The 141,862-nt window shown below is 45.6% G+C and overlaps 3 protein-coding genes across 18 annotated transcripts in view; all 3 read left to right on the forward strand.

Annotated features, from left to right (window-relative positions):
• The first annotated feature begins 11,548 nt into the window (after positions 1-11,548).
• Positions 11,549-95,635, forward strand: ARID1A (AT-rich interaction domain 1A). 5 transcript variants are annotated; one of them, XM_012439920.3, is made up of 20 exons: positions 11,549-13,080; positions 45,712-45,924; positions 47,212-47,664; positions 48,702-48,818; positions 75,474-75,714; positions 76,003-76,092; positions 76,767-76,934; positions 77,568-77,877; positions 80,253-80,398; positions 80,489-80,598; positions 81,861-82,070; positions 85,166-85,373; positions 86,501-86,633; positions 86,816-86,991; positions 87,356-87,506; positions 87,588-87,722; positions 87,807-87,903; positions 88,325-89,216; positions 89,579-89,709; positions 92,553-95,635. In XM_012439920.3, the coding sequence occupies exons 1-20, from the start codon at positions 11,935-11,937 to the stop codon at positions 94,284-94,286; spliced, it is 6,861 nt and encodes a 2,286-aa protein (XP_012295343.3). In that variant the 5' UTR covers positions 11,549-11,934; the 3' UTR covers positions 94,287-95,635. The 5 variants fall into 5 exon arrangements, with proteins under 5 accessions (XP_012295343.3, XP_012295347.1, XP_012295344.1 ...); XM_012439924.2 differs by having other exon boundaries at positions 12,988-13,080; positions 86,819-86,991; positions 92,553-94,447; XM_012439921.2 differs by lacking the exon at positions 11,549-13,080 and adding an exon at positions 34,564-35,416 and having other exon boundaries at positions 92,553-94,447.
• Positions 95,636-101,492: 5,857 nt separating this feature from the next.
• PIGV (phosphatidylinositol glycan anchor biosynthesis class V) lies at positions 101,493-112,383 on the forward strand. 11 transcript variants are annotated; one of them, XM_012440200.2, is made up of 6 exons: positions 101,493-101,609; positions 103,298-103,386; positions 104,174-104,240; positions 105,090-105,224; positions 108,793-109,914; positions 112,026-112,383. In XM_012440200.2, the coding sequence occupies exons 4-6, from the start codon at positions 105,147-105,149 to the stop codon at positions 112,305-112,307; spliced, it is 1,482 nt and encodes a 493-aa protein (XP_012295623.2). In that variant the 5' UTR covers positions 101,493-101,609; positions 103,298-103,386; positions 104,174-104,240; positions 105,090-105,146; the 3' UTR covers positions 112,308-112,383. The 11 variants fall into 11 exon arrangements, with proteins under 11 accessions (XP_012295623.2, XP_012295626.2, XP_012295624.2 ...); XM_064363518.1 differs by lacking the exon at positions 101,493-101,609 and adding an exon at positions 102,352-102,397; XM_012440199.3 differs by lacking the exon at positions 101,493-101,609 and adding an exon at positions 102,631-102,657.
• A 1,369-nt stretch (positions 112,384-113,752) lies between these two features.
• ZDHHC18 (zinc finger DHHC-type palmitoyltransferase 18) overlaps positions 113,753-141,862 on the forward strand; it is a 52,726-nt gene continuing 24,616 nt past the window's right edge. The window contains exon 1 of one of the 2 annotated variants that reach the window (XM_064363522.1): positions 113,753-114,915. In XM_064363522.1, the coding sequence (XP_064219592.1) occupies positions 114,701-114,915 (215 nt within the window). In that variant the 5' untranslated portion in view covers positions 113,753-114,700. Of the gene's footprint in view, positions 114,916-136,470; positions 136,800-141,862 lie in introns of those variants that run through there. The other variant, XM_064363521.1, reaches the window with a different exon arrangement.

Genomic DNA, 141,862 nt, shown 5'->3' on the forward strand with positions numbered 1-141,862 from the left:
AGATCAAATTCTAGTCTTTCGGTAGCAAGGATCAAAAGATTGAAAGACTGTATTCTGTTTCCTCATCTAGCACCAGGATTCTGTTGGGGAGTTCCAATGAAATGGACTCTAAGTGGAGCTTGCTCTTTTCTTTCTCATCTATCCAGTTAAGGAAATTATTTGATTTGGTGCATCTTAGTCATTCGTTTTGGTGGACAGATGTTTCTTTTGTTACAAAGACCAAGCACCATTCTAAACCCAGAGTCAGCTGCATTGGTAGAACAATATCTCATGATTCCACATAACTGCCTTAGGAGCACTGGATTTCAAACCATGCAGGAATCCCTGGCATGAGCACTGTTATGTATGGGAGCCTGAGTTTGAGAGCATACGGTGTGGTATAAATTGTACATTGTGGACATTTTTGCGCTATTTAGTTCCAGTATAATCACCCAGTGTGAGAGCCTAAGTGACCCTGAGACAAAAGAAAAAAAGGAAAAAGGCTGGGCGCAGTGGCTCATGCCTGCCTGTAATCCCAGCACTTTGGGAGACCAAGGCAGGCAGATCATCTGAGGTCTAGAGTTCAAGAGCAGACTGGCCAACATGGTGAAAACCCATCTCTACTAAAAATACAAAAATTAGCTGGGCATGGTGGTGGCTGCCTGTAATCCCAGCTACTCGAGAGGTTGAGGCAGGAGAATCACTTGAAATCAGAAGCCAGAGGTTGCAGTGAGCTGAGATCGGTGCGACAGTGCGACCAGACCAGGCGGCAGTGCGAGACTACATCTCAAAAAAAGAAAGAAAAAAAAAAAAAAGAGAGAAGAGAGAGGAGGAAAGGGAAGAGCAGAAGAGGAGGAGAAGTTACTTTAATTCTCTTATCCTCTATGGGAAAAAAATAACAAATGTGTAAACCTGAGTATCAGAAGAGTAATAATGTTGATATTGATACCTTTGATAACTATGCCATTGATTTCAAAATATTCAAAATACAAAAGGAAAATCATTATTTTCCTTGTACTCATCAAAATCTCTTTAAGGTCTCATAAAATGGGAGTTGCCATGTTGTCAGTTTTTCCTTGTTTTTCTTTTCTCTTTGTTCATGAGCTTTCTTGGAAAATGAGGGGGGTTTTTTTGGTTGTTGTTGTGTTTTTTTTTTTCAGACTGAATCTTGCTCTGTCATCCTGGCTGGAGTGCAGTGGTGCGACTTCACCTCGCTGCAACCTCTGACTCCCAGGTTGAAGTGATTCTCATACCTCAGCCTCCCAAGTAGCTGGGATTACAGGTGCCTGCCACCAAGTCAAGCTAATTTTTGTGTTTTTAGTAAAGACAGGGCTTCATGGGAAAAGAAATCTCAGTTGAACAGCAAAAAAAGAAAAAAAAAAAAGACAGGGCTTCACCATGTTGGCCAGGCTAATCCTGAATTCCTGATATCAAGTGATCAGCCCGCCTTAGCCTCCCAAAGTGCTGGGAATACAGGTGTGAGCCTGTTTTTTGTTTTGTTTTGTTTTTTTAAAGAAGATATCTCCATGTGTTGCCCAGGCTGGAGTGTGGTGGCTATTCACAGGCACAATTATAGAAAACTGTAGCCTTGGATTCCTGGCCCCAAGCAATACTCCCACCTCAGCTCCTGAGTAGCCACTGTAAGTGACAAAATGAGGGATCTTGATCTGAGTGCCAGGAACTTATAAACAAATATTGAATGCAATAGGCTTGTACTATTTTGGAGGTATATTTTTCCTTTTAAGTAGACATCATCTTATAATGTACTTTATGGGAGGTATAAGGGTAGTGTATACTCAATGTTGTATATAATAGCCGAGTAATTATAAGAGGATCTCCCATTTACAGTAAACTGAATGAAAGGATTGGCATCCCAAACCAAAAAGTGGAAAATGCCAAACTGGTTTCAAAATATCACAGTGAGGTGATGGCTATTCAACTGGCAGAGACCCTCTGCTCTGATGTTTCTAAGCAGACATAGTCCATATGACTGGATTTTGTGAGTCTACTTGAAATCTTGGTTATTATAGTTTATAAATGGATACAGCCATTTGGAAACCTACCTTAAAATGAAAATCTAGACATTTGTCTCAAAAGTAGAGTTAGCTTTCAACCTATAGGCTCCTTGCTTTTAATATTGAGTAGGGCATAAGCCTTTAACTTTCCTTTCCTCTTCTCCTACCCACAATCACTTCCAAGAATACCTCTGTAGAGTTTTCATCTGTCTTTGTAGTACTCCATTCCTGAAAATTCCTTCTCCATGTTTTTGCTATTTCATTTACTTTGGAAAATGGCAGTGTGGAATATGTTTGGTATAACCTTACCTTAATCCTGGCCAGCATCTCTGATCCCCCCGACCAGAAAAAGTATATATATATAATATATGTTATATATATATAATATATGTTATATATATACATATAAAATGTACGTGCATGTGTGTGTGTGTCTTTTCCAGGGTTAAAAATACAGAAGTAGGCCGAGCACAGTGGCTCATGCCTTTAATCCCAGCACTTTGGAAGGCCAGGTGGATCACCTGAGGTTGGGAGTTTGAGACTAACCTGATCAACATGGAGAAACCCCGTCTCTACTAAAAATACAAAATTAACCGGGCATCGTGGTGGGCTCTTGTAATCCCAGCTACCCGGGGGCTGAGGCAGGAGAATTGCTTGAACTCGGGAGGCAGAGGTTGTGGTGAGCCAAGATCGTGCCATTGCACTCCAGCCTGAGCAAAAAGAGCAAAACTCCATTTAAAAAAAAAAAAAAAAAAACCCAGAAGTAAAAACCTTAAACAAAATAGAAAACAAACCTCCTTTATTATCCAGGTTCCCTGCATATTTTTAGTTGTTTAGAAAATGTTTCTCCTGTTGTTCCTGTTAAATATTTCTCATATTTTGGCATCACACACAAAAATATGTTGCCAGAGGTTTGTGTGTATGTGTGTGCATATGTGTGGTAGAGGTGAGGGGGAGACGTGAGCCAATACCACGGTGTGCAATGGTGAAGAACCTACTAAATTAATAAATCTTCACATTAGCAGATCACTGAGACTGTGAATCACTCACAGGCAGTCAAAAGGTGATGTCAGTGAACGGTGATGGCACAGCATGATTGCTCCTGTTTGATACTGCATTTAGGTCCAGCACTACTGCTATTGCAGGGTTCTCCTATGAATTTTATTATGGAATTTCAGAAATTTCTACTGCTGCCTGGGTACAGTGGCTCATGCCTGTAATCCCAGCACTTTGGGAGGCCGAGTTGGGAGGATCACTTGAGCCCAGGAATTCAGACCAGCCTGGGCAACATGGCGAAATCCTGTCTCTATGAAAAAATTTTTAAAAATTTGCTGGGCATGGTGGTGTATGCCTGTAGTCCCAGCTGCTAAAGAGGCTTAGCAGGAAAACCACCTGAGTCCAGGGAGGTCAAGGCTGCAGTAAGCCATGGTTGCGCCACTGCACTCCAGCCTGGGCAGCAGAGTGAGACACTGTCTCCATAAATAAATAAATAGACAAATAAAATAAAATTCTACTGTCAAATAGTAGCTAAATGTAATTTTTCCCCCCAAAACGCAGTCTTGCTCTGGGGTGCAGTGGCACAATCTTGGCTTACTGCAACCTCTGCCTCCCAGGTTCATGGAATTCTCCTGCCTCAGCCTCCCAAGTAGCTGGAACTATAGGTGCCTGCCACCACACCTGGCTAATTTTTGTATTTTTAATAGAGACGCTGCTTCACCATGTTGACTAAGCTAGTCTCGAACTCCTGACCTCAGGTGATCTGCCCACCTTGGCCTCTCAAAGTGCTGGGATTACAGGTGTGAGCCACAGTGCCCAGTGCTAAATGCAATTTTTATAGCATTAATAAGTATTCCAGGAGGTAGTTAAATCAAGGAACAAGGTACTTAATAAAGTTTTAAAATATGGCTTTGGAATGGTTATTATTACCAATAGTCATACTGTTAATTTCTAGTTGAAAGAATAACAGGCTCACGAAAATTTCTAAGCCTTAGGAGAAGACCAATTTTGGTGGAAATTGGGTCAGAAGAACATGTGCAACTCAAGGATTGCTTAAGATAAACAGATGCATAGGGTAAAGCTGCTTTATCATGAAAGGTGAGTAGGGTAGAGTCTGTGTGGTATTGGTCTACAGCTCTTGGTTAAGCTTATAAAATGGTTTTTTTTTTTTTTTTTTTTTGAGACGGAGTTTCGCTCTTGTTACCCAGGCTGGAGTGCAATGGCGCGATCTCGGCTCACCGCAACCTCCACCTCCTGGGTTCAGGCATTTCTCCTGCCTCAGCCTCCTGAGTAGCTGGGATTACAGGCACGCACCACCATGCCCAGCTAATTTTTTGTATTTTTAGTAGAGACGGGGTTTCACCATGTTGACCAGGATGGTCTCGATCTCTTGACCTCGTGATCCACCCGCCTCGGCCTCCCAAAGTGCTGGGATTACAGGCGTGAGCCACCGCGCCCGGCCCGCTTATAAAATGGTTTTTGTTGACCCTCTCTACAATTAGTGACAAATTGTACTAATAATGATGGACTCCTAAAAACCCTCAGTAGCCAACCAGCTTGCAAACTTCCTTCACCTTGAAATTTTTCCTAGAGAGTATTTTCTTTCTGAAGGCTATGTGGTACCTCCACTCTCCTACGATTCCATCTTGGAAACACTGGCTACTACTTCGTAAAGAACTGGATGGTAGGTGTGGTGGAGTCAACTGGAATCCCTCTTTTCTAAACACTTTGGACTTCCAACTTTATCTGGGCCAAAGGGGCCACAAACTCTGGTTTTCTGTTCGACAGAGTATCAATATTTTTAAGTAGCTGTGAGCAATTAGGAGAAAAATACTTAAATGAGCTTTTCGGTTTTGTTCTGAAGTAGAAAGGAACTAGTAAAAATGTGTAATCTGCATCCTGCTCTTGGTGTCTGGGGCAAAAATAGTGTCTAGTGTTGCATAGCACTGTGTGCTCTTGGTGTAGTTTGTGAATGAGTTCTTTTAATGAATATACATTGTGGCAGAGAGGTGTGTGTATCTCTGTGCTGTTTTTATTTATTTTTATTTTTGGAGACAGAGTCTTACTCTGCCAACCAGGCTGGAGTGCAGTGGCGCAATCTCAACTCTCTGCAACCTCTGCCTCCAAGTTCAAGTGATTTTCTCCTCTCTCAGCCTCCTTAGTAGCTGGGATTACAGGCACCTGCCACCATGCCCAGTTAATTTTTATTTTTTAGTAGAGATGGGGTTTCAGTGTGTTGGCCAGGCTGATCTTGAACTACTGAGCTCAAGTGATCTGCCCACCTCGGCCTCCCGTGCTGTTTTGTGTTGTTGTTGTTGTTGTTGTTTGAGACGGAGTTTCGCTCTTGTTACCCAGGCTGGAGTGCTATGGCGCGATCTCGGCTCACCGCAACCTCCGCCTCCTGGGTTCAGGCAATTCTCCCGCCTCAGCCTCCTGAGTAGCTGGGATTACAGGCACACACCACCGTGCCCAGCTAATTTTTTGTATTTTTAGTAGAGACGGGGTTTCACCATGTTGACCAGGATGGTCTCGATCTCTTGACCTCGTGATACACCCGCCTCGGCCTCCCAAAGTGCTGGGATTACAATGTTGTTGTTGTTTTTGAGATGGAGTTTCACTCTTGTTGCTCAGGCTGGAGTGCAATGGCGTGGTCTTGGCTCATCACAACACAACCTCCGCCTCCCAGGACCAAGCTGCCTCAGCCTCCTGAGTAGTGGGATTACAGACATGTGCCAGCACGCCTGGTTAATTTTTGTATTTTTAGTAGAGACGGGGTTTCTCTGTGTTGGTCAGGCTGGTCTCGAACTCCCAACCTTAGGTGATTTGCCCACCTTAGCCTCCCAAAGTGCTGGGATTATAGGCATGAGCTACTGCCCAGCCTCGTGCTGTTTTTAAATGACTTGTTGGATAGGCTTGATGAACTGTGCTGGATTATTTCCTCCGCTGTCTCCTGTTTTCTCCCTCCCAGAACAAGACTGGAAGAGCAACAGCACACTTCTATATAGGTCTCCAGTAGTCTCTTTGGAGGGGTAGGCCAATAAGAACCAACCTGCTGGTCCATACCCCCAAACCCTCTGGTGACTACTGAATCCAGTTTCAATATTGTTAAATTTCAGGGAAGAAAGTGATAATGTGGAAAAGTGCCAAAACTCAGTCTAATTTTTCCTGGCAGCTTTCCCTTGGTGTCATTTGTAAGTTCTGCATTTCACTGGAGTGAGTGCCACACTGCTACTGTGACTATAATAGTCACTCCCATGCCCGACTTTTTTGTTTGGTCCATTTTATCTTTGGGAATAGGCATTTTCTGTGGGGATAGGTGGGTTTAAACCCTATTAAAGCTGGTCAGAATGTTTTTCATTAGGGGCCACTCAATTCCTGTCTTATATCTAATAGATTTCTTTGGATTTTCTTTGATTCTTATACAAAAACAACCCAGTAACATCATGCTGGCGGATTCTCTTGAGGTGGCTGTGTTGCAGAGAACAGACAGCACATTTGCTTTTTTAGCGACCTATCCTATTTCATAGGACTGCATGCCTGCCTCCCTCCATTTTGTCTGTGCTTACACTGTTTTTCCTTCTCTTTCCAACACTTTGACAGAACTTGTGTTGGAACAAAAGACTCCATTCCAGATCCATTCCAGAGTTGCTGTGAGAAACTTACCCACTGACTCTTTTTCCTAACTCAGTAAAATGGCAGTGTAAGAAAGCTTTATGCAGGCAAGGGCTGAAAGAAATCTCCACCTAGAATAGAGTGTTTGATTTTTCCTTCTGATTTTCTTGTCAACTCTCAAAAACTTCCCTTATAATCATTTTATATGTGTGAAATTTTCCTAGGTTGGTTTTAAAGAAGAAACAAAACAAAAGCAGCTACATTGGTTTAATATGGGAAGTCAAAGATAACAGACTTTTCCTGTTCCTGGGCAATAGCCTTCTGTGTTAAGATTGGTGACCTTACCTTTCCTTGGTAATATTATTGGTGCTTAGCCTTCCAGATCTAAAAACAGCTTAGTGTAATAAGTACCAAGTACAAAATTGTTAAGTTTCTCTTTTGATTGACTATGAAGTGGCTATCAAGCTTCTTTAAGTAGGTTTTTCATACAGTATTTTTTGTATCAGTTGGTGAATACAAATCTTCAATGAAATCAGCAGAAATAAGAAATCCAAATTTCTGATCTGTCCAGTGGTTTTATAAAACCCCAGTCCTGTTTTTTGTTTTTGTTTTGTTTTGTTTTAACATTATTACTGGTAGTTTTACTCAGTCTTTTCCACAAAAATAAGCTCACTGGTCAACAAGCTCACCAGTGAGACTGGTGAGTGAGGCTGTACTTAGGAAAATATGAAAGCCTTGGTGCCTTTTCCTCATATTAGACTGGCCCGGGGTGTTATGTTTTGTTTGAAACCTGCCATAAGCCAGACCAGCCTGGTCTTTTACTTATTTTATTTTTTATTTTAGTTTTGGGGGATGTGGTGGTGAGGGTAATTCTTATTTTATATTGGGACAAAATAAGCTGGTTGACTTATGCCTGAGGCCCTTTTTTTTCACGGCTGCTTTGGGGAAAAAAAAGTCTCATTCAGAAATTAACGTTTCTCAAAATGTGTTCCTTATTATTCTGAAATATAAATGCCCCCAAATTGCTTAAGAGTTTGAGATGAGTGGGGAAAGGATCTAAGAAAAGCATTTATTGTGTGCCCAGCAAATCTGAGGCCTCCTGGTTTGCCCCTTTGGGATTCTAGGTCCTTGGCAGGCACAGTTTTACCGCGAAGAGCTATTGAATGCCATTCGAGTTCAATCCATTTTTCTCAGTCTAAATCCAGTTCGTATTTTACAGCTCCCGTCTGCGAGCCGGTAACTTAATGAATTGCCTTGACTCTTGCTTCAATCCACTTTCCTCGCTTAATATGCAGCCCAAAGTTTTGCAGCTCGCTGTCAGATGGTAGTGCTAGACTTTCACACGGATCCCAAAGCCTCCGCTGGGGCTGTTTCTTAACACGGAGTTACAAACTTTAAGAAACAGACAGCTCCAGACGGAAATCCACGCCAGGCTTTGAACTCTGCTTCTGGCTTCCGTCAACTGACACAGTTGCCCTTTTGCTCAAACTCGCAGCTCCAGTTCGCACTCGAGAGAGCTCTGCTGGGTGTCTGCTGCTGTGCCACGGCGGGAACGTGTGGGGGCAACAACCTGGCACTCCAACGATTCTCCACGCCTTTAGTTAGAAACCTAAGAAAACCCTCACTAGGGTCCCTGGGCTTCAAACGATTTCTCCCACAAGGATTGGGTGGAGGAAGGAGCCGAGCCTGATCTTCTGCTTGTTTGTTGAGTTTTGTATTTCAGACATTTAGGGGAAACAAGTTGCGAGAGAGGAAGGGCTGTCTTCCCTGCAAACGTTTCCCTCTCCTAGCAAACCTTCCAGGCCTCAGTTCCACATTTTGCAGTTGACTGTGTGGATTTTAATAGGTTGTTCCCTTATCCTCGGGCCCAATCCATGCACACTGTGCAGCCGAATAAAATGGGAGCACATCCTCTGCCATTTTCAGCCGGTTTGTCCTGGCAGCCCTCCCCCACTTCCTTGGCTGCTCTGCCGCTGGAGTTAATGCGCCCAGAAACTCCGCCTGATCCTCCAGGCCGTAGCTCCAGTCCGCGTTTGCTAAGTGCCGTACAGTCGGGGACAGCGATAAGAACTCTCCTGTGAGGGAGAGCTAGCAAGACTTTAGTCCGGTTTCCATGTCAACGATTCAGTCCATATTTGCCATCAGGCTGTTGGCCGTGGCGCTTTCGCCAGGGTAGCGCTGTCCTAGTCCTAGTTCTCCAATCTGCGCCGGGATTCCTGAGCTGCCTGGGTGTGGGGTTAAAAGGCAGGAGCCGTGGGGGAAACAACTCCACTGAAGGGAGAACCCCCAGCCCCCAGCCGGGGTCTTGCTGCTCGGGCCAGCCACGTGCCCAGCTCCTCCCTCCCTCCCCCCCTTTCCCGTTGCCACTGCCCCTAGGGAGAGCTCATGGGCCAGTTTCTAAAAAAGTTCCCTCAGCCCAACAATCCCTGGGATTGTGGTGTGGGGCTCTAAAGGTAGAAGTGGAAGAGAACCCTAGTGAATTAAAAAAAAAAAAAAAAAAAAAAGTAGAGAAATCCCACATTATCGCCTCCAACCCAGGTGAATAGATTTTTGTGCACTTTACCTTATTGCTAGAGAAAAATGGTGACTGTTTTCAAAACAGCGTGTCCACGTGTAGGGAAAGATTTTTGGCGCTTTCCATATTTCACAGCCATGGAAGAAAGGGGATGAGGGCTTTCTTTGGAGACAAATCCATTCTAGCTTCCAGTTTTTCACTGGGCTCCAGGTTTCCCATTACACCCCAGCTCTGAGGAAAATGGCAGGATAATTGCATGTAAAAAATTCCTCATTTGTGTGCAGGACTCAGGACTGTTTGCCAGCTCAGAGGCAGTTGATTAAATAGCCAAGCTCTACGAGGCAGCCTATAATTTCGTTTCTAGGACCTAATGCACTAGGGAGAGTTGTTGCCCCTGAGGACTGTGAGTGAAAAGAGGGCACTGGCCCATACCAGTCAGTCGGCTCTCCTTGGTAGGCTGGTTTGGTTCTTGGCTAGAGGCCGGGGGAGGGGAAGAGAATAAAGCTATGGGATTTTTTTTTTTTTTAATCTCACCACTCTTTGATTAACAGGAAGGTTTTGACTTTTTGGTGTAGGATGCACTGTTTCTTGCGGGGAGAAATGACTTCAGGCTTTGGAATTATTCGTAGTGACCAGGGACATGGCCAGCACTCCAGGGTCCTGCATAATCTGTTCTAAGGTAATGGTTCTGTGGCAGTGAAGTCTCCTTTTACAAATCTGAGGGAGAAAAGAGATCCTGGTGTCTAGGAACACAGGCCTGGGCCTTTCCCAATGCAGACTTGGATCTGGTGTGGAACTGGAATCCCCTCTAGCTTTCGTAGCCTGTCAAGTCAGAACATTCCAAGTCAGCCTGAGGAAGAAAAGGCTGCTGCTGGGATTTGGTGGGGACTGTAGATCAGGACAACACTGGAGCTTTCTGTGTATGCCTTGATCTGTTCAGATAAACCTGGCCTTATACCCAACTCCAGCTCAGTAGGGGTCTCTTAGAATGTAATGGTAAACTTTAAACAATCTTTACACTGCAGGATAGAAAACAAATCTGAGAAGCATCCATTTTCTAAGTGACTCGTTGGACTGTGCCTGTTCTTTAAGGAGAAAATGGTTTCCATTTTGTGCATCTCTCTTCTGGTAATTGTTTGAACACTCAGGTTCCTGCAGTCTCTGGAGCCTCTTCTGTGGGTTTTCAGTCTTAGAAGTTACTGTCTTTGGAGACTAGGGCTACTGGTCATTGTGGGCTAAATTATCTTAAGAGAGTGAGAACAGGGTTTGGGTTCTCCTGCTGGATGACTGTTTTGTGCCCCTAAAACAGCTTCAGCGGCCTCCATTTTAAGTCAGAGGTGAGATGATCAGTTTTGACTTCAAATCCATTTTTATATTCTGGTATCATTGTTGAATGTGCTCACAATTTTTTTTTTCTTTAAGGCAAGTAGACCGAAGGCAGCTTTGGTGACTCCACTTCTTTGAAAGTCACCCTCCTCCACCCTCTGACTTTAAGTGACAGGGAGTTCCCTCCCCTCTCTGTCTTTCAATTCTGTGAAATGGGGATAATCCGGACCTCATGCCCCCAGAGCCTTGGGAGGACCGGCTAACGAGGGCAGGCGAGTGGGAAACGAATCATCCAAACAATGATCAGTCAGTCATTCCTTTGGGCTTGCAAAAGGGGTAAAAAGCAGGGCTCACTCAGCTGGGTCTTTAGCGGGGTCCGTAGAAGGCTTTGAAGAGGAAAAGTGCTGTAGAGGTGCTAAGCAGCCCCAACGGACCGGGCCGGCTGCCAGGGGGTCAGGCCTGGGCCGAGGCGGCCGCGGTCTCGGGCTCTGGCCAATTTTGCAGCCGTGGGTAAAGTTCACGCTGCCCGCTCCCCTCGGTACGGCCGGTAGGGGACAGATCAGGATAGGGACGCCGGGAGGGAGGCGGCGCAGGCTCCAGAGAGGCGCGGGCTCCGGGCCGGGTTTTCTCCGAAGCCTTCGGCGGCGGCGCTGCCTAGCGAAAGCGGCTGAGGGACTGCCGCCGCCGCGGCTCGTTCTCTCCCCTCCTCCTTTGTGAGGGGAAGGGAGCGAGTCCGTTCCACGGTCTGCGCCCGCTCCGCTCTCCACTCCGGGTTTGCCAGGCGGCCGCGACGGCGCTGGGTAAAATGGCAGTGCTGAGCCTCGTGTCGGAGTGAGGGGGACTCGGAGGAGAGTGGGGCGCTCTAGCCGCTCAGTCCGGCCGACCGCTTGCTCGCTTGCCCGCTGCCGCGCAGCAGCCTCGGCCCGAGCCGCGACTGGAGAGGGGAGGCTGGGCGCCCGGCCCGGCCCGCGTTCCGACTCTGGCTCTCGGCGCCCCGGCTGCTGCCGCGCGCCCTCCAGCCCGCCCGTCCCGGGTCCCCCTCCCCCCGCTCCCTCCCTGCGTCCCTCCCCGCCCCCTCCCCCTCGCCTCCCTCCCTCCCTCCCTCCTCCTTTCTCCGGCAGCAGAAAGCGGAGAGTCACAGCGGGGCCAGGCCCTGGGGAGCGGAGCCTCCACCGCCCCCCTCATTCCCAGGCAAGGGCTTGGGGGGAATGAGCCGGGAGAGCCGGGTCCCGAGCCTACAGAGCCGGGAGCAGCTGAGCCGCCGGCGCCTCGGCCGCCGCTGCCTCCTCCTCCTCCGCCGCCGCCAGCCCGGAGCCTGAGCCGGCGGGGCGGGGGGGAGAGGAGCGAGCGCGGCGCAGCAGCGGAGCCCCGCGAGGCCCGCCCGGGCGGGTGGGGAGGGCAGCCCGGGGGACTCGGCCCCGGGGCGGGGTGGGAGGGGGGGAGAAGACGAAGACAGGGCCGGGTCTCTCCGCGGACGAGACAGCGGGGATCATGGCCGCGCAGGTCGCCCCCGCCGCCGCCAGCAGCCTGGGCAACCCGCCGCCGCCGCCGCCGCCGCCCTCGGAGCTGAAGAAAGCCGACCAGCAGCAGCGGGAGGAGGCGGGGGGCGAGGCGGCGGCGGCAGCGGCCGAGCGCGGGGAAATGAAGGCAGCCGCCGGGCAGGAAAGCGAGGGTCCCGCCGTGGGGCCGCCGCAGCCGCTGGGAAAGGAGCTGCAGGACGGGGCCGAGAGCAATGGGGGTGGCGGCGGCGGCGGAGCCGGCAGCGGCGGCGGGCCCGGCGCGGAGCCGGACCTGAAGAACTCGAACGGGAACGCGGGCCCTAGGCCCGCCCTGAACAATAACCTCACGGAGCCGCCCGGCGGCGGCGGTGGCGGCAGCAGCGATGGGGTGGGGGCGCCTCCTCACTCAGCCGCGGCCGCCTTGCCGCCCCCAGCCTACGGCTTCGGGCAACCCTACGGCCGGAGCCCGTCTGCCGTCGCCGCCGCCGCGGCCGCCGTCTTCCACCAACAACATGGCGGACAACAAAGCCCTGGCCTGGCAGCGCTGCAGAGCGGCGGCGGCGGGGGCCTGGAGCCCTACGCGGGGCCCCAGCAGAACTCGCACGACCACGGCTTCCCCAACCACCAGTACAACTCCTACTACCCCAACCGCAGCGCCTACCCCCCGCCCGCCCCGGCCTACGCGCTGAGCTCCCCGAGAGGTGGCACTCCGGGCTCCGGCGCGGCGGCGGCAGCTGCCGGCTCCAAGCCGCCTCCCTCCTCCAGCGCCTCCGCCTCCTCGTCGTCTTCGTCCTTCGCTCAGCAGCGCTTCGGGGCCATGGGGGGAGGCGGCCCCTCCGCGGCCGGCGGGGGCACCCCTCAGCCCACCGCCACCCCCACCCTCAACCAACTGCTCACGTCGCCCAGCTCGGCCCGGGGCTACCAGGGCTACCCCGGGGGCGACTACGGCGGCGGGCCCCAGGACGGGGGCGCTGGCAAGGGCCCGGCGGACATGGCCTCGCAGTGCTGGGGGGCTGCGGCGGCGGCAGCGGCGGCAGCGGCAGCCGCTTCGGGAGGGGCCCAACAAAGGAGCCACCACGCGCCCATGAGCCCCGGGAGCAGTGGCGGCGGGGGGCAGCCGCTCGCCCGGACCCCTCAGGTACACAGCTGAGTGGGGAGGGGGCTGGGGCGAACGTGGTCCTGGGGGTGGGTGGCGGCTGCGGTGAGCGGGCCACAGCCTTGGGCTCCCCTCAGTCCCGGGCCCCCACTGCTGGGGAGCTGCCATTGTCTGGCTCTTCTCTCTTAAAATGGCTGCCTGTCTGCCTTCCTCTCCTTCCCTACTTTAGCCTTTGTGTCGGGCTTTCCCAGAAATGTCTGCTTCTCTTTTTCCTTTCCCCTGGTCCCTTTGAACTCCAGGGGTCGTCATGGGGATGCGGGGCAGAGTGTGTGGGGAAGGGCCTGGCCGGGGGTGAGGGGGTGCTGGGGGCTCAGGTTAGAAGTGTAGGCAGTGGTAGGAGCCCAGGAGTTGAGTGAACGTTTTTCTTTGCTCACCTGCCGCTCCTGTCCGCCTCCCGGCCTTCCTCTGGGCCGCCCCCCGCATCTGTGCTTTCAAGGAGGGCCCCTAGAGCTCGGGGGGACCTCGAGGGAGGGCAGGGGACTGCTTGGGAGCTGCTAGAGGCCGGCTGCGGTTCACCTAGGGCAGCCCGGGCCATCTCTTGTCTTAGGCTCCGCCGGCCCAGTGGCCTGGGCTTCTCCCTGGAAGTGCTGGTAAACAGCTGAGTGATTGGAGTAGTAAGTGCAGATTGCTTTGGTTTGGGATTTGAATTATGGAGGTAAAATCCTTCTGTCAAAGCCAGGAGACAGTTGGTCTTAGGTTGACATCCTATCTGTGATCTGATTGGCTCCCCATCTCCTGCTCTTGGCCATTTATAATTGCCTCTGATGTAATGGTACAACAATCCTGATGAGCTCATAAACTTTTACACTCTGCTTTTCTGCCAGTGATAACCCAAACCATCGCTGTCACTATCTGCCTTTTATTCCAGAGCTGAAATTGGCTGTGACCTTGAGGAGGGAGGTTTAAGTAGCAATACTGTATCAGCAGGAGCGGAGTCTCAGACAGCCTGCCCTTGTTACATTGTGCCCGAAACAAAAGAGGAGGCAATGGCATTTTGCATGTACCTTGCATTTATTTTGCTTGTTATGTTTTATGCAGCCTGAAATGGATTCTGTGTTGTCAGAACAGTAGCTGAGTTTTTTCTCTACAATGGGTTTGCTGTTTGTTTTGGTTTTGTGACTTTCCTGATGGTATAAATGACTTCTTTGATGGCTCTGAAGATGCATTTGTCTTGAGTAATTTTGACACTGTTTGCTTTGCAGAATTGAAATGATTTTACTGGGCTTTTTATTGAGTGGCAAATGTGGGATCTTTATGGGGGGGAGAAAACAGTTTTTTGTTTTTTGTGTGTATGTGGTTTTTTGTTTTGTTTTGTTTTGTTTTGTTTTTTAGAATAGAGCTTTCTGAGGAATTTCATATTAGGTTCAAGTCTTCCGTTTTAAGGAAGGCTAGCCTCATTCTTTGTTTACATGTTGATTCTTGTTAACACTTTCTTTTGTTAATTGAACTTTGGGATAGTGGTTTAATTTAAAGGGAAGCTGGTGTCTTTCTTGATCTTGAGGGACTTTCTCCTAAAGGCTTGGTTTGGTGAAATTGTGTTTTCCTGGAATAATAAAAAATATAGTTTTCTGTTTTGTCATCAATCATTTTAGAGCTTTGAAATAGAGATTGGCAGTTTATTCCTTTGCATTTTAATGTATGTTCCACTTTTCTTTTTGTCTTCCAAGATATAAGATACGACCTAGAATGACACTTGATTTGCTTAGAAATTGCAACTTCTAGGTACCTTTTTATACTATTCTATCTTGTTTTATTTTATTGTTTTTCTGCCATCTTCATCATGCTCTGTCAGCAGTGCTTTTGGTCAGGGATATTGAGTATTCTATAGAATCGTATGTTTTCAAAGAAGGGAAAAGCTCTATCTCCTCCAGAATCCCTCGAACTTTTGTGCTGGGAGGAGATTTTATTCACTTATTAGCTGTATTCCCAGCCCATTCTAGAACTACTTTCCTACTCTAACATTGAGCTGGGGATTTTGAAATTAGCTCTGTTTGATGGTGGACTTGGAGCTCTTTGCCTTGATTCTACATCTTCCGTGATGTTCTGCATCTGGGCAAGAAATAGGGAAATGTTACATTGTTTTTCTAGTGTTTTGAGGAAAAGTTTTGTCTTAAAAGACAGCATCCTCTAGTCTCTGGGTCATCCTATGGTCTGTACCTCTTTCCCCACATACCCCGTTTTCTCTGGTTTTGGCTGAAAATTTTGCCTTTCTTCAAAACTATTAGAATAAGTCAATTTAGGGTAAGTCAAGGTTCATTTAAAAGCAAAATCGATTTGAATTCTACTGGCTTGGGAATATTTAGTCAAACTTTTTAAAGAAAAAGCTAACCCTTTTGGTATGATTTCTGTTTTTCCGTCATTAAATTATGGAACGCTTTCTGTGTAGATGATAAGAAAATAGATACAGTCCCTGTTTAGAAGCCTGTCTGTGCTGCCTTTGGATGAATTTTCTGATCTCTTTTATTATCAGTAGACCCACACAACATAGATTCCTATTTAACTTCAGTTCAGTTGCCTCCTCACAGAGACCCAGGGAATGTACTGATGAGCATTCACTTGTGTAAGAGACAGTGCAACTTCCAGTTGTGTGGACTGCTTCAGGGTGTGTGGTAGTAGTCTAGGTGAGGGTTGTAGGTTCAGACTTTGTTCTGAATTCCTCTTTGCCACTTGAGGATAAAACTCTTTTCAGACCATGATGTTCTAAATATTCTTAAATTAAAAAGGCTTGCTCTGCCCCCATCTTTCCCTGGCCCAGTCTTAGATTCAGAATATTTTGCAGAGACTGCACGTGATGGCTCACACCTGTAATCCCAGCACTTTGGGAGGCTGAGGCAGGCGGATCACAAGGTCAGGAGATCGAGACCATCCTGGCTAACACGGTGAAACCTTGTCTTTACTAAAAACACAAAAAATTAGTTCGGCATGGTGGTTTGCTCATGTAGTCCCAGCTACTCAGGAGGCTGAGGCAGGAGAATCACTGGAACCTGGGAGGCTGAGGTTGCTGGGAGGCTGAGGTTGCCGTGAGCTGAGATCGTGCCACTGCACTCCAGCCTGGGCAACAGAGCAAGACTCCGTCTCAAAAAAAAAAAAAAAAAAGCTTGGCAGAGACTTAATTAATACAGCTAAAGTTGTTAACGTTTTCATTTGACTCTGCCCTTAATGAAATAAAGATTAGGTATGTGTGTGTATTGTGGTTATGTCTTTATCACAGGAGCTGGGAAGATCCCAGCAGACAAACTTTTCCTTTATCCCTTTTCATAAGTAGTGTATCTCAAGGAGTTGAATTCCAGTACTGATGAAATAGTTTTAGGTGACCTACACAAATGAACTTGATTTAAGGCTTTTTATTGGGACACTTTTTAGCAGTATAATACTTAGAGAGTAGTACCAGTTTACCAAGGTAAAAAAATGAAATACAGTAAATAGTCCAGGATGAAGTTGGATTTGATTGTAGAAGTTTGGTTGTTAGTTTCTGCTGTGGAAATATCAAATGATATTTCTGACTCCTGGGAAACAGATACAGGAATCCTGGATTTATTATGGGAATGCCTACTGGCAGAAATTCTAGGCTGGCTGAAATACAGGACTCTTGGAGCTCTCTCAAGTAGGAGGGACCAGGAAAACCACACTGAGATGGCACTTTAGTTGTGGGGGTTTCATGTTTCTCTACTGTTCATGAGAGAACTGGGGTGATGCAGATTGAGATGGTGGTGTGAGAACCAAGAAAGCAGCCAGGACCAAGTTTGGCTTCTTGTGTATTGGGCCCTGTGAGGACTTTTTAGGTCTCTTTCTTTGTGTGTGACATGGGTAACCATGACAAGCAGCACCTGCTGAAACAGGATGTCTTGGATTGCATTAAACATTCATATGTTGGATTGACTCCTGTAGGGTGTAATGTCTACAGTAGGCCTTTTGCAAAGAGGTTAGTGAACTTTTTTAAAATGTGGGAATAAGCTAACAAAGTAATGGGGAGGGCCCTTTCCTATTCCCACCCCTCAAAAGGTTGTATTGATTGGCTTCAACTCTCAAAATTCTAGAAGTAACTGAAGCTTGTAAATATGGTAAAAATGTGGTATTCAAATGTATTGGCACCGAGTTGTTCTTTTCTGCCAGTGAGCCTTTAGATTGGTCATTATCATTACTGATGCACCCTTGAGTTGTGTGTTGCATTAATGGTAAAGAGGACAGGACTAACACCGGAGGAGGAAGGAGGAGGCTTAGGTTCCACATACAGCTCCAGATTAAGCTGTGTGACACTGGGCAGGTCATTTACTTTCTCTATTTTTCATCAGTCTGCATGACCTTCTTACTCTCTGATGCTACACATTTGTGCTTCCATAGCTGGCTTGTTATGAGGGCAGCTTTCTGTACATATAGCAGGGATCTTGAGACCATCTTTCTTCCACTGGCCTGAAGGAACTCAAAGCTGTTTTCTCCTGAGTATTCACAGGAACAAGCTTTCAACAGTTGGGTGCCATGGTGGTCTGTGGACCTTTACAGAAAAAGCTCTACCAGACTGTTGCCTTGAAACTGTTAATCTGTTTGTCATTAGTCATTCCACCTGGCTGGTGGTTTTAAAACAGTAAATAGTCATTGGAAAGTTAGGCAGACTTCATTAAAGCAAGACTTGAAAAATAGTTGCTTCAGGATCCCCAAGAGGCTTTTGCACTTGGGGTTGGGGTGAGGAGTGGATATTCATAAGTTCAGTGTTAATATTCTACTTCTTTTGGGGAGGGATAGGGAGAGAGGGAGCATTAAGCTCTCCAGACTCCTGGTGTTTGGGCAGGTCTAGGTCTGGTTTGGGCAGTTGGTCGTAATCTGAGTGCCTGGACTTGCCCTGTAAGTTTTGCTGAGAGAGAAGCAAAAGTTCCTTGAGACTGGAAGAGGAAAAGCTGTGTTTCAGGGTCAATTTCATAGGTGCATTTATTGTTTCTTATACCTATGGTTTTGAAAACTACATGGTGTATTTGCACATGGTCCTGGAACTGCTATTCTTTCTCTTCTCCAGCACACCTGAATTTCTATTCTTTCTCTTCCTGGCTTAGTAGTTTAGAAGTGTAATTTAGGCATATTAGAGGAAGGCAACTTCCCTTTATAAAGGAGGGGAAAAGGTAGAGGGAATGGTGTTTGATAATTCTCTGCTTGATACAGCATCTTCTTCATCTCTGAAGGAACCAAATGTTTCAGAGCTTTGTGTAAATACTTGCTGAGCTGTCAATATGTACCCAGGAGGTTTCTGTAGTAAGATGTAAACGGTTCTATAGAATGTTTGACAGGCAAATTAATAAACAGTTTTCAAGCAAAGGTAATGCTAGCCTCCTCGTGTGGTAGAGTAAAATAACATTGAGGAAAAAGATTAGGGGATAGAAAAAGGGTAGTGCTGGGGGAGGGCAGTGAGTGTGGAGGTAAGAAGTGATCTAAAAAAAAAAAAATTGAAATGGAAAGATGCTGTCCTGGCAGTGCAACCTCTGTGGCCCTGGCTCCATACTAAGTTCAGGGCATGTGGTATTCTGTTAAACGTCAATTGCAGTTTCATAGTGAAAATAGAAGTTTGGAAAGATGATCCTAAGTGTTAATAGTAAGGTAAGTATTGCCCCAAAAGCTTGGCTTATGAGACTTTGAGGTTTAAAGGATAGCTTGGTGAGATTTTTTTTTTTTTTTTTTTGGCTTGGGTTTGTATTTCTGGATTATTAGAAAGGAGAAAAAAGATACTGCAGTTTGGGTGTCATCTTCATCCTCGGTCTTGCTATTGTATTTGGGATTATAAGCCTACTACCCAAGGGCCTGGGTTTATTTAAACAGTTATTACTGGACTTCTGTGCATCACTTATGCTAAAGTTAATATACCTCTACCCCCTGTTTCTGGGTCAGTACAAAGTCCAAATGTTTGGGGACTCACTAAATCTTATTTGAAGAATTATGTGAGTAGATACAGTCTTTGTTTTTGAAATTACCATTTTAGGATTAAAAACATATCTGGGTTTCTTCAGTGACACATTCTTTTTATGGAAGAAGAAGAATAATCTATGAATATTTTAGCTGTCTGCCTGTGATACTCTGCTTGGTATCCTTGTGTGATGACCAGATTTGCCTTCTCAAAATCTCTTTTTAAACTTGACTCTGAGACGGAGTCTTGCTCTGTCGGCAAGCTGGAGTGCAGTGGTGCAATCTAGGCTCACTGCAACCTCCGCCTCCCAGGTTCAAGGGATTCTTCCACCTCAGCCTCCGGAGTAGCTGGGACTACATGCACATTCCACCATGCCCGGCTAAGTTTTGTATTTTTAGTAGAGACAGGGTTTCATCATGTGGGCCAGGATGGTCTCGATCTCTTGACCTCATGATCCACCTGCCTCGGCCTCCCAAAGTGCTGGGATTACAGGTGTGAGCCACTGCACCTGGCACAGTTTTCTTTATAAGAAGTGTTTTTTCAGACCAGAATCCTGGAAGTGCCCTTTTGACTTAGCTGTTATATAGTAGCAGGGAATATGAATGTAATTATGGCTCTGACCATGATTTTTAGGTTCAGCTAACTTACTACCAAAGGCTATCAGCTTGTTTTAAAACAAAACACAAAAACTTGGATTGACACTGATAGCTTGCTTAATATTGCATAGTCCTTTCCCAGTATGTTGGTAGTGAGAGTATTAGAACTTCAGACATAGTGCTAAGAGCATTGTTTCAAAGTCAGAGAGATCTGGAAATTCCAATGGGGGTGGGAAATAGCCCTGTGTAATCATACCAGTTAGGTACTAGGAAGAGATTTAGAAGGTAGAAGCAATATCTCCTTCAGAGGAATTTAGTTTTCTTGGGAAAGCATGCTTATGTACACGTATCTGGAAAACTTGCAAGCAAGGTTTTATAAATGCATAAAGACCACACTAAATATGTGAGCTGCAGGAATTAGAGAAAAAGGTTTAATCAGTTTGGCAGGGTTAACCTGGGACAGCTTTTCAGAGGCTTTTTTTGTGAGGCTTAATGTTCAAGAAAGTTAAAATACTAATATGCCTTTTTTTTTGAGAGAGAGTTTTGCTCTTATTGTCCAGGCTAGAGTGCAGTGGCGCCATCTCAGCTCACTGCAACCTCTGCCTTCCATGTTCAAGAGATTCTCCTGCCTCAGCCTCCCAAGTAGCTGGGATTATAGGTGCCCACCACCATGCCCAGCTAATTTAATTTTTGTATTTTTAGTAGGGACAGGGTTTTGCCATGTTGGGCAGGCTGGTCTGGAACTCCTGACCTTGTGATCTGCCCGCCTTGGTCTCCCAAAGTTCTGGGAATGCAGGTGTAAGCCACTGCATCTGGCCTAATTTCCCTTTTCATAATGCCACTCTCTTAAGTTCCATGGACTTAATAGAATCCACATTGCACATCCATCTCCAGACTGGTAGTTGTCTCAGTGTTCCAGTGACTTTGAGAATTTGGACTCCCTGAAAAAGAGTGGTTCCAGGGTCTTAGTGGTTCCTGTGGTTAGGTAGAGCCTTTGGTACAGACTGCTAAGTTCTTGGCTAGTTTAGGGGCACTTTTCTAGTAAATGTGAGTTTGGAAGGTCACGTCACCTTCAGACTTGTGTGCCCTGGACAGCTCTGTAGTAATGGTGGTTCAACTTTGTTGGTAAGTCTGTACTTTTTCTATCTTGGCAGAGTTAGTGGACCTTTCTTAAAACAAGAGCCATGAAGTTATCTACTGGGACTCCTAGGCTATTATTTCTGAAGAACTGGGAGCTATGCTCAAGCCAAGTTGCTTGTGTTAGACTTTATGTTGAGGTTGATGGGTTAGGTAAGCCTGCACATACGCTGTTTGCCCATCTACTCATAGAAATGGCCTTTAATACTGGTTTTGGCCAGGCGTGGTAGTTCATACCTGTAATCCCAGCACTTTGGGAGGCTGAGGTGGGAGGATCGCTGGATCCCAGGACCAGCCCAGGCTATTAACTTGGGGACGCCTGTCTGTACAAGACACAAAAATTGCTGGATGTGGTGGTATGCACCTGTAGCCCCAGCTTACTCAGAAGGCTGAGGCTGGAGGATCACTTGAGCCCAGGAGGTTGAGGCTGTAGTGAGCCATGATTGTGCCAGTGCACTCCAGCCTGGGCAATGCAGCGAAGACCCTGTCTCAAAAAAAAAAAAAAGTATTGTTTTTTTTATTAGATTACTATGGCCAAGCGGCTTACAAATGCATAGCCCTTGTGGAGCCTCTGGAATATAGTGATTTTGGTTTCTCCTAACCTGCTGGTCCATGTATGGTTGGGCCTTGGCCCTGCACTTGTCAAGGACCATCAGTGGATGCTTAATTGCTGAAGATGCATGGATTGTTCAGTGCCAGGCCACCATAATGCTTCTACCTGGAGAAGGATGGGTTACACTGCTCCACTACAGAAGTACTGGGGTGTGGTTTTTTTTGTTTTTTGTTTTTTGTTTTTTTTCAGAAGGAGTCTCGCTCTTATTGCCCAGGCTGGAGAGCAATGGCATGATCTCGGCTCGCTGCAACCTCTGCCTACTGGGTTCAAGTGATTCTCATGCCTCAGCCTTCCCAAGTAGCTAGTAGTTAGGATTATAGGCATGTGCTGCCATGTCTGGCTAATTTTGTATTTTTAGTAGAGACAGAGTTTTTCCATGTTGGTCAGGGTGGTCTTGAACCTCCTACCTCAGGTGATCTGCCTGCCTCAGCCTCCCAAAGTGCTGGGATTACAGGCATGAACCACTGCACCTGGCCTTTTTTTTTTTTTTTTTTTTTTGAGACTCCTCACTCTGTCACCCAGGCTAAAGTACAATGGTACCATCTCGGCTCACTGCAACCTCCACCTCCCAGGTTCAGGTGATTCTCCTGCCTCAGCCTCCTAAGTAGCGGGATTACAGGATCCCACCACCATGCCCAGCTAATTTTTGTATTTTTAGTAGAGATAGGGTTTCACCATGTTGGCCAGGCTGGTCTTGAACTCCTGACCTCAGGTGATCACACACCTCGGCCTTGCAAAGTGCTGAGATTATAGGCATGAGCCACCATGTCTGGCCTTTTTTAAAGAAAAAAAAATAGTCTATGACCTGTTGAAAGCGCTGAAGTCTTTTAAACACTCTAGTTTAGAAATATTGCTTCCAGCTTCTTTTTTGCCTTGCCATTTTGGCATTTTGCAAAAGTGCGTTTTCAGTTACTCAGAATTGGGCACCATAGCTCATCTGCTATGGATAACGGGTATATAGGGGCTTGAGATGAACTTTTTGATCAATCCCAGGTTTTAGAGAAATCCAAGTTAGGGTGTATATTGACTTAACAGCCTTGAGTATTCTTTCTGAAATTGCCCCTCCTCTCCATTTAAATGGATGAAATTAGTTTTTTACTGAACGTGAAGGGACATCTGAATGAACTTCCACTTGTTTTTGTTAGTCACTTGTGCATAGCTGGAATACTGTCTTGGGACAGGTTGAGTCTTTATTTCTCAGTGGATTCTATATTTTCTAAGGGTGGACTGGAATGGGAAGAAGTCTAATGCCAAGAATGCATTCCAACATGCTGCAGAGTAGGAAATTTGATCCGTAAAATGTTGAATTAGTGTTGGTTATGGTACATACTAGAAATCACCCAGTAATCCAGGACAGATTTTTGTCACCCTCCAGGAAGTTACGTTGATATTAAATACTAAGGGGCTTTGGGTACTGAGCTAAGTGCTCTGCAGGCCCAGAGCATTGCTTGAATTGCTACCCATATGAAGAGGAAATGTGCCATGTGCCTTTTTTTTCTCTCTCTTTTGCATTTGAGCTTCCTTATGGCTTTGTTGCTTTTATGTTCCCAAGTCTGCAAAGTTAGATATTAGACTTCCTCCTCCCTTGGCACTGGCACATTCATGATTTTCCATGGCTCAACACCAGCAGCCAAGATTCTTGTATGCTTTTCTCTCTTAAACTTGTTCGTTTTCAGCTTGCTTGTTTATAGGCTTCTCTGTTAAAAGGAATCCTTCTTTCCCCTTAAGATCTAGCACCAGGGGAGTTTGGGAGTTGGTGTGATATCAGTCATTTAAAAGCTCACTTGCTGTGTGCTTGGTGTTTTAATTTTGCGTTATGTTTCCTTGAGGTCACAACGTGCTTGTCTGCTTTTTGGGCTTGGGTGAGTTTGGGCCCAGCTGTTTACTCTCAACTGCCGTGTACTTTGACTTTAAGAAGAGTGTGAGTTCAGCCACGTGGTAGAGGATTAAAGGCTACATAGCACTGGGTGCTTCCTTTGGAGGAAACAGATATATCTTTGGGCTCTTGTTGCCCAGTGATTTCTCATGTCTGGGGTAGACATTATTGCTTTCTATTGTCCTTAGAGAACAGGGCAGAAATGCTGGGAATTAGTTTATTACTGTGTCTTCTCTGGCAAATATGTATGTCTTTTTCTCTTGCCCTTTGGACAACATTCTGTTCTGGTTCTAAGGTGTTGGAGTTTACAGGTTGATCTAACATTATCTGAAACTCTTGGTAATTTAGGTTTGGATAACCTTTTAGTCTCCAGATTTCTTTTTTTTTTCCTTTTTTTTTTTAAATTTTTTTTAAGATGGGGTTTCACCATGTAGGTCAGGCTGGTCTTGAACTCCTGACCTCAGGTGATTACCCGCCCTGGCCTCCAAAGTGCTTGGATTACAGGCATGAGCCACTATGCCCGGCCTCCTTTTGTTTTCTTAGCTAAGTTGAACACTATTCCAAGGAGGTAGTCTCCAGATTTCTAACATTTTGCTTGTTAAGGAATTTAAGCTGCTTAGAAATACCATATTACAAAGCCTTTGGGGAATAATTCTGTAGGTAGTTTATCTGTACCTGGGTCACAGATCCTCACCAGGATCCTGACTTTCTTTTTTTTTTTTTTGAGACGAGTCTCACTCTGTCGCCTGGGCTGGAGTGCAGTGGCACTATTTCAGCTCACTGCAACCTCCACCTCCTACATTCAAGAGATCCTCCGGCCTCAGCCTTCCGAGTAGGTGCCCATCACTGTGCCTAGCTAATTTTTGTATTTATAGTAGAGACAGGGTTTCTCTTGGCCAGGCTGGTCTCAAACTCCTGACCTTGTGATCCACCCACCTCAGCCTCCCAAAGTGCTGAGATTACAGGTGTGAGCCACCGCATCTGGCCTAATTTTTGTATGTTCAGTAGAGATGGGGTTTCACCATGTTGGCCAGGCTGGTCTTGAACTCCTGACATCAGGTAATCTGCCCACTTTGGCCTCCCCAAGTGCTGGGGAGGCACCTGGCAAGGATCCTGACTTTCAAATGATGGTCACCATGTATTTGAGCACTTCTTATGTGCTAAGCACTATGCTTGGTCATTTTGAGGAATTTCCTAATTTAATCTTCAAAACTGTATGGGAGGTGGGTTCTATTATTAATCTTCCTACTTTACGAATGAGGAAATAGAGTAAGACAAGAAATTTGACCTAGTTAAATAGTTGGTAAAACGTAGAGTTGGGTTTCTCTGACAAGGTAGACAAGGTTTGTCTGACTCTTCAAAGATATTATACTCTAAAATACTGATTTTGCTTCTCCAAAATAAATTACTTTGGCACCAAGATTGCTTAGGACATTATTTTTGCAATAGCCTAGAGCTCTTTTTTTGTTTTTGAGATGGAGTCTTGCTCCGTTGGCCAAGCTGGAGTGCAATGGCATGGTCTTGGCTCACTGCAATCTCCGCATCCCAGGTTCAAGTGATTCTCCTGCCTCAGCCTCCCAAGTTGCTGGGATTACAGGTGCCCACCACCATGCCCTGCTAATTTTTGTATTTTTAGTAGAGATGGGGTTTCACCATGCTGGCCAGGCCGGTCTCGAACTCCTGACCTCGTGATCCACCTGCATTGGCCTCCCAAAGTGCTGGGATTACAGGTGTGAGCTACCGTGACTGCCAAAGCGCCTCGCCAGCCTGGAACTCTTAAATGGGGTGAAAGACTGAGAAGCCTTTAGTTACAATTTGACATTGTGCCTAGAGCTCTCTCCTGTGAGTCCCTTCCATCCCTTTGATTTAAGGTTTTATTGTTTTGGATTTCTGATGAATGGCCATGGCACTTGGTTTATAGCTACCTTGTGATTCCAGTGGTGAGAACTGGCAGCATTTGGTCCTTGGGTCCACTCCTTCTCAAGGGATCTTTGGGGTTGGGAGTAAGATTGAGGGTCTAAGATAGAGTCCTTCCCTTTGATCTGAGTGAAAATGACTTGAATTAGAAAAATATGTGCAGAGTGATAATACTTTTCCAGAAACATGGAGCACTTGCTGAAGAGACAGGGATTATTGTCTTAATTTGCCACTTGGGGGAAATGAACACACAAAGTTTAGTGCCACGTACGAAGTTTCATAGCAGAGTCATCTCTAAAACCTTGGTTTAAAGTTTCCTTAGGGCAGTATGACTTTAGGCACGTCACTGAACTTCTCTGAATCTATATTCTCAACTATATAATGAGGAAAAATATCTACCTCGAAGCTGTAATAAATATTAGATATGTGAAAGTACTATTCGTTTATCAAATACAATACTAACATGACTCCTGATTGGTCAATCCCACAACTCTCTCTCCTACTCTGCAACAGTCCTTTTCAGAAGCAAGCCTCCAGGATAGTTGACAACACTACTCCCCTCTCCTTCCTGTCCATCCGCCAATGTACCTCATATTTTCCTCCCTTGCACCCAGCACCCCTGGAATGCTACCACCCTGCTCCAGGCAGGAGGCCATAGGAAGATTGCAGTGCTACCATGGAAGTTCTCGACAGCTCCCTGCCCCAAAAACAGGACCCCAGGTCCCCACTGGGCCCTGCTTCTCATTTCAGGGGAGATAGAATTGAGCGGTTAAAGCCAGTATTGGTTTTTACCAAATTCAAATTAGCTACATCTGAGTTATTGTAATGCTGTTTTGTTTCATTTTGTTTTTTTGAGAGGGAGTCTTGCTCTATTGCCCAGGCTGGAGTGCAGTGGTGCGATCGTGGCTCACTGCAGCCTCTGCCTCCTGGGTTCCAGCAATTCTCCTGCCTCAGCCTCCTGAGTAGCTGGGATTACAGGTGCATGCCACCACACCTGGCTAGTTTTTGTATTTTCAGTAGAGACAGGGTTTCTTCATGTTGGCCAGCCTGGTCTCAAACTCCTGAACTCAGGTGATCCGCCTGCCTCGGCCTCCCAAAGTGCTGGGATTATAGGTGTGAGCCACCGCGCCCAGCCTGTAATGCTCTTTTTTTTTTTTTAATTAAAATTTGTTTTGAGGCAGGGTCTTGCTGTGTTTCCCAGGCTGGAGTGCAGCAGCTATCCACAGGCACAATCACAGCCCATTCTCAAACTCCTGGCCTCAAGCAATCTTCTTTCCTCAGCCTCCCAAGTAGCTGGGCTGCAAGCACGTGTCACTGACCAGCTATCAGTGCTTTAAAACACACTCACACAGCCAGGCGTGGTGGCTCATGCCTGTAATCCCAGCACTTTGGGAGGCCAAGGCAGGTGGATCACAAGGTCAGGAGTTCGAGACCAGCCTGGCCAACATGGTAACCCCGCGTTGGCCAGGCTGGTCTCTAACTCGTGACCTCAAGCCATTCGCCCACCTTAGCCTCCCAAAGTGTTGGGATTACAGATGTGAGCTAGCGCCCCTGGTTCTTGATCTTATAAGGGCACTATGCCCATCATGGGGGCACACCCTCATGACTTAATCTAACCCTAATTACCTCCCAAAGGCCCAACCTCCTGTTAATAATACCGTAACATTGGAGGTTAGTGCTTCAACATACTAATTTCGGGGATACATAAATGTTCAGCCTGTAACGGGAGAAGAAAGAAAATACTTTTGAGATGGAGTTTTACTATGCAGTGATGCATAATTCTAGTCACAAAATATATCTGCTTGTTTATTAGGACTTGGGGGCTCCCTGCCTTTCATTTCTCCTTCTCTTAGTTCTTTGACAACATGGCATAAAGATAATATGGACCTGCGGTCCTGGGATTTTAATGAAGGTGGAGAAGGTATTTTAAGATCTCGACTGGCAGGGCACGGTGGCTCATGCCTGTAATCCCAGCACTTTGGGATGCTGAGTTGGGCAGATTTCTTGAGCCCAGGAGTTCAAGACCAGCCTGAGTAACATGGCAAAACCCTGTCTCTACAAAAACAAAAAAAATTAGCCAGGCATGATGGCATGAGACTGTAGTCCCAGCTACTTTAGGGGCTGAGAGGGGAGGATCACTTGAGCCAGGAAGGTTGAGGCTGCAGTGAGCCATGATGGCACCACTGCACTCTATCTACCCTAGGTGACGCAGCAAGACCCTGTCTCAAAAAAAAAACAAAAAACAAATCTTGACTATGGTGGTCTCCAAATACGACCTATACAGTACACTTTCCCAAGAAAGTGATTCTTGAAAATGCCACTTAAAGCCAGGCGTGGTGGCTCACACCTGTAATCCCAGCACTTTGGGAGGCCAAGGCGGGCAGATCACTTGAGGTTGGGAGTTTGAGGCCAGCCTGACCAATATGGAGAAACCACATCTCAATTTAAAAAAAAATAAAAAAGAAAATGCCTCTTAAAGGTCAGTGTTGTAGCACTAATTAAATGCCATAATGTCCCTTCTGCCTGTGATGGCTGTCTGATCTGAGAACAGGGCCTTGGGTGATTTGGTAGTCTCTCAGTAGGCCTTTACTGACCTCTCTCTCTTCCTCACCCCCTACTGCTTAGTGGCCAGTCTGAGTTTTGCTGTGAATTTCTTACCTGTGTCTCTTCTTGTGAAGTTTTAGTAAATAAACCCTCTAAGTAGGCCGGGAGCAGTGGTTCACACTTGTAATCCCTGTACTTTGTGAGGCTGAGATGAGAAGATTGCTTGAGCCCAGTAGTTCAAGACCAGCCTTCGCAACATAGTGAAACCTTGTCTCTACTAAAAAATTTTTAAGGCCGGGCACAGTGGCTCACGCGTGTAATCCCAGCACTTTGGGAGGCCAAGGCGGGTGGATCACGAGGTCAGGAGTTTGAGACGACCCTCGTCAACATAATGAAACCCCGTCTCTACTAAAGATACAAAAAATTAGCTGGGTTATCTGGGTGTGGTGGTGCACGCCTATAATCTCAGCTACTCTGGAGGCTGAGGCAGGAGAATTGCTTGAACTCGGGAGGCAGAGGTTGCAGTGAACCAAGATCGTACCATTGTACTCCAGCCTGGGCAACAGGGTGAGACTCCATCTCAAAAAAAAAAAAAAAAAAAAGTGTGTGTGTGTGTGTGTGTGTGTGTGTGTGTGTGTGTATTTTTTAATTAGCTGGGCCTGGTGGCATGCGCCTGTAGTCCCAGCTACTTGGGAGGCTGAGGCAGGAGGATCACTTGAGCCCAGAAGTTAATTGGAGGCTGCAGTGAGCCCTGATTGTGCTATTGGACTATAGCCTGGGTAAGAGAGTGAGACCCTGTCTCAAAATTTTTTTTTTTAATAAACTCTCTAGATTCCTGAACAAGCCACCTCATCTCTGGAGTGAATGAGGCCTCTCTGAGGGGTGAACATTTGAGCCAAGACCTGTCCCCAGTTGTATGACTTAATGAATAATGATTGTGCTTGGCACAGAAGTGGTCGGGTGATAAACATTAACAGTTCAAAGACTAAGGGAAGAGCCAGTATTCTAATTCATTTGGACTTTCTGAACACCTTACATAGTTTGTTTGTCCTTCCCATTAAAAACAAGTTTTCTGCTACCAGGCCTCTTTTTCCTCCTGCCTGAGAAGCATAGCTGTGATCACTGTGACCCAGCTGCAATGAAGGCAGTAGTTTCCAGGAGGAAATAACAGTTTGATCTGTGATTTCATATTTGTATGTATAGATCAGTACTTTAGTAGGGAGTGAGTGTGTGTGTGTGTGTGTTTTAAACTCACTTTATCACTTATTTTCTCTGTTCTTGGCTTTTTCTTTTTTTGTTTCTGTTTTTTTTAATTTTCTCCTTTGATGTCTAATTCTGTGTTAGTAGAATGCAGAGCACATGGAAACTCCAGTAACTTAACCACACCAGAGCTGGTAAAATGTCTGAAAAAAAAACTGGAGATGCAACGTATACCACTTTCAGACCAACATCATTTCGGTGAAGATTCTTAGTATCTGCTTTCCTCTCTTGGACAGGCCTGGCTAACTAGGAAATGTCTATGTCTGATTAACTAATAAGGCCTAACTAGGCCTGGCTAACAGGAAGTGTTTATTCTGATTAATAAGTTCCTAAATGGTCTCTACCTCTTCTCATTTCCCACTTTATTGCCTTTGGTCCGGAGACAGATTCCTTAATCTGTTTTTGGGGTTCTGTTGGCCCAGGACAGATTTGTAACATTGTTTTTCTTTCCAGTTTTTGATTTCAGTCCTCTGCTTTCCCAGTGCCACTTTGAATTGGCTTCTTTAAAACTCCAACATAAAACCTCAAGTGACCAATATGTGGTCTCATTATGGTATTTTGGGTTAAAATAAAATGAAATGGAGATAGCTGGGCTCATCCAGCCAAACACATTTACCAAAGGGAAATTTCAGGCCAAAATAGACTGCGAAGTGGGTAGGGAAAAAGAGGGTTAAATGTTGGCTAGTTTAGAATGCCAAGTATCCATCCCAACTTGGTTATACTAGCCAGAGACAGCAAAGAAGAGAGACAGTAAGCTTCTGAAAAGACAACTGGTAACTGGTCTGGCCCTGTATACTCCTGGGATCATGAAGCCAGGGTGTCCTGTACGTACTGCATAGACAATGGTGTAGATGATGTTGGTATATGCCAACATATTTTGGAACGTTGAAAAGAACTAGAAAATTTGTAGTATTCTGGTTTTCCATCCCGGGAATTGCTGACCTTAAAACTTGAAGATTTAAATGATCTAAAATCTTTTTTTTTTTTTTTTTTTTTTTTTGAGACAGAGTCTCGCTTTGTCACCAGGCACCAGGCTGGAGTGCAGTGGTGCGATCTCGGCTCACTGCAACCTCTGCCTCCTGGGTTCAAGCAATTCTCCTGCCTCAGCCTTCTGGGTAGCTGGGACTACAGGTGCATGCCACCACACCCAGCTAATTTTTTTGGTATTTTTAGTAGAGGCGGGGTTTCACCATGTTGGCCAGGATGGTCTCGATCTCTTGACCTCGTGATCTGCCCACCTTGGCCTCCCAAAGTACTGGGATTACAGGCTTGAGCCACTTCACCCGGCCTATAATTTTTTTTTTTTTTTTTTTGAGACTGAGTCTCCTTTTGTTTCCCAGGCTAGAGTGCAGGAGGTCTATCTCCCAGGCTGGAGTGCAGGGACTTGATCTCGGCTCACTGCAACCTATGCCTCCCGAGTTCAAGCAGTTCTCCTGCCTCAGCCTCCCGAGTAGTTGGGACTACAGGCACGCACCACCATACCTGGCTAATTTTTGTATTTTTAGTAGGGGTTTCACTATGTTGGCCAGGCTGGTCTTGAACTCCTGACTTCGTGATCTGCCCGCCTTGGCCTCCCACAATGCTGGGATGACAGGCGTGAACCACCGTGCCCAGCCCCATCTATAATCTTAAAAAGGTTGACTATGCCCTAGCCTGTTCTGTAACTTGTTTAATTGTGCCTGATATATAGTTCAGAGTGGACTTAGGGGGACCTAATGAAAGACTAGTATTTTGGGGAAGTAGTCCAAGGCAGCCCTAGGAATTAATGAAATAAACACAGTGGCATTGCTGTTGCTTCTTGGTGTTTTAATGAAAATACAGTTCTTGGGCTTGGTATGGTGGCTCACGCTTGTAATCCCAGCACTTTGGGAGGCCGAGGTGGGTGGATTGCCTGAGCTCAGGAGTTCAAGATCACCCATGCAACACGGTAAAACCCTGTCTCCAATAAAAATACAAAAAATTATCCAGGCGTGGTGGTGTGCGCCTGTAGTCCCAGCTACTCAGGAGGCTGAGGCAGGAAAACTGCTTGAACCCGGGAGGCGGAGCTTGCAGTGAGCTGAGATCATGTCATTGCACTCCAGCCTGGGCAACAGAGCGAAATTCTGTCTCAAAGGAAAAAAAAAAAAAAAGACAATTCAGTATGTGATTGGATTGATGTAGAAGCATGATTACAAACAGAATCCCAGACTGCATGTAAATTAAGTTCTTACAGCTCAGAGATAGGTCATAGATATCTTTTTTAGTATAGAAGGAAAGTCTTTGGCAGGATATAGAACTATGTATTAGAGAAATTTAGGATCTTTTTTGTATAACTGAAAGACCAGCTCAAGTTTGCAGTTGTAGATAAAAATGGGAGAAATAGAAAAAAAAAAAATGAGGCTCTGAAGTTTTGTGGCTAGGGGCAGTTTTTATCTTTATTTACTTTGTTTTCAGCACTTAACCTACAAATCATTTTAACGTGGAAGAGGGAGGAATATTTTAGAAACTAGAAGAGCTAGATGCATTTAGAAAAAAAGTTGGAATGTACGCTCCTGGGTGAAGCTCTGTAAGGTTACTCTTGCCCCTCCATAAATTCCTTAAGTGTACCATATCACTTAATGGTAATAATGATAAGTAGGGCAGAAAACATCAAAAGGACAGTCAGGCTCAGTTGGGCATGTGGTCCATCCATACCAAGGTCCTTTTCCTAGTAGAAGCACCAGAGGATGGTCTGTGGGAAGAAGTACCTTTTTCTGGTTTCAACCTGTATCACCTCACGTGGGGAACAATTTTTTAATTTTTGAGCATATACTGGGATGCAGTGTACCAATGTGTCTTTGGGTACCATCAAGATTTCCTAGACTTTGATCATATTTTCCATTTCTCCAGAATTTTTAGGATAAGAACTTTCTAAAGTTCACTTAATTGACCAGTCCTGTGGTTGAATTGCTGTTTAATTTAAAGCATAAACTATGCTGGGGATAGTGGCACACGCCTGTAATCCCAGCTACCTCAGAGGCTGACGCAGGAAGATCAGATGGCCTGGAGTTCCAGGCCAGCCTGGGCAATGTAGGGAGACCCCTGTCTTAACAAAAAAAACCCCGTCAAATAGTTGGGTCTTGCCAATGTAAGCAGTCATATGGCAGAATCTTTTTTGAAATACCTGTGTCTGCCACATGCTGGTTGCTTACATTAATGCAACAAACACTTACTGAGCTTCTACAGTGAATCAGGTAGTATGTTATGACATAGGATTCATAATTCCTGCCTCCATGGAGTACTTTCTAGTGGGGGGAGAAAATATGTAAGCAGATAAGCACAAATAACTATGTAGTTACAATTGTAATAAATGCATTGGAGAGAAACACAACTATTTTTTAAAATGGATTTTTATTTATGCTCACCTTGTCTAGTAGGTGGCTTTGTACTCTTGAGCTCTTAGGATGGGTGCTAATCAGTTCTGAGTCCCTTTCCCTCTAGGGTCAAGTTTTTTTTTTTTTTTTTTTTTTTTTTTTTTTTTTTGAGATTCAGTCTTGCACTGTTGCCCAGGCTGGAGTGCAGTGGTGCGGTCTCTGTTCACTGCAACCGCTGCCTCACAGGTTCAAGCCATTCTCCTGCCTCAGCCTCCTGAGTAGCTGAGATTGCAGACACCCACCATCATACCTGGCTAATTTTTGTATTTTTAGTAGAGAGGGGGTTTTGTCGTGTTGGCCAGGCTGGTCTCGAACTCCTGGCCTCAGGTGATCCGCCTGCCTTGCCCTCCCCAAGTGCTGGCATTACAGGGTAAGCTACCTTGCCTGGCTAGCAAGGCTCTTCTTTTTGTGGTGCTGTACTGCAGGACATTGGTATCTTGCTCCACAGGTAATAAATGCCAGTAGCACTATAGAGTTGCTGTGACAACCAAAAAAGGCACTTTCATACATTTATTTCCAAACACTTCTCAGTGGTTGGTATTGCCCTGGTTGAATACTACTGGCTGTACTGTCAGGATTCTTGGAAGGAGCTTTGAACAAAATCCTCTGGGAGAACAGACTGAAAGTAGGTGGTGCTTGAGACTTGGACTGGCCAACCCTTTTGGTGTCTGACTTGTGTGTTCATGTTTTTTAAGTAGGTATTTTGAAACTGCTCTCAACCCCATTTTGCCATTTCTCCTATTGAGGGTAAAGAGAGAGAATTAATGTCCATTGTGTGTGTGCTTTGTGAACTGGCACTGTAACAAGCATTTCACATACTTATCATTTGAACTGTTTCATATCTTTGTTAAACAGTTTTTAATCCCTGTTTACAGATAGTTCTGGTGCCAAGAGGTGAAGTGACTTGCTCAAAATGGTGTGAAACTCTATACGTTTTTTTCTTTTTAAAAAAGTACAACTTTAATTTATTTGATTGTCAGTTAACCTCTAGTTGACGACTTTGGGCTTCTGGTCTTAAGTGAAGCGTATGGGACAGACCTTAATTGTTCTACAAATTTCTAAGCTCTACTGCCAGAAATTTAGCACTTCTGTAGGATGATGATAGCTAACATTCTGGGTGCCAGAGGATGCAGCAATGAAACACACACAGACATATAGATTAAACAAGATAAATAAGTGAACTATGTAGTATGCTAGTGATACATGCTTGGGAGAAAAAGTTAATCAGGGACCAAGTATAGGAGTGTGCAGGATGAAAATCTTAGATGAGTTCACCAGGGAAGGCCACATTGAAGTGATGTTTGACATAAAAGTGAGCTATACTAATATCTGGGTGAAGAAAGTATTCCAGGTGGAGGGATCTGAATACAAAGGCTCTGAGGCTAGAGAATGCCCAGCTGATTTGAGGAACAGTTTTTTTGTTCTTTATTACTTTATTTGACGCTGAAGTGTCTTACTACTATCTGTTCTGTTGATGAGGAAACTGAGAGATGAAAGTTGAAGGCACTGAAGAGGCAGAGCTCTTAAGCTACTCCCTAGAACTGGCCACATACAGTAGTCCTCCTTTATCTGTTTGGGGATGTCTTCCAACACCCCCACTGGATGCCCGAAACTGCAGATAGTACCAGACCCTATATGTACAAATGCTCCTTGGTATCCGTGGGGGGCTGGTTCCAGGATCCCCTGAGGATACTGAAATCTGTGGAATATATAAAATCGCATGGTTTTTGCATATATACTATTAATACGTACATCCTCCTGTATATGTTAAATCATCTCTAGATTACTTATACCTTATACAATGTAAATGTTATGTAAATAGTTGTTATATTGTTTAGGGAATAATGACAAGCAAAAAAGTGTACACATTTGGCATAGGCACAAACATCGTAGGCCTAATTATGTTTGTGTTCTTTTTTTTTTTTTTTTGAGATGGAGTTTTGCTCTTGTTGCCTAGGCTGGAGTGCAATGGTGCAGTCTCCGTTCACTGCAACCTCTGCTCCTGGGTTCAAGCGATTCTCCTGTCTCAGCCTCCTGAGTAGCTGGGATTACAGGCATGTGCCACCACATTCAACTAATTTTTGTATTTTTAGTAGAGACGGGGTTTCATTAAATTGGTCAGGCTGGTCACGAACTCCTGACCTCAGGTGATCTGCCCGCCTCAGCCTCCCAAAGTGCTGGGATTATAGGCGTGAGCCACCGCGCCCAGCCTAACTACATTTTTTATCTGAAACTGGCTGAATCCATGAATGCAGAACCCATGGATACAAAGGTTTGACTATACTATATTTTTTCCTATACATGCCTACCTATGATAAAGTTTAATTTATTAATTAGGCACAGTAAGAGATTAACAATAATGATAAAATACAACAATTATGTGATTATGGTCTCTCTCTTTCAAAATATCTTATTGTATGTAATGTTTTCAGATTGTGCTTGACCGTGGGTAGCTTAAACCTTAGAAAGCGAAATCAAGGATAATGGGGGCACTCCTGTAGATCCAAAGCATTTCAGTTCAGCATTAATGGGGATAGGGATTGCCAGGCCTCTAGAGTTTCACTTTCTCTTCTACAGTCCCCTTTCCTTTCCTACTTTTGGGCATAGGGGAGCATTTGTTTGTTTTTTACACATAACTCTATCTCGGCCTACCTGAAATTTATATTCTAGTCAAGGATACAGATAGCAAACAAGATAAATAAGTAAAGCATTAGTATGTTAGTGATACTTGCTCAGATGAACAAGAAAATCTGAGACTGAGTATAGGAATTTGGGAAAACTTGATTTTGACTGAAAATGTTTCTCATTTGGGAATCTGAGGTACATATCTGGTTTTTCTCTACTGGGCAGGCACTACCCTCTCCAGACCATTGTTTGGCTAAGGAAAATGAATGTACATCTGAATTCTAGAGACACACTGTGCTGGAGATGGATTGGCACAATAACAAGCATTTCACATACTTTTCATTTGAACTGTCTTATATTTTTGTTAATCAGTTTTTAATCCCTGTTTTACAGATGGTTCTGGTGCCAAAGGATGACGTGACTTGCTCAAATGGTGTGAAACTCTATACTTCTTTTTTTCTTTTTAAAAAGGTACAACCTTCCAGCTTGGTCAACATGGCAAAATCCCATCTTCACCAAAAACACAAAAATTAGCTGGGCATGGTGGCGCAGGCCTGTAATCCCAGCTACTAGGGTGACTGAGGCAGGAAAATCACTTGATCTTGGGAGGTGGAGGTTGCAGTGAGCTGAGATCGCCCCACTGCACTCTAGCCTGGGTGACAGAGTGAGACTCTGTCTCAAAAAAATAAAAAATACAACCTTAATTTGATTGTCAGTTAACCTTTGGCCGTGTAACCCAAATGCCCCCAGACTGAACATAAGAATCTCTTGAGATTAAAAATACTGATTCCTGGCCAGGCACAGTGGCTTATGCCTGTATTCCCAGCACTTTGGGAGGTTGAGGTTGGCAGATCGCTTGAGCTCAGGAGTTCAAGAACAGCCTGGGAACATAATGAAACCCCGTCTCTACAAAAGCTGGGTATGATGGTGTGTGCTTATAGTCCCAGGTACTCAGGAGGCTGAGATGGGAGGATCATCTGAGCCCAGGACAGGAGGTTGAGGCTGCCATGAGCCGTGATTGCACCCCTGCACTCCAGCCTGGGTGACAGAGTGAGACACCCTGTCTCCAAAAAAAAAAAGGGATTCCTGACCGGGCCCCCATCCCAGAACTGCTAATTGAGAATCCAAAGAGTAGAATTGGATTGAGTAGCTGAGGAGGTTGAGGTGCAACCTGGTTGATTGTCTTGACCACTACCTCATGAAGTTGGTTTGAGAACTGGGATTGGACCCCAGATGTACTACCTCTCAGTTTAGTACTCTTTGCACCTGGTTATATACTGCTTCCTTTGAGATAAAAAGTTGTAAAGAAGGGGATGTTTAATTTTGTTAGATCTTGTTTCATAGTTTTCTTGGAGTCTTAATATTGTTTTTTATAACCCTGGGTTTTTTTGTTTGTTTGTTTGTTAGTTTTTGGAGATTGGAGTCTCGCTCTGTCACCCAGGCTGGAATGCAGTGGCCAATCTTGGCTCATTGTGACCGCTGCCTCCTGGGTGCAAACGATTTGTCTGCCTCAGCCTTCCTAGTAGCTGGTACTACAGGCACACGCCACCATGCCCGGATAATTTTTGTATTTTTAGTAGAGATGAGGTTTCACCATGTTGGCCAGGCTGGTCTTGAACTCCTGACATCGTGATCTGCCTGCCTCCCAACGTGCTGGGATTACAGGCGTGAGCCACCACACCCGGCCTAACCCTGGATTTTAAGCATACCTGAAGGGATTTTTTTTCCAGAGAAGTTACTTGGTTTCCTTAGTGGCTTTTGTAATTTGTTTGAAATAGGGAGAAATTGGTTAGTTAAGTTTGGTCATAGAAAAAAGTGATCTTCCTCATTTTAGGAAAAGTGTTTTCTCTGGAAATGATAGCCACCTGTTCTGGAAAACGTGGCTAATGAAAGTGCTTTGGATGAAGAGAGAACGACTTAACATTGGTTGGAATTTATTAGTTTGATACTCTATCTGCTTTATTTGAAGGGCTCTTTCTGGTGCCAAAGAAATGAAGTATCAGTCACCTGGTTTTTCTGGCATGCCTCTTTTTGTTAAGACAGCTGTGAGGTGGTATTATTGTGTTTGGTTCTCATAATCTGATTGAGTTTTGCTAGATGATTCAATGACATTTCCCCTTTTGGTCTCCCTTTCCTAACCTTAGTGAGTTTTCTCTTCTGGTCTGGAAGGATAGAGATGGTAGCCTATATATCTCTAAGCCTGAAGAGAATGAGGCCTTTGGTCTTGTTTTGCATCACTTTCAAGATGTTCTTGGTTTGACATCTGGTTGCAAGCCCCTTCCTGGAGGTTTGATCAGGCTGGTGCTTTAGGGGATATCATCGGAATGGGCTAAGTCTGCAAAGGGGAATGTGTCCTGATCTTCTAGAATGGTTTCTGTAAGCAGAATGGGGTAGATAGAACTTTTCACTGATTTCGTGGTGGTTTTTTGTTTCTGAGACAGAGTCTCACTCTGTCACCCAGGCTGGAGTGCACTGGCAAGATCTTGGCTCACTACAACCTCACCTCCCAGGTTCAAGCGATTCTCCTGCCTCAGCCTCCCGAGTAGCTGGGATTATAGGCATGTGCCACCACGCCGGGCTAACTTTTGTATTTTTAGTAGAGATGGGGTTTGGTCATGTTGGCCAGCCTGGTCTCAAACTCCTGACCTCAGGCAGTCTGCCTCCCAAAGTGTTGGGATTACAGGTCTGAGTCACTGAATCTGGCCAATTTTTATCCCATTTGGAAAACTGTTTTTTAGGGTGGTAGTTGCAAATAGTTGTTGGTGATTCCTCTCTCACCAAAGGCAGATAGTTTGTTTAGAACTTGAATGAACTAAAATGAAGAAATTGTGAAGTAGAAAACTGAGGTATGTTTCCTAGGTTATGAATGAAAAGAATCATCAGCTCGGCCTAAGGAAATCTTTTTTTTTTTTTTTTTTTTTTTGAGACAGAGTCTCCCTCTGTCAGCAGGCTGGAGTGCGGTGGTGCAATCTCGGCTCACTGCAACCTCTGCCTCCTGGGTTCAGGAGATTATCCTGCCTCAGCCTCCCGAGTACCTGGGGCTACAGGCGTGCACCACCATGCCAGGCTAATTTTTGTATTTTTAGTAGAGATGGGGTTTCACCATGTTGGTCAGGATGGTCTTGATCTCTTGACCTTGTGATCTGCCTGCCTCAGCCTCCCAAAGTTCTGGGATTACAGGTGTGAGCCACTGTGCCTGGTGGCTTCAGAAAATCTTTAGTGTTGTCTCTGTTGAAGCCAAATGAGAAGTTAGAAATCTCTTATTGTCCTAGGTCATATCAACAGTTATGTTTCCCCACTATTTAAGATAAGATAAAGGTAGTCTCTTTATTTTAGGAGGCAGGGTCTAGGGGTAGAACTAAGACCAGCAGGTTTCTGGACAATTTCTCCTCAGTTGGGGACTAGGGGGTCCTTGACTAGTATTCAAAGAAGGCTTGAATTACTAGGTGATAGAGAAAAGAGGATAAGGGGCATTAGATACAGATGTCTTTGGCTGGGGAGAGAAGGGACAATGAGAATGATTTATGCTGGTCATTTGTATACCAGGGTACATAGAGTGATTTTTTTTCTAGTAGAAGCCTAGTCTGTCCTAAGATACTACTCCTAAGATCTAAGTGAGCCACATGGAGCTGGGAAGCTCAAAACTGTTGGTTGGGAGAGGCCTTAATTTTTATACTTGTCCCTGCCTGGAATGCTCCCTCACAGAGGAGGGTCCCATACTGGAACTGGATCAACAGCTGCCGCCTGTCCCTGGAATCACAGGAAGCGGAGGCCAGGGTGCCTTTGTATAGGAGCTCTGAAGCCAGACAATAGTTTGTGCTGGCGGGGCCATGTGGCAAGTCATGTGACCTGGGGCTGTTTTCTGCCGGGGTCCTTACCCATCTGTTCTCTCGGCTCTTTCTGGGTTATCAGGCGCCAGTCCAAGTCCTCCCAGGCAGCCAGCTTCATGGCCAGAGATTACGAGCACTAACCTTCCTGGCAGGGGCGGTGTGGCTTCGAGTTTATGCAGATTAGCCATGTGTTTCTCACTTCAAGGCGTTCCACAGGAAAAGCCTTTTCCTGTGTTTGGCTCTCAGTGGGCGGTTCCCAGCTTACTGTACTGGGACTCAGCAAGCAGCAGGCATGCACGAGAGGGATCACAGTACACTGGCCCCCCTCTCCATTCCACCTCCAATGCTACGTCACCACAACACAACCACTCGCGCTCTCATACTGTTGGTGTCATTCATTCGGTGCCAAGATTGCTTTAAAAAATTCCCTTGGCCCCAGTTCAAACAGGAGTACAGCTGGGATGTGTTAGATTTTAGGCAGTCTGCCCTCAATTTGAGATGAGTTATAAATAGCAGTGCCGACTTCCTTAACTACCGCTCTCTGAGGTAAAATGCAGGTTAATTACTGTGGGAATCAATTAGGGGGGTTCTTTTGGTTAAAGAGCCAGGGATGCATTTTTTTTAATTGTTATTATTAAAAGTCGTATAACAGATCTAGCCAGAAATAAATTGAAAGCACAAGGAGTAAGAAATAATATTTAAATGTCCAAAAGCCAAGGTTATGGTTCTAGGTTTACACTGGCCCCAAATAGCATTTAGGATGACAAAATGAGTGGTGGTCAAGACTTCTCCTCTCTGATGGACACCTTTTTGGCAGCCCCTGACCCATCCCTCTCTGTTCTTATTCTTGATAGCCCTTGGCACTGTTGAGTACTAAATTTAGTTCCTTAGGGTTGCTGCCTGGTTACTACTTTCTATATCCTTGGATTGGAACTGGAGCTTTCCTTAGTTGGACTTTTATTTAAATAAAAGAAGTTTCTCTTTCCCAGTGCCATTGCCACGTGGTGTGGTACATTTTTGTGAATGGTTTATCTCTACTTAGAAGTTCTGAGTTCTTGGCTCTGTCTTCTCTGCACTTGTCTCAGTCATGGTCAGATGGAGAATTTGCAGCTATTTTAATCTGTGAGTTTCACAAAGCTGGTTACTTTGGGTATAAGACATTTAGCCTGGGTCCACCTTAAAGTCTAGTCTGTTATTTCAGCGGTTTCTGAGGGTCATTTTGGTTTTCCTTGATTCAGTAAGAAGTTGTAAGAGTTTCCAGTAGCTGACTAGTCTGGAGGGTCTTGTAATTCTATTTGCTTGGAGCAAGGGAACTCCCGATGCAAGGGGTTTGTCTGCTAGCTGTTTGTTCTGAATATATTCAGAAGGACAAACCTACTAGAAGTCCTTGCCTTTGATGCCCCTAAACTGCATCTTTTGATACATTTCATTTGGCAGGCAGTTTATAACATGGCCGGTGATCTGGAAGGAGATAAGTGGTGGATGGAGATGAGGAGTTTTCTTATGACTCTTTCCCCCTTTATTTTTGTTTTTTATGAATGCAGGAGAGTATGTAGCAGGGGGCCCGACTCTGCTGATGAAGGGGCAGCATTTTCCTCTCAATTATGTGTCTCTGTGGCAGAGCCTTTGCTTTTGAAGTGTAATCACAGTAATCTACTCCTGTGGTTTCCCATTGAAAGGATTTCCTCTGTCTTTCCCGGAGTGGAATCTCTGGCTTTTTGCAGCTAGGGTTTGGTGTTTCCATCTCTTGCCTTGTGCCTGCAGACTGCTGATACTGGGTTTTGTATCTTGCATGTAGGGATTTTCTGTCCTGAAATTGCTACTTTCCAATAAAACTGATTAGTGAAGATTTAAGGCTTCTTCTCTGTTACAAGAGATTAGGAGACGGCATTTCATCTATAACTGCAAATCACAAATCTTTCACGATCATTTTAAATATAGTAAGTGTGAGTTAGGTCCCCATGTACCTCCCCTTCTGATCCGAGCAGGATGTCTAACTTTGACAGGAGACCTGAGTAATCTGATTGTTTGAACTGAATATATACTTAGCTTGCCAAACAGGCTGCATATTCTGTTGATCATAAGCCTTTTGTGATGGGAGGGAGTCAGAAATCTGATGACCAGAAAAAGGAAGCATCTTCATTTTATTTTTAGAATAAAAATTTCTTTGATGTACATTTATTTTTATCTACAAAGATTCTTAAAGTCAAGGTGGGACCTTCTTTGAACCCTTCATAGCCCTTGTGTAAGTAGCTATACTTGATTGGGAGTGCAGGCCTCCGTGTGAGAGAGGAAAAGGTGACTTGTCCTTAGCCTTTTGTTTTCAAGCAGTGTATATGGGGATGCCCCTGCAGTTTTGAAATTCTCCCTGGTATAAACTTTTTTTTTTTTTTTTTTTTTGAGACACAATCCTGCTCTGTTGCCCAGGCTAGAATGCAGTGATGTAATCTCCACTAGCTGCAGCTTCTGCCTCTCGGGTTTAAGCGATTTGCTGCTGACTAGCTGGGATCAACAGGTGTGCGCCACCACACTCAGCTTGTATTTTAGTTAGAGACGGGGTTTCACCATGTTGGCTAAGCTGGTCCAGAACTCCTGACTTCAAGTGATCCACTTGCCTCAGCCTTCCAAAGTGCTGGGATTACAGGCATGAGCCACCGTGCCCAGCCTTTTTTTTTTTTTTTTTCTTCATTTCTCTCTCTCTTTTCCTCCCCCCCCCAAGACAGTCTTGCTCTGCTGCACAGACTGGAGTGCAGTGGCATGATCTTGGCTCACTTCAGCCTCCGCCTCCCAAGTTCAAGTGATTCTTACACCTCAGCCTTGGAGTAGCTGGGACTACAGGCATGCACCATCACACCCAGTTAATTTTTGTTTTGTGTTTTTGTTTTGAGATGGAGTTTCACTCTTGTTGTCCAGGCTGGAGAACAGTGGGGCAATCTCAGCTCACTGCAACCTCCACCTCATGGGTTCAAGTGATTCTCCTGCGTCAGCCTCTCCAGTAGCTGGGATTACAGGGCACCTGCTACAGCGCCTGGCTAATTTTTTGTATTTTTAGTAGATGCAGGTTTCACCATCTTGGCTAGGCTAGTCTGGAACTCCTGACCTCGTGATCCACCCGACTCGGCCTCCCAAAGTGCTGGGATTAAAGGCGTACAGGCACGAGCCACCATGCCCTGGCCCCCAGCCAGATTATCCTTAAAGTGTACTTGTTCTCCCTTGAATATTCCCATCCTTATATCTCTTTCACTTCAGTCCAAAAAAAATTTTTTTCTTTAACCTTCAAAGTCATAACCTGTGTTAGGGTTAGATTTAGGGTATGACCCTGGCCTTATGGCTAGATAGTTTGATTTGGGCTTTGTCCTCATAGTGTCTCCTACCCACTTCTTGGAATAGGACAGCATCGCACATTGAACAGTCACTGAGCCCAAGCTCTGTGCTTAGGTATTTGGGAGAGCTTTGAAGATAAAACACCTGATCTCTGGCTTCCCAGAACTTAGTCTTGAGAAATGCAATCAGTTAGTTGGAATGGTTAGCTGCAACTAAGTGTTAACTATTAGGATGCTAACTGAATTTACAATAGAGCATTTAGAAATGTGGGAGATCAAAGTGTGCTGAAGATACAGGAAGTGGCTTCATTTTAAAAGGTCAAGTTTCTGTTACTAGAAGCCACTGTGGATGGGAGGGCAGGGCAGGATGCCACTGCATAAAGCTGGGCATGTATACAGTATGTGGGGAATCTTGGAGTAAGACTGAAAAAATGTGGAAAACTGGACCACATTGTAGAGGGCTTTAGAGCCAGGTAGAAGCACTGTTTATCATTACTAATAATTGCCACCATTTATTGGACATTTAAATAACAGGCACTGTGTGAAGTGTGTTACGTGCATTTAAATAACTGATATGTTCAAGGTAGGATGGTGAGAGAGGTAGGATTTGTACCTAAGTCTGTCAAATTACTACACTCTATGCTCTTTCTACGTAATAAAACTGTACAGGATTTAGTAGTTAGGAAGTTTGGAACTATTATTGAGCAGGGAGTGGTGGAAGTGATTTGGGAACAGCATTGTCCTAGAACTACCATAAGCCACTAGCCACATATAGTTAGGAGAATTTAAATTAATTAAATGTAAATAAAAATAATTCATTTTCTTAATCATATTTCAAGTGTTTAGTAGTTATCCATCACAGAAAATGTTATTGGCCAGTGCTTCTCTAGATCACTGGTTCTTAACTAATAGTATACACCAGACTCGTCCAAGGATCTTAAGGAGGTTGGAGAAGAGCACAAGCCCTTTCAGACCCAGTAAATTAGAATCTCTAGGGAGAGGCCTAGCCATTTATGGAGCTTCACAGAAAATTCTAATCTGCAGCCCTAGTTAATAGCTGCTGCTCTAAAAGCTCTATAGTAACCATGGTAATGACTGCCCCTCATGTGGGGAGATCTAGACTGACAGAGATACCCAGAGCAGGCTGGTCTCTTTGTTCAACAAACATAGTCTCTCCAGTTGGAGGCCACATGGACAGCAGCTGCAGTCTGGGATGAGATGAGGACCTCGGTGTGATACATGGCATAATATGGCCATGTAAGCCCCCAGGCTCTTTACAGGAGAGAATGGTGATGTTTTGGCTCCATTGCCAGGTGTACTAGGGAGGACCATATGCTATTAATTGTTGTTAAATTCAAACTTCTAAGTAATCTTAAAATCTATGTAGCTCTAAAATTATGATTGGGAACTTACTGGAGCTTCTGATATAGATGTAAGACTTGGGCAAAAATTGTTGAGTTAGGATTGTTGGAAACAGTGATAATATTGACATGTAGTAGTGATTTGGGACAGTTTCACTATGATTTTGTACAGTTTAGAAACATGGGGCAGAAGTATTCCCATCATTGCTTACCAGTTTAGCTGAGATTTCAGCTATAGTCTAAGAGATAACTCTGCTTCTCTTTTTTCCTTTTGATATTCAGAACAGCCCCTGTGGTTTATTGTCTTATTCATTTACCTTCATGAAAGCTCTACTGCTACTATAAAACACTTAATAGCATTTTAAAAAATAAAAAAAACCCATACAGAGAACCAGTTGTTTAGCTTCCCCTTCCTTTATTTTGGAGGTTTTGTTGTTGTCTTAAGGTCTTACACATCTTAAATTATAGAATAGCTTATCATTGAATAATAGAACTGGGAGGAACCCTAAGGATAACCTAGACCAGTCCTGGGAGGTGGGTTCCAGCAGTCTGTTTTAACAAGCCTTTCAGGTGATTTTGATGCATGCTGAAATCAATGAACCACTAAACTTCATTTGACAGTTATTGATAGGCCTAGAGTATCAGTATCTACTTTACCCCCAATGTAAGATCCAGTTTTTGTTTTTTTTTCTGAGATGGCGTTTTGCACTTGTTGCCCAGGCTGGAGTGCAATGGTGTGATCTCGGCTCACTGCAAACTCTGCCTACCAAGTTCAAGCGATTCTCCTGCCTCAGCTTTCCCAGTAGCTGGGATTACAGGCACATGCCACCATGCCTGGCTAATTTTTGCATTTTTAATTTTTTAATTTTTTTAAATTTTAGATGGAGTCTCACTCTGTCACCCAAGCTGTAATGCAGTGGCATGATCTCGGCTCACTGCAACCTCTGCCTCCTGGGTTCAAGCAATTCTGCTTCAGCCTGCCAAGTAGCTGGGACTACAGGCATGCCTCACCATGCTCGGCTAGTTTTGTATTTTTATTAGAGACAGGGTTTCACTGTGTTAGCCAGGACGGTCTCGATCTCCAGACCTCGTGATATGCCCGCCTCAGCCTCCCAAAGTGCTGGGATTACAGGCATGAGCCACCACGCCGGGCAAATTTTTGCATTTTTAGTAGAGATGGAGTTTCTCCATGTTGGTCAGGCTGGTCTTGAACTCCCAACCTCAAGTGATCCAGCCGCCTCGGCCTCTGAAAGAGCTGGGATTACAGGAAGATCCTGTTTTAAAGTTTTATGTCAGACCCATGCTACGGTTCATCTTGTGTGTATGTAAAAGGTGCTTAGAGAAACTCTCCCCCCACCACTACCACCAGTAGATATAGGTAGATATTTCTGGCAGGGGAAAGTGTGCTCTGGAGTGCCAGTAGGATAAAGGCATATCAAAAAGTGAATGAGCTGTTTGAACCTGTTGCTCCACAAAGATCTGGAAAGAAAGCTGTTTGTATCAAATACCTGTGAATTGAACTTTAAGCTTTCATTATTGGTGTTAGCTATACCTCTCTTCTTGTTTTTTTTAACTTCCATGACAGCCTACCATTGAATCTTCTTGTCTCTCAAAGAGACAAAAGTTCTGTCCTCCTCATATGTTTAAACTCTTCAATATTAAAGGAAATGAGCTTTTCAGTTGATACTCACAAGGCTCTTAATTCAGAGTTACCGTTCTCTCAACTACTGTCACTTAGCTTCTTTGCTTATTTGGAAGAATGCATAAATTTAACTGTGCCATAGTGCAAACAAGCTATAGATGTGTAAGGAAAGTTTCCATTATTGGAAGAATAGAAACATCTAGATGTTTGTGTATTTATTTGAATTCCCAGTCATAATATTGAAACATCAGTTTTGGTGTTTAACAAGGTGATGGCAGTGCATAGCATCACCGTTTTCTACCAACTGAAAGGCCTTTGTTTGCACCTGGCCTGTCCCTTGGATCTCAAGCGGTAACCACAGTTACAAAGTAGTTTTTAGCTTGCAAGGTGTTTTCACAAATAGGTGATATTTTCATTTTTCAAATGACAAAATCAGGGTTCTGAGGCAGGTCAGTTGACTTAAAGGTTACTAGGTCGGTCTCATTGCTCTTTCAAAGTAACTGGATTTCTTTGTAGCATACAGACTCAAAAAACCTGCATACTTGGATTGTATATTCAGTGGCCAGAGGCTGTCAAAGCTCAGGTTAATGAAATGCTCTTTATTTTGTAGCCATCCAGTCCAATGGATCAGATGGGCAAGATGAGACCTCAGCCATATGGCGGGACTAACCCATACTCGCAGCAACAGGGACCTCCGTCAGGACCGCAGCAAGGACATGGGTACCCAGGGCAGCCATATGGGTCCCAGACCCCGCAGCGGTACCCGATGACCATGCAGGGCCGGGCGCAGAGTGCCATGGGCGGCCTCTCTTATACACAGCAGGTAGATGGTGATTTTGATTACCTTGACCCTTGTTGCTGTCCAAAATCTAGTCTATGAGCTATAGAATCAAGAGTATATCCTTGGCTTCCAAGCCTCTTGATAGGAACGTAGTCCATTTGGCTCAGTTAATTACAGTGTGCTACTAACAAAGCCAAAGCTGTGGGTACCATCCCATGTGTGCTCCAAGGAAAACTACCCCCTGGTCACAGGTACATACCTCTTTTTCTCTTGACCTGACTGGCCAGCTTATACCTAGTGAGTGGTGATCTCTGAATGAGGTGGTATGAAAGGCAGTGGCTGAACACCTAGGCACTTCTACTACTAAGAAAACCATTCATACCATGTGCCCTGTGGATGGAAGAGGCCCTTTATGTTTCTGAAGGCCTTCAGCATATCTGCCATCTGGTTCAAAATGAATGTTACTGGGAGTAGAAGAAAAGGGGAAGATTGAACAGAAAAGATGTTAACTTCGTTGTTACAAATGTTAAGATTTCCCCTTATCCATCTCCTTTTGTCGGGCCATTCACATCATTATCTCTTTATTGTCATTCTTTGTGTTGACAAAGTTTTCTGCCATGTATATTTGAATGTTACTCATACTGAAAATAGTGAGGGAGAGAATATAAAATCAAATTTTACTTCTAAGACTTTATGCCCTTTAATATAGAAAATTGTCTCTTCTTTTAATAGAGGAGAGATGAGGTAATATTTTGTTTGTTTGTTTGTTTTTTTGCCTGCTTACTAAATATATCCCCAGTGCCTAAAATAGTGCCTGGTACAAGTAATTGAGTAGGCTCTCAAATATTTTTTTGAATGAAGACTAAATGAAAGAGAGAACCAAAGTAGCTTAGTGATTTATACAGTCTGAATTACTAAACCTTAGGTTTTCAGCTGGCTGAACCAGGCTGCTATTGACTATTCATTGTGGTTAGGTTACAGATTCCTAACACTTATAAAAACAGTCTAGGCTGTGATAAAAAGAGTAGGCTCATTTGTAGAAACAGCTGCTCTTAAACTCATGTTAGTTGCCCAGATGGTAAATAGTGTAAATTTTCAGTGGATGAATGTGTAGTCCACTTGTAAACAAACCACCTAAAAACCAAGCTTGGCCATCTTCCTTGGCTCAGTTTAGGCAGGGACGAGAGAAAAACCCTGGGCCTCCTCTAAGTATGGGGCCTGGCATGCTTACTTTCTATACTCATCCTCAGCGTGTAGTTTCTGACAAAACACTTCATATTTCCTCATTCAGGAGAGTCAGTACTAAAAGTATTTTTTCCTTTCCTGCAGATTCCTCCTTATGGACAACAAGGCCCCAGTGGGTATGGTCAACAGGGCCAGACTCCATATTACAACCAGCAAAGTCCTCACCCTCAGCAGCAGCAGCCACCCTACTCCCAGCAACCACCATCCCAGACCCCTCATGGCCAACCTTCATATCAGCAGCAGCCGCAGTCTCAGCCACCGCAGCTCCAGCCCTCTCAACCTCCATACTCCCAGCAGCCATCCCAGCCTCCACATCAGCAGTCCCCGACTCCATACCCCTCCCAGCAGTCCACAACACAGCAGCACCCCCAGAGCCAGCCCCCCTACTCACAGCCACAGGCTCAGTCTCCCTACCAGCAGCAGCAACCTCAGCAGCCAGCACCCTCGTCGCTCTCCCAGCAGGCTGCATATCCTCAGCCCCAGTCTCAGCAGTCCCAGCAAACTGCCTATTCCCAGCAGCGCTTCCCTCCACCACAGGTAAGATATCCCTGCCTCCTGCCCTTCCCCGTGTGTGACCATGAGAACTTTGCCATACAAAATGGTTCTCTAACTTGCACTTAAAGATCAATTAAACTCTGAGTAAACATGCTAACTGGATTGATTGAATTAATAAAGGCATAACCTCCTTAACTACATAAGACCTATAGCTCTTCTTAATGATGAAGAAATAGGGCAGTGGAAAGTTTCATAGATGGATAAGAAATTAAAGATAATGAGACTGGTTTTTTTGTTGTTTTTTTGTTCTTTTTTGATAAATCAGTATCAGAACTTGAGCATCCAAGTGAGTTGTCTTTTTTCAAAACAGTCACTTTGAGAGACAGTATTGTGCATTCACTCCAGTTGCCATTCCATTCTGCTATCACTCAAAATACTTGGATCCCTTCATTTGCAGTTGCCACCAGAACTGGTATCACATTCTTTTTAGCATATTCTCAGTGGTGGCAAATCTTATTTTTTGAGGGTGGATTTGATTTGGGGAAATAGCAAAAATTCATTTGGAGTTATGTCTGGTGAACAAGACATAAGTAATAGAGCCTAAAATAGCATTCAGGGCTTTATTCTTTATAGAACCCAAAGAAGAAAAATTACTGAGTGATGACAGATCCACTAAAAAGTTTATGTATTGGTGGCATTGTTGGAATAAATATCTCAAGGTGATGTCTTTGAAGGAAGGAGTACTCATTTTAATGCAGAGGTTCTAGCATGATTTTTGTGGTTTCATTGGTCTCATTCCTTGATAGATTTAACTTGAAGTTGGCCAGACATTAGCATTTAACCCCGAGAAACAGCCCTCTGTAGGTAACAATAAATAGGTGACAGTTCTGTCAGAAAGAGTCCACTATTGATAATCTTTAGAGCCATGGCTTGGATTTTTCTGGCCTTCAGATACTATTGCTTGCAGTTGGGCTTTCTCTCACACTCATGAGAAATAGTCCAATAACCCTTTCACAATGAAGAAGTTTGCCTGGTTTATCAATACCAGGCCATCACAGCTTTTGTTTTTCTTGTTGTAGGAGCTATCTCAAGATTCATTTGGGTCTCAGGCATCCTCAGCCCCCTCAATGACCTCCAGTAAGGGAGGGCAAGAAGATATGAACCTGAGCCTTCAGTCAAGACCCTCCAGCTTGCCTGTGAGTATTTCTGCACCTTCTGAAAGGTGATGGGGCAGAGAGGAAACCAAAACAAACTAGTTTCTGGTTGGAAGTTTTGGTAATTTTGGTCTAAATGAATAAGTTGTTTCTTGAATTCAGGAAACTTAAAGGTTGACTTGTAGATGTCTAGTCTGTCTACCTGCCCAGGGAATAGGCTTGTGTTCTGTTTAGTTTGTTTTTTTAAATCTTGGGCTTTTATACATGGACCCACATGAGGGGCAGAGAAGATGGAGATATTAGAAGCACTGTCTGCTCTCTATCAAAGTTGAGAAAAGTATCAGTTTCTTGACTTTACTCTTAAGACCTTAATTTTTAGGTTTTTGGCTTAATGTTTTAGCCACGAGGTAGGATCCTGGGGCAATTCAGCATGCATTGTCACATTGAGCATGGCTGGAGTAAAAGCAGTTTTTCTGATGGTGGTTTTTGTGTGAATAGGTGTTTTTTGTTTTCTAAGTATAGTACTTGGTGCCCAGGTGCTTAATTATGGAATTAGGTACTTATTTATGGAGTGGACTGACCATATCCTGAGAAAGGCAGTATAGTCTAGTGATTAAGAGCTCCTGGCTCTAGATGCTGCCACTAACTGTTTCATGGGGATGGGGGTGAACATTAAATAGGTTAATAGAGAGCACACACGAGTACTGGCACATTGTAGGCACTCTATAAATGTCAGTCTTTGTATTCATCGCCACAGAGGGCATTGGGACTGCGCTTCACATGTGAAAGGCAGTTAACACCGACTAGGTGGTTCTAGGAACCTTTACTGTTAGTCTTAGCTCTGTGGGCAAGTTACTCAGCCTCTGAAAGTTAATTTGCTGGGCACAGAAATAAAATAGGATACTCTGAAATCTAGTCATCTAGTAAGATGGTGGATAGCAAACTCACCATGACAAATCCTGCTTCAGTTAGGAAATGGAAATTCAGCCACATACCCAGATAAGAATCTTTTACAATTTCGACTCTACCTGGATTTAAAGCCTGTGTCTTCATTTATTCTGACCTGGGAGAAATGGTTTCAGGATCTCTTAAGAAGTAGGCAGAAGGCAGGAACTCTTTCATCATGAAGCCTCCCAATGGATTCCCCTGAATGTCTCTGAGACACCTCAGTAGGGCAAGGTCTGCAGAGTCCGTTAGTATCTGTTTAGGCTTCTGAGGCCAAAATGAAGAGCCACTTTCAGATAGGACGTCTGAGACTGTTGACTTTCTCAACTGAGGAATTGCGGGGAAGGAAGTGCCTTAATAAAGTGATCACTCTTTGTTCCCTTCTCATTAGTGTCTGTTGCAATCCTTTTCTGCATCCTGAACTTCATTGGAATGTGCTTTTTAACCTGATTCAGTCAGAATGTGTAACCACTCCCTCATCATCTGTGGTCTGTGGCTAAATCTGGGTGAGGTGCTATTGTGTCAAGAACCCAAATCGGTGGATTTCTGTCAGTGCTGTAAGTTGCTTCGTTCCAAAAAGTTATTGCTTGCTTCTGGTGACCTTTTGATAGATCTGTATTTGGTTTTTTTTTTTTTGTTTTTTTTTTTGGTCCCAAGAAGGCTTGTATCCAGAGATGCTGCATGTTTTATAAGGGTTGGGAATCTTAAGAACTTCTGATCTGACCCACTGAAGTGAAGGTGAAGGTGTTGGCAGCCTTTTAGGCCCAGAGGAGGGTTGTTCCTGGGAAGCCTATTGCAAGGAACATTCCCAGGTTCGGGCTTCTTCTAAAGATTCATCCAAATGGGTCATTTGCTCAGTGGTAGAAGCTCCATGTGGGAGGTAAGCTGGCTGGGTTATTGGCGTCTTGTTTTTTGAATTGGTTTTTATCCCTCTCCTACTTGGACAGGAATCAAAAAGTGGTTATTCTTTGAAATTTTGGTTTGATGCCAGATTTCCCTACCCAGGCTAGGAAACAGCTTTATCTAAAGAAATCAGAAGTTGGATTCCCTACTAGAGCCCTCTCCTTTCTTAACCAGTTGCGTTAAAGGATCCCTAGGTTTGCCAGTGCATCCCTTCACTAAAAAAAATGTTTATGAGTTACCTGTTGGCACCAGAGCAGATTCCAGGCTGGCTGGAGAGCAGCCCCTCATATTTCACATTGTCCTCCTTATTCACGTTACCTCCCTGGCCCTAAAGGCATTATGATTGTGACCCTTGAATATTACAAAAATTAAATTTTGAGGAGTCTGTGCTCAGCTATTGATGCCAAGCCATTTAGTTGCTGTTATCCTGATCATGTTATCCCTATATTTAAACCTCTCTATTATTTTTTATTAATCTTAGAATAAAATCCAGAATCTCTTCACTCTTGTCACCCAGACTGGAGTGCAGTGGCACAGTCTCGGCTCATTGCAACCTCCGCCTCCTGGGTTCAAGTGATTCTCCTGCCTCAGCCTCCTGAGTAACTGGGATTACAGATGCCTGCCACCACACCAAGTTAATTTTTGTATTTTTAGTAGAGATGGTGTTTTACCATGTTGGCCAGGTTGGTCTTGAACTCATGACCTCAGGTGATATACCTGCCTTGGCCTCCCAAAGTGCTAGAATTATAGGCGTGAGTCACTGCACGTGGCCTAAAGTCCAGAATCTCTAATGTTAGGCACCAGAAACACAGATTGCTATTCCCTCCCAGCTCCCATCCCTTGTGTTTTTCTCATTCAGTAAGTCTGGAGTAGGGCCCTAGAATGTGCATTTCTAACAAGTTCCTCTGTGTTTCTGTTGATGCTAGACCAGGGATGGCACTTTGAAAACCTCTACTTTGTCCTTTTTCTTTGCCTTGCTCTTGGCTTTCTTTCATTTTCATTTTCTCTAAGGCACACCATATGCTTTTTTTTTTTTTTTTTGCTTTCACATCTTTGCATACACCCTTCCCTTTACCTCATACTTTTCCCCTTAACTCCTCCTATTCATCTTTCAGACTATATCTTAAAGATTATTTCTTCAGAAAACTGCCTAATCAAGCTTCAAGATGAAGCTTAAGGACTTCTATTATGACTTCATTGACTAAAGGCAGTTTTTATCTTAACCTTAAAAAAAAGACCAGGTGCAGTGACTCACGCCTGTAATCCCAGCACTTTGGAAGGCCGAGGCAGGCAGATCACCTGAGGTTGGGAGTTTGAGACTAGCCTCACCAATGTGGAGAAACCCCCGTCTCTACTAAAAATATAAAATTAGGGCTGGGCACAGTGGCTCACATCTGTAATCCCAGCACTTTGGGAGGCTGAGGCGGGTGGATTGCCTGAGGTCAGGAGTTCAAGACCATCCTGACCAACATGGAGAAACCCCTTCTCTACTAAAAATACAAAATGAGCCAGGCATGGTGGCACATGCCTGTAATCCCAGCTACTTGAGAGGCTGAGGCAGGAGAATTGCCTTGAACCCAGAAGGTGGAGGTTGCAGTGAGCTGAGATCGCGCCATTGCACTCCAGCCTGGTGACAGAGTGAGACTCCAGTCTCAAAAAAAAAAAAAAAATTAGCGGGGCCTTGTGGCACATGCTGGTAATCCCAGCTGTTCAGGAGGCTGGGGCAGGAGAATCACTTGAACCTGTGAGGTGGAGGCTGCAGTGAGCCAAGATCACACCATTGCACTCCAGCCTGGGCAACAAGAGTGAAATTCCATCTCAAAAAAACAAACAAACCCTGCAAAATACATAAAGATTACAAAAAGTATAAAGAACAATTAAGTACCTGAGTACCCATCTGTAGAAGTCAGGCTTTGCTAACACAGGCAAAACTTTATATAGCCTTCTTGGATCCCTTATCCCTCTTGTTACCCAGAGAAGCACTATCCTGTATTTGACAGAGCAGTTTGCTGATCTCCTCAACCTTTGCTTACTTTTTTGAGACAGGATCTCTGTGAACCAGGCTGGAGTATGGTGATTCAGTCTTGGCTCACTGCAGCCTCCATCTTCCCAGGTTCAAGTGATCCTCCCACCTCAGCCTCCCGAGTATCTGAGACAACAGGCATGAGCCACCATGCCCAGCTAATTTTGAGATTTTTAGTAGAGATAGGGTTTCACCATGTTGCCCAGGCTGGTCTTGAACTCCTGAGCTCAAACAATTTGCCCACCTTGGCCTCCCAAAATGGTGGGATTACAGTGTGCACCACCTCACCTGGACTGACTTTACTTACTTAAATGGCAAGCTCCTGGAAGGCAGGCACTGTATTACTGACCTCTGTGCCCCTAGTACCTATCATGTGATATCCAAGACCAGTGGTTCTCTCCTGTGGCTGCATGTTAGAATTACCTGGGGGAGTATATTATCTTTAAAAATTAATGCTCAGGGCTAGGTGTGGTGGTTCATGCCTGTAATCCCACCACTTTGGGAGGCCAAGGCGGGCAGATAATCTGAGGTTGGGAGTTTGAGACCAGCCTGACCAACATGGAGAAACCCCATCTCTACTAAAAATACAAAAAAATTAGCCAAGAGTAGTAGCGCGTACCTGTAATCAAAGCTACTCAGGAAGCTGAGGCAAGAGAATTGCTTGAACCCAGGAGGCGGAGGTTGCAGTGAGCTGAGATCCCACCTTGCACTCCAGCCTGGGCAACAAGAGCAAAACTCTATCTCAAAAAAAAAAAAAAAATTAATGCCCAGGGTTCACAGATTTCTGATTTGTTTGATGTGGGGTTGGGCACTGGTATGCTTAGCAGCTGTCCCAGGTGAATCCTGATTTGCAAGTAGAGATCTACTATTCCAGACTGTGTCAGATTCCTTTGCTATAGTAAACTCTTTTTTTTTTTTTTGAGACGGAGTCTCGCTGTGTTGCTCAGGATGGAGTGCAGTGGTATGATCTTGGCTCACTGCAACCTCCGCCTCCTGGGTTCAAGTGATTCTTCTGCCTCAGCCTCTTGATTAGCTGGGATTATAGGTGCCCGCCACCACGCCTGGCTAATTTTTGTATTTTTAGCAGAGACGAGGTTTCACCGTGTTGGTTAGGCTGGTCTCAAACTCCTGACCTCAGGTGATTCACCCACCTTGGCCTCCCAAAGTGCTGGGACTACAGGCATGAGCCACTGCACTAAGAGCCTATAGTAAACTCTTAGCACCCATACTCCTTGTCAGCCTTTATCTCAAAGTATAACTTAAAATACGTATTTAATGCAAGCTCAGTGAGATCTGACTTGCTGTCTTGTTGCCATAGCACCTGGCATCTAGTTGCTTATTGCCATAGTGCCTGGCATATAGTGGGCTCCAGCTCATTGAACAGATGAACCTGAGCAGCGTTTGTTACAGTGCGCAATCAGGAAGTATGCATCTGACAAGAACAGCTTGACTATATTACCAGATTGTTGTTTCCACTGCTAGGGCAAAGCAGGTATCCCAGACTGTCATAGGGAGACCCAAACTCCATTTTAGAGGCTAAGTTAATTTATTTGTGCCTACTGACAATGGCCTTAAGAAGAAGTGAGGTTAGGGTTTGTCATCTATCTTGTAAATTGTCTACCACTTCACCTTATATTAAGAAGGTTGACAGATGTGGTGACTCATGCCTGTAATCCCAACACTTTGGTAGACCAAGGCGGGAGGATCTCTTGAGCCTAGGAGTTTGTGACCAGCCTGGGCAACATAGTGAAACCTTGTCTTTACAAAAACAAAAAAACTGCCAGTTGTGGTGGAGCATGCCTGTAGTCACAGCTACTTGGGAGGCTGAGGTGGGAGAATCACCTGAGCCCGGAAATTTGAGGCTACAGTGAACTGTGGTTGCCACTGCACCACAGCTCCTGGCTTCCGCCACCACTCCTGGCTAAGTTTTGTATTTTTAGTAGAGATGGGGTTTCACCATGCTGGCCAGGCTGGTTTCAAACTCCTGACCTCAAGTGATCCACTCACTTCAGCCTCCCAAAGTGCTGGGATACAGACATGAGCCACCGTGCCCGGCTTGTCTAGCTTTTCTTACTGAGACACATTTATAAATTTACATTTTGGTCTTGAAAGTATACCTAGGATGGAGTAATGGAAAATGGATACAGGATTGAAAGTCATGATGTGAAAAGGTTTTGGCTAGTGCTTCACAAACTTTAGCATGTGTTAAGAATCACCTGAATTACTGCCTCTACCTCAGAAATTCTGATTGAATCAAGTCGGTGTGGGCTGGGACCTAAGAATTTACATTTGTAATAAACTCTCAAGTGGTACAGTTCCGAAGACCACAATTGGAATGACACTGAGGTAGGTAGTAGCCTTTTGAAAAGGGAAGGAAAAAAATTACTAGACTAGGGAGCCATAGTGGTAACTAGAATAATAGTGGTGATTTACACTATAGTTTGACTCTTGATGACTTGGAAGGCATACTGTGGGTTGAGAATGGTAGAAAGAAAAGAGACTTGAAAGAAACTAGACTCCTGTAGCTGTGGCCTCAGTGCAGTTTATTCCTGGGTAGGGGAGCCCTTGCTCTGCCAATACCACCCTGGGAGCTATTCTGCTCTGTGGTGCTCATCACTGGATCTCTTCCTTTAGTGGTGGGGCCGCACTTAGTTGGTCACTAAATCTTAGTCTACCACAGAAATGGCTTTTGCTTTTGAATCTGGTTTCCCTCTCTTTTTCCACAGCCATTTGTGTTTTCAGATCCTTGTTATCTCTCACCTTGTGTCTTGCCACAAACTTCTGACTGTTCTGTTTCTTTTGTTCCCCTTTTCCTTCCAAGTCTGTCTTCAACATAATCACCAGAGTGATTATCTGTAAAAAAAAAAAAAAAAAAACCTGGCCAAGTTACATTAATGCTTTAAAACCTGGCTACCTGTTGTCTTTAGATTTAAGTCCAAGTGTGACATATAAGTAAGTTCCTTTGGGATCTGGAGGATGAGGAGAGATGTAGGTAAGTTTCCTGTCCCTGGAGTAAAACCTGGCATACTTTTTGCTATGGGTGTTACGTAGAAGACAAATAGACATTTGACAAGGTTTGAACTTGTGTGACTCCTGAGGTCATTTGAACTGAATGATGCTGAATATGATACAGTTGCTATCCTGAAGGCTTCTCCGTTTCATTAGTAAAACAGATATAAAACAGAAGACCGCGTGCCTGTATGTTATAATGAGTGCTGTCAGAGTTTGATGAAGTCACTGATCATTTATGTCTGAATAGTTGAAGGAAGAAGTCATGTTAGAAGTTCATTCAGTATGAGGTAGATGCGGATGTATTTAAGTGGTTACAAAGGGAAAGTCCAGCTTGAGCAGAGGCCATGCAGGGGTGGGGATGAGGTGCAGTATAGATATACTTGGGGACTGGTCTGCTTCCTGGGGTGGGAAGTAACAGGAAGGAAAGCTAGATCACAGGGACCCTGCTGAGCTTAAGCCATTTAGATCTGATCTTACGGGCTGGCAGATAGGTAACTGGGGCAATAATGTGATAAAATTAATGTTTTATAAAAATGAGCCATTATTGTATAGTATGCTTTGTAAAGGGGAGCGTCTTAAAGCAATGGAATAAGTTAAACTGTAGACTAATTCTGGCAACAGGTATGGAGTTCTGCTCCTTCTGTCTTATTTGCATTGCCACCTAGTCTCACATGTGAAACATGGAGGAAAGAATATAGGACTGAGAATATAAGTGGGTTCTATTGGGTGGAATATTTAAAGGTTTTGATTGACTACTGGGCAGCGGTAATCTCATTTTTGAGGAGAAGCTAAACTCCGTGTTTATTTTGTGGGATATTATATAGAAAGATGTCTGAAAACAAACGTCCAGTTTCTAGTTGGAGATAGGAGACTGAAACTTGGGTAAGAGCTGAGTCTGGATAGGAGTTTGAAAGATGTCTGTGTGGTAGTTAATAGTTAAACCATGGAATGAAGCAGGCCTCCTGAACTGTGGAGTTCAGAGATAAAAAGCCAGATGGAGCTCTGGACGATGCCAGAGGCCATCAGGTAGAAGCAACCAACAGAGAGTTGGAGAGATCAGAGAAGGACCAGGATTGTGTAATATTTCTGGAAGCCAAAGGAGGAGAGAAGATGTCAAATTTATATTTCAAGGAAAATAGGCAGTTGGATTTGTCATAAAGAATTTTATTGGGATCTTTTTTAGATAAGGAAAAGGCCTGGTTTCTGAGGGCTTGAGAAAAGGAAATGAACAATGGAAAGGGAAAGAGCACTCTTGAAAGGCACTAAGAAAAAGGAGAGTCTGGCTGAATCAGCCCAATTCCTCCGCTTCATCTCAAAGACCCGCATGTGTGTAAGGCAGATAGAAGAGGGAAAGGTGAAGATGCTGGCAGAATATTAGGAGGGAATAAACAGACACATCTTTCTGGAGTTGTGAGAAAAAGGAATCAAAGGCGTCCACTGGATTAATTTCTAAGGGACACTATACCCTTGGCTGAAAAAAAGGTAATCTTAAAGGCTGTTGTTGAAGATCTGGATAATACTCATTTCCTCTGGTTAGGTAGGAGTGGATGTTATTGATACTCAGAGGGAGGTGGAGAACAGAATTAGGATTTATAATGTCTATCAAATTATCTCTTGAGTTTCTGAGCCGTTCTTCAGATTTCATTTAAAATCTTTTTTTTTTTTTTTTTTTTTTTTGAGACGGAGTCTCGCTCTTGTTACCCAGGCTGGAGTGCAATGGCGCGATCTCGGCTCACCGCAACCTCCGCCTCCTGGGTTCAGGCAATTCTCCTGCCTCAGCCTCCTGAGTAGCTGGGATTACAGGCACGCGCCACCGTGCCCAGCTAATTTTTTTTTGTATTAGTAGAGACGGGGTTTCACAATGTTGACCAGGATGGTCTCGATCTCTCGACCTCGTGATCCACCCGCCTCGGCCTCCCAAAGTGCTGGGATTACAGTCATTTAAAATCTTAGTAGCTATTACCATTCATATCTTTACTTCTGTAATGCTCTCAGACTCAGATCTTGAATTACATTGGTCTAGAAAGAGGAAATGGGAGGGAGCTGTGCTGTCCCTGTAGAATCCAAATTTTAGAGGGCAGGATTAAGGGTAGGCAAGGAGCTACAGTCAACATCAGTTCTGAAAAGATAGGACTTGAAATGTACAGAACACCCAACTCCTGCTTTACATATGAAAAACCAAGGGTCAGAATCAAGATTTGAATCTAGCTCTGATATTTCAAGTGAAATATTTCTTCCAGCATCCCACCCAATAGTGCGAAGACATGGGCAGTCTGATCCTCTCTTCATTTTTAGGCAAAAGACTAAACTCTTTGCCATTTAACATTTACTAAACTTGTCCTAAAAGAAGGAATGTCAGTGGATTTCCATTTTACTTCTATTTTCCCAGACATCCCTGTGATGGAGGCACAGATGAGTTGTGTGGAAAGGGCTAGCGGTAGGAGAGATTGCCAAACCTATAGGACCTGCTTGGAGGAACTGGCCAACTAGGGAATCACCTCAAACAGTGAACTGTTGACTAGAGTTTGGTTATTTGGTTCCTGTGTTGGATGAGAGCAGGCCCTGTTCTGTGTCTTTTTCTTAGAATATACTGTCCTGGTCAGTGCTAACTTTTATCAGTTAGATCTTTGCAACTCTGTGTGGTCCATTGTCTAGCAGCACCAACATCACCTGGGAGCTTGCTAGAAATGTTGATTTTCAGGCCTCATCCCAGATCTATTGGATCTAACTCTGTTAACAAGATCTCTGAGTGATTTGTATGTCTAATGGTTTAGAAGCACAGAAATCCTGAGAGCTGAGAGTAAAATTCTCAAATGAAGTATCAAGCTGGGGACTTGGGAACATCATAAATTTTATTGACTGTATCCAGTAAGATTTAAGTAATCTCTGAGTATGGGACACCACCACCAGTTTCGAGCATGTTTTGGGGATCCTGGCTCCCTATGCCTTACTCAGTTCAGAACCTGTAGTAGAGCCATCCACAGTTCCCAGCATACCTCTGCAACCTCATCTCTAGCCACTCATTTGTACCTTCAGCTCCTCACAATTCCTGGTCCTCTTAAGATGTACATCTGTTTCTCTTTCTGTCATGCCCAGCAAACTTCCACTTTGGCTTCAAAACCTAGCTGAAATACCTTCTCTGGGACTTCTTCCCATTTTCATATTGGCATAGCGTTATGCTGGTACCTCTGCTTGAACCTTATCTGACATCTGTCATGTGCCCAGCACAGGCAGATATTCATAAACCTTTGTGGAATACCCCCTAGATTCTCACTACCTAGCTGAGCTTCGGGAGCTAATGTTTTGTTGTTTAGGTTTATTGAGAGGAGTGACGAATCCTCTCAATAAATGCTTTAAAAATTAGAACGTTTGGCTGGGCACAGTGGCTCACACCTGTAATCCCAGCACTTTGGGAGGCCAAGGCAGGTGGATCACCCGAGGTCAGGAGTTTGAGACCAGCCTGGCCAACATGGTGAAACCTGTTTCTACTGAAAATACAAAAATTAGCGTGGCATGGTGGTGGGCGCCTGTAGTCCCAGCTACTGGGGAGGCTGAGGCAAGAGAATAGCTTGAACCCGGGAGGCAGAGGTTGCAGTGAGCCAAGATTGTGCCACTGCACTATAGCCTGGGCGACGAGAGTGAGGCTCCGTCTTGAAAAAAAAAAAATTAGAATGTTTGAAGGATTTTAATCTCACACAGTTTCTGTTCCCTTTGTTCATTTCATGATAGAAGGAGACAGGGCCCATAGTCCTTACTTAAGTTTTTGATGGTTTATTTTCAAAGGTATAACAGAAATGTCACTGGCAATTTTGGTAACCAGGGAATCAGGGTCTTTCTGAGGTTGGTGACCTGTTTTCTTTATAGCTGACCATGTATCTGTGCCTGCTCCCCTTGAATTATAGCCCAGGTGCTCTCTCAAAGTCTCGAAAAGGAAATCCCCACCCGCTTTGTCATATCTGCCCAGACTGCTAAGAGCAGTGTGTACCCTGTGCATGTAGCCATCCCTTCTCTAGAACGCTGGTTCTCTGGCTGGACTGGCCAATCCACTTCATCTTAGTCACACTGCTTCAGCCCTGATACTGCCTGGTGCCTGCTTGAGCCTGTGCTGCTTGCAGCAGATTACTGCATGCTTGTTCCTGGGCCCATTTCCTGTTTCTATTCTAGTCGCTGGAGGTTCAGCTCTGCTTCCTGCCTGTGTGTCTCACACAGATTCCTCTTGCTGGAACCTTTTGTTTCTTTGGAACAGCCTCAGTCTTTGAAAACCAACTGAGCCTTACCTCTAGTATGATAGCCCCGGAGTCAGTCAGTCCTACAGAGGACTGGCCGGAAGTACCTTCTCCCCATTAAGCACACCATTTGAATTTTACATTGTTTTTCAGTTTGTCCTCAGCCCTGCTGTAGGAAGCTAAGTTGGGCCAAACTTGTCCTCACTCATTAGTACACAGGGGCATCAGGACTGGTATGTCCTGATTCTTTTATACCTGGAACTTATAAACGTATTTCCTACTACTGAGGAAAACTCTTAGTATCCCACTTAGTAACCTCTCTGGCCCAAACTTCCCTGAAGCCCAGATGATACTTATTTTGAGTTGGGCAGGTAATGCCATCCTCAGCAGAATAACAGGCTGCAGAGAACATAGGGATGGAAAAGAAAGCATGTGCTGACTCAACCCTCCATCCTGTATGAGCAATTCAAACCTTCCTCCCACCTGCTCAGAGCTTAGGGTGAGAGAGAAACAGTGAGGTTGTAAAAAGGGAAGAAGTGAAGGAAGTTGTCCTGGACAAATGTATTTAAAGGCCTAAGGCTCCCCCACCTTGCCCATTTCCTTCAAAAAATATTCTTTGTGAATAAATATTTGTTCTCTTTTCCTTTACACTACTCTTTTGGGATCATTTGATAGTACTGAGTCAGAGGACGTCTGTACTGAACCCTAGGGCTAGCTATATTTAATAGAGAGATAGGTTTAATACAGGGAATTTGGGCTTACAGAATCACTAGAAGGAGTGAGGGAGCTTGCTCTAGGCTTGGCCTCGAGAACCTAGACCCAGATTTTACCTAGATCTGACCTACTAGGGGAACTTCTGCCTCAGAGCTACTATTGGATTGATTGTTCTTAAATCATACCCCTGAAGCTGTGATCCAGGATCAGTAAGCTGGTATCAAGAAGCAGTAGCTGCTGCTGCTGCCAGAACCAGCAACCAGTTAAGTGGCCGATGGAACCAAAATGCTCCTGCAGAAACAAGTAAAGGAGATGAAATATGGTCTCTGCTTACTTCGATCTAATCTCATGAGTCAGCTTCTCATTAGCAGAAGCTGAAATGTATCCAAAACCAAGGGATTCTTGGAAATTTCATTTTTAAGCTCTTTAACCTCTACAGTTAGAGAAAGAGTAGAATGGAGGCAGCATGAACCAGCCCAACAGAATATTTACAGTACTGACACCCCCATTCCCATCTCCCTTCACACCCTCCCCAACTTTACATATGAGGAACCTAAGGCCCAGAAAGGGCAAGGGGCTTGTCCAAGGTCATTCAGTAAATGAGAACATTGGATTCTCTGACTTCTAGTCCAGTGCTTCTACTGTTGCTTTTACTGTTACTAAAACTTTTCTTGCACAAGACCAGCAAAAAGATCCTGTAAGAAAAGGAAAAGGCTGGGCATGGCAGCTCATGCCTGTAATCTCAACACTTTAGGAGGCCGAGGCTGGTCGATCACGAAGTCAGGAGATCCAGACCATCTTGGCCAATATGGTGAAACCCCGTCTCTACCAAAAATACAAAAATTAGCCGGGCGTGATGGTGCATGCCTGTAAATCCCAGCTACTCGGAAGGCTGAGGCAGGAGAATCGTTTGAACCAGGGAGTTAGAGGTTGCAGTGAGCCAAGATCGCTCCACTGCACTCCAGCCTGGAGACAGAGAGAGACTCTGTGTCAAAAAAAAAAAAAAAAAAGAAAGAAAAAGAAAAGGAAAAATGCCATATTCAGAAGATGGACTTTGCTTTCCGTATTCTCTTTGGAGAAAGAGTAGGAGGTATGAACAGATATTGAGATTTCAAGGCAAACCTAATGATACTACAGCTTCTGTATTTAGTTCTGTTCTCCAGAAGGATATAAGAAGCACTTACTCGGCCAAGTGGGTAGATCACAAGGTCAGGAGTTTGAGACCATCCTGGCCAACATTGTGAAACCCCATCTCTACTAAAAAAAAAAAAAAAAAAAAAAATACAAAAAAATAGCTGGGCGTGGTGGCAGGCGCCTTTAATCCCAGCTACTTGGGAGGCTAAGCCAGGAGAATCGTTTGAACCTGGGAGGCTGAGGTTGCAGTGAGCCGAGATCACGCCATTGCACTCCAGCCTGTGCAACCTGGCAAGACTCTCAAAACAAACAAACAAACAAAAAAACAACAAAGAAGTATTTACTCTGAAAGGAAGAATTCTCAAAAACTAGAATGTCCTGATATTCCTTAGTCAGCATGGATGAACTCAGTTGCCATAATGACAGTGGCTCACCTTTACCCATTCCCCACTTGCCTTTTCTTTTCCTCTTGGTGTTTTTCTGTCTAAAAAAAGATCAATAAAAGTCAGCACACCAGCCCCTAGATGTTTGGTTTCATGTCTGTCCTTAGGGGGACTTGGGCCTTTCAATCAAGAAGTAAGCCAAGTCCACCTGGAAATATTATCATTGTAGAAATCACTAGGGTCCTTTAAGCCAGCGGTGAGAATCTGTTTCTTCAAACTTGTCCCAGAGGGGAAGACCTGTAGGTGTGGAGCTTTGTTAACATACCTGATAAATCAAGTATAGAATTAGCTCTGTTTTTTTTTTTGCTCGTGTTTCTAAGACATTTGGTGTTCTACTAGAAAGCTGTAGTGAGCCGGGCACGGTGGCTCATGCCTGTAATCCCAGCACTTTGGGAGGCCAAGGCCGGTGGATCACGAGGTCAAGAGATTGAGACCATCCTGGTCAACATGGTGAAACCCCGTCTCTACTAAAAATACAAAAAAAATTAGCTAGGCATGGTGGCGCATAATCCCAGCTACTCAGGAGGCTGAGGCAGGAGATTTGCCTGAACCCAGGAGGTGGAGGTTGCGGTGAGCCGAGATCGCGCCATTGCACTCCAGCCTGGGTAACAAGAGTGAAACTCCGTCTCAAAAAAAAAAAAAAAAAAAAAAAAGAGCTGCGGTGAAATTGAAGCAGAGTTTACCTCCAAGCTGCTAGCTTCCTTCCCGTTTGACCTTTCCCAAAGAAGCTAAGAAGCAATGCCTTGTTGAAGGTGGTAACAAGAGGTTGAAGGCTCAATCCTGAGAGTCAGTGAACTTGTCCCTTAAGGCCGGCTTTGATGTGGGAAGAATATTGAATATTGCTTACTGAGATGGGGTTGGGTAAAAGTAATTTTTCCTGACATTTTGGGGAAGGTAAGAGAGAAACCAAGTTTAGATTAAAAGGGATCAGTGGCCAGGTATGGTGGCTTACACCTGTAATCCCAGCAGTGTGGGAGGCTGAGGCAAGAGTTGGAGACCAGCCTGGGCAGCATAGCAAGATTCCCATCTCTACAAAAAAAAAAAAAAAAAAAAAAAGTTGGCCATGCCTGTAGTCCTAGCTACCTGAGAAGCTGAGGCAGGAGGATCACTTGAGCCCAGGAGTTTGAGACTGCAGTGAGGTATGGTTGCACCACTGCACTCTATATAGCCTGGGTGACAGAGCAAGACCCTCTCTCAAACAAACAAATAAAATAGGTAAATATTCAGCAGAACCATTATCAAGAATATTTGGGTTTTTATCCCCTCTTCTAGAACTTGACTATAGCTCCCCTGTATTCAGAGTTGTTCTTTTTGGGGTTGTATTCTGGTTTAAGATTCTATCCATTTCTCACACTCAGATCTGTTTGTTCCACCCTCCCCCTAAATATTTGGATTTTATGTAGACCAATAGGCTAAGGTAGGGAAGACCACTGACAGGTATAAATTTAGGAGTTTACAAAACCAAGGAGGCCATCCAGCCCCCTAGTTCTGAGCAATGTTCAGCGCAGTGCCAACTTTGCCTTCTCCAGTTGTCCTTGCTTGCTTTCTGGTTGCTATAATTCTGAGGGGCAGCCAGGCTTGCTGTAGAGAGGAAAGCCAGATGATGTGGAAGCCTAAGGTAACCCCCGCTCCTTGTTACACTTCTCATACCCAGAACTATGCTTGCTTTCTGTGTTCCTTTCCTCTTACTCCCCTTTCCTGCCCTCTTTACTCAAGTTCTAAGATTATAGCTGATGATCTTCATAATAGAACAGACTTTGTTTGGTTGACCTTCCTAACAGGGAATGCTTGGCTTTGAGAAAGTAGGGGGTTCCTAAATTCTTTGCCTTCTCTAGCTTTACAATGCTCTTATTTCCTGCTGGGATTAGAACAGCCCTATTCCATAAATATGCACTGCTCTTGGCTGCTGTAACTCTGGCCCAGCTCTGACCCAGATTCATTTTTTTTTCCCAGATATGAGTCTATTAACTAGTGACCCTCAAAACACTTCATACATTTTTGGCCAAAAAGTGGTTATTGACTGGGTAAGACAGTGAGAAGCCTTTGGGGGGCAGGGTGACCAGTCAGGCAGGTAACATGGTATTATACAGGCCTGATGGGGACTGTGACAAACCGAAAAGCAGGGTTTCAAACAGTTAGTAGCCTATGGGAGTTCCAGAATCATCATCATTATCTTCTTTTTATTTATTTATTTTTTGAAGACGTTAGATGCCTGGATTTTTATGTAAAATCTCCCTGTTTTTAGATGTGTCTATATGAGGGTGTTAGAATTGAAAAATTCTCTGGGGGCCTGTGGACTGTCCCATGTAGCTTTGGCTCTCTCTTGCATTTCCCTTTGAGCTGCTGCCTAGAGTTTCTCTGGGGGTGGGGAGACAGCTATGAGGAGCACCTTCTCATCTATCCTTTGCCAATTCTCATTGTGTTTGGTGTTTGTTTTATTGGTTTGTAGGGGGGAGCAACAGGGGAAATGTTGAGCAGAAGCACTCCATGTGATTAAACCTCTGGCTGAGCAGATCTGTGGGAGTAGAATATCGACCCCTGGAAAATCAATGGCTGCTGCAGTGACCCAGCTGCTGTTTGCAGGGGCTCCCACCACAGGAATGCAAGCAGCCCAGCAGTCTTACTTCTCCCCTACTTTATACCTCAGCCATGCCCTCAGCCTCCACCCAAAGGGTCAGGCCTGCCTCAAGAGATTTTGCAGAGGTGGGTTAGAACAGCACGTTCTTGTATTTTCACAGTTAGATTGAAATTTCTCCAGTGACAGAGCCTTCAACAGCCTTCTTTCCAGACATTCCTTTCCTGCACTGCTGCAGTTCTAGCAACAGCTCTTACCAAGATGCCAAACCCCATTGGGGTTGTACTTCTGAGTTTTTTGAGACAGTTTCACTCTTGTTGCCCAGACTGGAGTGCAATGGCGTGATCTTGGCTCACTGCAACCTCCGACTCCTGGGTTCAAGCAATTCTCCTGCCTCAGCCTCCCAAGTAGCTGGGATTACAGGCATGCCCCACCACACCCCACTAATTTTTTGTATCTTTAGTAGAGATGGAGTTTCTCCATGTTGGTTAGGCTGGTCTGGAACTCCCAGCCTCAGGTGATCTGCCCACTTCAGCCTCCCAAAGTGCTGGGATTACAGGCATGAGCCACTGTGCCCGGCGTACTTCTGAGTTTAAAACAGGAGAATCGGCTCTCTTGATACCAGCACCCAAGAGCCCCTCCCTTATTGTGAAGGTCTAGAATTCAGGTACTGGGGTATAGCATGGGGGAATGGAGATTAAAGGAAAAAAAGAGGACTGATAGAGATTGGGTCTAAAGAGGATGCTTTTGAGTAGATAATTCATTGAGCAACGTTATCAAGCATCTTGTCTTTTGTGTGTCTGGCATCTTTCTGGTCACTAATAGCCTGATCCTGCTCTGGTCCCGCAGGCTAGTGGAGAAAAAGGGCAGATAGAGCACAATGCCATCAGTCCTGTAACACTGCATCTAGAGGAGCCTCAAAGGAACTCTGGGCCCTGCCTATATGATGAGAGTAGGGAACTAGCACTGTGACTTGGTTTAAAGTAGATGGTTTAAAAGAGTGGCTAGCAGATCTCTGCTTGGAGCCTGGAGGCTTCTTGAATCCTCACTGTCTCCACAAAGCTATTTTCATCTTGGAATTTCCCAAGACTAAAAAATTTTAGCCTGTAGTTACTGTACCTATAATGCATCTGCAGGCATTTATTCTCCTACCCAATTCTACTCTGATGGCTGGGAAATCAGCCAGCCTGATGCGTGTTAAAGGAGAGCTCAGTTGCCGTATTGTCGGAGCCCTTCTATGGCCAGAGGATTGAAGCTTGCTTGGCTTTTAAAGCCTCTAGAAAGGAGTCTTCCCATCTTGTAGCTTGGGTAGTGGGGCCCCTAAACAAAACCCAAATGTACTGCAGTTTGGAAGGGTAGTTCCAGTGCTGGGTGAGGAGGAAAGTGTGAGGATTTGAAATGGCCTAAGAGGTGGCCATCTAGAGGCCAGGAATATCTTGATTTTTTTTTTTTCTCTCTCTCTGAGCCATGCCCTTGTGATTGATAAAAGGATTAGAACACATTCAGTTTGAAAACTCAGCAGAGACCAGGCTCCTACCTTCATGGGACTTAACTTGTGCTTGTTTTTCCCTACATTCAAAGCTACCCTCCACATAGCCCTCTGTCCACTTAAACATTAAGTACCCTACAGAAAACCCAGGGGTGAGAAGAAGTACTGTACCCTTTAATTTAGCATAGAAAAAGTAGGTTTAACTTGAAGATTTATTAGTGAAAGGGCTGATTTGAAATAAATGCTGAAAGTTATAGCAAGAGTGATTAGGAAAGGGAAACGCAGCATAGATTTGTAGAGTTTGGTCTACGGCCATATCACCCTGAATGCGCCCGATCTTGTCTGATCTCGGAAGCTAAGCAGGGTCGGGTCCAAGGCCTTAGTACTTGGATGGGAGATTTGTAGAGTTTGATTATCTAGTATCAGTCTTTCCTTCTATAAAGGAGTTAAGTGAAGCCTCATGAGGTTAGCCAGTTGAGTCAAGTAGCTAATCACTCAGCATGTCTGGTGATACAGGTTGTTGCCTTACGTCTGTTGGAGCATGGAGCCCAGCCTTTGATAGTGTCAAGCTTCTATTAATACCTTATGGAAAGAGTGCAAAGTAATAATGGATTTGAACCTCAGTTCTGTTTAATAGCTGTCTGTCCTTGGACAAGTCACTTCTGAACCTGCTGCTGCTTTGTCAAAATGGGGGTAATAACTGTATCAGAAGATTGTGAAAATTAAATGTGAGACAACCACTCACCTTATGATTGAATATGTGATAGTCACATATTCATGTAAATTCTGCTCCCTTTCAAAAGGAAGATATAAAGGAACTTTATTAACTTTTTCCAGCATCCTTTGGATTTGAAGATTTGGTCTCCATATCAATCTTTATGAATCCTGATGCATGTATAGAGGGTTTCCTCTTGGAGGTGGGCCCCTGAAAAGCATTCTGGAGATAAGAACAGTCTAACCCTTCTCTGCTGTGCCTTCCCCATCAGGTGGCCAAAAGGTACCAGGAAGAATGAATTATTATCTTCAGAACAATAGCCTATTGTAGAAAAGGAGAAGAGGGAGTTTGGTGGAGGATTTTGTCCTTTGTGCTGGTTTCTAGGATACAAACCAAGTTTTTGGAAACTTGATGGGGGCAAGTAGGAAACTGATTTTTCTGAGCCTTTCCTGGAGTAGCTTCTGCTGTTCCAAACCATGGGTGTTGTCCATGTAGGTGATAGTGCTTGGTCCTACACTAAAAGGATAGTGTCAACCTCTGCATCTTTTGTTCTCCTTCCTTACTACCTGCTTAATTAACTCCTGACTTGAAAGTACCACCAGGAGTGAAAGGCAGCTTATTTTGTGTGTTGATTCATTCTTGGCATTTCAGCTAGTACCAGCAAGCCTGCTTTCTAGGCATAGATGGCAGTTAATCTGTTGGACTGAGACCACTCCAAGGAATAACAGCACAGCAGTTCTGTAACTCTTAGAGTCTCTTCTGGTCTGGTGTGGGTCAGATTTCTCTTTCTTACATTTATAGCAAAGACTAAGAAGAAAAAAAGAAGAGGTAGCCTCTTCTCCCCTGCTCCCTCAACAAATTGTTGCTTAAGGAAGATTTTATGAAAAGCCAGGTCTCCCAAAAACCTCTTTGCCTTAAGTAATTAATTTTGTCTCAGTTTTTCTTCCTTAGTGTTTAAGGCTGTTGCCTCCTTTCCTACCTTTTCCTTTTCTTCATGGGTTATGTTTCCCGGTCTCTTCTGTGTTCTTCAGGATTTCCTCCCATTCTTCAGCATGAGAGCAGCCTAGGGGAGAGGATAGGGAACTGGCAAATTACTAGTGTAGATTTGGTCATTATGGAATTTTTTCATTCACATATTGTCATTCAAATGGGGACAGCTGAGCTGCAAGGTTCCCAGTGTACACATTTATTACAAGCATGTGTAGGATTTACCTGGTTCTCATGATGGGTGGTTTACCTACCAGTATCAGCACAATTCAGCAAAAGCTTTTCCTGACTAAATGCATACAAGAACTCCACCTGGGGTTCCTCAAGGATTTAGCCAGATTTTTGGGAAAACCCTAAATCTGAGCATTGCCATGAGCCTATTCTTTATACTTACCTGTTGCCATTTAACCTGCTTGGCAAAATGGACTGATGTCATCCTTATGTGGCTCTATTGGGAGATAATTAAACCTCCCTCCTCTAACCCTGATCTGGTATCTTCCTGCTTGAAAATATTCTTCATTAGGCAGTCAGTTCATGTTAGAACTTGCAGTTCTTCCTGTGAAAGTACAAGCACCCCTACCGCCCCTACCCACAAAATGAGGTATGGACTGTGTGATTTCAGGCATGGTTTTGTTGTGGTGTGAAGAGAAGGTGTTAGCTGCTGAGTTCTGTTTGTCAGCAGAGCCTGACAAACTCATGCTGGCACTCACTAGGGCTGGGCAACCAATCACAGCTGGAACAGTTACCGTCATGGAGTCCCTATGGGCTTCCTCTATCAGGTCACATCCCAAAATAACATTGGGCAGTATTTCAAGTGAAGAAATGAAGGCTTTCAGGGCTGTAGCCAGCCTGGAGTGTGAGATTCTGTGTGAAATAGTTGGATCTGCTCCAGCGCTTTTGATCTGCATGGTAGATGAGCAATAAAATGCACAAAACACGTTGGAAACACGTGAGGAAATTCTCCTGGCCCTGCTGCTTCCTTGGAACTGGCAGGGCACTGAGTGGGCTGATCCTCACCTCCCATCTCTCAGCAGGATTATACTTGGAGGAGAACAAATCCAGGAAAAGAAATCTTCCCATTAAAGGGGCATTGCTGCAGTTCTTTTAGCAGTCCTTCCAGAAGATGCTTGTTAGGTGAGCTCTTCTGGGAGAATTGAGAACCTGAGATGCCAAGGGCAGCCCCCACCAGCAAGAATAGGGCTTGGATTGATTGAATTTTTATTAATGATAATTAATTTTTATTAATAATTAGTGTTGTTGAAAACAACTGTTAGAAACATTGAGGTCTGACTCAATAATCAGACGTCTAGTTTTTTGTGGAATAAAAGACCTGAAAAACTGGCTTTTTTTGTAGAGTAGAAAGCAGAGGTGTGTCCTGTGTAATAAAAGGACGGGGAGTTCAGAGCAATATTTGTTCATGTAGATAGAGGGGCGGGACATCTTTTGGAGACTTCTGCCCTTACCACTCCCTCCTATTTCCCAATAAAAATATTTACTATGACTAGCCACTGGGACTGGTGGGCATGTCTTAAAACCTATAATGCTGGTATGTTGTTATATCTCTCATATGGTTTGACCCTGACCATATGGTGCTGGGGGGTTTCATGCATATGCCCCAGGGATGTCACAAACTTAGATTTGTCCAGCCCTCCCTGATTCTGTATGTGAGAAAACTGAAGCCTGGCTTGTTGCCAGTTTGCCCAAGGTCACAACTGATAAGTACCAAAAGCTGGGCCTTGGTCTCCTAACTTGGAGGTGTATCCTTTCTCCTTAGTTCATATAATGTCAGAACATAATGGAGAGAGAGAGCCAGCGTGGCCTATGGGGTTCAGCAGGCTGGGATTTAAAATCTGGCTTCCACCACTTGCCAGATGACGTAAGCATGTAACCCAATCTCTTTAGGCATCAGCTTCCTTATCTTCAAATTGGTAATGTGGCCAGGTACAGTGGCTCACGCCTGTGATCCCAGCACTTTGGGAGGCCAAAGTGTGGGAGGATTACCTGAGCTCAGGAGTTTGAGACCAGCCTGGGCAACATGGTGAAAACCTTTTCACACCACTACAAAAATACAAAAAATTACCCAAGTGTCTGTAGTTGCAGCTACTCAGGAGACTGAGGTGGGATGATGGCTTGAACCTAGGAGGCAGAGGTTGCAGTAAGCCAGGATCATGCCACTGTACTCCAGCCTGGGTAACAGCCAGACACTGTCTCAAAAAAACCCAAACCAAAAATAAAATGGTAATGATAGTAGTTTCTATAACCAAGAATTGTAGAAAATTGGGTAACTTTGCAAAGTGCCTGGCATATAGTAGATGCTCAAATGGTAGCTATTGTTAATCGTAAATGATTTGCCCCTTTCTATGCTAACATTTTGGCTCTTAAAATTATTTGAAACCAGCTATCCCATGCTGACCAGTTGCCGTCTAATGAAAATGACAGTTTGGGAGATTGGCCTCAAGCCAACCAAATCAGAGAGATAAGAAGATTAATGCTCTTCCTTCCCCAGTATTTTTCTGTGCCCAGGAATCCCAGCCAGGTGGGGCTACTGTTGACAGTGGTTTATTTAGCACTTTTTCTCCGAGAAGCTTAGGGCATTTTACCAAAAGTGACAGCTCTCCTGAGGAACGGGAATCCACCTCTTTGCCAGCCACAGATGCCTTTAGAGTTCTGAGATCCCAGCCCCAAGAGCTGCAAAGGTTTTCTTTAGGCTTCTGGGATCCCTCAGGTGGACCAGGGGCATTCTCCTTGTGGATCTGTGGTGAGCCTGGTTTAACTGAAGTATGGCTGAAGGGACCTCCTCAGTTCTTGCCCTGAACTGATAGCAGTGGCTGGTGGGTTTTGGTTTTTTGTTGTTTGTTTTTTGTTTTTTTCCTTAGCTCTTCAGTACCTGTCTAAAGCTACACACGATGGCCAGGGTGGTGGCTCATGCCTGTAATCCCAGAACATTGGGAGGCTGAGAAGAGCAGATTGCTTGAGCCCAGGAGTTCAAGACAAGCCTGGGCAACATGGCAAGGGCCCCATTTCTACAATAAAAGTTTAAAAATTAGCTGGGGACCAGGTGTGGTGGTGGCTCATGCCTGTAATCCCAGCACTTTGGGAGGCCAGGGTGGGTGGATCGCCTGAGGTCAAGAGTTGAAGACCAGGCTGGACAACATAGTGAAACCCCATCTCTACTAAAAAGAAAAAAATTAACTGCATGTGGTGGCATGCTCCTGTAATCCCAGCTACTCAGGAGGCTGAGGCAGGAGAATCACTTGAACCTGGGAGGTAGAGGTTGCAGTGAGCTGAGATCATGCCGTTGCACTCCAGCCTGGGCAACAGAGTGAGACCCTGTCTCTCTCTCTCTCTTTTTCTCTCTTTCTCTCTCTCTCGCTCTCTCTCTCTTTTTTTTTAAGATGGGGTTTCACCATGATGGCCAGGCTGGTCTTGAACTTCTGACCTCAGGTGATCCACCCACCTCGGTCTCCCAAAGTGCTAGGATTACAGGCATGAGCCACAGCGCCTGGCCACCCTGTCTCTTAAAAAACAAACAAAAATAACCCACAAAGATACACACCAAATTGAACAGTGGTTTCTCTATTGAGGGCAACGGAAAGACAGCCTTTGGGGGCTTTGGCTTCACCTATAATATCTGAAATGTTTTTATCATGAGAATGTTTGTGTTTTACTTGTATAAGACAAAAATGATCAAGACAAAACTTTTTCTTTTTCTTTTTCATTTTTTTTTTTTTTTCTGAGACGGAGTCTCATTCTGTCACCCATGCTGGAATGCAGTGATGCCTCTTGGCTCACTACAACCTCTGTCTCTCTGTTTCAAGGAATTCTCCCTGCCTCAGCCTCCTGAGTAGCTGGGATTATAGGTGCCCACCACCACACCTGGCTAATTTTTTTTTTTTTAAGACCAAGTCTTGCTCTGTCACCCAGGCTGGAGTACAGTGGCATGATCTCTGCTCACTGCAGCCGCTACCTCCCAGGTTCACGTGATTCTCCTGCCTCAGCCTCCTGAGTAGCTGGAATTACAGGTGTGTGTCACCACGCCCAGCTGATTTTTGTATTTTTACTAGAGACGTGGGGTTTCACCATATTGGTCAGACTGTTCTTTAACTCCTGACCTTGTGATCCACCTGCCTTGACCTCCCAAAGTGCTGAGATTATAGGCGTGAGCCACTGCACCCAGCCTAACTTTTGTATTTTTACTAGAGACGAAGTTTCACCATGTTGACCAGGCTGGTCTCTCGGCTTAGCCTCCCAGAGTTCTGGGATTATAGGCGTGAGCCACCGTGCCTGGCCTAAAACATTTAATTTTTTTTTTCTTTTGAGACAGAGGCCCTCACTGTCGCCGGGGCTGGAGTGCAGTGGCACGATCTCAGCTCACTGCAACCTCTGCCTCCTGGGTTCAAGTGATTCTCCTGCTTCAGCCTCCTGAGTAGCTGGGATTACATGCACCTGCCACCATGCTCAGCTAAATGTTTGTATTTCTAGTAGAGACGGGGCTTCACTACCTTGGCCAGGCTGGCCTCTAACTCCTGACCTCATGATCCGCCCACCTCGGCCTCCTAAAGTTCTGGGTTTACAGGCATGAACCACCACGCCTGACCAACATTTAATTTTTCAAAGTGATTTGAACTGAACCAAGTTTTCGTCTGATGGATGGATCCTTGTTTCCTATTCTGTTCTGAAATACACTTCTTTTTCCTATAAGCAGGAAAGTTCTTATTACCAGAAGCTGGTAGTTTGATAAGGAATGAAGACTGTGAAGGACTGGGTAAAGAAATCTCCTGGTCCCTAAAACACAGCCTTGAGTTGTGGGTTTTGCTATAGACTGTAGGGTCTAACAAGTGCTTTTTGAGGCCCTTTCTACTTACAGTGGCCCTTGTCATCTTGCTGCCTCTTTTAGTTTGTTCTTGGCTCAGAGGCCAGGATGTCCCTGGTATAACTTAGCCCTTAAAATAGGGATAGGGCTGGGCATAGTGGCTCATGCCTTAAAGAAACACACCTGGGCCATGTGCAGTGGCTCACGCCTGTAGTCCCAGCAGTTTGGGAAACCAGTGTGGGAGGATTGCCTGAGCCCAAGAGTTTGAGACCACCCTGGGCAACATGGCAAAACCCCTTCTCAACACACACACACCCCCACACCCCTGGGCAACATGACAAAACCCCTTCTCTATACACACACACACACACACACACACACACACACTTACCCTGGGCAACATGGCAAAACCCCTTCTCTATTCACACACACACACCCCTGCTCACCATGGGCAAGATGGCAAAAACCCCTTCTACACACACACATGCACGCACACGCCCCTCCAGATGTGGCTCAGAAGGCTGAGATAAGAGGATCATTTGAGCTGGGCAGGTTGAGGCTGCAGGGAGCAGGCATCATGCCAGTGTACTCCAGCCTGGGTAACAGAGTGAGACCCTGTCTCAGAAAAAAAAAAAAAAGAAAAGAAAACCAGGGATGGAATCTCTCTCTTGGGATTAACCTGAAGCTCTTTATAGCTCCAAATACTTTAGTCCTTCTAGAAAGAGAAGATGTCCTTTGCTATTACCTTGTGGTTGGCCTCTTGAAATCATTCTGTGCTGGAACGAATCCTCATTGCATTTTTAAAGTATGCTGTGGCATACCTGGCCTGTTTATTACCAATAAGAAAGCTAGCATTTTCTGACTTCTCAGCTAGCATAGAGAGCTAGACACAGGCACAAATGCGCATCTACCTACCTGCCTTCAGTGCAAACTTTGTCTCCAAGAGCTCAGCAGAAATGCTCCCAGCCTAGTGAAGTAGCCAAGTGGTTTGTGGAAGGTCCACCCAGCTTGGATTACTAAAAGAAGAGCCTAAAAGATTGTCCTCTGACCTTCAGCATTACTATCAGATCTTAGAGTCAAAGTCACTTTCAGCCGATCTTTCCAAGATGAGCTTGTTTGTGTGAGCAGGAATAGACTCAAATCAAACTAACTTGGATCTGAACTCATTGAGATGTGTGGTGTTTGGGGTTTTTGTTTGTTTGTTTGTTTGTTTGTTTATTGTTGTTGTTTTTAGATGGAGTTTTGCTTGTTACCCAGACTGGAGTGCAGTGATGCAATCTCGGCTCACTACAACCTCCTCATCCCAGGCTTAAGTGTTCCTACCACCTCAGCCTCCCAAGTAGCTGGGACTACAGCTGCGCACCACCAAACCTGGCTAAATTTTTTTTTTTTTTTTTTTTTTTTTTTTTTTGTATTTTTAGTGGAGACAGGGTTTCACCATGTTGCCCAGACTGGTCTCAAACTCCTGGGCTCAAGCAATCTGCCCACCTCAGCCTCCCAAAAGGCTGGGACTAGAGGCATGAGCCATTGCACGTGGCCCATATGTGTTTCTTTAAGATAACTCTTTTCTTTACCATTTAAGTATCAGGGTTTTCATCATTTCTTCGATTACAGTTAGTTCCCAGCCTGAAGTAATGTTGCTAGAGAATGAACATGGGACAGGGGATGGAGTTAGGATACATTTTCTGGGGTGAATACTTTTCATATTGAGCTCCTGTTTGCTAATACTGGAGTTTGTTGACCTAGAATGAATTCTTTATTGATTAATTTAAGACAAAGCCTACAAATAAATACCACTATTTTATGTTTTCTCACTGAAAAACATAAAAGCTGGGAAAAAACAGAATTTGTTCAACTGGCAAACATTTGTTGATTACTGTTATAGACCAGGTGTTAGGAGTATAGTCCCAGACCTTCTTGGCAGTTAAGAAATTGTATTTCTCATCCAGTGTATCTCTTTCCTACCTCCTACCCCTTATGTTACAAAGTATAGTGACTTGGAGTGAGTCCTTGGCAAATGGAGGCTATGATAACCTATAATAATCATCATCATCATTGTAATATGTAATAGAAGGAAAGGGGATCTATAAATGTTTCCCAAACTTGTTAACATTCTCTTGTAGCTCCTGGTACCATCCTGGCAGTATTTTGTGAAGTTCTTCTATTAGAAAAGAACTGAAGCCACTGAATTAGTTGCTTCCTTGTGACTGTAGAAGTTAGGACTGGTAAAGAAGATGGTGTTAGATCTGCTTCTGAGAGGATAGAACAGGAGTTAGCAAATACAGATAGGTTTTTATAAATAAAGTTTTATTGGAACACAGTCACACCATTGTTCACATATTGTCTGACTACTATTGCATGATAGTTTCAGAGTTGAGTGGTTTTGAAGGAGGCTTTATGGCCAGGTTTTTATAAATAAAGTTTTATTGGAACACAGTCACACCATTGCTCACATATTGTCTGACTACTATTGCATGATAGTTTCAGAGTTGAGTGGTTTTGAAGGAGGCTTTATGGCCCACAAAGGTCTAATATATATTCTGCCCGATCCTTAACAGAGTTTGTCATATGTCAGTTATGGTATCATGACTAAATAACGTGTGTGATTATGTTTGCTCTTGGTTATTTAAGGAAAACACTAAGCAAGTAGTAGGATTATTGAAAGTAGAATCTTTCTGCCTAATATTACTAATCCACGTTCTTATATGTATGTTCTAGGATCTATCTGGTTCAATAGATGACCTCCCCATGGGGACAGAAGGAGCTCTGAGTCCTGGAGTGAGCACATCAGGGATTTCCAGCAGCCAAGGAGAGCAGAGTAATCCAGCTCAGTCTCCTTTCTCTCCTCATACCTCCCCTCACCTGCCTGGCATCCGAGGCCCCTCCCCATCCCCTGTTGGCTCTCCCGCCAGTGTTGCTCAGTCTCGCTCAGGACCACTCTCGCCTGCTGCAGTGCCAGGTACCCTCAAGTGCTGGGCTTTAGGGAGAGGGAAAGGTGACTGGCCCCAGTAATATTAAGGAGCCCTAGTCTTCCACTGGCAGAGAGAGCATCTCTGGCTCATGCCTGCATAGTTTCCCCCTTAGCATTTGGAGAAGGGAGATCCGAACCTGTTGGCTGGATCTCTTTGTTGTGATACTGGGAGATACTTGGCCTCTCCATGAGCCATTTCTAGCTCTGAATTGACTTCCTAGCTAGAATTCCCAGGCTTAGCCATGATATACTTACGTTGTTCTTTGTCTGGAGCAGGCAACCAGATGCCACCTCGGCCACCCAGTGGCCAGTCAGACAGCATCATGCATCCTTCCATGAACCAATCAAGCATTGCCCAAGATCGAGGTGAGAGCCTGGGAGTTGGGGAGGGGCGGGGAGCTAGGGCAGACACTTGAGTGCCCTATGCAGTAGCTTTTGGAGAGCTGTTTGACCATGAAGCTTAGGGGACAATTCCTGCAGCAAATTGTTTTTATATTCTTTAAAAGTTAATGTAATAATTATACTTATTTATGGGGTACATAATGATGTTTCAATAGAAATAGTGATCAGATCAGGGTAATTAGCAGATATATACTCTCAAACATTTATCACTTCTGTCTGTTGAGACCCAGCAGCAAATTGTGAAGTTAGAGTGGGCTTGGCCATGTTAGTATTGTCTCCATTTCTCAGTGCTTGTGTGTGTTTTGATGGTTGCCCCCTTACATTTTGCCTCATTTGGTCAGCAATTGCTGAAGACTGAGCGTTCAGTCTTCACTCATTTAATCATTCATTTTGGTTTTTGTCATAGCTCTTTGTCTTATCAAACCTCCATTTAGTAGAAACAGTTGGCATCCATGGTTAATGGCTTATGTCACTCTGAAGGTGCCTAAAAGGACACACCACTATATAGAAAATCAGATAGACTTCCCTGCAAGTAGTTGCTAAAGAAAATGTGGATAGTAAAGTCCCAGGATAAGGAGGGAGAGCATTTGTTCGCATTGTATAAAGCTAATAACTTCATGGATACTACCCACGAATAGGTTATATGCAGAGGAACCCCCAGATGCCGCAGTACAGTTCCCCCCAGCCTGGCTCAGCCTTATCTCCGCGTCAGCCTTCTGGTGGACAGATACACACAGGCATGGGCTCCTACCAGCAGAACTCCATGGGGAGCTATGGTCCCCAGGGGGGTCAGTATGGCCCACAAGGTCAGTATACTACCCAGTTAGGAATAGATAGTGGTGAGAGGAGGAAACAGTTCCTTGTCTGATATGTTGCCATCTAGCTTGTAACCCTGTAAGAGAAGGGCTTGTCTTTTGCCTTAAATCCACCCAGCCCAGGCCCTGAAGTAGGGCAGTGCAGAATTCCATTTGTCTCCACTTACTCTGTCACCACGCGAAAGTCTTTTAATTTCATTGAGCACAGACAACTAATAGATGATAGCTATTGCTTATTACTTTTTTTTTTTAAGTGAGTAAGTCATAATGGAATAGATCTTTGCTCAAAATTGCAGCCCTAGGCAGATCAAAAGTTGAGTATCTTACACAGAGCATGGAGATAGAAAGGAAGTTATCTTCTTCTGGAAGTTGAAGTGCCTGTGTGGTAGCAAAGCCAGGCTTGCTCTGTGCTGACTTTAAGATGGAGGGGATAACTAATACCTTCTTTTACATGCTTTTAGCATCCCCCCCTTTTTCTCATGGAGATGAAGACTACCATAAAGTTGGTCTCTTTCCTAACCTAATTATTGAATGACAGTGTTTGGTGTTTTAGAGTTGAGAGATATTAGAGAGTTGCTAGTGAGTCACTAACCAGTTCTCTGTCTTCTCTTCCTCACCTCTCAGGTGGCTACCCCAGGCAGCCAAACTATAATGCCTTGCCCAATGCCAACTACCCCAGTGCAGGCATGGCTGGAGGCATAAACCCTATGGGTGCCGGAGGTCAGATGCATGGACAGCCTGGCATCCCACCTTACGGCACACTCCCTCCAGGGAGGATGAGTCATGCCTCCATGGGCAACCGGCCTTATGGCCCTAACATGGCCAATATGCCACCTCAGGTTGGGTCAGGGATGTGTCCCCCACCAGGGGGCATGAATCGGAAAACCCAAGAAACTGTTGCCATGCATGTTGCTGCCAACTCTATCCAAAACAGGTAAGGCCTGGGAAGTGGAGAGGGTATCAGTGCAAGAAAATGTATTGTAGGGCCACTGAGGTTACTGAGATGCTTCTGGACCTAAACCAGAGGGGAAACATGAGTGTGTGTATATGAAGTGTTAATTCTTACATAGCTTAGACTGGTATGAAATTTCACAGCACCAAACATCATATGTAAAGAGCTTTTAAAAGAGGTTTTTGGCTGGGTGCGATGGCTCATGCCTGTTATCCCAGCACTTTGGGAGGCAGAGGTGGACAGATCATTAAGTCAGGGGTTCGAGGCCAGCCTGACCAACGTGACGAAACCCTTGTCTCTACTAAAAATACAAAAATTAGTTGGGTGTGGTAGTGCGCTCCTATAATCGCCACTACTCAGGAGGCTGAGGCAGGAGAATTGCTTGAACCCAGGAGGCAGAGGTTGCAGTGAGCTGAGATTGCGCCACTGCACTCCAGCCTGGGCAACAAAGTGAGACTCTGTCTCAAAAAAAAAAAACAAAAAAAAAAACAGGTTTTTGTGGGGTATTTTGTTTTTTGGGGGGGACTTTTGAGATGGTGCCTTGTTCTGTTGCCCAGGCTGAATTGCAGTGGCATGACCACAGCTCATTACAGCCTCGACTTCCAGTCTCAAGTGATCCTCCCACCTCAGCCTTCTGAATAGTTAGGACTACAGGCACACCCCACCACACCTGGCTAGTGTTTTTTTTTTTTTTTAATTTATTTTATTATTATTATTATTATTATTATTATTATTATTATTTTGAGATGGAGTTTTGCTCTTGTTGCCCAGGCTGGAGTACAATGGAGAAATCTTGGCTCACTGCAACCTCTGCCTCTTGGGTTCAAGTGATTCTCCTGCCTCAGCCTTCCGAGTAGCTGGGATTACACCACCATGCCCGGCTAATTTTGTATTTTTAGTAGTGATAGGGTTTCTCCATGTTGGTCAGGCTGGTCTTGAACTCCTACCTCCAGTGAGCTGCCTGCCTTGGTCTCCCAAAGTGCTGGGATTATGAGCATGAGCTACCATGCATGGCCTTTTTTTTTTTTTTTTTTTTTTTTTTCAAATAGAGATGGGGGTCTCACTATATTGCCAGGGCTAAAGACAACTTATTTTGATTTGTAAAATAAGTGTTCAGAGTAGTTGGTTTAACTTCTATCAGTGGGTTTTTAATGATACTTATGTCTTGGATCTCTGGTGTTGTAAATAGCGGATGGTAAGCTTGTGGTTTACCATTTCTCCTACTCTTTTGTATGGTCCTACATGTTGACTGTGGTGCTAGAGTGCAGAAGGCTAATGTGATTAGGTTTAATGACTTCTTTAGACACTAAATCTTATTGAATTGTTGATGAACCAAGGTAGAATAGGGTGATTGACTATAAAGAGTTAGATTTGGTAGAACTTCAGAATAATGGAAGTGCAAAGTTTGCATTAGGCCCATCAAGAAATAATGCAAAGCCACCTCTGGGTGCTATGCTGAGGGTTCTGGTCTGATTGGGATTTGGCATGACAAAAAGTGGTACAGTTCGGCATTTCATCTATGCCTTTTGCCATAGAGAGGACCCATAAATGAAAATACATTTGGAGGTGGCTTTGAGGAAGGCAGTACTTATAAGACACAGCAAGGTTCTGTTCTTCAAAGAACTGTACCCTTTAAAATTGAGCTATTGTGGCCAGACGCAGTGGCTGACACCTGTAATCCCAGCACTTGGGAGGCCAAGGCAGGTGGATCACCTGAGGTCAGGAGTTTGAGACCAGCCTGTCCAACATGGTGAAACCTCGTCTCTACTAAAAATACAAAAAAAAAATGCCAAGTGTGGTGGCAGGCACCTGTAATCCCAGCTACTTGGGAAGCTGAGGCAGGAGAATCACTTGAACCCAGGAGGCGGAGGTTACAGTGAGCCAAGATCACGCCACTGCCCTCCAGCCTAGGTGACAGAGTAAGACTCTGTCTCAGAAGAAAAAAAAATAGAGCTATTGTTTGCTATCTAGAGCTTGAACTCTCTTGGTATCTTTCGTGGGAGGTAGAAGATAAGAAAATCTAGGTGTTAGCTGGACATAGTGGTGCATGCCTAATAGTGCTAGGCACTCAGGAGGCTGAGGAAGGCAGATCATTTGAGCTCAGAAGTTTAAAGCTGCAGTAAGCTATGATCACACCACTACACTCCAGCCTGGGTGCCAGAGGAATACCCTGTTTCAAGAAAACAAATTAATTAAAGAAAAATAGTATCTGGATATTGCGAAGTTCTAGTTTTTGGGACCTATGAATGTTTTCCTTTTAATTATAACTGGATGACCACACAGCGCTATTTGGCTCAAGTTCAAATCTAAAAGCTCATAGTCTAACCTTTGTCTCTCTCACTTTCCATCTTCCTTAGGCCACCAGGCTACCCCAATATGAATCAAGGGGGCATGATGGCAACTGGACCTCCTTATGGACAAGGGATTAATAGTATGGCTGGCATGATCAACCCTCAGGGACCCCCATATTCCATGGGTGGAACCATGGCCAACAATTCTGCAGGTAAGTCCTCATCATTCTCACTAGAGATTTCTTTAAGAGTCACATCACAGCTAAACTTACTGGACTTGATTTTTTTTTTCTCTTTTACAGGGATGGCAGCCAGCCCAGAGATGATGGGCCTTGGGGATGTCAAGTTAACTCCAGCCACCAAAATGAACAACAAGGCAGACGGGACACCCAAGACGGAATCCAAATCCAAGGTAGCAATTTTTGTCTTGGCTCCTTTCAACTTTGTGTGTCCTGTCTTTTTCAGTGTTAGGAAGGAAAAGGAAAAAAAAAAAGAGTGACAAAATCCCAGCTTTTTATGACACCGGAGTAGATAGTCTCTGAAAAAGCTGCTGTTGCCTCTTCTTATCATGAAGGGTCTCAGAATAATAGTTTAGTGATTTGGGTCTGGGTTGCTCTAAGGGATCCTGGTGAATAACATAATATTCTCACAGCTGTTTGTTATGGAGGAAATGCCAGACCCTGCAGCATCAAACTCTCTGTACTGTTTGGCTGGTATCCTCTGTGAAACCGTGCCTCCTGTACTCAAGCACTGATATATAGGACGTGCCATGGGCAACTAGTTGCTCTTCTCTTCCTGAACCTTAGCAGCAGGAATGGTAGCCTGTTTTCTGTAAAGAAGGAGATAAGGCAGATGAGGCTTGAGTCCTCAGCTTCCCTTAGGTTGCTCCTGGGCGTGATGTTAGGCTGTGTGGTAGCCATGGGTCCTACTCAGCATTTAGTTCATTTGAAACATTTCTGTCCTTTGCCATACCTTACTTTCCCTATCTATGTAAGTAGGGAAAATAAAAATTATAGCTGCTACCTCCTGTGAATCTTATCCTCTGGCTCCCAGCCCTTTTGACCATCTTCCTGTCTTGGACAGGATGATATCCAAAGCCCTTCAACCAGGTGGGAAACCCTTTGCTTCCTTTCTTTAAAAGAGGCAAAGAGTTTCTTTTCGTTTTAGTCCATCCCATTGCCTCAATATCATGTTGTGAGTTTTTTTATTTCTCTGAAACACAGTACTTAAGTATATTCAGGCTCCTGGGTAGTAGTGTGGGAGTAGTAGCGGCTTTGATGTCAGCTGGACAAGGATTTGATACTCACCCTGCCACTTAAAAGCTATGAGATCTTAGGCTTTGCCTCCTGGTGCCTGCTTCCTTATCTTTAAAAATTGGGATAATTTTATAATACTTATAATATAATTTATATATAATTTACAATACCTAATATATAAAGGCATCTAGCACAGCACCCAGTACATAACATATATTCAGTGTTAGCTTCCTTCCTTTATAGGAAAAAAAAAACCTAGTTCCCTTTTGGCCCTTCAACCTTATGAAGGCAAGGCAGGTGTTAGTGACCACCCCAGAGTAAGAAGCTTTAACACTGCTCCAGTCAAGAGACTTCTGAGACCCTTAGCATAGGCTTTGAATCTGACCCATTCCTATGAATTTTGACCTGAACCTTCCAGAAATCCAGTTCTTCTACTACAACCAATGAGAAGATCACCAAGTTGTATGAGCTGGGTGGTGAGCCTGAGAGGAAGATGTGGGTGGACCGTTATCTGGCCTTCACTGAGGAGAAGGCCATGGGCATGACAAATCTGCCTGCTGTGGGTAGGAAACCTCTGGACCTCTATCGCCTCTATGTGTCTGTGAAGGAGATTGGTGGATTGACTCAGGTGAGTGGGTGCCTAACACTTGACTGCCCCTGTGGTTTCCACAAACCCCTTTCTAGGTACTCACTGGCTTCGTGTGGTACCATGCATCCCACAGGGACATCATCCTCTCCTGCTCTCTGAGTCGAATATTGATAGACCAGGGAGCACAAGTTTCCCAGAAGATAAGGCAGGAAGCAGAGACCTCCCTGGTAGTGTGAGGCTTTGGCAGTAAGTTTAACCTGTATCTAGGGTCCCACTAAGTTGCAAAGCTAGGGAAAGTCTGTGGACATTCCAATTCCATGGGAGACAATTTGGCATAGTAGCAAAGACAAGATTTGGGGAGATGGACCTCGTTTTGAATCCCTTCTTAGCCACTTACAACATATATGACCCTAATCAAGATGTGTAACCACTCTGAACCTTAATTTCCTTATTTGTAAAATATAAACAGTATATAAACCACTAGACTATCACAAGTTAGAAATAATGAACAAGGCTTTCAGCAAGGTTTCTGCCACATAAATCGGCCTGCAAGATGGTATAGAGGCAGCCAGAGGAGTTGTAGATCTTCTCATTACTGGAAGCTTCCCAGTGGAAATAGGATTTCAGGAGCTGCTTGGTAGAAATAGTTTATTATAGAGGAAGAAGTATTAGGAAATTAATGTGTTTAGTTATTCTGTATGGAAGACTTAAGTGAATACTTGAATTGTACACCAACCAGAGCTTGCGCCTACTCTGTTACCTTACAGTTTTGTAGACTCAGCCCAGGAGGCAAACAGGTGAAGCAGCATAGACAGACAGCAGACTATGCCTTGTGGACTTCCCTCCTGTGCATGTTCTGTAGTCAGCAGACCAGAAGCCTGCTGTTGGATCAGTTTGTGGCTGAGCTCAGGGAGGCGTGGCAGGGAGGGACTTATTCCAAACCTTCTAAATCAGAAGAGGAAAACAGCTGTCACCAGCAGAAAAGAAAGTGATTGGAATGAAGCCAGCCAACAGTCAGTTATGAATTCCTTCTCCCTTCAGGCTTTATTCCCCTCCCCCACAAAGGAAAACAAAACAAAACAAGACACGTGCGTACTGCCACATAACTGGCATGAGAAGCAAAGCCACAGAAGGCTTCTGAGGTGACTCCATGTATATTCTTGCCATTCTTCCTGATACTTAGATCTCATAGTCAAGCCTTCCCTGCCTATAGGGAAAGGGAGCATTGAGTTAGGTTTCACTCACTTCTGATTGGGTGGGCTTCAGGGTTCACTGAACCTAGGATGAGATGCAGAGAGAATCCTAATGCCTGAGCCTGTCTTCCAAATTGCATAAGGATGCAAACCTTTAAAATGCCATGATTATAATCAAACTTTTATAAAGACAGTGATAAATCAGTGGCGAAAGAGTGCTATTTATAAGTTAGTTTGTGAAGACTCCCAGAAAGCAAAAATGAATCTTCAGCTTATCTAAAGGATTAGTAGGGTTTAGGTGGAAGGAGTGGCCAATCCAGTAGACTGGCCTAGATGATGTAGAGATGGGAGTCTGGATATTTCCCACCAAGGCCATCTCCTACCATGAAGACTTAGCTCAGGTGTTACCCACTCTAGAAAGTATTTCTGGTCACCTCTGCCCCATCTAGGTTGTCCCCCTCTGTGGCTCTTTAAACTCCTCTCTGGTATCATGGGTACCATATCAGCAGACATTTTAACCTACTGAACTTCCTTTGTGTATAGGGACTGGAAAATCCTTGTTCCCAGGCCTTGGGACAGGCTTACCATATGGTAAATGAATAAGCATAAGAATACATGAAGAATAAGACCTGTCCAGCTAGAGCAGAAAGACTAATTGTAGGGAGCATCTGGGAAATGGGCTTGGTCAATGTGCCCTGAAGCTGAGAGAAGAAGGCAGAATTGTAGGTTGGCTGCTGGGGAGGTGCAAAAGTCATAAGGCGGCCCTGGGCCAGGTGCAGTGGCTCACATCTGTAATCCCAGCACTTTGGGAGGCCGAGATGGTTGGATCACCTGAGGTCAGGAGTTTAAGACCAGCCTGGCCAACATGGCAAAACCCTGTCTCTACTAAAAATACAAAAATTAGTGGGGCATGGTGAACCAGGCACCTATAGTCCCACTACTTGGGATGCTGAGGCAGGAGGATCACTTGAACGCAGGAGGCAGAGGTTGCAGTGAGCCAAAATGCCACCACTACACTCCAGCCTGGATGACAAAGTGAGACTCTAAATAAATAAGGCCCTGAACATCTGGACAATTAGGACAGTGACTGATGAGGTAAAGGACCTGTGGTTGTTTGTCACTGAGATATGTAGGGGAGCAGTGGCACAAGAATGTCAAATTTTCAGGGAGCGCCATGCCAAGAAAAAAAATCAGATGTGTAAATCCCCAGTTTGATAAAGCAAGTCAAGCAGGGTAGTCATTGATACTATCGCCAGTCTCCATTTTATAAAATGTTAGTTTTTATTAGTATATTTAAAATAGGATTTAAGGCCAGGTGCAGTGGCTCAAGCCTGTAATCCCAGCACTTTGAGAGTCTGAGGAGGATAGATCACTTGAGGCCAGAAGTTCAAGACCAGCCTGGCCAACATGGTGAAACCCTGTCTCTACTAAAAATAGAAAAATTAGCCAGGTGTGGTGGTGCACTCCTATAATCCCAGCTACTTGGGAGGCTGAGGTAAGAGTATCGCTTGAGCCTGGGAGGCAGAGATTGCAGCAAGCCGAGCTCATGCCACTGCATTCCAGCCTAGGCGACAGAGCGAGATTTATTTTTTCTGTCTCGGAAAAAATAAGATTTAAATATGCAGATAATTTGTACACCATTTTTCAGCAGTGTACTAAAAAACTGGATTCTGAATTCTGTTCCATTAGTTATGTGAAATTTGCCCTGTTTTGAATAAGCACAGTCTGATAGTTGCAGTAGAACATCCTGAGGGTAAAACGAAGCCAGCTGCAGATTTAACACTTGTTGTGAACTATCCACCAAGCAAGTTTAACTTTTGCAATTACCTAAGAACTGATTCTATAAAGATGAATTACCTTGCAGCCTGATAGGGCTTGTGGCTTATGGGCAGGAAAACCAGGCGGGAGATATACCCCGACTCTTCTGGTTTGGTTATACAGGTCAACAAGAACAAAAAATGGCGGGAACTTGCAACCAACCTCAATGTGGGCACATCAAGCAGTGCTGCCAGCTCCTTGAAAAAGCAGTATATCCAGTGTCTCTATGCCTTTGAGTGCAAGATTGAACGGGGAGAAGATCCTCCCCCAGACATCTTTGCAGCTGCTGATTCCAAGAAGTCCCAGCCCAAGATCCAACCTCCCTCTCCTGGTAAGGATGGGGTCAGCAGCCCCACCAAGGCTGAGAGGGCCTATTGCACCTGCCTCCAGCAGGATATGCCAAGGATCTATGCTCTGCCTTGCCCTACCACAGAGCTTAACAGGTTGGCTGACTAGAGAGAGGGCAGTGGAAACTCCCCTGGGAGGTACTCTTCAGTGGCCCTTAAATTTTAATTTTTGTTGTGCACCTGGCAACTTGCCAAATGTTTGTAAACTGGTGAATGGTAGGGGCACAAGAGGAGTGGGGAAACTGACAAATGGCAGCAAAGCAGGGCCATCTGGAAGCTTTGACCCATTGATGTCAGCACCTTAGAATGCAGCTCAGGCTAGAGCCCTGAATTCCCCAGGGAGCTGAGATAGTAATGAATGAGGAGGGAGTGGGGAAGGGATATGAATGGAACTCTCTGATGGGAGTGCCTCTGCCTACCCTCCATTCTGAGAGGAGGCTGAGACCTAGGGCGAGCCTGGGGAGGGAAGAAGGCCAGGGTGCCTGGAAGGTGGGTGTAAACACATGTGCCCTGGTGTTGACCTCTGAGGGTGTAATGAGTGCCTGAGATGACTCATCAGCTGGGGAGGCCTCAGCAGTGGGATATCTACTGCCGGGAATGGTAACTATTGGAAACATGAATTACTAGTAGTTTTGTGCTCATCAGCTTAGAAGAACATATGAACTTGAGGGATGACACTATGCTGAATGCTTTAGGAGCTCCTAGGCTCCTAAAATGCATCCCAGATTTGGGATCCCACCCTACCCAGGATTTGGGAGGTTCTGACTGCAGCTCATGTGCCAGCATTACAGGGTTTAATAGGTTAGACAAGGTCCTTGGAGAAGTGAAGAGAAATAGCCAGGGAAGCTGGCAGTGACTCAAGGAATCACCATCATGGTGATGTCATAGCCACATCACTTCTTTTCTCTACATGTAAAACAAAAAGAGCTACAAACCCCTCAAATTCCCCCTTTATGACCTGGCATTGCAGATCCTCTGATAAGAATGGCGATCACGCTTGAAAGGCCTTAGAAAGAACTTTCCCAAGAGATTCTGGGTCATTCATGTGTTTTTATGAGAGTTAAACACTTCCACGCCAAGCAAACTGCTCAACTTGCTTCTCTGTCCACAGCGGGATCAGGATCTATGCAGGGACCCCAGACTCCTCAGTCAACCAGCAGTTCCATGGCAGAAGGAGGAGACTTAAAGCCACCAACTCCAGCATCCACACCACACAGTCAGATCCCCCCCTTGCCAGGCATGAGGTAAGGCCCAAGAGCAGGGGCGGATGGTTGGGGGGATGGGTGGAGATAAGTGCATAGGAACTCCTTTGCAGCCCAAGGGTGGTCCCTGCCTCTGCCTTCTCAGCCAGTGACTCCCGTGTGTCCTGTGTTAAATTGAAGGAATTGGTCTATCTGGGGTTTAATTGGTTTTCCTCACTCTGGAGCAGGAGCAATTCTGTTGGGATCCAGGATGCCTTTAATGATGGAAGTGACTCCACATTCCAGAAGCGGAATTCCATGACTCCAAACCCTGGGTATCAGCCCAGTATGAATACCTCTGACATGATGGGGCGCATGTCCTATGAGCCAAATAAGGATCCTTATGGCAGCATGAGGAAAGGTGACTGATCTGATTGCTATTGAACTTGTGCTCTTAAAGACAGGGCCAGTGAAATGGGGGAAAATCTTGAGTGATTCAGGGTTCTTGTGGAGCCATCCTCTGAGATAATGCATTTCCTGTCCTAACTACCCCTCTTCATCCCTACCTCCTTTGTCTCTTCCCGGGCCTCACCTTGACATCCCTTAAAAAGTACATGCTTTTTGCTGGTTGGGGCATCTTTAGATCTCTGTTTTGAACTTGTCTGGAAAACAGTGAGATCAAACCTGAACTCTGAAGAGGGCCTGGGTCTTTGGATTAGGCAAAGTGTAGATTACTAGTCTTGCCAACTTGCCAGTTTGTTCACTGCCTGCCTTTCTACACTCAGCTCCAGGGAGTGATCCCTTCATGTCCTCAGGGCAGGGCCCCAACGGCGGGATGGGTGACCCCTACAGCCGTGCTGCCGGCCCTGGGCTTGGAAATGTGGCAATGGGACCACGACAGCACTATCCCTATGGAGGTCCTTATGACAGAGTGAGGTAAGCATGGGCCCAGCTCCTGTCCACCCCCCAGCACCCAGAGCTATAGTGGGCTCAGTCTGCTTCTCCAATTTTCTTTAGGACGGAGCCTGGAATAGGGCCTGAGGGAAACATGGGCACTGGGGCCCCACAACCGAATCTCATGCCTTCCAACCCAGACTCGGGGATGTATTCTCCTAGCCGCTACCCCCCGCAGCAGCAGCAGCAGCAGCAACGGTGAGTAAAGCCTGCTCTCAGTGCTGCTGTGGCTCAGGCTTTGCCACTGCCCACCCTGATCCTGTGTTTCTTTGCCTCCTGTAGACATGATTCCTATGGCAATCAGTTCTCCACCCAAGGCACCCCTTCTGGCAGTCCCTTCCCCAGCCAGCAGACCACAATGTATCCACAGCAGCAGCAGGTGAGGAGGGTAGCTGGGAATGGACTGGCATGCAGATTCCCCTTGAAAGTTAGTTACTAAACTAATGTGTTAAAGTCTAAGAAGCTCACTTTAGATATTTTGGCATTCTTCTCTCATCTCACTGGCCAGTCGTGGCCGAAGAGCCAAGTCCTCTATCTCTTCTGTTTGGAGCTGGAAAGGGCTAGAAATAGACCTTATTTTGATTTTTAGGTTTTGTCTATTTTTCTACTTAGAGCAAGGGAGGGGAAGAAAGAGTGATGGTTGCTTTTGGAAACAACTTAAAAAGACAGTTTGTTAAGGTGATTCCCTTGTTTCCTTGGAGTCTGTGTCCACCATTCATTTGGTTGTAGCCGTCTTGGCATCTGTGGGCTTTATGTCTCTGAGTGCAGAGTATTAACTCCTCTGCTTGTCTCTGCCTTAGAATTACAAGCGGCCAATGGATGGCACATATGGCCCTCCTGCTAAGCGGCATGAAGGGGAGATGTACAGCGTGCCATACAGCACTGGGCAGGGGCAGCCTCAGCAGCAGCAGTTGCCCCCAGCCCAGCCCCAGCCTGCCAGCCAGCAACAAGCTGCCCAGCCTTCCCCTCAGCAAGATGTATACAACCAGTATGGCAATGCCTATCCTGCCACTGCCACCGCTGCTACTGAGCGCCGACCAGCAGGCGGCCCCCAGAACCAATTTCCATTCCAGTTTGGCCGAGACCGTGTCTCTGCACCCCCTGGCACCAGTGCCCAGCAAAACATGCCACCACAAATGATGGGCGGCCCCATACAGGCATCAGCTGAGGTTGCTCAGCAAGGCACCATGTGGCAGGGGCGTAATGACATGACCTATAATTATGCCAACAGGCAGAGCACGGGCTCTGCCCCCCAGGGCCCCGCCTATCATGGCGTGAACCGAACAGATGAAATGCTGCACACAGATCAGAGGGCCAATCACGAAGGCCCGTGGCCTTCCCATGGCACACGCCAGCCCCCGTATGGTCCCTCTGCTCCCGTGCCCCCCATGACAAGGCCCCCTCCATCTAACTACCAGCCCCCACCAAGCATGCAGAATCACATTCCTCAGGTATCAAGCCCTGCTCCCCTGCCCCGGCCAATGGAGAACCGTACCTCTCCTAGCAAGTCTCCATTCCTGCACTCTGGGATGAAAATGCAGAAGGCAGGTCCCCCAGTGCCTGCCTCGCACATAGCACCTGCCCCTGTGCAGCCCCCCATGATCCGGCGGGATATCACCTTCCCACCTGGCTCTGTAGAAGCCACACAGCCTGTGTTGAAGCAGAGGAGGCGGCTCACAATGAAAGACATTGGTAAGGAGACCTCCCTGATTGGGTTGCCTAATCTGCCCCTTTTTGTCTTGTCCATTGTTCCCTCCACCTTAATATTCTGGATGAGGTTGAATCTGGTCCATTGTTGACTAAAATAGAACCAAAGAACTTTGGAAAAGGAAGAAGTAAGCTAACTAAAGGTTTTCCTTCAAAACATTGCCATACAATGACATCCTAGACAGATAGCTTAGAAGCCACGAGGGGCTGGTGTGTGTCATCTCCCAGACAGGAACTGCCTTCCACTTTGTGTTAATCTTCAGAGTAGCCTGACTGATGGGGCAGCCCTGGGGGTGCCTTCAGCTAACCTGGGCTTGGTGGATGGACGACATGGAGGTTTATTTCAGGAACCCCGGAGGCATGGCGGGTAATGATGTCCCTCAAGTCTGGTCTCCTGGCTGAGAGCACATGGGCATTAGATACCATTAACATCTTGCTATATGATGACAACAGCATCATGACCTTCAACCTCAGTCAAGTGAGTACCAGTGCCTGGGGAAGATTGAGAGGGTTTGGGTTCTTAGTGTAGACAATGGGAATGTCTCATCCTTAGCCACCTTGATATTTCTCTCTTGTAGATATCTTCCATGCCAGTACTTTGCTTCCTTTGCTTCTGGGCACAGGCCCAGGATCTTGAGAATAATGATAGTTTGTTTTAGGTATCATTATGTTGATGTTTAACACAGGATTGACTTCAAAGGGAATTTGGGAGATACTTTGTGGTATTAGTAAGAAAGCAGATTCTATTGATGCCAGTGGGGACACCATATTTTCTAGAAGAATCTGGTGGGTTTTTTTTTTTTTTTTTTTTTTTTTTAATAGAGATGAGGTATCACTATGTTGCCCAGGCTCATGAACTCCTGAGTTGAAGTGATCTTCCCAAAGTGCTAGGATTACAGGCATGAGCCACCAGGCCCGGCCTGAATCTGTGGTCTTTTTATCAGTGAGCAGAGCATGTTTTTTCCATTTTTCCCTTCTTCTTGAATAGAAGGGATCTTTAGAATAGTTGGGGGATTTGGTTGTTTAGCAATGTCTTTCGAAGCTGATTCTTCAGACCCACCCTCCATAGGATGTGCACACCAGCATAGGTGCTGGGAAGAGTTTGTGCTGCATCATTTTACTCTCTTTTGATCGTCTTCAGTACCTACCAACCTGTATATCAAGGAGCTGACTTATTAATAGTTACCAATTATTGTGCTCTTAATTTTGTGCCACGTCCTTAATATTTTATTTCATATCATCCTAGCAACAGCCCTCAGAGACAGGAGATGTGGCCATTTAGAGATGAGTAAATAGGCTCAGAGTCTTATCCTTGTTGAGGTTCACATAGCTATCAGTAGAATCTATCTGATTCCTAAGCCTGATTTTATTTCCATTGTATAATATTGCTTACCATGAGAAAGGAAAGGAAAAATTTTGTAAGAGCAATTTCCATATGCCAGGTATTTGATATCTCCCATTTACACCTCAGAGCAACCCTGTAAAGTCGAGGAATTTTTATCATTTTATACAGCTAGTTCCTGGAAAAGTCAGAATTTAAACCTAGATCAAATTTGTTGTTGTTGTTTTGTTGTTGTTGTTGTTGTTAAGAGATAGGGTCTCGCTCTGGCACCTAGGCTGGAGTGTAGTAGTGCCCTCATGGCTCACTGCAGCCTCAAACTCCTGGCTCAAGCAATACTCTTGCCACAGCCTCCTGAGTAGCTCGGACTACAGGCAAATGCCACCATATCCTGCAGTTTATTTATTTATTTAGAGACAGGGTCTCACTCCATTACTCAAGCTAGAGTGCAGTGGCGCAATCACAGCTCACTGCAGTCTCAACCTCCTAGGCTCAGGTGATCTGAGATCCTCCCACCTCAGCTTCCCAAGTAGCTGGGACTACAGGTCCCAGACATGCTCGGCTAATTTTTTCTTTTCTTTTTTTTTCTTTTTTTAAAAAAACCAGTGTTGGGATACTGGTTGGGCGCAGTGGCTCACAGCTGTAATCCCAGCACTTTGGGAGGCCAGTGCAGGAGGATCATTTGAGGTCAGGAGTTCAAGACCAGCTTGGCCAACATGGCAAAACCCCATCTCTATAAAAATACAAAAACTAGGCCAGGCGTGGTGTCTCACCCACTAGGATTACAAAATTCCAGTAATCCTAGAACTTTGGGAGGCCGAGGTGGGTGGATTATTTGAGGTCAGGAGTTCAAGACCAGCCTGGCCAACATGGTGAAACTCCATCTCTACTAAAAATACAAAAATTATCTGGGCCTGGTGGCATGCACCTGTAATCCCAGCAACTTGGGAGGCAGAGGCAGAATTGCTTGAACCCATGAGTGAGCTGAGATCATGCCACTCCAGCCTGGGCAACAGAGCTGGGGTCTGCCTCAAATTATATATACACACACACACACACACGCACAAAAATTAACCCAATGTGGTGGCAGCCGCCTGTAATCCCAGCTACTCTGGAGGCTGAGGCAGGAGAATCACTTGAACCCAGGAGGCAGAGGCTGCAGCCAGCTGAGATCACACCACTGTACTCCAACCTGGATGACGGAGCGATACTTCGTCTCAAAAAAAAAAAATGTTGGGATTACAGGTGTGAGCCACTGCTTCCAGCCCCTAGATCTAATTTGAAAGCCTTATTTTTTTTCCATCTGCTTACTGTTCAGCCAAAGATTGTGACTGGAGGAGGAGTGTTTTCTTCTAGAGGTAAATAAATGGCCTACATATTGTCCAAGGTAGAATTTGGGTCTCTGTAGCACCAGCTTGGACCAGTGTTTGGAGAGCTGAAGCCTCATCCCACTCCTTATGCTGCAAGATCCATGGAGTTCCAGCCCCCTGGACTATTGGGGAGCTTAGAGAAGAGAGCTATGAACATCTGCCCACATTGCATTCTCTTCTCTTAGCTTGAGTTGGGTCATCCCACCATGCCTAAGCTTGGGCTCCACTTAACAATGAGATGGAGAGAGTGTCCTAAAAGAGCCAATGGCAATGACCACCAGGTTGGAAACTGGCCTGGTGTAGAAAAGCAGAAGATTGGTTGGGGAAAGAGGAGGCTAAGAGATGATTGGCACTGGTAGGTGAGGTGCAAAGCTGTTTGCTAGTGTTCTTGGAGATAGGCTTATGGGAGGGTAGATTGGGCAGAAGGAAGAACTTTGTGTTGGGCATAGAAGAGGTTAAGATGAACAATTTGCCCTGTGGAGAACCTTTGGGAAAAGAGCAACTCTGCCTCTCCCAAGTGATATAGAAGACTTGGAGAGGTCTCTCAAGTCAAAGATTCTGTTCTTAAGCCACTTTTCTCCCTAATTTATTTCCTGTTCTTTTTCTTTTTAGCTCCCAGGGTTGCTAGAGCTCCTTGTAGAATATTTCCGACGATGCCTGATTGAGATCTTTGGCATTTTAAAGGAGTATGAGGTGGGTGACCCAGGACAGAGAACGCTACTGGATCCTGGGAGATTCAGCAAGGTGTCTAGTCCAGCTCCCATGGAGGGTGGGGAAGAAGAAGAAGAACTTCTAGGTCCTAAACTAGAAGAGGAAGAAGAAGAGGAAGTAGCTGAAAATGATGAGGAGATAGCCTTTTCAGGCAAGGACAAGCCAGCTTCAGAGAATAGTGAGGAGAAGCTGGTCAGTAAGTTTGACAAGCTTCCAGTAAAGATCGTACAGAAGAATGACCCATTTGTGGTGGACTGCTCAGATAAGCTTGGGCGCGTGCAGGAGTTTGACAGTGGCCTGCTGCACTGGCGGATTGGTGGTGGGGATACCACTGAGCATATCCAGACCCACTTTGAGAGCAAGACGGAGCTGATGCCTTCCCGGCCTCATGCACCCTGCCCACCAGCTCCCCGGAAGCATGTGACAACAGCAGAGGGTACGCCAGGGACAACAGACCAGGAGGGGCCCCCGCCTGATGGACCTCCAGAAAAACGGATCACAGCCACTATGGATGACATGTTGTCTACCCGGTCTAGCACCTTGACTGAGGATGGAGCTAAGAGTTCAGAGGCCATCAAGGAGAGCAGCAAGTTTCCATTTGGCATTAGCCCAGCCCAGAGCCACCGGAACATCAAGATCCTAGAGGATGAACCCCACAGTAAGGATGAGACCCCACTGTGTACCCTTCTGGACTGGCAGGATTCTCTTGCCAAGCGCTGCGTCTGTGTCTCCAATACCATTCGAAGCCTGTCATTTGTGCCAGGCAATGACTTTGAGATGTCCAAACACCCAGGGCTGCTGCTTATCCTGGGCAAGCTGATTTTGCTGCACCACAAGCACCCAGAACGGAAGCAGGCACCACTAACTTATGAGAAGGAGGAGGAACAGGACCAAGGGGTGAGCTGCAACAAAGTGGAGTGGTGGTGGGACTGCTTGGAGATGCTCCGGGAAAACACCTTGGTTACACTCGCCAACATCTCGGGGCAGTTGGACCTATCCCCATACCCCGAGAGCATTTGCCTGCCTGTCCTGGACGGACTCCTACACTGGGCAGTTTGCCCTTCAGCTGAAGCCCAGGACCCCTTCTCCACCTTGGGCCCCAACGCCGTCCTTTCCCCGCAGAGACTGGTCTTGGAAACCCTCAGCAAACTCAGCATCCAGGACAACAATGTGGACCTGATTCTGGCCACACCTCCCTTCAGCCGCCTGGAGAAGTTGTATAGCACTATGGTGCGCTTCCTCAGTGACCGAAAGAACCCGGTGTGCCGGGAGATGGCTGTGGTACTGCTGGCCAACCTGGCTCAGGGGGACAGCCTGGCAGCCCGTGCCATTGCAGTGCAGAAGGGCAGTATCGGCAACCTCCTGGGCTTCCTAGAGGACAGCCTTGCCGCCACACAGTTCCAGCAGAGCCAGGCCAGCCTCCTCCACATGCAGAACCCACCCTTTGAGCCAACTAGTGTGGACATGATGCGGCGGGCTGCCCGTGCGCTGCTTGCCCTGGCCAAGGTGGATGAGAACCACTCAGAGTTTACTCTGTACGAATCACGGCTGTTGGACATCTCGGTATCACCGTTGATGAACTCACTGGTTTCACAAGTCATTTGTGATGTACTGTTTTTGATTGGCCAGTCATGACAGCCGTGGGACACCTCCCCCCCCCGTGTGTGTGTGCGTGTGTGGAGAACTTAGAAACTGACTGTTGCCCTTTATTTATGCAAAACCACCTCAGAATCCAGTTTACCCTGTGCTGTCCAGCTTCTCCCTTGGGAAAAAGTCTCTCCTGTTTCTCTTTCCTCCTTCCACCTCCCCCTCTCCACCACCTCACGCCTTTCTGTTCCTTGTCCTCACCTTACTCCCCTCAGGACCCCACCCCATCCTCTTTGAAAAGACAAAGCTCTGCCTACATAGAAGACTTTTTTATTTTAACCAAAGTTACTGTTGTTTACAGTGAGTTTGGGGAAAAAAAATAAAAATGGCTTTCCCAGTCCTTGCATCAACGGGACGCCACATTTCATAACTGTTTTTAATGGTAAAAAAAAAAAAAAAGGAAAAAAATACAAAAAAAAACTGAAGGACAAAAAAGGTGACTGCTGAACTGTGTGTGGTTTAATGTTGTACATTCACAATCTTGCAGGAGCCAAGAAGTTCGCAGTTGTGAACAGACCCTGTTCACTGGAGAGGCCTGTGCAGTAGAGTGTAGACCCTTTCATGTACTGTACTGTACACCTGATACTGTAAACATACTGTAATAATAATGTCTCACATGGAAACAGAAAACGCTGGGTCAGCAGCAAGCTGTAGTTTTTAAAAATGTTTTTAGTTAAACGTTGAGGAGAAAAAAAAAAGGCTTTTCCCCCAAAGTATCATGTGTGAACCTACAACACCCTGACCTCTTTCTCTCCTCCTTGATTGTATGAATAACCCTGAGATCACCTCTTAGAACTGGTTTTAACCTTTAGCTGCAGCGGCTGCGCTGCCACGAGTGTATATATATGACGTTGTACATTGCACATACCCTTGGATCCCCACAGTTTGGTCCTCCTCCCAGCTACCCCTTTATAGTATGACGAGTTAACAAGTTGGTGACCTGCACAAAGCGAGACACAGCTATTTAATCTCTTGCCAGACGTCGCCCCTCTTGGCGCGATTCTGTACAGGTCTCTGTAAAAAGTCCTTGCTGTCTCAGCAGCCAATCAACTTATAGTTTATTTTTTTCTGGGTTTTTGTTTTGTTTTGTTTTCTTTCTAATCGAGGTGTGAAAAAGTTCTAGGTTCAGTTGAAGTTCTGATGAAGAAACACAATTGAGATTTTTTCAGTGATAAAATCTGCATATTTGTATTTCAACAATGTAGCTAAAACTTGATGTAAATTCCTCCTTTTTTTCCTTTTTTGGCTTAATGAATATCATTTATTCAGTATGAAATCTTTATACTATATGTTCCACGTGTTAAGAATAAATGTACATTAAATCTTGGTAAGACTTTTGTGAAGCTTTTTATTGTTTTCAAACTAAAGCTTGACCTTTTTTGGGGGTATGGGGTAGTCCTGTTTTTGCAAACCACCCTTAATGTGAGATCTCTACTAAATAGTGGCATCCTGGACCCTGTCATTTATTTACCATATTCCAAAATAAGACACAAGGCAACCTCCAACTTAATGACTTATATTATCTCTGGACTGGCTCTTTTCCCTGACTCCAGACTACAGCATTCAGCTACCTTCTTGTCATCCCTGCTTGAGAGTTTACTTTGAACATGCCAAAGCTAAAATGTCCTGTCTTCCCCCACTTGAAACCTGCTCCCATAGTTTTTTTTCTTTTTTTTTTCCTTTTAGTAAATGGCAACTCCATTCTTCTGTCACTTGACCAAATAAATTATTGACTTCTTTTCACTTCACATTTAATCTGTTAGCTCTCTTCATAAAATAACCCTCAATCCCACACTACTACTACTATAGTTCAAGACACTGTCATATCTTGAATTCTTGAAATACCTCCAAATTGGCCTCCCTGCTTCTGCTTTGCCTGGGTGAATCTATTCTCAACAGAGCAACCAAAAGGACCCCCATAAAAGGTAAGTCAGATACACCTTCAGTGCTTCTCTTTCTGAGTAAGTAAAAATCCAGACTCATAGTGGCCTGCAAGGCCCTAAGTTATCTAGCTTCTCTATCTCACCAAATAACTGCATGGCTCAAGGCTTAACTCCAGGTCTTGGTTCAAATATATGAGTAAGGCTTTTCCTGGTCACCTTAGAATAGCGATCTTTTCTCCCCACCTGCATTACCCTTACCTGACTTATTTTTCCTGTGGCACTTGTTACCATCTGACCTATTGTATATGTTGTACTTACCTGTCACCTTCCACTGAAATGTAAGCTCTGTGAGGGTAGTGGGAGGAGTGTTTTGTTCACTGCTGCATCCCTGTGCCAACACAGCCTGGCACATGGCATCTATTTAGTAGTTGCATGATACTGTTGATGTTGGCTAGATGCAGTTGCTTTTATGAAGCTAATGTCACAATATATAGTTTCTCGGTTCATCCCCTTCCTTAGGGAAACAATAAGCCCCAAGTTCAAGTTTCTCAGGAGAAATCAGAAGTGGTAAAAAAAAAAAAATGCTATTATTGTGGACACTTACAAGTGAAACTTGAAACAAGAAACAACAGTTTTCTTATATTCTGGACATAGCATATCACAATCCTACAATCCTATGCCTGTGAAGTCAGTATCTGGCTCCCATTTTACAGTTAAGAAAGGCTATGAAAAGTGAAAGGCTTTTTAAGTTCATACACCAAGCAAGTTCCACCTAACTCCAAAGATCATGCTTTTTTTATTTTATTTTATTTTTTGAGAGAGAGTCGTGCTCTGTCGCCCAGGCTGGAGTTTAGTGGCGCAATCTTGGCTTACTGCAACCTCTGCCTCCTGGGTTCAAGTGATTCGCCTGACTCAGCCTCCCATGTAGCTGGGATTACAGGTGCGCACCTCCATGCCCAGCTAATTTTTTGTATTTCTAGTAGAAACGGGGTTTATGCCATGCTGGCCAGGCTGGTTTCGAACTCCTGACCTTGTGATCTGCCTGCCTTGACCTTCCAAAGTGCTGGACAGGCATAAGCCACCGCACCTGGCACTTTTCTTAATATACCACACCAACTTCTTTCTGGATAAGAACACAACCAGGAGTAATGGATCTAGGTGTGGAGTCAGCAAGCAAGATTCGTTTTTACTGTCTAGCACGAGGTAAAATTGTCCTAAGAATTTCAACCAAGTGTTCATTAAACTAACTGGCTATTAATATTCGGGTCAGGAACAGGATTGAATAATTAGTATTTCTCAACTGAGAGAGGAAAACCTTTGTCAGCCAAGATGCCTTCCTAGGACTCCTCTAGAAAAAAGTGGGAAGCAAAAAAAAAAAAAAAAGAAAAAAGAAAAAAGTGGGAAGCTTTTCATATCTACAGTTTTGGTAAGCAATATTGCTAATGGTTGTTTTTGTTCTGGGCCTTCAGCTCCGTTTTCTAGTCTAGAAAGTGCATTTCTGGGCTGTGTGTGGAGTATTACCTAGGAGTTTGGTTTCCCGGGTTCCTTTCATCTGCTCTCTTGCAATGCAGGGAGAGCCTAGCCTGGTCTCCAGTTTCTGACTGGAGTTACCATGGCCAAGAGAACTGCTGGCCACTGAGCTGTGAGTAATTTGCTTTTGAGAAGTAAATAGAACCTAACCAGCAGAGAACCCAGGGGTGTGGCCAGTAGTTCTTTTCCCAGGCTCCTCCCTCCTCACCCCCCAAATGACCTTAACCTTCTTTCATAGCTGGACAGCAGCCAAGTCCAGCCTAAACAATACTCTCAACCTCATTGGCTCTTTTGCCTTACAGCCACTGCCACCCCCAAGTGGCTAAGGCCTTCCCACTAGGCCTGTCAGTGGGGTCAAGGTTTTCTAACTACTGAAAGGCTAAACACTGAAGGAAGGGTGAAAAATACCTAGTGTCCATGGGATTTAAATGATGAGTGTGTGGCTCCTGAAGTTGGAGGTAGGGCAGAGTCTTTGTCCTTGGGTGGATAGGCATCTTCAAGTGATCGGACAGAGGCCAAAAAGGTTGCTTTTGGTAAATGTCTGAGACCTGACTAGTGTCACCCCAGGTGTCAGGATGTATGTAAATGTCACCTAGCATCCTTGGAAACTGCCAATGAATGCCCTTTTATCTACAGCAAAAAGAAGTAGCATAAAGTTCTGGTAAGGCACACCTGCCTGTCATCAGAGGCCAGTATGGTCACTTTTGCTTCACAATGGCATGGTGTCAGAGCCAACACCCCAGATTGGGATCAGCTATTCCAATACCATAGGACTGAGCCATGGAAAGTTTAGCATCTTGAAACTGAACTGCTGAGAGTACGTACACTGGGCTAGTCCTCTGCCCACCCCGGGGCCAAGGCCACCTCCAGAAGCAGAGGCAGGAGCAAGGCAAGGCAGCTACAGAGGGAAATGAATTGTCAATTGCTCCAGGGAAGTGAGTGTTCTGTGAGAACTACCTAACTTCCTTCTCTGCACCTTCAGTGGGAAAATCACTCACTCTTTTTTGTTCAGTGAGTTACAGGCCCATCTTTATTGAACATTGTATGCCAAGCACTATAAATCCTATGTGAGGTAGATATCTCCACCAGGCAAGGATTGTTTCGGTCTTGCTTAGTGTTGCATCCTCATCCCATCACATAGTAGGCATTCTTGTACTGTTGAACAAATCAAACAGATAAGATAGGAATTTGATGGTGGAAAGAGTAGGTCAGAGCTATTAAGACTTGGTGTGCCCATCTTAGCGTAGCCTGTAAAGACTTTTAGACATAGGGGAAAAAAGGAAGAGAGGGAAAGAGGTAAATCTGTGAAAGATTAAAATAGTGTGGAGTGGGAGAACCAGCCTCGGAGGCTGAGACCTGAATTCAAGTCCCATCACTACCACTAGCTATGTGACTTCTTTTTTTTTTTTTTTTTTTTTTTTTTTTGAGACAGAGTTTCGCTCTTGTTACCCAGGCTGGAGTGCAATGGCTCGATCTCGGCTCACCGCAACCTTCGCCTCTTGGGTTCAAGCAATTCTCCTGCCTCAGCCTCCCGAGTAGCTGGGACTACAGGCGTGCGCCACCATGCCCAGCTAATTTTTGTATTTTTAGTAGAGATGGGGTTTCACCATTTGACCAAGATGGTCTCGATCTCTTGACCTTGTGATCCACCCGCCTCGGCCTCCCAAAGTGCTGGGATTACAGGCGTGAGCCACAGTGCCCGGCCTTGCTATATGACTTCTTGCCAATCACTTCCCCTTTGTGGTCCTTAGCTCCCTCATCCATAAAATATAGGTATAGGATTAAAGAAATTGATTTATTGACCAGATCTTTATTGAAGACACACAGTGTGCAAGGCACTGTTCTAACACTGGGAATACATTGGTGAACAAAGCCCCTGCTCCTCCATTACACTCAGAAGCTTACATTCCAGAAGAGTGAAACAGACACTGAAACAAGCAAAATTCATAGACAGGACAAGCATATGGTATTAAGTGCTACAAAGAAAATAGAGAATGGGTGTGGTGTCTCACATCTGTAATCCCAGCACTCTGGGAGGCCAAAGTAGGTGGATCATTTGAACCCAGGAATTCCAGACTAGCCTGCGCAATATGGTGAGACCTCATTTTTTGTTTTGTGTGTATTTTTTTTTTTTTTTTTTTTGAAACAGAGTCTCGCTCTGTCGCCCAGGCTGGAGTGCAATGGTGTGATCTCAGCTCATTGCAACCTCCACTTCCTGGGTTCAAGCAATTCTCCCTGCCTCAGCCTCCCGAGTAGCTGGGATTTCAGGTGCCTGCCACCATGCCCAGCTAATTTTTGTATTTTTTAGTAGAGATGGGGTTTTGCCATGTTGGCCAGGCTGGTCTTGAACTCCTGACCTCAGATGATCCACCCGCCTCAGCCTCCCAAAGTGCTGGGATTACAGGCGTGAGCCACGGTACCCGGCCAAGACCTCATTTAAAAAAAAAAAAACAGACTGATGAGATATAGTACAGGGAAAGCCTCTCTGAGGAGGTGACATCACTCCTGAGACCCAAACATAATGGGCTAGCCAAAAGGTGGTCTGGTGGTAGAGGGCTTCAAGCAGGGAGAATAGCAAGAGCAGAGCTAGGCAAGTTCAAAGAACAGAAATGATGTAACCCTCTTAAATTCTAAGCTTCTAGAATAGTAATGCATCACTTGCATTGTTCAGGTTAGGGATTTGTATGTGATACTGTTTCTTGGTGATGTGGCATATACGTGTTTCTTAATGGAAGTGGCTGGGAAGTGTGGAGTCTTTCTGGAGCCCTGGGATATAGCTCTGTCTCACTTGCTTTCCACAGTTCTGGTAGCTCAGCTGGCTCCCTGGGTAGATGCAGGCTCCATCTTAGCTGCAGACTCTACAAGCACACTGAGAAGCTGCCTCCTTCACTACTCACAGCCTGGGAGCTCCAAAATCCCCTCCTATCCCATCTAGCCTTCTTCCAATCTGAAACCAGAGAGTCAGGGCTTTGAGAGCACAAGATTCAGCTTCCTTGTTTTCCTGTCAGAGCAGAAGCCAGAAAATGAAACAGGAAACAGAGCGGAAGAGGAGGGGGTTGGGTAGCAGAGAAGGAAAGAAGAAATTGCTGGAAAGTACAGCTGAAAATCTGGATAAAGTTCTACCTCTACAGGGTGACAGCTTAGCTTTTAAAAAACATTCTGACTTGTCTCGAGAGACCCCTGGCATTTTTACAAATAGATTTTTGAGATAATTTGGTGTGGACAGAGGGAACTCTGAGAATGCATGTCTTTTTCCCCTTGTGAATTTACAGAGCAAGGACAATTCACTTCTCAGTTTTGTCTGTGCAAAGAGAGTGCTGCTTGGAGCCTTATGGTGGACTTCTAGAGATTCAAGTCACAGCCTTGGGCCCTAGTCACAAGTGTGCCCCCAGGCTTTGCCATGTCACTCACTGGCCTCTGGAGCTGAGAACAAGTGAGTGGCACTGAAAAACCTGGGGGAAGGGCCATGAAACTCCATTTTTTCCCCCTTCTCCAACACACAACGACTAAATGTGATTTGTAGTTTCTCCACCTTGCACACAAGAAATATCTGAAGGCGATTTAGGTCTCAGGGACTGAAATGAGTTTTATAAAGAGTCAAGAGGTAAGAGTCCCAGCCCTTACAGACTGATGTGGGCTGGTCTTCCCCTGGAGAGGTAGCAATCATCTCTTTGTTCCCACCCACATGAGTAGCTGTTGCAGAAGATAAACCCCTCCCAGAGCCAGGCTGTGGCCAGAGGCTAACCCGGACCCCTGGCTTCGTTTAGAGGGCAGATAACTGAAACCACAAGAAGGCTTTGGAATCCTGAGAAACAAGAAATCCACCAACGGAGAAGGATTTATCATCTGTTTCCTTTAAGGAGGGTGCAAAGTTGTTCTAACAGATTCCGTTACAAGGGTACCAACTGGCCGCTCCCCACCATAGACGGTTTTGTTGAGTTCGCCTCTTTTTTTTTCTTCTTTTTTGGCCCCACTTCGTATGAGAGAAACTGCTTGAGTGAGGGAGGTGAAAGGAGTCCTGGAGGGTGTTCTCTGAGGTTTTCCTCACCATCCTCATTAGCCACCTGGGGAGAGGCAGAGGACTGAAGTAGGACAGAAGGTCTCTGGTAGCTAGAGGAGGGGAAAATCAGGGGGATCCCCCACTTTCTTCACACCCAGGACGCAGGGTGCCGCTGCCGGCCACAGAAACCCCAAGAATGCTTTTCTTTAGCTATTCAGAGGACATCTATTGTGTGCCAGGCCCTGTGCTGAGCTGTTGTTGCCTGACAGCATGAAGAGCGCGGCTCCGGCTTCTGTGAAGAGGCTGCGGGTCAGCCCCCAACTACTAGAGCCTCAGCCCCCACAGAGAACTCAGTGAATGTTAGCAGGAAGGAACTGGGGCAAGACCACTAACTCAGCAGCCTTGGCTCACTATTTGAAGGCGCGGTGGCGGGGGGCATTGAAGGAGAGTGAAGTGCGAGAGAACTCTTCAGGTGTCACCAAGGTGGGAAGGTGCTATGCGGCGAGGCGCCGAGCGGTGTCCCCCGCCCCGCTCGCCCAGAGTCAACATGGCCGGCGCGGAGGGAGGCGGCGCTGCTCCAAGTCCGGGCAGGAGCGGGGCGGGGACGCCGTCGGCGGAGCCAGCGCGCAGGCGTGGGCCGCGTGTGTCCCGGATGGAGGAGCTGAGGTTCGGTCCCCGCTGGAAAGGTCGGGACGGGCAGGCGCTGAGGACCCGTCGCTAGCTTGGGATCCCTGGAGTTCTGGCGGGAGGGAAGCTGTCAGATGGAGGCCGGCAGAAATGAGACAGAGGCCCAGAGAAGCGGGGAGCCCCGCCCCTCCGCCATCGCAGCCTCGGGCGCCGCCTCTTCCTTTCCAGCCTCCCGCCCTCGCCTGCTTCCGGCCCTGTAGCCTGGTGGGGCTCCGCAGGCTCCCTCGGGAGTGGTCCCTGGGCCGTGGGCCCATCTTGGGTGAGAGTCGATGATTAGTCCCCAGAAGGGACTGTGTCCAAAAGGAGCCGGCCAGAAACGGGCTGCGGACACGGCTGGGCTGACAGAAGGCGGCACACGAGGCCTTTGGCTCTAAGGACCCTGGGTTAGAGCGACTTCTCTAGCCCACGCAGTGGGTGTTGGTCTTAGAGAGTCCAGAGTTGCAGTTCAGCAGGATGTCCCAAATTCTCAGATAGGGCCCAGCTACCCAAAGCATACCCAGCAAAGGCAGGCTCTGGTATGGAAGTACTGGGCTAGGCGTTTGTGTAACCTGGGTCATAATCCTGGCTCTGAAAGGAGGCGGGCTGGTACCGTCAGGTTTAAGAAGCAAAAAACATGACAGCCTCTTTTAAGTATCCCTGCGTGCGTCACTTGACCCCAGTGAGCCTCAGTGTCCATATCCATAAAATGGCGATGGTAATTATACTGGCCTCATAGTGTCTGATGAGATCTCTGGGGCCTATTTGTCTCACGGGAAAATGTTTAAAGAGTGAAACTAGTTGATCTGTGTCCTGCCAGTTAAGAGTCTGTGATTTGGCAAAGGGGTTGTTGGGAAGTGAGGTTAGCAATTAGCTGAGAGGGAGAATTGACTGGCTTTGTTTTTACTTGGTTTACCTGTAAGCAAAGTGTGGGCTACACATCTGTAGTCTCTGAGGCTAGAGTCTGACTCCAAGAGAGGAAAGGAAGAATGCAAACATGATCAAGTGTCAGGTGGGTTAAGTGCTTTTCTGTTCCCGACTTATCTTCTGCGTGCCAGTGTGAAGCCAAGAAAGGGGAAAAAAAGTGAATTCACCCGTAGGATAGGGAAGGAGTAGCCGTGTGAGGTTGGGTGTGCCTATTTACGTGATTTCTCTCGATTCAGCGAGTCATATGTTGGAAACGTTGGGTAGATTCACGAACGACCGTTGCTCTCTGGGGCTTTCAGAAACTTGTCTTTGAACTGAATTTTCTTGAGCCAACCGGTGTGGAATTGGGGGCCCCTCCCTTCCTCCAGGCCTCCTTGCGATGGAGTAAGCAGCAGGCGCCCCCTTGTGCCGGGGAAAGAGTACTGTTGCCATTGGCCAACGGCTCCCTTTCTGGGGAAATTTTATTTTCCTGTGGCTTCTGTCACTTTGTCGTCTTGCTCTTGACATGAAATATGATGGGAAGAATACGTGGGTCAGTGATTTCATATCTAGAGTCAGTGAACTGCTGATGCTGTATCCAGTCCCTACCTCTTCGATTCATTCAGAACACAAGTTTAAGATGCCTGTTTGTGTTCTAGGCCCTGGGATATAGTTGTGATATAAAGCCCCTGCCCTTAGGAACTTAAGCAATAGCAATAAAGGAAATAGGGAAGAATGTAGTGAGAGCATAGTACACTGGCTAGTGAGGATCAGAGAATTCCAGAAACAAGTGATAACTACAAGTTTGGTTGGTATTTGCCAGATAAGAGAAGAAAAAGAGTCTTCCAGCCCTCCTTAAATTTTTCAGTTCAAATATTTTTTTTTTCTATTAGGCATAGTTCTTCACTCCAAATCGATGAGCTGCCTCTGATGCTTTTGCTTCCCTTTTGGATTTCTCAGGTTGGTGTTTGAAAGTTCTTAAGGAGCCATTATGACTTCTTTTAGCCTAAAGAATTGTAAAAGATGCCTTAAAGTGCGTTCCTTGCCTCTGAGTGGCTTTGCAGTTGTTTATACATTGGTACTATCCCAACAAAGAGATGGGAAATAACAGTTTTCTTCATCCCTGGTAGTCTACTCTGTTTCAGCAGTGTGAGCTGGCTGAGGTCCTGCTGAGTGGTGGTTTTCTTTTCCTTTCCCACTTAACAGACCAGCTGAACACACATCAGAGAGCTAAGCTAGAGTGTGTAGTCATTATGGTCTTCCAGTATGGTTTTATGCCCCACTTTGGGGACTCTGGTTTGGGACCTAGTTTATTATTCTGGGCAAGAGGAAAAGGGCACACACCAAATAATAGTAACACAACATAGATTTGAGCAGAACTTCACACTTTGGTCTGTTTCACCATCATGACAATTTTGTGAGATAGACAAAAAAAAAAGTTTGCTCCCATTTTTTATATAAAGAACTGAGGCTCAGAGAGACTTAATAACTTGTAAGCGACGGAGTCAGGACTTGAACCCAGATCTTTTGTTCCTGCAGAGGTGCATTCAATAGGCTTTAAAAGATTTTCTGTGACCTTAGCTTTCCAGCTACCTGCTTATCTGTGTGGAACTTTTCCAATGAGACTTCGGTGCTTCAAAGTGACACCTGCGAAACCCATTTACTGTCAAGATGCTTTCCCCTGATCTGGGAAGTTAGGTGACTGGTTAAGTTTGTCATAGTAATTCTGAGAGGGGAGGTCCCAATGAAGAATGCTTTCAAGAATTTGCTTTCACCTGATGTGTGACATTTTCCTCCTTTGGGGTTTAGAAGCCTGAGGGAGCTCAATCCTGGTAGCAACACCCCTGAATTCCTGGTGGTGAGAGGATGTGGCCCCAGGATCCATCCCGGAAGGAGGTGCTGAGGTTTGCAGTCAGCTGCCGTATCCTGACTCTCATACTCCAGGTCAGTCTCCCATCCTTTGTCCTGAATGTGCCATTGCTACATGACTGGAATAGGCGGTAAGAAGAGTCCCCATCTCCTTTCCACCTCCCAGGTGTGTCCCTCCATGTGGTTGGAACCATAGGGGCATAGACTTTAGAGCTGAAAAGTGGTCAGGAATCTTAGAAACACGGTCTGTTAATCTTCTGTTTTACACATGAAGTAGCAGAGGCCCAGAAAAGTTAAGTGACATCCCTAAAGCCACATAGGAAGATAGAGAAGGGCTGGAGTTTGACCCGTGTTTCCTAACTCCTGAGCTAGTAGTGGTCTCTCCAACAGACTGTGATGTTCTGTAACCAGAGATACTTGTATGGTATGATAGCTCAAAGTATTGCTCTGTGTCCCCTTACCAGGAGACTGAGCATTGTGTCAGTAAGTTGAGTGCGAGAGATGTGGCAATGTACAAGTCCTGACACCATCTGGATATATAATGATCCCTCCTGTTCCCCCGAGTGCCTCCCTTTCCTGCCTCACCCACACACAACTCTCAGTGCACTTGCCCTTTTGCAGCTCCCTTTCTCCTCCGAGGCTTGATACATATTTTAATAAAATGTCACGTATATATGAATTATTTGCTGCCTAGCACAGTACCTGATGCTTAGCTCAGTTTATTCATAAATGAATGAATGTTGTTGAATATATGTCAACACTTAGGGGTGTTAGATTCACATAGTTATGTGTGCCTTTTATCCCAGTACCATTCTCTCTGAGGCTTATAGCTGGTTCCTTTGTGGAAACCTTTTCTCCCTCCTCCCCCACTATATAAGGTGTAGCAGCCTCTGCTAGGTTTTGAGATTAGTTAAACGTGTCCACCTGCAGGCTAGGGCTGTTTATCTATGACTGTCACTCCTGTCCTGTTTGTTTTTACTGTTTGAAGTGGCCTGATAAGGAAACTGACCAAAAAGTGAAAAAGCCTTAAAAATGGGGCTATGCTTTTGTTGCCAGGCTAGGGAGACTTACTCAGTGATGTTTCTCAACCAGCATCAGCTGGCTTCCTGGCAGAACCAAAGGAGCAGTGCTGCAAGTCAGCATCCAGGATAAGGAACCAGGACAGCTGGGTTCTAAATCAGGTGGTAATTTTGGAAATAGTATTATTTCCTCTAGGCAGTTCATTCAACCACCAAAAATGTTTAAAGTACCTATAGTAATAATCTAGTAATAGTAATAATTTAATAGGCAAAAAGACTTTTCTTTTTTCTTTTTCTTTTTTTTTTTTTTTTTGGAGATGGAGTCTCAGCCTCCCAGGTTCAAATGATTCTCCCGCCTCAGCCTCCCGAGTAGCTGGGATTACAAGCACCCACCAGTACGCCCAGCTAGTTTTTGTATTTTTAGTAAAGACAGGGTTTCACCATGTTGTCCAGGCTGTTCTCAAACTCCTGACATCGTGATCCACCCGCCTCGGCCTGCAAAATGCTGGGATTACAGGCATGAACCACTGTGCCCGGCCAGCAAAAAGACATTTAATAGTAAATGCTATTTTATCATCATCCTCCCACTTCCAGCTTTAATGTTCAAGCCATCAGATTATATCCCTAAATTACCCTTTGTTGTTGCTGTCATCTCTGTCAATGACAGCTAATCCTTGATGGTTTTAGCTCCTGGTTCAATGTCACTCTTCCCAGTACTACTTCTGTTGATTTCCTAGTGGTTTCATTATTGTTTATTTATTTATGAGACGGAGTTTTGCTCTTGTCACCCAGGCTGGAGTACAGTGATGTGATCTCGGCTCACTGCAACCTCCACCTCCTGGGTTCAAGCGATTCTCCTGCCTCAACCTCCCAAGTAGCTGGGCTTACAGGCACCTACTACCATGCCCAGCTAATTTTTTGTATTTTTTTTTTTTTTTTGAGATGGAGTTTCACTCTTGTTACCCAGGCTGGAGTGCAATGGTGCGATCTCGGCTCACCGCAACCTCCGCCTTCTGGGTTCAGGCAATTCTCCTGCCTCAGCCTCCTAAGTAGCTGGGATTACAGGCACGCGCCACCATGCCCAGCTAATTTTTTGTATTTTTAGTAGAGACGGGGTTTCACCATGTTGACCAGGATGGTCTCAATCTCTTGACCTCGTGATCCACCGGCCTTGGCCTCCCAAAGTGCTAGGATTACAGGCGTGAGCCACCGTGCCCAGCCCAATTTTTTGTATTTTTAGTAGAGACGCCATGTTGGGCAGGCTTGTCTTGAACTCCTGACCTCAGGTGACCCACCCACCTTGGCCTCCCAAAGTGCTGGGATTACAGGCGTGAGCCACAGCACCCGGCTAGTTTCATTATTAATGAAGATGATGTGTGCGTGTCCTGAAAGAGGCTATCCCTTGAGAGTGAGTACTGGGGAAAGCATGTTAGAGATTTGAGGAAAGAGAAAAACATGTAACATTTACCAGCTTGTTTTCCTGAATGACGACTTAGAAAAATAGAGGGCATTAGAAGAGACCTTCCATATGCACCCACCACATTCTTCAGCCTACCTATGTCTGCACCTTTGTGCTTTCAGTACTGAAGGTTGGATCAACTATCTGTCCTCTTCTCTATGGCTGGCTCCTCTTCCTTGGTGGCAGATTCCATCCCTTTTGCCTACCCAGCAATTCTCCCCTCTCTCCTGCATACCCTTTCCCTGGGTTATTTCCACTAACATACAAACCCTTATCTCCCACCTTGAAAAAAAGTTTTCTCTTAACCTCACATTTTTGTTCACCTACTACCCCATTTGTCTGCTTCCCCTTACTCCTCAAAGTTTCTCTTCCCAGTCTAGGCAGGCTTCTCTCTCTTCTGATCCATTGAAATAGCCCTGGTCAAAGTCACCAGTGACCTTCACCTTGCTAAATCCAGTCATCAGTTTTCAGTCCTCATGTTACTTGACCTACCAGCAGCATTTACAGAGTTGATCACTCCTTTTCTTCCCTTGGTTCTAATGCTCTCTTGGGTTCTCTGCCACCTCACCGACTATTCCTTTTTTCTTCATTACTGGATTTTCATCCTCTTCCTAGCCTTCATATATTAACATGTCCAGGGTTCAGTCCTCAGATCTCTTCTTTTGTTTAAATAGGGTCTCATTCTGTCACCCAGGCTGGAGTACAGTGGCACAATCACAGCTCACTGCAGCCTCAACCTCCTGGGCTTAACCAATCCTCTTACCTCAGCCCCCTAAGTAGCTGGCACTATAGGCATGTGCCACCACACCCGGCTAATTTTTATTTTTTAATTTCTAGTAGAGACAAGGTCTCACTACATTGCCCAAACTGATCTCCAGCTCTTAGACTCAAGTGATCCTCCCACCTGAGCCTCCCAAAGTGCTGGGATTACAGGTGTGAGCCACTGTGCCTAGCCTTTTTTTTTTTTTTTTAGTTTTTGTAGAAACAAGGTCTTGCTATGTTGCCCAGGCTGGTCATGAACTCCTGGGCTCAAGTAATCCTCCCATCTCAGCCTGCCAAAGTGAGGATTACAGGCATGAGCCTGGTCTTCTTCTTCATTTTATTAAATGACAATTCTTTTCTTCTAGTTGCTCAACCCAAATTCTGGTTTTTCTTTACTCCACAGGCCCTCTTCAATGCCATCATCCCAGATCACCATGCAGAAGCCTTCTCTCCTCCTCGCCTGGCCCCCTCAGGCTTTGTGGACCAACTTGTGGAAGGTCTTCTGGGTGGCCTGTCTCGCTGGGATGCTGAACACTTCCTGTTCATTGCCGAGCATGGCTACCTGTATGAGCACAACTTTGCCTTCTTTCCTGGTTTCCCCTTGGCTCTGCTGGTGGGGACTGAACTGCTGAGACCCTTACGGGGGTTACTGAGTCTACGCAGTTGCCTGCTGATTTCAGCAGCATCACTCAATTTCTTGTTCTTCCTGTTGGCTGCAGTTGCTCTTCATGACCTGGGTTGTCTGGTTTTGCACTGTCCCCGCCAGGCCTTTTACGCAGCTCTGCTCTTCTGTCTCAGCCCTGCCAATGTCTTCCTGGCAGCTGGTTACTCAGAAGCTTTGTTTGCCCTCCTGACATTCAGCGCCATGGGGCAGCTGGAGAGGGGCCGAGTCTGGACTAGTGGACTCCTCTTTGCCATTGCTACTGGGGTACGCTCCAACGGGCTGGTCAATGTTGGCTTCCTCATGCATTCTCAGTGCCAAGGCTTTTTCTCTTCTCTTACGATGCTGAATCCCCTGAGACAGCTCCTTAAGCTGATGGCCTCTCTGTTTCTGTCGGTGTTCACACTTGGCCTTCCCTTTGCCCTCTTTCAGTATTATGCCTACACTCAATTCTGTCTGCCAGGCTCAGCCCGCCCCATTCCTGAGCCCTTGGTACAGTTAGCTGTAGACAAGGACTACCGGATTGCAGAGGGAAATGAACCGCCTTGGTGCTTCTGGGATGTTCCACTAATGTACAGCTATATCCAGGATGTCTACTGGAATGTTGGCTTTTTGAAATACTATGAGCTCAGGCAGGTGCCCAATTTTTTACTGGCTACACCAGTGGCTATACTGGTTGCCTGGGCAACTTGGACATATGTGACCACCCACCCGTGGCTCTGCCTTACACTTGGGCTGCAAAGGAGCAAGAACAATAAGACCCTAAAGAAGCCCAATCTTGGATTCCTCAGTCCTCAGGTGTTTGTGTACCTGGTCCATGCTGCAGTGCTGCTGCTGTTTGGAGGTCTGTGCATGCATGTTCAGGTGAGGTGGATTCCTGACTGGGATAAGGATGTGAATACAGGCAAAACCCCTTGGCCGAGGACAGGGAAGTTAGCTAACATCTCCCATTTGAGTGATCCATACTGAATTTATTCATTCAACAACTTTTTTTATTTTTTTGAGATGGAGTCTTGCTTTATTGTCCAGGCTAGCCTACAGTGGCATACACTGCAGTCTCTGCCTCCTGGGTGCAAGCGATTCTTCTACCTCAGCCTCCTGAGTAGCTGGGATTACAGGCATTCACCACCACGCCTGGCTAACATTTCATATTTTTAGCAGAGACAGGGTTTCACCATCTTGGCCAGTCTAGTCTTCTGACCTCATGATCCACCCACCTCAGCCTCCCGAAGTGCTGTGATTACAGATGTGAACCACTGTGCCTGGCCCATTCAACAACTATTTAGGAATGTTCTTTGTGCCAGACTCCAGGTCAGACCTCTAAGGAGAAACATGAATAAAACAAAATTACTGCCACTAGGGGTTTAATGGTATAAATAGGAGGACAGACATTTAACAGATAAAATTATAGTACAGTGGTATAGAAAGGGGAGTGCTGTTTTGAGATTTATTTTACTTTATTTCTATTTTTTTGAGACAGAGTCTCCCTCTGTTGCCCAGGCTGGAGTGCAGTGGCACGATCTCAGCTCACTGCAACCTTTGCCTCCTGGGTTCAAGCGATTCTCCTGCTTCAGCCTCCCAAGTAGCTGTGATTACAGGCACCTGCCACCACTGCCCAACTAATTTGTGTATTTTTAGTAGAGGCAGGGTTTCACCATGTTGGCCTGGCTGTTCTCGAACTCCTGAACTCAAGTGATCTGCCCGCCTCAGCCTCCCAAAGTGCTGGGAATTAAGATGTAAGCCACCACGCTCAGGCTGAGATTTTTTTAAAAAAAAGCTCAGATAAAGTATTATGGAGGCAAAGAAGAAGTATATAATTCACTGGAGTAGTTGAGAAAAGCATCATATTTCAGCTGGGTCCTGAAGAATGAGATTTTCCATATAAGAAGCAGAGGAGGAACACTCTAGGTAAAAGGAAGGGCATATGCGAAAACATGAGGGTTGTGAAAGGATTGGACTGAGATACAGGAATAAGCACAGAGGATATCTCTGGGATGTTTCCTGAAGAATGAGATTTTCCATATAAGAAGCAGAGGAGGAACACTCTAGGTAAAAGGAAGGGCATATGCGAAAACATGAGGGTTGTGAAAGGATTGGACTGAGATACAGGAATAAGCACAGAGGATATCTCTGGGATTTTTCCCTAATATGCAGTTATATCCATATTGGCTTCTTGACTGTTGGCTTCTGCAGGTACTCAACTCAGGCAGGTGCTCAGTTTCCAGAGGAGATATCATATCTAAGGTCTTGGGTGGTGGTGGTGGTGATAGAAAGGGATGGGAAAGGTTTGATCTTGTATCTTATTTTCTGTTCTTGCTGTGGCCCCACCCTGGGATGTCTTTTTTCCCCATGCTGACCTCTCCTTAGCAGTTTCTTCCTCTTGGAGTCGCACATCGGCTGTTTCTGAAGTTCTCCAAGCTGTATGGATAAGAGACACAGAGGAAATAGGAAGTTGCTTTCTATGTTTTTAGCTGGATTAAATCATAGAACGAGTGCCAGCAAAGCTTAAGGTTTCCAGGTTAGCTGAGGGAGGCCATTTGTAAACTTGTTTCTGAACTCCTATAGTAGAGAGAATGTTCAAGCAATGGGTCTCCTGCCCGTTTCCCTTTGCTTTGCCATCCTGTGGGATAAGGGAACCACCTCAGGTTCCCAAGCCCCAAATCAATAGCACAGAGTTTGGAGTCCATGCCCTGGGCTAAAATTAGACTCCATAGTTTCTAGTACTGATTGGCCCATTATTGTAATAGTAATTAGTCTGTAACTATGTTTATTTGTAACATGGAAGATGTCTGTCTGCTGTTCCATGCATCTTTCTAAGACAGATCCTAAGTTCTGTTCAATTTATTTTCCAGAGTAATACATTTCTAGTCATGGGACCGTGGTTCACCCAGCAGTAGAGAAGTCCCCAGGCTGGTCCAATTTGAGTCAGTGACATTTCAGTAAATTTCTGGATGTTCCCCTCTTACAATTTCTAGGTTCTCACCAGATTTTTGGGCTCCTCCACTCCTATTGTGTACTGGTTTCCAGCTCACTTGCTTCAGGATCAAGAGCCACTGTTGAGGTCCTTAAAGACTGTGCCTTCGAAGCCTCTTACAGAGGACTCCCCACCAGGACAAAAGGTCCCTAGAAATCCTATCATGGGACTTTTGTATCACTGGAAAATCTGTTCTCCAGTCACACGATACATTCTAGGCTACTTCCTGACTTACTGGCTCCTGGGACTACTCCTTCATTGCAACTTCCTGCCTTGGACATGACCGGGACTCTCCAGGGACAGGCTGAAAGCCGACTTAACCCAGGGGTCTGAAAGTAAAACCACACATTGGAACTGCCTGTGCTGCCTTGGGATCATTGCTGTGTCCATTATAATCTCTCTCTTTGAAAACTGGTTAGGAATGGAAGTGTCAGCTGCTAGAGAGCCCCTTCTGGTCCTGGCTAGGGCAAATTTTAGAGTAACAATATTCCCTGTAACTGAAGATTGTCTTATTCCAAGTCTAAAGTACACCTGGATCTGTCTAGTCAATCAACATAGCAGAGACAGTCTTAAACCTACCACTGACCTGCGTGTAATTTAAATGTCAATTATTGAAGTGTAAATTTCATCAAAGGCATTAACTGACAGGCTGCTAACAGTCCACACAAGATGGTACAGGCCTGAACAGTGTAGTGGCAGTAGTGAAGTGGGACCATTTTTTCCAACTGGGACATTGTTTCTGATGAATTTTTTTTATGATTTGTGCATTTATTTTTATTTATATGAAAAAAATCTTGCCGGGCGCGGTGGCTCAAGCCTGTAATCCCAGCACTTTGGGAGGCCGAGGCGGGTGGATCATGAGGTCAAGAGATCGAGACCATCCTGGTCAACATGGTGAAACCCCGTCTCTACTAAAAATACAAAAAATTAGCTGGGCATGGTGGTGCGTGCCTGTAATCCCAGCTACTCAGGAGGCTGAGGCAGGAGAATTGCCTGAACCCAGGAGGCGGAGGTTGCGGTGAGCCAAGATCGCGCCATTGCACTCACTCCAGCCTGGGTAAAAAAGCGAAACTCCGTCTCAAAAAAAAAAAATCTTACAAAGATATGCAAATTAAACTTCTTTCAGTTATATGTGCAATGAATTGCCTTTTTAAAAATAATACACGGTGGGCACAATGTCTCACACTGTAGTCCCAGTACTCTATGAGGCTGAAGTGGGCAGATCACTTGAGGCCAGGAGTTTGAGACCAGCCTGGTGAAACCCTATCTCTACTAAAAATACAAAAATTAGGGCACGGTGGTGCACACCTGTAATCCCAGCTACTTGTGAGGCTGAGGCATGAGAATTGCTTAAACCTGTGAGGCAGAGGTTGCAGTGAGCTGAGATCACGCCACTGCACTCCAGCCCAGGCAACAGAGTAAGACTGTCTCAAAAAAAGTAAAAAATAAAAACAATACAAATATTTTCATGCTGTTTCCTTTTTGTGGTAAAAAGTAAAATAATTTTTTTTCTTAAAATGTTTTTTTTAAGCTGACAGTTTTCTGAAAAAGTAAAATACTTTTTAAAAATTAAAATAGGCCGGGCGCGGTGGCTCACGCCTGTAATCCTAGCACTTTGGGAGGCCGAGGTGGGTGGATCACCAGAGGTCAGGAATTCAAGACCAGCCTGGCCATCAGGGTGAAACCCCATCTTAAAAAAAAAATAAATAAATAAAAATAAAATAAAATAATACAAATCAGTTGAAGGCAAAAGGGTAAGAAGGAGGTATCAGGAACCCTGGATTCTAGTCCTCTCAGTAAAACCCTATTTACCAGCCATGTGACTTGGGAGAGTTTTCAGAACCTTAGTTACCTCCTCTGAAAATTGCGTGAAATTATGATATTCTTCAGGGGGTGGTGGTGAACCATACAGTCTCTTGTAAGTCCCTTTCTGCTCTAAGATCTTAAGAACTGCCTTAAATAACAGAATCCCCCCAGTCTAAACCCTTATGTAGAGGCTTAAACGTGTGATTTTAGGAGAAAATACCTAGTTCTCCTGTCTTCAGCACTTAGAATAAACTCCTCCTCCACCCCCGGAGTGCAACTCTGGGGAGGAACTTAGGTGGTCTTTCCTTTGAATGGGGGAAAGCAGTGATATCTGGCAGATAAGGTGCCTGTCGTGCCGTTCTCAGGTGCCTGCTTGCTTGATCGGTAGACATGGGTTAGAGGAGCCAACACAGCGGCAGGAATTGGTAAATTGTACGTAAGTCCAAGGTGGAATGAAATAGTATCTGCCCTGCTTCCTGGCCCCTGTTTGATCATGAGCCTATCACTATAATTGTAGTAAGATCATTGACCCCTGCTGAGCTACTTTTGCCCATTCCTTAAGCCAGGTAAGAGTTTGGCTCTGTAACATTCATCAACTCTTTTATTTCCCACTTAAACCAAAAAAGTCCAGTAAGTAGAAACTCTTCAAAACAGATGGGTAATCATAAGCAGCTTCTGGAGAGACTCAAGAATTGGAATTTTGACACACTCCCTCTGACCGTGACAGAAAGCTAAACTTGCCAGCTGAAGGGAAGCTCCTGGCTGAGCCCCAATACCCTCTGTTGGAGCTTCTGGTCAGCCTGGCCAATAAGCATTTCCCATCCATCGCTGCAGCACTAGCACAGCTGAGAGAATTTGGTCCAGAGTCAAATGCTTCTGAAAATGTACACACCGATCGGGGCAGCCCTCTGTCTTCTGCCAAGACACCGAGTGCCCTTCTTGGCAAAAGATGATCACCCCTGCCCTAATGTCCCTCCAGTTGGCAGAAACTGTTTCCTTTCTTCTTGCCAACAGCTGCAAATCCAGAGACTTCCACCCTGTGTGCAGGAAGTGTTGGGGTCCTGTTTCGGCTCTCTGTTGCTGAGGTAGGAGCACTGGGTTCTTTGCTCTCCTCTTTGCCTCCTTTTGGGGAATAATCAGGACTGATTATTCATCTACTGGAAGAGGTGACTCAGACCCCATAAGGTAGGTGTGATGTCACTGTTCTGGCAGTTTCAGCTTAACTAGAGCTCATCATACCCAGAAACCTGTAACAGGAGCCCAACTAGGTGGACGCACCTGGCGTGAGCTGGACAAAGTTTTCTTTCTGACCTTGCAGGGATTTAGTTGTTCTTTAAGGATCTACGGAATGGGCTGATTTTATGACCAGCAGCTGTCTTTTTACCATCCTATTAACAGTCTCTTTAATAGTCTGCGAGAGGGACTTGAAGGGCCCAAGACAGGAAGTTTCCTGTTTACCCTGAGGTCTAACAATGCCACAGCTAGGTGGGGTGTCTACAATTTCAGAGAAGAGTCATTTCCTTCTGAGACCCTGCTAAAACAGAAACCAGACGCCTAGAAGTACCTAGAAGTAGATGCTTTTTTTTGTTCTTTAATGCAGGTGGGAGGAGAGAGAGTGTTTGACATGCCTTTACCAGTCCTCCTGGAAAAATGTCACTTTTCTGAACAGACCCTCTCACTGTCATCTAAAAATGTAATACGTGCAGGCTCAAGGGATTTGAAACTGATTGATTCTTTCAGTAATTGTTTATTAATACCGATTTTAGGGGAATAAAGATGACTCAACTATGCCTCCTGTCCTCAAATAACTGTCTAACAAAGTTGCTAGCAGACACAGAAAAATTAATCAAGGCAGAAAACAATAAATTCTGGGGAGTGAAAGGACTCTTCTTGCTCTATATCTCATTACTTGAATCTTTTTTTTTTTTTTTTGAGACAGAGCCTTGCTCTGTCACCCAGGCAGGAGTGCAGTGGTACAAGCTCGGCTCACTGTAACCTCTGCCTCCCGGGTTCAAGTGATTCTCCTGCCTCAGCTTCCCAAGTAGCTGGGATTACAGGAGCCCGTCACCATGCCCAGGTAATTTTTGTATTTTTTAGTAGAGGCAGTGTTTCACCATGTTGGCCAGGCTGGTCTCAAACTCCTGACCTCGTGATCCACCCATCTCGGCCTCCCAAAGTGTTAGGATTACAGGCGTGAGCCACTACGCCCAGCCCTACTTGAACTCTTTATGATTAGAATGAATTCAAGTTTTATTTGTGCACTTAGAAAAAGGTAAGTGAAGCACAGAGCATTTACTCTGTAAGTTGACACAAGATGGAGATCCCTTCCAGCTTGGGATGCCTGAAAAGACTTTATGGAGAAATGGTAGTTGAGCTAGACTTTGAAGGATGGGTAGGATTTGAAAGTTAAGGGTATAAAAAGAAAAAAAAAAGTGCTTCTTTTTGGAAGCACTTTTTGGAAGCTTCTTTTTGGTAATGGAGGAATAAAAAAGAAAAAGTTAAAGGTAGAGAATGAATATAGAAGGCAGGAAATGGAACAGGTTGGGACAGGGAGAGCTCAGTGTGAGTGGAGCTGAGGTCTTAATCTAGGCTTTGAAATCAGCCCCAAGCCCAGCTCTACTGTGTACTAGCTGTGTAAACTTGAGCCAGATACTGACTCTCTAAGCCTCAGTTTACTCATCTGTAAAATGTAGATAATAATATCTAGCTCATAGATAAAAGAATAATAACATCCCATAGGGTAGTGGTGGGAACTAAATGTTACCATATGAAAAGTGTTGAGAACAGTGCTAACAAAGGAATAACTGCATTTTGGACATGTTGGGTTTACGATGGCAGCAGCACATTTATGTGCCAGGAAATGTGGGACTGGAGACCAGGAGAGTGGTCAGGGGGTCGTCCACACAGACGTGGTAATTACAGCAGCCATGCTATTGGATGGGATTGTCAAAAAGTGGAGAGAGAGAAGAGAGAGGCTCTAAGAGTGTGGGCAAGTGGCTCAACCTCTCTAAACCTGTTTTCTCATCTACAATGGGGTGATAGCATCTACCACATGGGCCGTCATGAAGATAAAACACTTAGTACAATGCCTGGCATATGGCAGGAACTTCATGAATGGTAGCTATTTTTTTTATCATTATTATAATTAAAGGACCAGAAACAAATTCTATCATTGGAGAAAAAGAGAGTTTCAAGGCCAGGCACGGTGGCTCATGCCTATAATCCTAGCACTTTGGGAGGCTGAGGTGGGTGGATCGCTTGAGCCCAGGAGTTTGAGACCAGCCTGGGCAACATGGTGAAACCCCATCTCTACAAAAAATACGAAAATTAGCTGGGTATCCGGTGTGCGCCTATAGTCCCAGCTACTTGGGAGACTGAGATGGGAGGATCACCTGATCCCAGGAGGTCAAGGCCGCAGTGAGCCATGATCACACCACTGCACTCCAACCTGGGTGACAGAGTGAGACCCTGTCTCAAAAAAAAAAAAGTTGCAAGAAGAAAGAAATAGTTAGCAGGGTCATATGCTGTTAAGGTTAAGAAAAGGATAAGAATAGCTATTGAATTTAGGGATTAGGGATACTAGCCAAGGTAGGTTAACTGTGATACCAAACAACCGCCAAAACTCAGTGGCTGTTCCTTTCTTTTTCATTCATAGTCTAGTGCAGGCTTAGGAAGGGAGGTCTGTTCTGCCCAATTATTGGGGACCCGGTCTTGTCCATTTTGTGACTTCGTCCTCCTCTCGCTCCACAGAATTCTCTACTCCTGGAAAAGTTTTAAAGAGCCAGCCTGGAAGAGTCAACACATCATTCCATTCCAGTAGCTAGAACTTAGTCACATGGCCATGTCTAAACGCAAAGGAGGTGGGAAGTAGGGTTCCTAGATAAAATACAGCATGCCCAGTTACATTTGAATTTCAGGTAAACAAGTTATTTTTCAATATAATTACATTCCAAATATTTCATGGGACATAATTCTAAGAATTTCTTCTTTGCTTAATTGAAACTCAAATGTAACTGGCATCCTGTATTTTTTTTATTTGCTATATCTGGTAGCCCTACTGGGAAGTGAAGTCTGGCTGTGAGTTCAAGAAGAGAACACAGATAATTGTATGTTACAGTCTGCCTTTCTGAGCCAAATACTTGTTTCTTCTCACAGAATACACTTACTCCTGCCCAAGGGAAATAGCCCCAAATCCCATCTAGTCACTGTATTCAGCTCAGAATCTCTCAGTCAGCTTCAGTATGGTTCCTTATGGTGATCTGTGAACTGAAGAAGCAAGTTATCTGCACTTCTCAAACACACCCAGTATATACTGGTAGGGCAAGAAAAGGATAACCTTAATACAAACTCCCGTTCAGAAGAGGAAAGCATAGAAGAAGTGCCATAGTCACTGGTCCAAAGCAGTTTTGAACTCCCACTGCTGAGGCACGTCAAAGCCCCCTTCCCCGGACTGCAGGAAGTTCTTGGATTAGAACTTTTTTTTTTGTTTTTTGAAGACAGGGTCCACTCTGTTGCCCAGGCTGGAAGGCACCCCAGGCTGGAAGGAGGTGGTGTGATCATAGCTCACTGTAATCTCAAACTTCTGAGCTCAAGGGATTCTCCCACCTCAGCCCCTCCTGAGTAGCTGGGACTACAGGCATGTTCCACTACACCTGGCTAATTTTTGCTATATTTTGTAGAGATAACTTGCTATATTGCCCAGGCTGGTCTTCAATTCCTGGCCTCAAGCTATCCTTTTGCCTTGGTCTCCCAAAGTGCTGGGATTATGTACATGAGCCACTACACCCAGCCTGGACCTTGTTTTTGTTACTGGATAGATTTTTTTTTTTTTTTTTTGAGATGGAGTCTCAGGCTGTAGTGCAGTGGCGTGATACCAGCTCACTGCAACCTCCGACCCCCTGGTTCAAGCAATTCTCCTGCCTCAGCCTCCAAAGTAGCTGAGATTACAGGCACATGCAACCAAACCCAGCTAATTTTTTTATTTTTAGTAGAGATGGGGTTTCATCATGTTGGCCAGAATGGTCTGGTCTCCTGACCTCATGATCCGTCTACTTCAGCCTCCCAAAGTGCTGGGATTACTGGTGTGAGCCACCGCACCCGGCCTGGGATGGACTCTTTTGTCCGTTGTTCTCCATGGCTCCTGGATGTGACTTTCTAGGAAGTTCTTCCTTGCCTTTTTAAAATTTTATTTTAAAGAGACAGGGTCTCACTCTGTTTTCCAGGCTGGAGTGCAGTGACAGGATCATAGCTCACTGCAGCCTCAAAATCCTAGACACAAGTGATCCACCTACCTTATCCTCCCAAGTAGCCCCAACTACTACAGGCACACATTGCTATGCCTGGCTTCTTCCTTGTTGATTACCCTTCACGGCCACATCTGAAGTTGGCTTTGGGGAGTATGACCTTCTCCTTGGAGAATGCTCAGCTTTCACCAAGGCACTTCCTACTGGTGAAAACAAGGGAGCCTAAAGTTATTTTAGGTCTCAACTAATCAGACTGTGTACATATGTATGTGCACTAAAATATATCTAACAATAGTTACCATCTTAACTGTTTTTAAGTGTTAGTTCTGTAGCATTAAGTACATTCACAGTTATTCAACCAACACCACTATCTATCTACATAATTTTTTTTTTGAGACGGAGTCCCACTCACCCAATCTTGGCTCACTGCAACCTCCACCTCCTGGGTTTAAGCGATTCTCCTGCCTCAGCCTCTCAAGTAACTGGGACTACACGTGCCTGCCACCACACCCAGCTAATTTTTGTATTTTGAGTAGAGATGGGGTTTCGCCATGTTGGGCAGGCTGGTCTTGAACTCCTGACCTCAAGTGATCCACCTGCCTTGGCCTCCCAAAGTGCTGGGATAACAGGCGTGAGCCACCACGCCTGGCCCAGAACTTTTTTGTCTTCCCAAACTGAAACTGTACCCATTAAACAATAACTTTACATTCCCCCTGCTCACTAACCCGTGGCAACCACCGTTCTACTTTCTGTCTCTATAAAATTGACTACTCTTGGTACCTTACATAAGTGGCATCATAAAATATTTGTCCTTTTGCGTCTGGCTTATTTCAATTAGCATAATGTCTTCAGGGTTCATCTATATTGTAGCTTGCCTCAGAATTTCTTTTTAAGGCTGAATATATTCCATTGTACTACATCTTGTTTATCCATTCATCTGTCAGTGGTCACTTGGATAGCTTCCACCTCATGGCTATTATGAATAAATGCTGTTATGAACATTTTATATAACAGATATAAAAATTCTGTTCAAGTTCCTGCTTTCAGTTCTTTTGTTTATATAGCCAGAAGTAGAATTGATGGATTATATGGTAGTTCCATGTTTTGCTTTTTTGAAGAATGGCCATATCGTTTCCTTTTCTTTTTCTTTTCTTTTTTATTTTTTTTTAAAGATGGACTGACACTCTGTCACCCAGGCTGGAGTGCAGTGGCATGATCTTGGCTCACTGCAACCTCCACCTCCCGGGTTCAAGCAATTCTCCTGCCTCAGGCTCCCAAGTAGCTGGAACTACAGGCACACGCCACCGCACCTGGCTAATTTTTGTAGTTTCAGTAGAGACGGGGTTTTACCATATTGGCCAGGCTAGTCTCAAGCTCCTGACCTCAGGTGATCCACCTGTCTCAACCTCCCAAAGTGCTGGGATTACAAGCATGAGCCACTGCGCCCAGTGGCCATATTGTTTTCTATAGCAGTTGCAGCATTTTACATTCCCACCAGCAATGCAAAAGGGTTCCAATTTCTGTATATCCTTGCCAACATTTATTTTCTGTTTTGTTTTTTGTTTTTTAATACTAGCCACCTTGGTGAGTATAAAGTGGTATTTTGATTTAAATTGTCCTGATGACTAGTGGTATTGAGTATCATATCATATGCTTATTGGCTACTTGTATGTCTTTGGAGAATATCTATTTATATAATCTTACCTGTTTTGGGGGGTTATTTTGTTGTTGGGGGTTATTTTGTTGTTGGTGGTAAGTTGTTGGAGTTCTTTATATATTTTAGATACTAATCCCTTATCTGGTATATGATTTGCAAATATTTTCTCCCATTCCGTGGGTTGCCTTTTCACTCTGTTGATAGTGTTCTTTGATGCCCAAAATGTTTAGTTTTGCTAAAGTTCAACTTGTCTACTTTTGTTGCCTGTACTTTTGGTGTCGTATCCAAGAAATCTGTGCCAAATCTGATGTCATGAAGTTTTCTCCTTATGTTTTCTTCTAAGAGTTTTATAGGTTTTTTTTGTTTTGTTTTGTTTTGTTTTTTTTTGAGACAGGGTCTGTTATACAAGCTGGAGTGCGGTGGTGCGATCACAACTCACTGCAGCCTCAACCTCCCAGGTTCAAGCAATCCTTCTACCTTAGTCCCCCATGTAGCTGGAACTACAGGCACACACCACCACCATGTCTGGCCATGAAGACTCTTAACCTGATATTTGCCTTAGAAAGATTGCATCTTTAGGCCAGGCACAGTGGCTCATGCCTGTAATCCCAGCATTTTGGGAGGCCGATGCAGGTTGATCACTTGAGTCCAGGAATTTGAGACCAGCTTGGGCCACATGGCAAAACCACATTTCTACTAAAAACACAAAAATTAGCCAGGCATGGTGCACATGCCTGTAATCCCAGTTACTTGGGAGGCTGAGGCATGAGAATAGCTTGAACCCAGGAGGCAGAGGTTGCAGTGAACTTAGATCATGCCACTGTACTCCAGCCTGGGCAACAGAGCCAGACAATATGTGTGTGTGTGTGTGTTGTTTTTTTTTTTTTTTTAAAGAGACAGGGTTTCACTATGTTGCCCAGGTTGGTCTCAAACTCCTGGGCTCAAGTAATCATCCTGCCTCAGCTTCCTAAAGTGCTGGAATTACAGGCATGAGTCACCTCACCCGGCCCTAAAACCTTTTCTATCTTACTTTTTACTATTTGTTGTCCAGAAAAAAAAAAAAAAAAAAAAAAAAGGATTGCATCTTTAAATTCATGTTGTTTAAGACCTTTTCTTTTTTATTTATTTATTTTCGAGCCAGGGTCTCACTCTGTTGCCCAGGCTGGAGTGCAGTGGTACAATCATGGCTCACTGCAGCCTCCACCTCCCTGGGCTCAGGTGATCCTCTTGCTTCAGCCCCCTAAGTAGCTGGGAGTATAGGCTCCAAAATACCTGGCTAATTTTAATTTTTTTGTAGAGGCAGGGTTTCACTATGTTGCCCAAGCTGGTCTCAAACTCCCGGGCTCAAGTAATCATCCTGCTTTGGCTTCCTAAAATGCTAGGATTACAGGTATAAGCCACTGTGCCTGGCTCTAAAACCTTTTCTATCTTATTATTATTATTATTATTTGAGACAAAACCTTGCTTTGTTGCTAGGCGCCAGGCTGGAGTGCAGTGGCGTGATCTCAGCTCACTGCAACCTCCACCTCCTGGGTTCAAGCAATTCTCCTGCCTCAGCCTCCCAAGTAGCTGGGACTACAGGTGCATGCCACCACGTCCAGCTAATTTTTGTATTTTAGTGGAGACGGGGTTTCACCATGTTGGCCAGGATGGTCTCAATCTCTTGACCTTCTGATCTGCCTGCCTTGGCCTCCCAAAGTGCTGGGATTACAGGTGTGAGCCACTGTGCCCGGCGTTTTTTTTTTTTTTGTTTTGTTTTTTTTAAACAGAGTCTCGCTCTCTTGCCAGGCTGGAGTGCAGTGGCATGATTCCAGGTCACTGCAAACTCCGCCTCCCGGGTTCAAGCAATTCTCCTGCTTCAGCTTCCCAAGTAGTTGGGACTACAGGCGAATGCCACCACACCCAGCTAATTTGTATATTTTTTAGTAGAGACAGGGTTTCACCATGTTGGCCAGGATGGTCTTGATCTCCTGACCTTGTGATCCACCTGCCTCGGTCTCCCAAAGTGCTGGGATTACAGGCGTGAGCCACTGCACCCAGCTTTTATCATACTTTTTACTATTTGTTGTCCAGAAGCAGTCAGCTTTTCCAGCCCTGAAAGACCCATGATCTTTGTTCTTTCTCTATTTTCTATTTCTGTTGAAAACCATCATATTCTCACCTAAATTCACTTCTTTCTTGGAATACTTTATAAATACAACAGTGCTAGTTATTAAGTTACTTTCTCTCAGCTCCAAAGTCACCCACATATTCTCTACAGTGAGATACTGGAACTGGGACTTTGAAAATCACATTTTTGCTTCGACAGGCTCTGTGTTTGGCTCTCCTAATAAGGGCCACCAGAGGGAGATAGTGAGGCCAGAGGAAGAAAAAGATACTTTTTTTTTTTTTTTTTTTGATACAGAGTTTCGCTCTCATCGCCCAGGCTGGAATGCAGTGGTACACGATCTCGCCTTTACAGTTCAAGCAAGTCTCCTGCCTCAGCCTCCCAAGTACCTGGGACTACAGGCGCCTGCCACCACACCCGGCTAATTTTTGTATTTTTGTTAGAGACGGGGTTACTGCCATGTTGGCAAGGCTGGTCTCGAACTCCTGACCTCAGGTGATCTGCCTGCCTCGGCCTCCCAAAGTGCTGGGATTATAGGTGTGAGCCACCACGCCCACCCAGGACTCTTCTTTTTGCTTTCTATTCCTGTAAGGGTCACTCTAGCAACACTCTTTCACCCAGGCAGCAGCAGGTCCTTCCTGTAGCAGCTGCTGAATCCACTTTGTAGTTTTTTCCAGCAATTGCCAAATCAGTTCCATTGTGTTCCACTCAGAGACACCAGCACCAGCTAGGTAGTGTCCCGTCCTCAGAGGTCTGAGTTCTTCAAGCTCAGAGACTGGATAGAGCATGAGATTGAGAGGCCTGAGCTTCAGCTATGCAGAGGCCCTCCTCTAAGTGTTTAATTCTGAGTCATTCCAAACCCTTGCCTTTGTACTCTTAGCCCTAGGAGTTATAAATGCTTCTTGCTGTCTGTTGCTGCCTCCGAGATATCTTAGAGTTTTCTTTTTACCTTTACGGTTATCTAGTTAACAATTTTATACCTAGTTAACTATTCTAACCATTCTTTTTGTGTTTGTTTTTGTTTTTTTAATTTAATACATTAACTTTATTTTTAGAAATCTATATTATTTTTATCTTCCAACATATTGAAACTTCCTATTCATCCTTTTGTGCACCATAGGCTGATTTCTGCTATTCCTCCTCAGCTGAAACCCATCTCCCCAAAGTCACCAATGACATACTCAACATGAGCTTTATGTGGTTCGAGTTCAGTCTAGATATTTAAAGAGTTAATCCCTCTTTCTGTCTTGGATTTTTCCGCTGTTTTAACTTCCATAGTGCTGCTCTGTGCATAGGTCTGTGCTATCTCTTTTGCCTCTATCTCTCTTGTTCCTTGATACGCTTAGTTTGTTTAATTTCCCTTTAAATATTGGCGCTCCCTTCTTCTCACTCTGCATACTCTTCTTATGAGGTTTTATCTAAATCTTTTTTTTTCCCTTTTTTTAATTGCATTTTAGGTTTTGGGGTACATGTGAAGAACATTCAAGATTGTTGCATAGGTGCACACATGGCAGTGTGATTTGCTGCCTTCCTCTCCTTCACCTATATCTGGCATTTCTCCCCATGCTATCTCTCCCCAACTCCCCATCCCCCACTGTCCCTCCCATATTTCCCCCCAACAGACCCCAGTGTGTGATGCTCCTCTCCCTGTGTCCGTGTGTTCCCATTGTTCAACACCCGCCTATGAGTGAGAACATGTGGTGTTTGATTTTCTGTTCTTGTGTCAGTTTGCTGAGAATGATGGTTTCCAGGTTCATCCATGTCCCTACAAAGGACACAAACTCATCGTTTTTGATGGCTGCATAATATTCCATGGTGTATATGTGCCACATTTTCCCTGTCCAGTCTATCATTGATGGACATTTGGGTTGGTTCCAGGTCTTTGCTATTGTAAACTGTGCTGCAATGAACATTCGTGTGCATGTGTCCTTATAGTAGAATGATTTATAATCCTTTGGATATATACCCAGTAATGGGATTGCTGGGTCAAATGGAATTTCTATTTCTAGGTCCTTGAGGAATTGCCACACTGTCTTCCACAATGGTGGCACTAATTTACACTCCCACCACAGTGTAAAAGTGTTCCTATTTCTCCACATCCTCTCCAGCATCTGCTGTCTCCAGATTTTTTTAATGATCGCCATTCTAACTGGCGTGAGATGGTATCTCAATGTAGTTTTGATTTGCATTTCTCTAATGACCAGTGATGATGAACATTTTTTCATGTTTCATATGAAAATTTTTCATATTTTCATAAGACATTTTCTCATGTATGTCTTCTTTTGTAAAGTGTCTGTTCATGTCCTTCGCCCACTTTTGAATGGGCTTGTTTGTTTTTTTCTTGTAAATATGTTTTAGTTCTTTGTAAATTCTGGATATCAGCCCTTTGTCAGATGGGTAGACTGCAACATTTTTTTTCCCATTCTGTTGGTTGCCGATTCACTCTAATGACTGTTTCTTTTGCCGTGCAGAAGCTGTGGAGTTTGATTAGGTCCCATTTGTCTATTTTGGCTTTTGTTGCCAATGCTTTTGGTGTTTTGGTCATGAAGTCCTTGCCTACGCCTATGTCCTGAATGGTATTGCCTAGATTTTCTTCTAGGGTGTTTTTTTTTTTTTTTTTTTTTTTGAGACGGAGTTTCGCTCTTGTTACCCAGGTTGGAGTGCAATGGTGCGATCTCGGCTTACCACAACCTCCGCCTCCTGGGTTCAGGCAATTCTCCTGCCTCAGCCTCCTGAGTAGCTGGGATTACAGGCACGCGCCATGATGCCCAGCTAATTTTTTGTATTTTTAGTAGAGACGGGGTTTCACCATGTTGACCAGGATGGTCTCGATCTCTTGACCTCGGGAGAGATCCACCCGCCTTGGCCTCCCAAAGTGCTGGGATTATAGGCATGAGCCACCGCGCCTGGCTTCTTCTAGGGTTTTTATGGTGTTAGGTCTTATGTTTAAGTCTTTAATCCATCTGGAGTTAATTTTAGTGTAAGGTGTCAGGAAGGGGTCCAGTTTCTGCTTTCTGCACATGGCTAGCCAGTTTTCCCAACACCATTTATTAAACAGGGAATCCTTTCCCCATTGCTTGTTTTTGTCAAGTTTGTCAAAGATCAGATGGTTGTAGATATGTTGTGTTGCCTCCAAGGCCTCTGTTCTGTTCCATTGGTCAATATCTCTGTTTTGGTACCAGTACCATGCTGTTTTGATTACTGTAGCCTTGTAGTGTAGTTTGAAGTCCGGTAGTGTGATGCCTCCCGCTTTGTTCTTTTTGCTTAGAATTGACTTGGCTATGCGGGCTCTCTTTTGGTTCCATATGAAGTTTAAGGTGGTTTTTTCCAGTTCTGTGAAGAAGGTCATTGGTAGCTTGATGGGGATGGCATTGAATCTGTAAATTACTTTGGGCAGTATGGCCATTTTCACGATATTGATTCTTCCTAACCATGAACATGGAATATTTCTCCATCTGTTTGTGTCCTCTCTTATTTCGTTGAGCAGTGGTTTGTAGTTCTCCTTGAAGAGGTCCTTTACATTCCTTGTTAGTTGTATTCCTAGGTATTTTACTCTCTTTGTAGCAATTGTGAATGGCAGTTTGTTCTTGATTTGGCTCTCTTTAAGTCTGTTATTGGTGTATAGGAATGCTTGTGATTTTTGCACATTGATTTTGTATCCTGAGACTTTGCTGAAGTGGCTTATCAGTTTCAGGAGATTTTGGGCTGAGACGACGGGGTCTTCTAGATATACAATCATGTCGTCTGCAAATAGAGACAATTTGACTTCCTCCTTCCCTATTTGAATACCTTTTATTTCTTTTCCTTGCCTGATTGCTCTGGCTTGTTTTTGAGACGGAGTCTCACTCTGTCGCCAGACTGATGTGCAGTGGCGTGATCTCAGCTCACTGCAACCTCTGCCTCTCAGGTTCAAGTGATTCTCCTGCCTCAGCCTCTCAAGTAGCAGGGACTACAGCCATGTGCCACCATACCCAGCTAATTTTTGTATTTTTAGTAGAGATGGGATTTCACCATGTTGGCCAGGATGGTCTCAATCTCTTGACCTCATGATCCGCCTGCCTCGTTCGACCTCCCAAAATGCTGGGATTACAAGCATGAGACACCACGCCCAGCCACCATTCTTTATATTAAATTCTCTCTGTCAGTGAGTGATGTGGTTTCTGTCTCATCAACTGGACACTGACTGATACAGAAACTGGTACTAGGAGTGGCCCCAGGAAAAAGACCCTAAAAGGTGGAATTAGGAAATCAGCTTGGCTGTGTCATTGGGTTTGAATGTGCTGACCTCTTTAGCAATGAGAATGTGATGCTACCGATCCATAGCATGCTGTGGCATCATAATTAATGAAATCATCGCCTGTGGTTATTTGTGATGAAGTGCCAACCAAAGTAAGTGTCTTGGGGGCCCAAGTGGTGGTTGCACTAACTGTTTTGGCAGTGATAATGACTAGAGACTATGATATGGGACCGATTCTTTCAGTTGCGTCATAGGCCTTGCAGGGGAAAAAAAAATGGCCAGCTCAGGTTTTAAACTCTCAGCTCAAGTCATGGTCAGAGAACTGTAGGGCTTCTCTGATAGCTATAAAAGAATCCCTTATTTCCTGTAGCCACCAAACTGATTTGCTACAAATAAAACATAAAAGATCGTGCATGTTGCAGAATTCCATCAGCTGAATTCAGTTTAACTAAGTCTTTCCTGTGATTCGGAAGGAGTAGGATCCTGAAACTTGGAATGAGGACATCTTATTTGATTCAGACAAATGTGAAAATCTAGATTTCCCTTACTCTCTGAGCTTCTCTTGCTAGTAGAAGCATCTTGTTGACTTGCGTCTCTGGAGACCAGGCTTCCCTTGCTTGAAAATCTTGTAGGGCAAAATATGTACTTTGCAAAGACATGCCATTCTCCCCAAGATCCACCCAAGCCACCTTTGTCACCACCAGACCCACAACTAGGATACAATCTCAGCATTCTCCAAGGAAGCGAATACAAAATCTGACTCAGAAGGAAATAACTTATACATTACAATGATTTCAAGATTTATAGACAGAAATCTGGGAAGTACATGTGGGAGTGGATTCTTAAAAATGTTAGACCTATCAGGATGAAATATAACATAGGTCTGAGCCAAATTTATTGATGTATATGCACTTGTCAGAGATTCTGAATTTAAAATGTTACCTCATACAGCTACAAGTGGCTCTAATGGCTCACTTGGTTGGTTGACTGAAAATCTGACTTAGTGGTACCTCTGATATTTTATTTTGTTTTGTTTGAGACAGGGTCTTGCTCTGATGCTCAGGCTGGAGTGCAGTCGCACAATTTCAGCTCACTGCAGCCTTGACTTCCCAGGCTCAAGCAAGCCTCCTGCCTCATCCTTCTGAGTAGTTGGGTCTACAGGTGTGTGCCACCACACCCAGCTAATTTTTTTTTGTTTTTAGATGAGTTTCACTCTTGTCATCCAGGCTGGAGTGCAATGGCACAATCTCAGCTCACTACAATCTCTGCCTCCCAGGTTCAAGCAATTCTCCTGCCTCAGTCTCCCAAGTAGCTGGGAATACAGGCATGTGCCACCATGCCTGGCTAATTTTTGTATTATTAGTAGAGACAGGGTTTCACCATTTGGCCAGGCTGGTCTCGAATTCCTAACCTCAGGTGATCCACCTGCCTCGGTTCAAGACCAGCTTGGCCAATATGGTGAAATCCTGTCTCTACTAATAATACAAAAATTAGCTGGGCATGGTGGATCATTAGCTGGGCATGGTGGCTCATTAGCTGGGCATGGTGGCTTATGCCTATAATCCCTGAGGCTGAGGCAGGTGGATTGCCTGAGCTCAGAGTTCATGATCAGCCTGGGCAACATGGCAAAACTCTGTCTCTACTGAAAATACAAAAAATTGGCCAGGCGCAGTGGATCACTCCTGTAATCCCAGCACTTTGGGAGGCCAAGGTGGGTGGATCACTTTAGGTCAGGAGTTCATGACCAGCCTGGCCAACATGGTGAAACCCTGTCTCTATTAAAATACAAAAATTAGCTGGGTGTGGTGGCGGAGGCCCCGTCTCTACTAAAAATACAAAAATTAGGCTGGGCGCAGTGGCTCATGCTTGTAATCCCAGCACTTTGGGAGGCCAAGGCGGGTGGATCACCTGAGATCAGGAGTTGGAGACCAGCCTGACCAACATGGAGAAACCTCGTCTCTACTAAAAATACAAAAAATTAGCTGGATATGGTGGCACATGCCTGTAATCCCAGCTACTCGAGAGGCTGAGGCAGGAGAATTGCTTGAACCTGGGAGGCAGAGGTTGCAGTGAGCCGAGATTGGGCCATTGCACTCCAGCCTAAGCAACAAGAGTGAAACTCTGTCTCAAAAGAAACAAAAACAAAAATTAGCTGGGTGTGGTGGCAGAGGCCTGTAACCCAGCTGCTTGGGAGGCTGAGGCAGGAGAATTGCTTGAACCCAGGAGGCAGAGGTTGCAGCGAGCCAAGATTGTGCCATTGCACTCCAGCCTAGGCAACAGAATGAGACTCATCTCAAAAAAAAAAAAAAAAAAAAAGCCTGGGTGAGGTGGCTCATGCCTGTAATCCCAGCACTGTGGGAGGCCAAGTCGGGCAGATTACAAGGTCAGGAGTTCAAGACCAGCCTGGCCAATATGGTGAAACCTTGTCTCTACTAATAATATAAAAATTATCCAGGCATGGTGACGCATGCCTGTAGTCCCAGCTACTCAAGAGGCTGAGGCAGGAGAATCCCTTGAACCTGGGAGGCAGAGGTTGTGGTGAGCCGAGGTTGCACCACTGCACTCCAGTCTGGGTGACAGAGTGAGACTCTGTCTCAAAAAAGAAAAAAAATAGGCCGGGTGCGGTGGCTCAAGCCTGTAATCCCAGCACTTTGGGAGGCCGAGGCGGGTGGATCACGAGGTCAAGAGATCGAGACCATCCTGGTCAACATGGTGAAACCCCGTCTCTACTAATACAAAAAATTAGCTGGGCATGGTGGCGCGTGCCTGTAATCGCAGCTACTCAGGAGGCTGAGGCAGGAGAATTGCCTGAACCCAGGGGGCGGAGGTTGCGGTGAGCCGAGATCGCGCCATTGCACTCCAGCCTGGGTAACAAGAGCGAAACTCCGTCTCAAAAAAAAAAAAAAAAAAAAAAAAAGAAAAAGAAAAAAAATTAGTCGAGCATGGTGGTGTGTGCCTGTAGTCTCAGCTATTTGGGAGGCTGAAGCAGGAGAATCACTTGAACCTGGGAGGCAGAAGTTTCAGTGAGCCGAGATCCGCCATTGCACTCCAGCCTCAGTGATCCCAGTTGGAGAGAAATGCAGAAACTCTCTTTTTTATTTGTTTTTAGAAACAGAGTGAGACTGTATTTCTTTGTTTTGGGGGAGTGGGTGAGACTATACTTGTACAAAAGATAGTTGCGCCTTGTTAGGTGGAAGACTAGAGTTGCCTTGTTGTATGGAGGTTAAAAAATGTAGAGGCAGGCTAGGCACGGCGGCTCACGTCTGTAGTCCCAGCACTTCGGGAGGCCGAGGTGGGCAGATGACGAGGTCAGAAGTCCGACACCAGCCTTGCCAATATGGTGAAACCCCATCTCTACTAAAAATACAAAATTAGCCAGGTATGGTGGCAGGCGCCTGTATTCCCAGCTGCTTGGGAGGCAGAGGCAGGAGAATCGTGTGAGGCCTGGGAGGTGGAGGTTGCAGTGAGCTGAGATGGTGCCATTGCACTCCAGCCTGGGGGACAGAGCAAGACTCTGTCTCAAAAAAAAAGTAGAGGCAAGTGCATGTGGATGCTGAGGAGCCAAAGAAGCGAACGGTGCCGGATATTATTATCTCAGCTCCAAACCAGCCTGTCTATACTCAGCTTTGAGTTACTGAGGCCGGGGCTCTGCAAGACAGCTTCTACTTTACCAGCTAGAGCTCTATGTTTGGCTCTGCCAATAGGGGGCACTAGAGGGAGACTGCAGAGCTGGAAAGGAAGAAGAGATCTGCTCCTTCCTATTACTTTCAGTTCCTATGAGAGTGAGCCTAACAGTGTTCTTTCACCTTGAGAGAAGTAGTTCTTTCTTGCAGTAGAGCCGGATTTAGTTTGCAATTTCCAATTGCAGAACCAAGTTTATAATGCCTCACCTCAAAGACACCAGCACTGCTGAATGCGGTGGCATGCACCTATAGAACCAGCCACTCAGGAAGCAGAGGGGAAAGGATAGCTGGAGCCCAGGTAGTGCGCTAAGGTCAGGCCTATAAATAGCCACTGCCCTCTAGCCTGGGCAACATAGCAAGACCCCATCTCTAAAAAAAAAATCATCCAGTTGGCACTCTTCCTCAGAGGTCAGAGTTTTAGTTTCTGCTCTAAGCTTCTAATTTGTAATAATTCCAACCTTTTTTTTTTTTTTTTTTTTTTGAGACAGAGTCTTACTCTGTCAGCCAGGCTGGAGTGCAGTGGTGCAGTCTCGGGTCACTGGAACCTCCGCCCTCCAAGTTCAAGCACTTATCCTGCCTCAGCCTCCTGAGTAGCTGGGATTACAGGCACCTCCCACCGTGCCTGACTAATTTTTGTATTTTTAGTAGAGACGGGGTTTCACCATTTTGGCCAGGCCGGTCTTGAACTCCTGACCTCGTGATCCACCCACCTTGGCCTCCCAAAGTACTGGGATTACAGGCGTGAGCCACCTCACCCAGCCCCAACCTATTTTCTTTGTTCCCTCAGCCAAGGAGTTCATAGCTGCTTCCTGCTGTTACTGCCTCTGTGATACTGTAACCTTTCAGTTATCCTGGGCTCAAGTGGTGATCTTCCCACCTCAACCTCCTGAATAGCTGAGACTACAGATGCACACCACCAGGCCTGGATACTTTTTAAACTTTTTGTAGAGACATAGTATCGCTATGTTGTCCATGTTAGTCTCAAACTCCTGGATTCAAGCAATACTCCCACCTCAACCTTCCAAAGTGGTGGGATTACAGGCATGAGCCACCACACCTAGCCGTAACTTTTTATATAGATTGACAAGTATTTATATACAATTTTATTTTGCTTAAGGAACTCAGTTCAAATAATTCTTTTTTTTCAGACAGGGTCTCACTCTGTCACCGAGGCTAGAGTGCAGTGGTGTAATCATGGCTCACTGCAGCGTCTACCTCCCAGGCTCAAGCCATCCTCCCGCCTCAGCCTCTTGAGTAACTGGGACCACAGGCATACTCCACCATGTTCAGCTAAATTTTTTTTGTATTTTTTTAAATAGATAGTGGGTTTTGACATGTTGTCCAGGCTGCAAATAATTTTTTTTTTGAGATGGATTATTGCTCTGTTGCCCAGGCTGGAGTGCAGTGGCACAACCTTGGCTCACCACAACCTCCACCTCTTGAGTTCAAGTGATTCTCCTGCGGCAGCCTCCTGAGTAGCTGGAACCACAGGCACCTGCCACCATGCCCAGCTAATTTATGTATTTTTAGTAGAGACGGGGTTTCACTATGTTGGCCAGGCTGGTCTCAAACTCCTGACCTTGTGATCCACCTGCCTCAGCTTCCTAAAGTGCTGGGATTACAGGCATGAGCCACTGTGCCCAGCCAATTCTTTATATTAAATTATTATTATTATTATTATTATTATTATTATTATTATTTTGAGATGAAGTCTCACTCTGTTGCCTGGGCTGGGAGTGCAGTGGCATGATCTCAGATCTCTGCAACCTCTGCCTCCCAGGTTCAAGCAATTCTCCTGCCTCAGCCTCCCAAGTAGCTTGGATTATAGGTACCCACCACTATGCCTAGCTAAGTTTTTGTATTTTTAGTAGAGACGGGGTTTCACCATGTTGGCTAGGATGGTCTCGAACTCCTGACCTCATGATTCGCCCACCTCAGCCTCCCAAAGTTCTGGGATTACAGGTGTGACTCACTGCACCCGACCATATTAAATTATTTCTGTTCAAACAACTGGGATGGTTTCTGTCTCCTGACTAGAGTCTGGCTGATACAGACCCCAGTACTGGCCAATCATATCTTATTCTGACTCTTTCCAACTCCTTCCTTTATAGTTGCAGGGTGAGGGGCATAGCATCTACCTTCCACACTATTGAAGGTGACAATTTCACCAAATATTTTGCTACAGCATAACAGAGATCTCCAGCCATCCAGCCTGCTTTATCTAATCCAATATATGGCACTGAATTAATGATCAAGCAGCAATCCACTGCCTGGCCATTAATTCAGTGCCATATATTTTTGTTTTTATTATATCAACATCCCATTCCTGATACTACTGTCTGTATTGATAAGGATCAGTTAATTGCTGTAGTAAATTACCTCTCAAACTCATTGGCTTATACAACATAACTGTATTTCTTGCTCAATTCAGTGTTTAATATAAGTTAGTCATAGTAGAGGAGAGTTCTGCTCTGCACAATTATGCAGGGACCCAAGTTCCTTCTATCTTGTGGCTCCACCCTCTTCTAGGTTCTTCAGAATCTCCTCTACTCTGATAGCAGATAGGAAGGAAGGAGAGCAAGGATCAACACCTGGGAGTTTTATGGGCCATCCTAGGAGTAGTACCTGTCACTTCCACTAGCTAGAATTCAGTCACATGGCCACATCTGTCTGTTAAAGAGGCTGGGAACTGTAGGTATTGGTGAGAACAAGATGTTTATACTACATTAAATGGCTAATTAGTGACATTTAAGATAAGTTTTAGGGGAGTGATGTAGACAGGGGCCAAATTGGAAGAAGTTAGGAAATCATAAGGGACAAGGGGTTTTGCCATGATGCCCAGGCTGATCTCGAACTCCTGAGCTCAAGCCATCCACCTGCCTCAGCCTCCCAAAGTGCTGGAATTACAGGAGTGAGCCACCGTGCACAGCCTTTTTTTTTTTTTTTTTTTTTTTAAACAGGGTCTCACTCTGTCACCCAAGCTGGAGTGTAGTGGCACAATCATGGCTCATGGTAGCCTTGACTTCCTGGACTCAGGCGATCCTCCCACCTCAGCCTTCCAAGTAGCTGGAACTACAGGTGCATGCCACCACATCCAGCTAATTTTTAATTATTTTTGTAGAGATGGGGTCTTGCTACGTTGCTGAGGCTGGTCTTGAACTCCTGGGTTCAAGGAATCCTCCCACCTTGGCCTCCCAAAATGCTGGCATTATAGATGTGAGCACTATGCCCAGCCTTGTTTTTTAATTAATAAAGAATTGAGTGGCTGGATGCGGTGGCTCATGCCTGTTGTCTCAGCACTTTGGGAGGCTGAGGCGAGCAGATCACCTGAGGTCAGAAGTTCGAGACCAGTCTGCCTAACATGGTGAAACCCTGTCCTAAAAAAAAAAAGAAAAAGAATTGAGCATGTATTTGCAGTATCAATGAACAGGAAGAGTTAGGACATGAGTTTGGAGTTTTATCAGACTTAAATAAATAAACCCTAAATAAAATGGAGTTCTATCAGCCTTACTTAAAAAGAAAAAAGGACATGAGTGGAGGGTTGGACATGGGCTTGGGCAGAAGGAGGCCTACATCTTCTAAGATGAGAAGAAAGGATAGATGCCAATCGAGAGAAATTATGAGATAAAGAGGAGGTAAACTGAAAATCAGGTAGGATTGCTTTGGTTTCTATAAAGTGAGGAGAAAAAAGAAAAGGTTTCAGGATGTGAGAGGACCTAGTTAAGGTGGGACAGCAGGAATCTGTACTGGAACCAGTATGTCTAGTTTTGTGACTTTGTTCCACAGCCAAGGAGCAAAAGGGGAGGAAGGTCACCATGTGGTTCGCTCAAGGTGGGGCTCATCGGTTTGAGAGCCTGTGGCACCAAAGACAGCTGAGCAGCCTTTGGCATGTCTATCAATTATGCAGGGTCACTGTTGCTGGCTTCCTACTCCTCCCCATTGTATATTGTTACTTCCTTTCCTACTTTCTCCTGTCCTAGTCTCCAGTTCTCTTTTTCCTTACACTTCTCCTTAGGTTTTACAGTAACCCCAGTGAGACAGACACACCCTAAGCTTACCCCCAATGATTCCTGCCTCCTGGTATTTATGCCTTGTATGATTCCCTTTTCTTGAGTGCAGATGGGTCCTGTGCCTTGCTTTTAACCACAGGAGATGGCAATGATGATGGGATGATACCTGTCACATATATAATAAGCTATATAAAACTCTGTCTTCATAGTCTGGAGCTAGAGACCCTCATTGTCAGCTTCATGAAGTTAAGTGACCATGTAGGAGAAGCCTGCATGGCAAGGAAATGTGATAATCTCCAGGAACTGCAGGTGGCTTCTGGAACCTGAGGGAGGCCTCCAGCAAACAGCCAGCAAAAATCCCAGGCCCTCCTCAGTTATACAGTTGCAAGGAAATTAATTCTGCCAACAACCCAAATGGGCTTGCAAGTGGATTCTTCCCCAGGTGAGAATGCAGCCTGGCTGATACCTTGATCACTGATCAAGTTATGAGAATCATACCAGGCCGCGTTGTCATCAAGACTGATCCAGATGAGAATGCAGCCTTGTGAGACTCTAAGCAGAGGACCCAGCTAAGCTGTTCCTGGGCTCCTGACCTGGAACCTGTTGGATAATATTTGTCTGTTTTGTTTTGAGACGGAGTCTAACTCTATTGCCAGGCTGGAGTATGGTGGCGCAATCTGGGCTCACTGCAACTGCCACCTCTTGGGCTCAGGTGATTCTCCTGCCTCAGCCTCCTGAGTAGCTGGGATTACAGGCACGCGCCACCACGCCCAGCTAATTTTTGTATTTTTTGTAGAGCCGGGTTTCACCATGTTGGCCAGGATGGTATCGATCTCTTGATTTCGTGATCCGCCCACTTCAGTCTCCCAAAATGATGGGACTACTGGCGTGAGCCACTGCGCCCGGCCGATAATGTTTGTTTAAAGCCTTAAATTTGTGGTAACTTGTTACACAAAAGTAGAAAACGAATACACCCAGAATTTCTGGAAAAACACTGGGGCCCTCAGGCATGACCCCTATTATTACGTGCTACCTAAGAAACTCGGCCTGGGCCGAGGATACAGAACTTGGTGAACGAGGCCAGAGGGTGTGCCACACACCCCCAGTGGGCACTCTGGACTGCAAGGTAGAAGAGGCCCTGGATTTCAAAGCAAATCGTGTGCCCCTTCCAACCCCCCCACCCCCGCCTGCCTGCCTCTGCAAATGCCTGTCAGTTCGGCCCTCAGAGGTGGGCGAAGGCTGGCCCTGGAATTACAGACTGCCAGAGGTAGATCACGAAGTCCACCACCTGAATCTCGGCGCTTGGCACAGTGCGAGGTACACAGTGGACGCCCAAGAAACGGCTTGCTTGCAGAACAGAAAGAGCCCTTGAGTGCGCATCTGCTGGCCCCCTTTGTGCCGAAGGGAAAAGGGAGACTGGAAGCGCCAGGGACCTGCGGGGCCCCGCCGCGGGTCAGGGCCGGCCTCCGGCCGAGCGCCATCCCGGGCCCTGGCGGAGGGGGCGCTGCGGCGGGAGGCCACGGCGGGCGGTGGCGGCGGGCCGGGGGCGGAGCGGCGGAGGGGCCTCCCCAGTGAGCGAGTGAGCGAGCGAGCGAGCGAGCGAGCGCCGCGCGCGCCGCCGCTGCCACCTCCGCTGCTCGGCCAGGTCCCGGAGCGGCGCGGCCGGCCCGCAGGGCGCGGAGCCGAGGCCCGCGGCCGGCCGCATGAAGGACTGCGAGTACCAGCAGATCAGCCCCGGGGCCGCCCCGCAGCCTGCCTCCCCGGGGGCGCGCCGCCCCGGCCCCGCCGCGCCCCCGACCCCCGACCCCGGGCCCGCGCCGCCCGCCGCCCCCGCCCCGCCGCGCTGGAGCGGCAGCGGCAGCGGCAGCGGGAGCGGGAGCCTCGGCCGCCGCCCGCGGCGCAAGTGGGAGGTGTTCCCGGGCCGCAACCGTTTCTACTGCGGCGGCCGCCTCATGCTGGCCGGCCACGGCGGCGTCTTCGCGCTCACGCTGCTGCTCATCCTCACCACCACCGGCCTCTTCTTCGTCTTCGAGTAAGTTCCGCCGCCGCGGCGCCCCCTCCCCGCCCCCTGCCGCGCACCCTGCCGTGCACCCCACCTTCCCAGTCCCTACTGGACACTCCGTGCCCTCCCCTGCGCCTCCCTGGCCCTCATCCTCCCCGCCCCTTTGGGGATCCTCCTCGGGCCTCTTGTCTGCCCCTCTGGCCCCTGCGCACCCCCATCCCCGCCAGACGCCTCATCTTCCCTGGTCCATTTGGGTACCCCATCTGCGCTGGTGCCCTCCACCTTCCTAGCAGCTCCATCCTCCCTGGCCCCACCCTGGCACCTGTCTGCCTGCCACTGCCAGGAACACCACCCTCCATGGCCCCTATCCTCGCTGCCCTCTCATAACCTGCACCTGGGCTCCTTGGACAGAACCCTTTTGCTCACCCATCCCGGACCATCTCTTGCCAGCCCCCCAAGTTCTTTCTGACCCTTGTATCCCTCCCTGAGCAGTTCTAGATTTCGTGTGTCCTTTGGCTGTGCACACCCACCATAAACATCCTAGTCATCCTCGCTGCCCTCTCCGGGTCCCTCCAGGGTCCCCTCCTTTTCTCTACTCCCAGACACCACCCCCTGCTTCTGCTTCCCCTCAGCCATGCACACCCCAGGCCCCAAGGCATCTTTTCTCAAAATCTTTGGGCCTGTCAGGCCCCCTTTCCTTCTCCAGCACCTTCCTTAGGTTCTCCAGAGCTTCCTGCCTTCCCTCAGCCCCCACCTGCCTCCCCACTGCTGGCTCCCAGGCCCTGGGACCCCCCCCCCCCCGACCACCTGGCTTTCTTTCCCTGCTTAACATTCTGGAACATCCCTCTGGCCTGTTCCACATCAGGAACAGCTGCAGGGCCTTGTTTTTCAGGAAAAAGTTTTGAGTGCTTTCACCTGACAGGTCATATTTGCCCCCCTTAGGTTTTTGACCTCTTCGTATCCCCCACTGACCAGGATTGGCCCACACAGAATCTCCATTTTGTGGATGGAGGATCACATATTTGTATCGGAAGTTTTCCACCCACCTCTGAGCCACCTGCACTGTGATTCCTTGCACACACACTCACAGGGCCACACACCCACCCTGTGCTTTAGGAGTCTCGCTGTCCCCTCTCAACTCCCTATCCTTTGTGGCCATCCCTCTTAATTATACAATGTAGTTAAGAACTCTAACAGACCTGGTTCAAATCCCAGCTCCAACACCCGTAATTGCATGATCTCAGGGCAGTCACTACCCCCTCAGAGACCCAGTTTCCTCATCAGTAAAATGGGATTTATAATAGTACCCACCCCGTAAGGTTGTCCTGAGGGTGGCATGAGGTCACACATGCAAGCTTTTAGCCCAGTAACAAGCACTCAACGTTGGCTGCCGTTAGTACTTGTATTGTCTTTATCAAAAAACACTTCCCAAGGCATATGGCCATGGTAATGCTGTCATAGAGACACCAGCCCCAGGTACCCTTTCTAGCTGCCAGCTCATGTATCTGCAACCTTGGGTTTCCCCTTGAAGCAAGGTGAAGACTTCCTATAAATTAGCTTCTCCTTTCACCCTTTACCACACACTGCCCTTTTTTTCTGAGTAGGGTGGATAAAAAGTTCAGGGATGATTTACAAGCAGAAGCTCTGGGCTGAGTTTCGGATCCACTTCCCTGGGCCAGCCACGTGAGTGCTTTGGAAGTGCCTTTTCCAGTATCCCCTTGGCTGCCCTCTGGGTTCCCACACTCAGGGCTGCAGCCAAGGCAGGAGGAAGCAGTACTTGCTGTGGTTGACCCTCATGACCCTGCAGTGTGCTATCTGACCTAACTTCTGAACTGGAAGCAGGACCTTCTTTGGGCTGGCTGAGTATCTTCACTGGTGACTAGTGGGGGAGAAGCAAGGACTTCTGGGTTTAGGAAGAGCTTGTGAACCATGTTGTAGTTTGTCCCTGCTTGTCCTCATTGGGGGTTGGTAGATTTGGCAGAAGGGTTTGGGTTTGGGTCAAGAGCTCTCCTGGGTCTGGACTGGATGCTTCCCATTGCTCTGGGAAAGGGTAAGGTGCTCTCTAAGCCTTTCCTGCTGTGAATGGGTTTGCTTCTTTGTTTGGCTTGGTGGATTGTTGCACAGGCCTCTAGCAGGGCTCCCAATTTCTGCCTCATTTCTTGCCCCCACACAGCAGCCAGAGCACTCTTTTGATTCTAAGTCAGGCCTGAATCCTCCCTGGCCCCTGCTCACTCTGTCTCCGTCTTCCCTCCAGGCATGTCATCCTCCATGTACACTCGTACCTCTGGGCCAGTGCTTGGAATCCCCTTCCTACGGGTGGCCTCATGGCTCACTCTCTCACATTAGGCCTCCCGGGTTCATCTGCACAGCATAGCAAACCACTCCCCTCCAGCACCTCTTCTCTCCGCTCATTTATCATTCTCTGAAGCACTTGCCACCACCTGGCATATTACATTATAGTTGTTTGTTAGTTTCTTGCTTGTCTTTGTCCATGAGAGCAGGACATTCTCCTCTGTTGCATCCTTAGTGCCTAAACCAGCACCTGGTGTGCAGTAGATGCTCAATACAGTCAATACTTATTGAATGAATGAATTGACAGTATATTTGCTGGGAGCCTGGAAACCCTAGTTGTGTCATTGGCTGGCTGGATGACCTGGAACCTAGCTATGGGCCTGGGAGAGCTCTGGGCTTCTGGAAAATTAGGAGGGTAGAAGCTGGTGGTTCCTGCAGGCTCTACGAGTCTTAGATTTCAAGTCTCTGTTCCTCCACACAAGTATGGTCTCATATGAACTGGATTCATTGCCATGTGGTTGACACTGAGGGCTCACTGGTTCTGTTTGAGGGTCAGACGCAGAGACCATTGAGATACATGGAGCAGAGCATGGCCTACTGGGAGCCCTTGGCCTTGGCAGTCTGCTCCTCAGGGGAAGGGCTTCTCTGGAGGCCGGAGCATCTGATGATTGAGATTTCAGAAGCAGCATGCAAGTGTCCACTGGTGTGTGCCTACCATGCCACTCCCGGAAGCTTGGCTGGTCTCAGACCTCTCAGGGCCCTGTCATCTCCTTACCCCATCAGGTGCTACTCTGGTTCTGGGGTGGTGGCTAATAGCATGAGCCTCAAAGTCAGACCTGGCTTGGGGCCCTCTTTAGCACTCCTGAGCCACATGACCTTGGGCAGATTACTTAAGCTCTCTGAGCTGTAGTTTCCTCATCTGTAAAGTGAGGAGTATAACTTCACAGGGTCTCAGTGAGGTTTGTTTTTTTTTTTGAGATGGAGATTTATTCTTGTTGCCCAGGCTGGAGTGCAATGGCACGATCTTGGATCACTGCAGCCTCCACCTCTGGCTTCAAGTGATTCTCCTGCCTCAGCCTCCCAAGTAGCTGGGATTACAGGTGCCCGCCACCACGCCCTGCTAATTTTTTGTGTTTGTAGTGGAGACGGGGTTTCACCATGTTGGCCAGGCTGGTTTTGAACTCCTGACCTCAGGTTATCCACCCGCTTCAGCCTCCCAAAGTGCAGGGATTACAGGCCTGAGCCACTGCACCTGGCCCAGTAAGGATTTTATAAGAAAGTGCACAGGAACTGCTTAGCCTGGTACCTAGCCCATAGTAACTATCTGTACTTTGTATATTACTAATAGTAATTTATTAATTAGGGCAGTGTCTGGCACATACTTAGCCTTCAAAAGATAGTAGCTATTTTTCTTTTTTTTTTTTTTTTTTTGTGGAGAACAGGGTCTCGCTATATTGCCCAGGCAGGTCTCGAACTCCTGGGCTCAAGCTATCCTCTCGCCTCTGCCTCCCTAATAGCTGGGATTACAGGCGTGAGCCACAGCACCCGGCGATAGTAGCTATTTTTCTGTCCCCTGGCAGCAGGGAAAACCATTCATTCATTCAACAATTATTTACCGGGTACTTCCTTAGTGCCAGGTGCTGTGCAGCTGGGAATATAAAGCTGAACAAGAGAACATAGTCTATACCCACAGAGAAGCTTTTTTTTTTTTTTTTTTGAGATGGAGTCTTGCTCTGTCACCAGGCTGGAGTGCAGTGGTGCAATCTCGGCTCACTGCCACCTCCGACTCCAGGGTTCAAGTGATTTTCCTGCCTCAGCTTCCCGAGTAGCTGGGATTACAGGCATGCACCACCACGCCCAGCTAATTTTTGTATTTTTAGTAGAGATGGGGTTTCATTATGTTGGCCAGGGTGGTCTCCATTGCCTGACCTTGTGATCTGCCTACCTAGGCCTCCCAAAGTGCTGGGATTACAGGCTTGAGCCATCACACCCAGCCTACTTTTTTTTTTTTTGAGACGGAGTTTCACTCTTGTCGCCCAGGCTGGAGTATGATGGCGTGTAGTCAGCTCACTGCAGCCTCTGCCTCCCAGGTTCAAGCGATTCCCCTGTCTTAGCCTCCCGAGTAGCGGAGATTGCAGGTGCATCCCACCGTGCCTGGCTAACTTTTGTATTTTTATTAGAGACGGGGTTTCATCATATTGGTCAGGCTGGTCTCAAACTCCTGACCTCAAGTGATCCGCCTGCCTCGGCCTCCCAAAGTGCTGAGATTACAGGCGTGAGCCACCGCACCTGGCTGAGCTTATGTTTTACTGGGGGAAAAACAGCTATCATACAGACAAGTAGCTGAAATCTATACTAAATGTTATGCAGGAAAGAAAGCATTGAGGAAGTTCGCTGTGTACAGAGTTGTCAAGGAAGGTCCTTCTGAGGAGGAAAGAGGAATCTGAGAAAATGAACAGCAAGTGCAAAGGCCCTGAGGTAGGAGAGAGCCAGGCTTCTTCTAGGAACTGTCATGAGGCCATTCTGATGGGAGGAGCAGGAGCGAGAGGAGAGTTTTGCAGAATGAGACTGAATCAGTAGGGTCCAGATCATGCCTGGCCTAGAAGGCCATGGTAGGGAGTTTGGATTTTATTCAAAGTATAATGGGAAGCAATTGGGAGGTTTTAAGCAGTGAAATGACATGATCTGATTGACATTTCCAAAAGATGGCTCTGGCTTCTGGGTGGATAGTGAGGTGGCAACAGAGTAGATTGGCCACAGAGAGAGAGCCCTGATAGCTTCACTATCATGAGGCCATTCTC

The sequence above is a fragment of the Aotus nancymaae genome, unplaced genomic scaffold, assembly GCF_030222135.1.
Source record: "Aotus nancymaae isolate 86718 unplaced genomic scaffold, 86718_ANA_hifiasm-v0.15.2.pri h1tg000053l, whole genome shotgun sequence".
NCBI lineage: Eukaryota > Metazoa > Chordata > Mammalia > Primates > Aotidae > Aotus > Aotus nancymaae.

What these genes read in the sequence shown, in the direction of transcription:
- ARID1A (XM_012439920.3), top strand. Translation starts at nt 11,935, where the DNA reads ATGGCCGCGCAGGTCGCCCCCGCCGCCGCCAGCAGCCTGGGCAACCCG. An exon ending in GGGTCAGTATGGCCCACAAG is followed by an intron (nt 76,935 to 77,567) that starts GTCAGTATACTA and finishes CTCACCTCTCAG; the next exon opens with GTGGCTACCCCAGGCAGCCA. An exon ending in GATCCAACCTCCCTCTCCTG is followed by an intron (nt 85,374 to 86,500) that starts GTAAGGATGGGG and finishes CTCTGTCCACAG; the next exon opens with CGGGATCAGGATCTATGCAG.
- PIGV (XM_012440200.2), top strand. Translation starts at nt 105,147, where the DNA reads ATGTGGCCCCAGGATCCATCCCGGAAGGAGGTGCTGAGGTTTGCAGTC. An exon ending in TCCTGACTCTCATACTCCAG is followed by an intron (nt 105,225 to 108,792) that starts GTCAGTCTCCCA and finishes TTTACTCCACAG; the next exon opens with GCCCTCTTCAATGCCATCAT. An exon ending in GTCTGTGCATGCATGTTCAG is followed by an intron (nt 109,915 to 112,025) that starts GTGAGGTGGATT and finishes TACAATTTCTAG; the next exon opens with GTTCTCACCAGATTTTTGGG.